At 35.8% G+C, this 117695-nt stretch overlaps 11 protein-coding genes across 20 annotated transcripts; 2 read left to right on the top strand and 9 right to left on the bottom strand.

Moving 5' to 3' along the window:
* Positions 1-6387: 6387 nt before the first annotated feature.
* On the top strand, positions 6388-14247 carry LOC122302416. Of its 3 annotated transcripts, XM_043113666.1 has the most exons (11): positions 6388-6874; positions 7430-7699; positions 8302-8674; positions 9726-9809; positions 10174-10626; positions 10985-11120; positions 11249-11411; positions 11606-11734; positions 12459-12653; positions 13096-13218; positions 13704-14247. In XM_043113666.1, the coding sequence occupies exons 3-11, from the start codon at positions 8404-8406 to the stop codon at positions 13806-13808; spliced, it is 1659 nt and encodes a 552-aa protein (XP_042969600.1). In that variant the 5' UTR covers positions 6388-6874; positions 7430-7699; positions 8302-8403; the 3' UTR covers positions 13809-14247. The 3 variants fall into 3 exon arrangements, with proteins under 3 accessions (XP_042969600.1, XP_042969599.1, XP_042969601.1); XM_043113665.1 differs by lacking the exon at positions 7430-7699; XM_043113667.1 differs by lacking the exon at positions 7430-7699 and having other exon boundaries at positions 6388-6898.
* Positions 14248-15368: 1121 nt separating this feature from the next.
* On the bottom strand, positions 15369-22085 carry LOC122302415 (protein IMPAIRED IN BABA-INDUCED STERILITY 1-like). Its single transcript, XM_043113664.1, has 9 exons — positions 21069-22085; positions 19031-19315; positions 18611-18928; positions 17849-18076; positions 17471-17568; positions 16885-16993; positions 16301-16798; positions 15946-16078; positions 15369-15694 (listed from the first exon to the last, which is right to left on the bottom strand). The coding sequence occupies exons 1-9, from the start codon at positions 21492-21494 to the stop codon at positions 15690-15692; spliced, it is 2100 nt and encodes a 699-aa protein (XP_042969598.1). The 5' UTR covers positions 21495-22085; the 3' UTR covers positions 15369-15689.
* Positions 22086-23270: 1185 nt separating this feature from the next.
* Positions 23271-27718, bottom strand: LOC122302417 (probable WRKY transcription factor 3). Its single transcript, XM_043113668.1, has 4 exons — positions 26988-27718; positions 25261-25976; positions 25000-25158; positions 23271-23956 (listed from the first exon to the last, which is right to left on the bottom strand). Exons 1-4 carry the CDS (start codon positions 27399-27401, stop codon positions 23686-23688), a joined length of 1560 nt encoding a protein of 519 aa, XP_042969602.1. The 5' UTR covers positions 27402-27718; the 3' UTR covers positions 23271-23685.
* Positions 27719-32784: 5066 nt separating this feature from the next.
* On the bottom strand, positions 32785-36369 carry LOC122302412. The gene is made up of 7 exons (XM_043113660.1): positions 35936-36369; positions 35679-35773; positions 34963-35077; positions 34725-34843; positions 33913-34099; positions 33574-33723; positions 32785-33184 (listed from the first exon to the last, which is right to left on the bottom strand). Exons 1-7 carry the CDS (start codon positions 36206-36208, stop codon positions 32894-32896), a joined length of 1230 nt encoding a protein of 409 aa, XP_042969594.1. The 5' UTR covers positions 36209-36369; the 3' UTR covers positions 32785-32893.
* A 742-nt stretch (positions 36370-37111) lies between these two features.
* Positions 37112-39503, bottom strand: LOC122302414 (lamin-like protein). The gene is made up of 2 exons (XM_043113663.1): positions 39098-39503; positions 37112-37714 (listed from the first exon to the last, which is right to left on the bottom strand). The coding sequence occupies exons 1-2, from the start codon at positions 39291-39293 to the stop codon at positions 37374-37376; spliced, it is 537 nt and encodes a 178-aa protein (XP_042969597.1). The 5' UTR covers positions 39294-39503; the 3' UTR covers positions 37112-37373.
* Positions 39504-40580: 1077 nt separating this feature from the next.
* Positions 40581-44816, bottom strand: LOC122302413 (chorismate mutase 1, chloroplastic-like). The gene is made up of 6 exons (XM_043113661.1): positions 44438-44816; positions 43206-43431; positions 43033-43119; positions 42402-42545; positions 41406-41498; positions 40581-41281 (listed from the first exon to the last, which is right to left on the bottom strand). Exons 1-6 carry the CDS (start codon positions 44617-44619, stop codon positions 41039-41041), a joined length of 975 nt encoding a protein of 324 aa, XP_042969595.1. The 5' UTR covers positions 44620-44816; the 3' UTR covers positions 40581-41038.
* A 2068-nt stretch (positions 44817-46884) lies between these two features.
* On the bottom strand, positions 46885-51990 carry LOC122302411 (pentatricopeptide repeat-containing protein At3g29230). 3 transcript variants are annotated; one of them, XR_006240458.1, is made up of 6 exons: positions 51788-51990; positions 48443-48646; positions 47563-47905; positions 47391-47475; positions 47191-47283; positions 46885-47068 (listed from the first exon to the last, which is right to left on the bottom strand). XR_006240458.1 is itself a non-coding variant. In XM_043113658.1 (4 exons), exon 1 carries the CDS (start codon positions 51600-51602, stop codon positions 49800-49802), a length of 1803 nt encoding a protein of 600 aa, XP_042969592.1. In that variant the 5' UTR covers positions 51603-51781; the 3' UTR covers positions 47391-47475; positions 47563-47905; positions 48443-48646; positions 48958-49799. The 3 variants fall into 3 exon arrangements, 2 of the variants coding, with proteins under 2 accessions (XP_042969592.1, XP_042969593.1); XM_043113658.1 differs by lacking the exons at positions 46885-47068; positions 47191-47283; positions 51788-51990 and adding an exon at positions 48958-51781; XM_043113659.1 differs by lacking the exons at positions 46885-47068; positions 47191-47283; positions 51788-51990 and adding an exon at positions 49684-51781.
* A 1126-nt stretch (positions 51991-53116) lies between these two features.
* On the bottom strand, positions 53117-83238 carry LOC122302410 (structural maintenance of chromosomes protein 6B-like). Of its 2 annotated transcripts, XM_043113656.1 has the most exons (28): positions 82937-83238; positions 82633-82738; positions 81861-81994; positions 81675-81730; positions 75617-75703; positions 75225-75545; positions 74720-74839; positions 73630-73764; positions 72421-72497; positions 72241-72316; positions 69774-69848; positions 69480-69584; positions 68594-68763; positions 68385-68487; positions 64443-64555; positions 63522-63726; positions 62889-63020; positions 62682-62796; positions 62509-62594; positions 62306-62401; positions 61712-61848; positions 61521-61623; positions 61224-61303; positions 61055-61133; positions 60872-60929; positions 54775-54872; positions 54290-54384; positions 53117-53379 (listed from the first exon to the last, which is right to left on the bottom strand). In XM_043113656.1, the coding sequence occupies exons 1-28, from the start codon at positions 83094-83096 to the stop codon at positions 53322-53324; spliced, it is 3180 nt and encodes a 1059-aa protein (XP_042969590.1). In that variant the 5' UTR covers positions 83097-83238; the 3' UTR covers positions 53117-53321. The 2 variants fall into 2 exon arrangements, with proteins under 2 accessions (XP_042969590.1, XP_042969591.1); XM_043113657.1 differs by lacking the exons at positions 82633-82738; positions 82937-83238 and having other exon boundaries at positions 75617-75708; positions 81861-81938.
* Positions 83239-85987: 2749 nt separating this feature from the next.
* LOC122305608 (zinc finger protein ZAT4-like) lies at positions 85988-87285 on the top strand. The gene has a single exon (XM_043118198.1). The coding sequence runs from the start codon at positions 86188-86190 to the stop codon at positions 87103-87105; it is 918 nt and encodes a 305-aa protein (XP_042974132.1). The 5' UTR covers positions 85988-86187; the 3' UTR covers positions 87106-87285.
* An 8420-nt stretch (positions 87286-95705) lies between these two features.
* On the bottom strand, positions 95706-100248 carry LOC122302408 (leucine-rich repeat receptor-like protein kinase TDR). The gene is made up of 2 exons (XM_043113654.1): positions 97206-100248; positions 95706-96352 (listed from the first exon to the last, which is right to left on the bottom strand). The coding sequence occupies exons 1-2, from the start codon at positions 99895-99897 to the stop codon at positions 95919-95921; spliced, it is 3126 nt and encodes a 1041-aa protein (XP_042969588.1). The 5' UTR covers positions 99898-100248; the 3' UTR covers positions 95706-95918.
* Positions 100249-108524: 8276 nt separating this feature from the next.
* On the bottom strand, positions 108525-116104 carry LOC122302406 (protein RFT1 homolog). Of its 5 annotated transcripts, XM_043113650.1 has the most exons (14): positions 115910-116097; positions 115372-115451; positions 114367-114461; positions 113251-113411; positions 112915-113066; positions 112395-112513; positions 112015-112178; positions 111731-111805; positions 111495-111566; positions 110383-110520; positions 109877-110032; positions 109614-109666; positions 109360-109538; positions 108525-109177 (listed from the first exon to the last, which is right to left on the bottom strand). In XM_043113650.1, the coding sequence occupies exons 1-14, from the start codon at positions 115995-115997 to the stop codon at positions 109117-109119; spliced, it is 1593 nt and encodes a 530-aa protein (XP_042969584.1). In that variant the 5' UTR covers positions 115998-116097; the 3' UTR covers positions 108525-109116. The 5 variants fall into 5 exon arrangements, with proteins under 5 accessions (XP_042969584.1, XP_042969583.1, XP_042969585.1 ...); XM_043113649.1 differs by lacking the exon at positions 109614-109666 and having other exon boundaries at positions 109821-110032; positions 115910-116100; XM_043113651.1 differs by lacking the exons at positions 109614-109666; positions 113251-113411 and having other exon boundaries at positions 109821-110032; positions 114348-114461; positions 115372-115443; positions 115910-116104.
* Positions 116105-117695: the final 1591 nt, after the last annotated feature.

Raw genomic sequence — 117695 nt, 5'->3', positions numbered from 1 at the left:
TCATTTTAACATCTAAATACATCTAAATCCATCTTAAGTGGACTCGACATAACTCAATTCACTACCTCAACTCATCACTATTTATAAAAAATTCAATTCATCTCAACATTCAAACAGAGTTTAATCTACTTAAACCATAATAGCATTTATGATGGAAAAAAAAAAGGTAAACAAATAAAAATGTCATTTATGATGAAAAAATGTCAACCTTTTTTTTTTTTCTTTTTAATGGATCATCGCTAGGGTTAGTTATAAAAATAAAGGACCCTATGGATAATTTGGTCTTTTTAATTATAGGGGTTGGATTCGTTGGAATATTATGAACTCCACACATGATATTTAAATTTGAAAATTATTTATCACAACTCGCAAATTGGACACACGAATACAATATAAAAATAGTAATTTATTATCGAGAAATTTGATACGTTTAATTAAAATGATAGGATTAATATTTTATCATATGAAATTTAAATCCTATTTCACATAACAAGGCATCCTTATCTCAATACGATGTAGATGGACCCGGCCGGCGAGGACCTTGGCTATTTTCACTGACCATACGAAGTCGATTGATATTGACATAAAAAGGGACATGTGAAAGTGAAACAACAATAAAAATTAAGCATTTATAAATATCTATATCCTCATGTTCACGCGTGACTCTTCGTACGTGTTAAATAATGCAATCACATTATCATGTTGTCGTTGAAGCCTTTTCTACACGTACAGTGACTTTTTTAATGTCTAGACCTTCCTTTTGTCCCTAATCGTATGTACAACAGTACAAGTTTGTGTTCAATTTTTCAGGGATTTAAAAATAAAAATAAAAATAATGGAGAAACAAACGCAGCTGTAATCAGCTGTACTCTGCTATTTAGACACATTGTCTCCGTTATTGGGCCATCTCACGACAACATGATAAGTAATGTGGCTCATCTTCTCTCTCAAGGGTTGACGCATTTGAAATTTCAATTGGCGTATTTGTTTGTGGTCAACTCACAATTAGGGCTGTGATCGAGTCGAAGTAAGTCGAGTTTTGACTTGTCGAGTTTAATTTAACTCAAAATACTCAGGCTCGAGCCCGAGTTTGACATTTTTTTTTAATTTTTTGTTTGAACTCGATTCGATAAGCTAAAATCTCAACTCGAGTTCGAGTCGAGCCGAATTCGAGTTCGAGCTAGAATTGTTTTTTTTAATAAAATTTAATAATAAATAAATAAATAAATAAGAACTAATGTTAAATTTATACAATTAACAAATAGAATCTCTATTAAATTATTAAATTTTAAAAAATTTATAAATAATTAATATCTAACTAGTTGATATTTATCCAAAATAATAATATATTATATGCCTATATATATTATTAATACATACACTTAATATAATAGAATATATCTATTTCATATATGGTTCCCACATACTAGTATATGAAATTATTAAATTTTATCAACTAATTATTATACAAATTATAAAATATACCTATGAAATATATTTACTATATAGACATAAGTAATTAGAATACATATTATATATTTAATTATAAAAGTATTATGCTTATATTATTAGCTAATACATATATATATATATATGCATAGGTGTATGTATATATTTATCAATATATGAATGAGTTTTAATCGAGTCGAGCTAACGAGTCAACTCAAGTATAAACGAGCGAGCCTAAACGAGCCTTAGTCGAGTCGAGTCAAGTTTTGTCGAGTATGTGTCATTTATAAATCGAGCGAGTATCTGCTTTAACGAACGAGTTTTTTTTTTCATAAGTCGAATTCGATTCGAGTTTATCTGAGCGAGTACTGAGTGAGCTATCGAACAGACTGATTCATTTACAGCCCTACTCACAATACTCTGTAAAAAAATAAAAAATAAATAAAAACAGAAAATCGTTTGATATTAGATCTATTTGGAATTTACAGTATATAACGAGAAAGGATAAATAATTCCTCACGATATTAACGCCCCAATAATCACACAGGCCACTTTTGGAATTTTCTGTTTCACTATATAATATTATATAGAGTAATGCTGTATATAGTTATGAAGTATATAAGTGTCATATAATCATTTTAAAAAATAATAGAGTCTACTATTAAAAAATTAATTTTTTTCTTATATATCCCGTACTTATTCACTTTTTTTAAAATAATTGTGCAGCACTCACACACTCACAATTATAAATATTATCTTTCATATGTGTGTGTGTGTGTTTGTATATTGGATTGTGGACATACCATCCATCCTTTTTTGTGTCCTAATCTCACCTAAGTACATTACTTTCTCGCCTATTAATTGAGGTGGAAGGAAACTTTAGTACTGGAGTGCATGGGGGAAATGATAGATAATGGATTTGGAATTCCTAAAGTTTTGTCCGACCTAGGATTAAAAAGAACACATAAAAAAATTTCATGGTATTTATTAATTATTTAAAACAATTCGAAAAATTTATAATTTTTTTTTATAAGGAACATACAATTATTCATATAAAATGAAATAGGAATACATAATTCAGTTATACTACTGCATCTAATAAAACTTGATACATAAGGAAATCAGGATATTGATGCCACTATTATATTGTATCTTCCACTAGCTTAGTGTGACGAGTCAACAAGTGAGCAGCTTCATTACCCTATCTTCTAACATAAAGCATCCCCGTATGCCTTAAATCTTTATAACAAACATTAAATTTCCATAACCAAGGGTTGTAGAATAGTGAGATTTTGTTCTCTTGAAATCACAACTTCAATAATGGATAAAGAGTCACCTTCCATAATGAAATAATGTATATCAAGATTAAGAACTATCTGTAACCCTCTAAGTGCAACAAGAGCTTCAATATCATCCACTTCAAACTCACCCACTTCCCTCCCATTGAATGCCATCAACACTTCACTCTTGTCAATTCACAAGATAACCCCAATGCTAGCAATTGCAAAATTTTTAAAAATAGATCCATTGAAATTCAATTTAACCTTATTTAACAGTAGAGGCTTCCAACAAAGTACTCGCTCCTTATGCATCACTAACTAATTAGCATTGACGGTAATAAAGCTTTCAACATACCCAATACAATTAATCCTGAGGGATAGTTTAGTTGGTCAGGTATTGGGTCTGTTCTCCAATGGTTATCAATTCGAGTCCCTTCAAGTTAGAGGTTTACCTCGTCATTAACTTTAAAGTCCAGTGGAATTAGTCAAGGTATACGCAAGTTGATCTGGATGTGATGACCCGCTTTTAAGTGTATTTTCGCTGAAATAATTGTTTTTATTTTAATTAATATATCAGTTATTTTATTTTAATTTGTTTGCATTTTTAAAATTGGTTTTTAATTTGATTTAATTTATTTGATGTTGTGTTTTATTTCTTTAAGTTGTTTTGTAGTTTTAATCTTTTTCAGCGGTTTGTTCGTTTTCCCGGAGTGAGGATTGGACCTCATCTCTTTTCACATCTTTTTCATTTTTTCCTCTTTTTCCTTTTTTCTTTTTCCTTTCTTTTTTTCTTTTCTTCTTTTTCTTTTTTCTTTTTTTTTTTCTTTCTTTCTTTCCTTCTTCTCCCGCTTGACCGAACCCCCCCCCGTGCTCTCTCTCTCTCCTCCCTCTCCCTCACGCCGGCGTCACCTTCCCCAGCCCCTACCGCCGCCGTCCGGCCACCGTTCGGCCTCCCACCGGTCCCATTCTCTTCCTCTCCCTCCGGTGCACCACCCCTCCAAAACCCACCCCCAACCGGCCGGCCGTTTGGCCGGAAAAGCTCCAAGAAGGGCGCACGGATTTTGCTCCGATCCGCCGCCGTCGCTCCACCTCCGGCCACCATTTCTTCACCACTTCATCACCGACTCCTTGCCGTCCTAACCCACCCATTTCCGGCCTCCAACGACCACCGGAACAGCTCCTACGAGCTTAGTTTCCGTTTTGGATAATCCGGCCATTTCCGGCCATTCCGCCGCCACCCACGGCCGTTCGTCACTTCCAATAGCTTCACAACCATCCCTAGACCATTCCCTATCAATCTCGTGTCCTAGTTTGTTCCCGTTCAAAAGTGGGTTTTTTGAACCCACGGCCACAGTGAATTTTCACTGTGACGTTGCTGTTTTTCCGCCGTTTGCAACGCCGCTTGTTTTCTAAAATTGCCATATAGCGCTGTAAGTAATTTCCAAACCCTATTTTCAGATTTTAATATATATTGCTCATTCAATTATTTACTGTTGTTGGTTGTTGATTCCGGACTGAGTCCGAGGAGTTTCGGGGGTCGGATGGATGGAGGACGGAGTTGTCTGTTTTATTGTTTTATGTTGTTTGATTATTTTATTATGCATTGTTATGGCATTACATGGTGCATGCACGTGTGTTTGTGGAATTGTGTGAAAAGCCTGTGTATTGGCGTGAGTGGTATTGCGGGTGCGTGTGTATCACAAGCCCAAGCCGGGATGGGTTATTATCTCGGTGGAGCTCCTCTGGTCACTCGGGAGCGGAATAAACTGAGTGATGTCCCCTGAGTTGTCGAGAGAGATGACGGGAGCGGGGCTAGGGGATGCTTGGCTACGAACGCGCCGGGCGCGGAACCGGGTATCGCCCTACTCACTGACTCCGTGGCCCTTCGCTGGCGAGGGCTAGAGGATGCTTGGCTACGCACGCGCGGGGCGCGGAACTGGGCATCGCTCGTTAGGTGTCACATGCGTGGTGGTACTCTACGGTGTGACACTGGAGCCAGGGTGTGCGGATGACCCCTAGGGGAGGTCATGGTGCATACGGTTAAAATTGGATAGTGGTTTAAGAGGCCAAATGGGACTTTTGGCGTGGGCCAGATGGACTTCTGGCGAGATATTGGGCCGGATGGACTTCTGGCGAGATATTGGGCCAAATGGACTTTTGGCGGCCAAATGTGACTTTTGGCGTGTTTTTCGGAAATGATATGTTTTGGGCCAAACGGGTTTTTGGCGTGTGTGGAAAACTGGCGTTTTTGGGCTTTGGGCATTGGGCATGGTTCATGCATCTTGTTTGAGTTTTATGTGTTTTTATCTAGTAGTGTTTGGGTTTTACTTACCTGCGGTACCATTCGTGGTTCCGTAGCTTTTGGTGCAGAGTTAGAAGACGAAGAGGAGGAGGCTGAGCCCGAGGATGCGGCTCCGCCGGGTTGCTGATGCTATCTTTTTATTTGTTCAAAACTGTATTGGTGTTTTGTAATATTTTATCTATGTACGTTTTAAACAGCTTGTATTACGTTAAGAAAAATTCTGATACTTAGTTTGACTTTCGTTATCCGCTGCGTGTTTCTCTGTACACATCTGTTGCCTTGCACACACTCGGCACCCGTCGATGGGTTGGTGACCCGGGTTGTCACCATCCGGACGTCTCAATTTCCCCGTATTCGGGCGTGGAGATTTTGGGAGCGTCACACTGGACACCCCCAAATATATATATATATATAATACTCAATAAAATTATCAACAATCTTTTGAATAGTACAATCAGAATTTTCAAATAACAAGAGATTTTTATTCTTTCAAATTCCCCATAAAAGTTGAGGAAATGCTGAACTATAAAATTAGTTTCCTACATTAGTATCCTTAACAAAGCCTGAGACGCTAAATTTTCCTGCAAGAACTGAAAAATGGAAGGGCATTGAAATTTCCATACTTGCCACGAATGTAAGCATCCCCAAATAACATGATTACAATTTTCATCTTGCATTTTACATCTTAGATCGATCACAAGTCGCCACAGGTAGAATACCTCTTTGCAACAAATTCAGTTTGGAGGGTAAACTATTAGTACATGCTCTCCATGCAAAATTCTTCACTTTATTTGATAACTTTAAGTTCCATAGCCTTCGCTTAAAATCATAATGGACTTGTGCATAGGAACATTAAGCTCTATTCTTTGTAGACATCAAATTAGAAACGAAGTGGTACCCTGACTTCACCATGTACACCACCTTTATTCCCATTCCATAACAATTGATCATCATTTCTCAAATTTATAGGAATCTTCAAAATCTGGGCAGCAACGTATGGAGGAAAAACATTATGGATTAGGACCTCATTCCATGTAGAAGAATCCTTCTTAAACAATGCACTAACAATGGAACTTTCTTGTAAGGTTGAATTAGCATCTAGAAAATAAGAAGAAGACTTTGTTGTGAGCCATTTGTCAAGCTAAATATTAATAGAATCACCTGGTCCTATTTTTCAAATATAGAATGGACGGTTGCAAATTTGCCTTTAGAAAAGTAGAGTGAGAAAAATACGCTGTCTTAAAAATTCAAAAAATAATGTTTGAGAATCAACATTCTTCTGTTTCCGAAGGTTTTTTTTTTTTTTTTTTTGAAAAAAAAAAAAATACAATTTCTGAAGATTTGTATGCAAAAGCAGATCTGGACAAAACGTGGATCCAACGACCGGGAAAATACGTTGCAGGGATACTTGTGAAACGAAAGCGTTCAACCAAAGATCAACGACATCAACGACAACCACACACGCACACTCTCCTGTCTCTCCCTCCCTCTGTTTTCGGCAGCGAAATCTCAGACGGAAAGCTGAAGTCAAGGAGAAAAAGACGACGAAGAAGAAGCGCATTGAAGTTCGTTTATTAGATTTCGTATTGGAAGCCATTCCCTTTCTCATCCGCGTCATCTTCTTCTTCTCCTTTCCCGATTCTCGTAAAGAGGACAAAGTAAAGGAGGAGAAGGCTTGTATTTAATTTCTCATTGCCCTTGGACCAGACATTCTCGGACCCACTCATCTTATCTCTCCGTCCATCTGTGTCGTCTTTTTGGGCTGGCGGGGTTGGTGTCCATTGCAGAGAAACGGAGAAAAGAAGAGGATCGCCTTCTTCTAGATTTGTCCTACGTACATTTGGTATGACTTTTCTTAATTATTCAGGTCGTCCCTCGTTCACTTTTCTGAGTTTTGCTCCAGCATTTCTAATTTCTAAGTTTCATATGTAATGCCGTCAATACTTTTATTCTGTGTGAATTTCTTTATTTTCTTTTTTAGTTTTTGTGATGTTCGTGGTCCAATTCTTTATTGTGATCCTAACAGTTTTGTCTTTGAGTTTTCAAATATATCTTTTTTAATCATAGCCTGTAGACGTATCTGTCAATGATCGTTATTTTGTTTTTTTGTTTTCCGTTTTTTCCCTAACTTGTTGCATTCCCAGAACACCCTGTTTCTTATTGCATTGCAACTTGTAAAAATTTAATGTTTTGCTGCCTGTCTGTTTTCTTTCGAGTTTAAATATACTTTTCCTTCTTCTAATTGTTGTCTATGATTTCTTTCAACCTCGTCCGCGTTCTAAAAAAGCCTTTCATTTTTCACTATTTTCGTTCTCATGCTGTCAATTTTCTATTTTTTGTTTTCTTGCATGCTCTTGATGTGGACAAACTTCCGGTCTTTCTCTATTTGTGTATATAGATTTGCCATCGTTTTTATTATACCACAATGGATGTGGCCCCTTCGCCGCATTTTCTCCGTTTCTTGATTTTTAAATAAGAAAGTAGAACCAGCAGTTTCTTCATTTAAACTGAATATGAGGGGACCTCTCAAGAATGAAGTATGAACTGAAAAAAGAAGAAGAAGAAGAAGAAGACGATTAAAGGACAGCTCGAACAACTCTCTCTCTCTCTCTCTCTAAAACAAACACAGAGTGGAATATTTGAAGGAAAAGTGGTGAATGCTTTCTGGGTAACATATCATTCATTTCGTTTTTTTCCCTCAACGTTTGGTTCTCTTTCTCAACTTTTTTCCCCTTTTCGTTTCTGGGCTGTTTTTCGTTTTTGAACTTTAGTAATGTTATTTTTTAGTTTCAGATCTGCAATCATTTTATAAATGCCCCCTGTAATCGCCTTCATTTGTCTGAATTCTTCTCTGAATCGCCAATATTTTTCACATCATCATCTCTATCTATCACAAGACCCTGATGGATTTTTACTGAAGCTTGTTGGTTGATCCGACTTGGGAAGATTTTTCTCTTCCGACTAAGTGTTCACAAGGTCGTGAATTTTAGTGTACAGTGTACTAACTGTGTTTTCTAGGAATACACTTTCAGGTGGTTCCCTTGCATTCATTTGTTACTTAGAGCGATTTATATTCTAAAACTCCTCAAAAGAAGTTATGTCCTAAGCTATAATGTTCAATATATGGTACTAGTTAACTGCTGAAATATTGTCTTTACTGGATTACGAGTAGATGGTTTTAACTATGCATTTTGTCAATGCAAACTGTCTTTTTAACATTTTGGTTAATTCTTTCTGATATACCGAGTTTTCGATCATTTATTTTTGTAGGAACATCGGGCTTCTTGCAAGTTTTTCCGGGAAATATTTGACACTTATTCTGAGTAGGGAACACGAGGCTTCTTCCAGGAATACTATCATTATAATATTATAATGGGTGCTTGTGTATCAACATCCTCTAGAAGCATACCATCACAGAAAAAACACCAAAAATGCCATGGAAAGATTTCTAATTCAATCCCTAAATTCTCCAAGAAAAGGAATAGTTATGCAGGAAATCGGGTAAGAGATTATGCTGTTAGTAAGTTTGTTCACATGGACTTTGAGAATGGTGCGACAACTACTTGCAGAAGATCTGAGGTTTCCAATTCTACATTCCATCTCACCCAGCTGCAATGGCACCACAGTCAGTATGATGCAAATGGTGTGTCCTTTTATTCTATTGCCTCCATATTGGATGTCATTAAACCTCTTCAAAACCCTTTATCTTTTGGTGGCTACACATAATTGTTTTCCTGTTCCTCGTTTGAGATTTCTTGTTCTATTTCCATATTGGATGCTCATTAAACCTCTTCCAAACCCTTTGTCTTTTCATGGCTACACAGAATTGTTTCCTGCTCCTAGTTTGAGGATATTCCTCCTCTTTCTTACTTCTTTTTAGATGTTTCTCCTCTATACTTCCTGTGTACTCGGCTACTACTCTTTTTAACTTTTAATAAAACTTCCACTTATGAGGAAAAAGAATATTTTAAAAAAAGGTCATGGAATATAGAGAGAGATGATGTATTATTTAAAGAAAGGAGTCCATACCTCAATTTTATCATCATGCATTTCACACTTCAATCTTATTGATTTTTTTTTTCTTTCTTTTTTATTGCTGAGTTTTAGATTATGTATTTAGGATGTCTCAAAATTCAAATGTGATTGCTTATAGTAGGTTGTTGCCTATACAACATGCTTACTTCAATCACGGCACAGACAATAGCATGAAACCGTTTTTCTAATTGTCATATATTTTTTTTCCATTTTGGATTATGAGTATGTGGCATTATGTTTTGCACGGGTTATTGATTGAGTGTCTCATGCTATTCTTAAGAAGGTCATATTTTTGGTACTTTTCAGCAAGAATTCATTTTTAAATTTTCATGCCTTGTACCTTCCATGAACCTAAAAAAATTATACTTTGTTTCTATTCTTTTATAGTATTACAATTTTTATGTGCTGTAGCCCTATGATGTAAGGAAAAGGTCCAATGACTTATGCTTGTCACGGTTTATATGTGTATGCATCCTGTTATTTAATCTTCCCAGTAATTGTTTTGCTTTCCCACTGATGTCAATGTTTTAATGCCATTTATTTCAGTTTCTGCTGCTGTTTTATACCAATATATAAAAACAATGTGCTTGGTTTATAAGTAATATGACTTTATAAGTAATGTGATTTTAACATGACTTTATAAGTAATGTTGTTTGCAGTAATCTGCCAAGAGGATGCTTGGTTTGACTCGGTTAGTATTCTGGAGTCTGATTCAGATGATGACTTCAGTAGCGTAAATGGAGGTAAGGAACATAACCAGTGTGCTACTGAGTTTTTGGACAGCATGATATGGGACAACTTTTGTTATGTTTAGTATATGTTCAACAGACATATTGCTAGGACAGTGTTGTGTTCTCTTGCCCCATGTGTTCTGCATCAATGGGATTGTCAGAACCTTGGGGCCAACAAATCAACTGCTTTTGATCTCCTAGATTTTCATTTTTGTGCAATTCTTGGTGGTTTAGTAAATTTTTTACTTGGCTATCTTGACAATGGTACAGAACTGACAATTTTGCTCCCCAGCTATATAATTTCTATTTCTTATGAAGTATATGGAGTGCACAATTGTCTGTGATTTGGCTAATTTATCATTTTTTATCTTTTTAGAAGCCACAGATGGATTTCCCTCTGTAAGCAATGCAATTGGGAACATATCTAGCGGCCAAGTGCTTCAGTTTGAAAGATCAGCATGCTTTACGGATAGTAGGTGTAAGTACGAAGAGTACCACGAAAGCTATCTCAAAATCAATGGAGGCAAATCAGAGAAATTCCGTAGCCAGGGTTATGAGCTTTCTTGCTCAGGGAAGGCTGATGAAGTTTGCAGCAAGAGGAAGAAAATGTTGGATAATTCTTATGGAAGCTTCAAAGGTCTTCAAGAGGATAGACGTGATTCTGAAGAGAAAATTCAAGGGTTGCCTCAGTTGGTTTCTTCTATGAGTTTCAATGACAAGATTCTAAACCCACCAAGTACAGGTCGACTGTCTCAGCGGAAGCACTCAGCCGTTTTCAGGCTTTCTTTCAAGAGAAGATCCTGTGATGGAGGAGAAACCATAGAACATTGTATGTGTCAAAATAGTTCAATTAAGCATTAATGAAGCAATATGCAATCTACTATTTCTAAGGCACGGCCTCACTTTATGCCTTTCAATTTGAGTAACGGTCCTTTGGCATATTTTATGATAGGTTACAATTCTGCTTGAAGGTTTAGTTTGGTTGAGATATATAAGATTATATTTCGTAGTTAGCATTTTTTTTTCCTTCTAATTACAAACTGAATTATAAAATTCCATCTTACAATTTCATCCACATTATGAATGGGAATCTTGCTGTTGTTCTCTGACTCATGCTTCATGCTAAAGTAATGCATAACATAAGAATTTTGTAGCGTTATATGCAAAATTTTCTTATATATATGCAGGTCAATCAAAAAGATACATGTATCGTCCCAGAGCGGGACATACAATTCCATGTTGTGCAGGGGAGAAGCCAACCCCAGGATGCTGGTCTGAGATTCCCCCCTCAACCTTCAAACTCCGTGGTGAAAGCTATTTTAAGTATGCTCTTGGGTTTATCTAACCAATGTTAACTGCATTTGTAACATTTGGGACAAGTAGTTATATTTGTATGTCTTTGTGTTTCCTCAATGGGTATATAATTTTTTTTATTATCATCATCTGTGCAGAGATAAGCGGAAGTCACCCTCTCCAAATTACAGTCCATATACTCCAATAGGTGTTGATTTATTTGTCTGCCCGAAAAAGATACACCACATTGCCCAATACCTTGAGCTTCCTAATGTGAAAACAGATGGCGAAGTGCCTCCACTTCTTATTGTAAATATCCAGGTACCTTTTTTTCCTTTCTAACTCGGTGAATTCGATTTTCTTTCGTCAATTTGTATTGATGGTGGGTTGTGAACTTGTGAGGCTGTTGATTCCAACAGTGTATGCAGAGAGAAAAGAACAGTTGGACAGTATATGGTGGGACTGAACAATTTCTCATGCTGTATTTAATTATCTCACCGTGCACCTTGTGACAGATGCCTACATATCCTGCTGCAATGTTCCTTGGTGATAGCGATGGGGAAGGGATGAGTCTTGTGCTATACTTCAAAGTATCTGAGAGTTTTAATAAAGACATCTCTTCTCAATTTCAGGATAGCATCAAGGTATTCATTTTGAATTCTAATTTGCTGCATGGACCGGCACTTTGTTTTGTTTTATTGTTTTAATGGGCTCATACTGCTTCTAAGCAAGAGACTGAAGACGTGAATTCTTTAGTCTGTATCTTTTCAGCTCATCTTATTTATGGCTATGATTTTAAATTATTTTTTTAGTTTGTTGTCTCCATTTCTTCTGAATCGGTAGGTTCCACTACCTTCCCTCTTTGCGCTTTGCCTCTGAACCTGTGCACTCAAGTAGCCTTCATTAGGTTGGCAATTTTTCTTCCATGCATACACTCCTGGTAACAAATGGGGCATCTTACCTGAATATCTTCCTATGTGTTATCTGTAAATGCCTTTGCTTCTGAATCATTCCTGCTCTTCTATCTGTTTATGGATACCATATTCTAAGTGGGAGTTGCCTGCCCTCTCTGTCCTGGCCGGCAAAGTATGCCTTCCTTTCTTGGTTTTATAATATAATAAGCTGATGCTAGAGATTTCACACTCACTGACTGGGTTATATAAATTAAACTAGACAGCTGCTCTTAATAGATGTTATCTCTAATTTTGCATTCGTTTGAGTTCTTGGTGTTTCTCTACATATTGAGATCATCAGAATGCTCGCATGTTGCTATTCTATCAAGGTTTTTGTAACAGAACATAGTCTTTCAACCTTTGCGGTTTTGTTTGTACAACAAATCAGTTTGAGCTTTTCTGTTTATGTTAACAGAAAATGGTGCAAGATGAGATGGAGAAGATTAAAGGTTTTACAAAAGACTCCACTGTTCCTTTCAGAGAAAGGCTGAAGATCATGGCTGGTGTAGTTAATCCTGAGGATCTTCACCTGAGTTCGGCTGAAAGGAAGCTTATACATGCGTATAATGAAAAACCAGTCCTTTCCCGCCCTCAGCACAATTTTTTCAGGGTAATGAACGAACTTTATTCACTCCAACATTCCCATTGCAGCACTTGATTTATATTAAAATGGTCATGCTATGTAAAATTTCATTTAGGATAAATCTTATTACATGCTAAGGTCAGTACTGCAAATTGAAGTAGAGGAGGCCTAATACGATATATAGTTTTGTTGAACTGCGGACTCTCCATTGGGGATAAATTACTGCCGCGTGAAATCATGGACTTCTGTCAGCTAATGCTAGGCATTTTTGTTAGTAGTTCTTTCAAACTATGAATTTCACTAGATCTTTGACTCCACCTTAATTCTGCGTTAAACTTTAATGTTAACCATATTCAAGCATTGCTGGGCTCCAATAAAATTTGATGCTAGAAGTCTTGTTACTCAACATTACTTATTGCCTGTAGAATAAATTTTGGTCCTAACACTGCCTATTTTGGCTCGGCTACAGGGTTCTAACTACTTTGAAATTGATCTGGATATTCATCGCTTCAGCTACATATCAAGGAAGGGACTTGAAGCATTCCGAGAGCGCTTGAAAAATGGAACACTTGATTTAGGTTTAACAATCCAGGTAATTCAATAATCTCATTACATAGCCCAATGTTGGGAATACTAGGTTAATTTTGTTTGGTGTCATTTCACAAGGAAAAGAACCGTATTCATGATCTGATGACAACGAATTTTTTGTTGAAACTCAACATTTGATGTCGTTGCTTAATCTCAATTTTACTTTTAACGTGTGGTGGAATACCATGTACAGTCATGTGGAGCTAATCTGTGTTACTATTCTCTGATACCTTGCATGCTTTACGACCCTGTTTTAAGTTGTAATGCAGCTCAACATGATCATGCATGAAGTATCCCCCTGCAGATATTTTTCAAGTTTTGCCTCTATGGTTCTACATTTTGATGGATTTTCCTGATCTTCTAGTTATTTTGAATTAGTGAAATTTGACATTAGAAATGAGTTAAACCAGCATTTTACTTACTCTAGTTATTTACTCAAGCTTTGAACTCATTCTAAACTTGCTAAGCTCTTGACATCACTTTTAACAGGCACAAAAACCGGAAGAACTGCCAGAGCAAGTGCTGTGCTGTTTGAGACTAAACAAGATAGATTTCATTGATCAGGGTCAAATACCTACACTAGTGACCCAATGACTTGTATGAATGCTGAAATGGAGGGTTCGGCGTATTAATTTGATGGACAGGACACATATGTAGTTGGGGATCATCGGGATATCCATTTTGTGCGCACCCCCCTGCATATGCCAACCTTCTATGAAAGGAAACGAAAATCCAAAATGACAAAGTGTCTGTGTTTAGAATCAATAATCATGCTAATATCAGCATGTTTGTGCAACCGTGTATATGTTATATATCGTGTTGCCATGACTCTGAGCCTTGGCTTGTCTCGGAAACAAAACCCATTTAGGACAGGGATTTGACATTGGATCACATATACTTGTACACTTTGTCTCATAAAAATGTAGCATTTTTACATTTTTAAACCTTGTCTGTCAAAAATTATTATGGACCCCTAAATACTGTCACTAATATTGGAAATGGTGGCTAAAGATTATTTTCACCAAATTCTATACATTCCCATGATGAATCTTGATCAAAATACATATAAAATGTGCTGCAATAATGACTCAGCTCAATACATTTAAATTTCTATATATTCAGATGTTTAGAAATAACTATTATTGCTAAGCTTTTTTTCTTTCTCGGTTTGGTAAAATAAATGGGAAATAACAGCAGCTTTCTTAAATAGATAAGTCTTGTCTAGGTTTTTTGCAAAAAAGTTAATCCTATTTAAAAAGATTTTTTTTTTTTTTAAAGTTAATCCTATTAAAAAAGAATAATTTTTTTTTTTTACACTTTTCTTAATGGAGTCTTTTTTCATATATAAAAAGATTGGGTGGAGCTTATTTATTTGAACCTTGTATAAATTTTTACTGTTTAAAAAAATATATATATTTCCAATTCGGACAAAAAACATAAAAGGGTACTTTGATCGCAACTTTGAAAGACCGCTCTATCTTTTTGCGGAACAAATCAAATTGCTTATTTTACTATTATTTATGTCCCATTTAATTTATGAGTTTTGCTATATACAATTACAGTCACGTACTAATCTGTATATCAATACTGATTCATTCATATTTAAAATTTAAATTAATATTATTTTTAATAAAATCTACTTTTTAACCAATAACATCATATTAATGTATAAATTAATAAATAATTATACTTACAACTATATTTTTTCTTAATTTATTAGGCAATGCTAAAAATTATGTTATTATCCAATAAATCTTGATCAAAGTGTCATGAGACACCGTCGTATTAATTAGTGTTGGGACCGACTGTCACCAATGTGGATCGGTCGTCAGAGTCTGAAATTGGCCGAAACCGACAGAAAACCGATTAGTCGGTAGTATAAATTTAATAAAACCAACGCCGATGGGCTCGTTTCGGATTTAAACCAAACCTAAATTACTCAACCGGTAGATAATATTATATATATATATTATGTAACATGACGTCGTTTTTAATCTACCGTTTACAAAATAAAATTAAAGTGAAACGACAGTGTTTGGTTTAATACACCCAACCACGTCGTTTAATTCCCTCAAATAGTTGCTATTTGTTTCGGCATTTTCAGTTGTTAGGATTGGCGCAGATGCCATTGTTTGTTAAAAACAAAACGAAAACTGAGGGTTCAAATTGGGCGTTTGAACATTGAAGCATAAGCAAAACATGCATTCCTACATCGTCAAGGCACGTGTTGTTCCTGTTTTTCTTTTGGCATAGAATGGAAACACTGTTTATTGATACAAGGGTTATGAGCACATCATTTGGGTTTGAAACTGAAGCAAGGTAGCACCGTGTCAGCAAGATTTAGCCATTTGAGCTTGTAAGAGGTGTGTGTTGGAAGCACTGATGGAGGGCTCACCCATGGAGATGACTCCAGCATTCGCTTGGATGTCCACAACACAAGCATTGTCATCTCTGAACCCTAGAAACCTTCCATCATCAATCTGTAAAAGCAAGTTAAAATCAAGTATTTATTGATGCAATTGGGAAAAAAAAAAAAAAAAAAGCACAATTATATACACATCTCGTAGCGACTCTCGGTGTTGCTACCTTAGAACATGCTTGATGTGCACAAATTTAGGTATCTCTAGCAAAGTCTCTACTCGATATGGTAGAGTCTAACAGAAGACAAAGACTAAGGCTATCTTGATTAACTGATGTTAAACGGTAAAAGTGGAAGTTAATTTGCCATTACCTCTTTCGAACCTTGATCTGCGATCTGCTTGCCGTATATGACTTTCATTCTTTTGCAGAAGTTCGTCAAATTTACTTGGTTGGGATAACAATGGTCCTGAGAATTCAATATGCTTGCCTCTGCTTTTATAACCCTATTACATCGTTAGAAGAGTAACTAGTTTCAGCCCAACACTGGTAGAAAATTAAAATAGGATGAACGAGTTCTACACAAATTTGAAACGTATCTTGCCCTTTTTTTTTTTTTTTTTTTTAAGCAATAGCAAATTAAAGATCGGTTTCCAACTTTAAAACCAACCCAAAGAACTGGTGTTAGTTAAGTTCACAGATTTTGCTTTATGGAATTGGAGCCTTACCACATTGTTTGTCAAAGCACCTGTTTCTTCCTTTCCTCTAAATGTCATCAATACATCAGGAGAATGTAATGCATCAGATGCTTCAGAAAAATCTGGTCTATCAAGTTGGTGTTGCTGCTTCTTCATTTCATGCTTGGCAGTCTCGATCGAATTGATAAGAACCCTGCTCAAGAGATCATTCTCTCTTTTGGTTATGTAAGATGATTTTGCAAAGGATGGATCTAACGCACTAATTTTGCTTTTTGATCCATCTGATATTGTGGATGCGGCATCCTCCTTTTTCCTTTTTGCCCATGCAAAGCCGCTTGATGCTGAGACTTCTGTTGGGCCTGAAAATGTACTGTCTCCTTGAGATGCATCCATCACTTGGGATGTCTCTGACTGTGTATCAAATGATGGCTTTAGTCGTGCTCGACGCACAAAACCGTCTTTTCCTTTAGGAGTATGTGCATAAATGTCATTATTTCTATCCGCAAGTTGAGTAGAATCTTGCATTTTCTGTATCAAGGACAAACAACATGTTAGAAGTACTTTTATTCAGTTAACCACCACTCACCACACACACATAACACACATAAAGAGACCTCTTTTGGAGCTAATTTACTGATACGGCTTGTTTCTTGCAAAGTTTTACGGGGTCTTCTAGGCTTTCTTGATGCTGCAGGCTCTCGCACTTTAGCACCAGACTTTTTCCTGTAAGTACAATGGCTACTCAGAAACTTATGCTGTAAACATCAAACATTTACTTGGAAGGTAGCCACATCGCACGTATCCAACTATCCAGATTGACATAATAGCATGGCTCATAGACTCAAACCCTGATTTCATCTAGCAACTTAGGCCTCTTTGATTTTGCAAGTACTCAATCATGATAAGTTCACTAGATTATAAAGACGGGATTTCCATTTTTGTTCCATAATCAAGGACCAAGTCTTTTTTTAGAAAAAAAAATTAATTAATTAGTTGTAGCATTACGATTGCATTGCATATATAAATAAGGACTAAATACTGAACAGGACCCCATAAACTAGTTCTAATGACATATAAGATAAGACTTAACTTAGTTTCAAGCAGCTCCAAGAATTTGACTAAAAAAAGCGAAAGCAATTCAAATCAAAGCTGCATGAGCAGTAGACATAATTAAGTTTGTTTTTTTTTTTTAAAAAATACCTTCTTCCATCCTCACGATTTTTAGCATCAATTTCCTTGCTTGGGGGATACTTTGGTAAGCTTGATGGGTCACATGCAAAAGGCTGTGTGTTGAAATACTGAAAAATAGAAGAATGGAATACACATCAAATCAGACAGTCCAAGCTAAAAAAACAGTTGAGGTTTTATTGGCAATAACCACTTTCCACCATATGATATATGAGAATTCTCGGGAACTAGTTAATTTATAGGTGTATTAAGGAAATACTGTGTACAAACAACTACCAAAAGCTAACGCAAGAGACCACATAAATAGCAATGCCCTAAAATGGGTTAAAATTGCAATCATCGAACTTCACTTAGAAGAACCTTACAGAGACTACTTTTGGTAAAAGTCACCTCAGACATAAGGGCAGAGGACGCAGTCCCACGCTTTTGAGGTTCTATGGAAAGTAGAGTTTCAATGAGCTTCACAGCAGTTGTTGGAAAATCTTTACACTTCTCCCCAATTGAACTTTCATAATTATGCAGAGGTTTAAACATAGCTGCATGAGGAAGTTCAGACTTCTTCCAAAAATCATCAGGTGGAGAACCACAAAGCTTGAAAATTTTGTGTAATTGCTCAACCTGCAGATTGGAGAGGAACGCTCGTCAAAGGAACTGCTATATAAAAAAATGTTTTAACATAAGCCAATCAACAAGTTAACTAAATGCAATTCTCAAGTTCTCTTTATTCCTTTGTGATGCTAAAAAGCCAGTCTCAAGGTTTATCTCTAAGTCAAGAAATATATATATAGTTCACTGCAAGATCAATGAAAATAGATCAGAAAATATTACCATGTGTATACAAGCAATGAGGCATCTCAAAATTTTGAATACCATAGTGATAATGGGGTATAGAATGGAAAAGTTTCACGTGTTACAGGGAGTTTTTTGTTTACTTCAAAACTCTTCTATATATGTGTACAAGGAATTTTAAATTAGTCATTACAAATATTCAAGAGGACCAAGTCTGATACAAAGTGAAAATGGAGAAGACACCACACATCTAATACTCTTCATCAAACTCCCATTAGACTCTTGCCATGAGCTATTAGATTATTGAAAACAGCTATGAATTGTGTGGATATGGAAACAAATTCATTTCACTAGTGTTATTACCTCAGTTCTCCCTTTAAGGATAGGCTTTCCAATAAGAAGTTCTGCAAATACACAGCCCACACTCCATAGATCCACTGATACTCCATAATTCGTCGACCCCATCAAAAGTTCAGGAGGACGATACCATAAAGTAACCACACGACTGGTAAGTGGTTGCCTATTCTTTGGGCTAATGATATTTGCAAGTCCAAAATCCCCCAGTTTCAGAATTCCTTCGTTGTTTACCAAGATATTGGATGCTTTAATGTCTCGATGCATTATACCTCGTAGGTGGCAGTGCTCAATTCCACATAATAGCTGTGTCATATAACACTTGACCTACAGAGAAGTCAACCTAAACTTATTTAAATCCTGGAGGAAAAAAGTGAAGAAGACAGACAAAAACACAACTTTTTATAGCTTTTGCATTGCACAACAAACCTGCGCTTCACTAAATTTGACATCAGGGCTGGATATCAATCCTGACAGATCATGTTCCATGTACTCAAATACGAGGTATATGCTACTTGATAACCGAGAGGTAATAAGCCCCTCCAACTTTACGATATTTGGATGGTCCAGCCTGCGGAGGATCATTATTTCTCGAGCCATAAACCTTATGCTCTCTGGCTGAAAATTGTCAACTCGAACCTTCTTGAGGGCAACCATTCTCCCAGTTTCAACTTCACGTGCTCGAAATACACTGCTGTATGTGCCTTGTCCAATCTATACAAATGGAAGGAAGATGAAAAAAACTTTTATAAAAAATGGAAGCCAGGAATTTAGTAATATATGGCCACGAAAACACCTAGTACAACAACATAAGAAAAATATTAAAGAGTGAAACAATCAAAAGGAAATGCATTGAGCCAGATAGGCAATAAATTTGAAAACAGAATACTCCTGGAAAGATTTTAAGCCTAGATATAGTTGTCGGATATCTGCACCTTGAACCAGATAGGCAGAGGTTCCTTCCATCCAGAAACTAATATCCAGTATTTCAACTCGGCAAACAAGGCTTCTGGCTCAAGGTTCACATTCAGGAAATATTCCAAGTCCATTTAAGGTTCTTATTGTTTAAAAAGGAGGATCCTATTGAGCCAGTTATTTGAGGCTCATCCCAAGGTAATGCTCATGACAAATTCCTTAAGTTCTTTGTTTCTTTTCTAGTTCCTGACTTGTAACTAGGTTTCAGCATATGTATAATAATTCCTGTGTACTTGGACTTTGTCTTTTTACTTGTCTTAGTAAAATTGTGTACTTGGACTTTGCCTTTTTACTTGTCTTAATAAAATTTTCTTATTCATAAAAACAAAAAATCTTTAAATTCTTTCTACATAAGAGTCGAAGGATGTGCCATGAAACTTTTCCTAAGCTAAGTGATCGAATATCAATTAGACCCTTTCATTGCACCTTACAGAAATTTGGTCTTCTATAAAGCTCACCTTACTGCAGTCCAACCATAGAGTCTATACTGCCTCAAAAATCGCCATGGGGTGATCCTTTCTTGGCATCCATCCAAGAAGTATGCCATATGGGACCAACTCGACGAACTATTTCTTAAATTATCTACTTTCAAGTTTCAACTTTTTGCTCTGTATTAGCTGCATCAAAACGTTTGTAGGGGACGGGTCCCCTGCCGTTTGCAACTGTTATTCATTTTTATATAATATTTTCTTTGGAGATGGGTTTCTCTCTCCTTTCAGTCCACTATGTTAGAAATTAGGACAGCGCGCGGTACGTGTAGTTGACATTAATAATGAATATTTTATTTTATTATCTTTAGAACTATCTCGATATTCTATTTTACGTATCCAAATGGATCGCATGATCAATCAATCAATTCAAATGTGCTTTGGTTCAAGCATGAGGTATCATCTCTCCAAATGATCCATCCCCAAACGGCCTTCCTATCCGTTTCCCATAACCTTCAGCTTGTACCAGTCCACCGTCCACATCTTCTCAAAGTGAGAAGGCCCTGTCAGGAATCTGTGTCTCTTGGTTTCGCTAAAAATGCTTGTTGAAATGGAATGCAAGATATACGACAGAAATTTCTAGCGTACAGCTGTTTCTTCTATGTGATCTGATAGTATTCATATACGCATTACCATCTTTCTCCCTTTCTCTTCAAACACATACCAACCCGCACACTTGCCCCAGGAGAACCACTCTTGAAAACCTTATTTTTGTTATTGGCAACTCTTGAAAACCTTATGTTATCATGGTACGCGGCATTGTATTTCTTTCTCGTCATATAACAATATAAGGCAGCAAATGGATAAAATGAACACGTGAGGTGCCTAACAGGCTACCCGTTCTTCCCCGTATGTTCAGTAGATACTACTTTCAACTCTCAGATCAAGGTCTGACACGAACAAACAAGAAGTATGAATTGGACACCAGCGTATAAAAAAAATTAACCTAGAAAGAGGATGTTGAAGTTTGTAAACGAATGAAGAAACAAAATGACTATGCTTACCTTCTCCAATTTCTCAAAAGAATCTGCTCTGAGAGGGACCCAACCATTGATGGCATCGCCAGCGACAGAGCTGAGCCAGGTGGGCCACCCGGCGGCGGTTTGTTCTGCCTGAACGTACCTTTGGGAGAACCCGATCTTGAAGCTGAACGAGCCTTTGGATTTAGAATGCAAATGGGAATGGGAGAGAGAATGGGAATGAGAGCTCTCCTTCCTGGACTTCTTGAGGTCACGGCCACGATCCGGGGACCTCTCCTCCTTCGTACTTTTACCATCGTGAATACTATCCAAATCGAACTTTCCGGATCTGTTCTTCTTCAACAAGTGTGGCTCCAGAATAATAGCGGAGCCATTGTTGTTGTCAGCCGGGTGGACGAAAACAGAGGACGAAGCAGCCCGCGCCGCATGCTTGGAGCTAAAGCAACCCATTCAGCATGGATCGAGCGGGAGAATTCCAGATGTCACTCACATACATTTATGAATGAGACTGCATCGTCTCTGTGTGTATGTCTCTATCTGTATTCTTCCCTCCCCTCCTGGCTGTCAGAGAGAAATGGGGCTGCTCGCTTAAACCCCCGAAAGACAGCCCAATCCTAAACTTCGCTTTGCTGTTGGTGTTTTAGGCTGATCTTATCGTTTCTTTTCTGGGTCTCCGCGAGATCTGCGGGAGGATTGGAGGATTGGGTGGTCTTCCTGGGACAAACGGTCCGAAAGCCAAGGAAGAGAGAGAGAGAGTCGTAGGTCCGAATTGGCACATATTTTCCTTGGGGAGTATGGATGGGATGTATGTATGGGTGTGTGTTTCTTTCGTGGCTTTGCAAAAGAAGGAAAAAGGTGAAATGTAACCGTTTGGAAGCTCTGTCATTGTTTTCCGTTGGTTGCTTGCTTTTGTTTGCACAGAGAAAGAGAGAGAGGCCTACACTACAGGGTGAGTGTGGCAGTCACAACCCTAACTGCCCTACAGCTCCACTGCAACCTCTTGTGTTGTGGATCAGGCTTTCGTACAACCATGTTTATTTATATTTTTTTATGGTTTCTATACTAAAATAATTTGAACAAATTTAGTTATATGTTTTAATTTTAAATCGTAAACAGACGAGATAAAATAAAAAATAAAAAATAAATAAAATAAATTATAATTATAATATTATTTTTATTTTTAAATTCAAAAAAATTAAATTATTTATTATATTTTATGTAAAAATTTATAATAATTAAATAAAATGGTACGTAAAAACAAACGAATCCTTAATATTTTACTTCTCGTGATTTCAACCTGTTATTTTGCACGTACTGATAATTTCTGACTCAAAATATTTTGTGAACATATTATTACTCTTTTGATAACCTTCCAATAATTTTATTAAATATGTTAACGTGGACTGTTGCATGAAAGAAAAAGAATTTCATAAACTTTCAAGTAGGATAAAAATTAAAGAGAAATACTTTTTACAGTCGGAAAATGCAGTTGGCGTGCAGTCGTGAAGAAAAAAGTGAATTAATACGGGACCTACATAAAAAAAAAAAAATATTTTTATAACTTTTTTTTATTCATATAGGTCCCCTGAATATAAAATAATTTTTTTATAATTTTTTTTATTCATTCCGTACAGCCGACTGCACACCGACTACATTTGCCGACTATATGTAACAAAACCCTTATATATTAAAAATATGAAAACTAAAAATATTATATAAATATAGACGAGAAATGAAAATATTGACTTGCATTTTTAATATATATAACATGTTTTCTGGATCATGACAATTTATTTGAATGTGCTGGGACGGTTTGGAATGGAATCCAAAACCAGCTACGTTCCCCTCCCCTCCCCTCCCTACTGTTTGTTCAACTGAAAAGTAAGGCTACGACCACGCATCAACTAATGAAAATTTCATCTTTTGTAAGAACAAAAATAACAAAGCAAAAGCAAAAGCAAAAGTGAAAATCTCTGAAGGAATCCATAAACAGTGAAAATTCATGTTCATTGACTCTGTTCAAAGATCCATAAGTAACCATTGGGTCCTCCCCAACATAACATATATTCAACATCTACCTTTTTTTTTTTTTTTGCCAATCGATGATTTCAATAATAATTAATTAAAAAAACAATCTCAAGTGTGTAGCACAACAGAACTTCATGTGGGGTTTTATCGGTGCCTAAACTCATCCCTGAACTTATTACACACAGTGAACAACAGAACTTCACGCGTGCAGATGCAACAAATGGTACCATATGCACTAAAAAATGTGACATTAAATCTACAATACCAAATTACATAACAGATCAGAGTTGCGAAACTGCTAGGAAGATTGGCTGCCTTACATAAATAAATCACTATGGTTCTTTGCTTGGACCTCAAATTACCTGTGAGAAGAATTAAACAAGACCAATAACAGCCAGGGAACTTAAAGCTACAACCATATGTAACTTCAAGTTATCTCCTATTTTAGGTGTCAACAAAATCACATGGGAGATCAAATCTGAATTTCAATTACAAAAGCAAGCGGAGTATAAACAGGACGTGTAGTCAGCCAATTACACAGGAAGTAACATTGTTAGTCCACTGGAATCAACCGCTGACCTGATGGTTGCAATAGAGATTTTGGCAGAGCACTTTACACAGTGATTTGCTCTTCTTTTAGCCGTAGAGGCACTGGTCTTTGGTCATTATTTCCAAAACCTATATCTTTGAGCAGTGAATGTTTCTCAGACACCACCTTCTGCTGTGCAATTCTATTGGCTGTGTTGTGGCTGTTGTTTCTAGCTGCCGGGATATCGTGATTGTGCTTCCCCTCATATGTAGTTACAACAGCTTTGGGATCGGTTGAAGCTCTCTCAACATGTTTACGGACGTTGCATCCAGAATTAGTGCATTTGTAATAGCTCCTGTTACAGATTGCGGGGCATCAAAATGATTCTCACAAAAGATAAACATCAATACCAAGATCAAAATTATTAGCACCAAAGCTGTCAGAACCAAGAATTTATTTTTATTAAAGATAGAACTTTTTGTCTATATTTTTTAATAATTTTTTTTTCTTATAAATTTTTTTTTTATTAAAATATAGAGACAAAAAAAGTTCATTGAAGTCACCACTAATAATGTAATCACCATAGATAGGGTGGTAAAACAATATCTCAAAATGAGAAATTAACATTGGCTTATCATAATCGTCTCAGCAAGAAAATGGGGTTAAACCAATAATGTGACATACAAAACCAGACAGAAATTGACGTGTATCTCAGACATGATAGCATTTAAAAAATTGAGCCACAAATTAATGCAACAATGAAAAAGCATCTAGATTCTATATTGACTCATATAGCGATTTATGGTGTACGTTTTATCAAGTATTTAAGACACAAATCATAATGATTAAGAGAATTTTTCTACAAATAAATTGAAGGTTATATCTCATACCCCACGTAAATGCTCATCTCATGACCAAACACCTACATGTGGGGGGATGAAATTTCGTATTGGGTAACTAAGAGATAATAAACAGTGAGCCAGATTTGTGTCACCATAGTTAGGATATCGAGTGGATACAGCACAGAAAATGTGTAAAAAGGCAAAAGCACATAAAGAAACAATATTCAAAGGTGCAAATTCTTTGATAAGTACAAATACCTTTTTTTATTTGTCCTGGATTTCCAACTTTCTAGGAAAAATCTAAGTTCACAAGTGAAGTATTAGAGTAACACTTGTGTCAAAGTCATATAGGTTGGCCTAAACCAATAATTTTTTGTAGCCAAAGTTTTAGCATAGCAATGTTGGCCAAAGTCGATGCAACTATGTTGCTTGATTAATGCAGTTTTCACAATGTCAACTCAGAATGATAATTAGCGCAATATTCTAAGAATCCACTTGCACCATGCAGTCATCGGAACAAAACACAAATGAATAGAAATGTAGACGATGTTATCACCTTGGATGAGGATTGCCTTTTACCACCTTCTGGCCATACTTGCGCCACCTGTAGCCATCATCTAAAAGATCAACTTCACTTCTTGTTTGCACAATGATTTTAGATTCTGTGACAGTCTTGTGTGGGAAAGGTATCTCAGATGTGCCAGCATCTGTGACCCTGCATGCCAAGGCAATGATTATTCAACATTAAAGAAAAAAAGACAGAAACCAAAACATAGTTAACAGGATGATAAGGTACAGTACTAGATTGGGAACATGCCTTCTCTTTGGATTTGGCTCGGTAAGATCCCCCTCTTCTCTTGTTTCTGCATCACCTTCCTCCTCACTGTCACTTGATGCAGGTAACTGAAGGGGTCCTGCTTGAGTAGATTCCCAATCACTCTGAGGAACTGAATGAGCTGGTACCACTTCACTTGCTGGGTTCCAATTTCCAGCTTGACCTTGAAAATCCAGATTTGGTTTAGCCTGAGAATTCATATTTCCATTTACATCACCACCTTCTCTTGCACGCCTATTGGGTAGAGGCAGCTCATGATTATGCTGGCCTTTGTAGATAATTTCAGTTATTTGGCCATTAGGAGAACGCTCAACAATTTTTTTGACAGGGCAATTCAGATGTGTACATTTGTAATAGCTTCGTGGATATTCACTGCCCTTGACCTGCTTCTGCCCATATTTACGCCAGTTGTAGCCATCATCAGCAGGCTTATCAATGGCACTGGAAGGGGGTTGGTATTTCCTATCAGAATGAGAGGCCTCTGACGATTCCATCATTGAACTTCTGGGGTCCACTGTGGATGGTGCCATGTGTTGTTGTGAAGCTTCATTTAGAGTAAAGGATGGATTGTGTGTCAGTGACTCTGTAGGAGCTGCCACTGAAGAAGGTTGATATTCAGCTAGTGTTTGGGATTGGGCAAATGCGGCTTGAGCTGTAACCTGTGCCAAGGCCTGCTGATGGGACATTCCAAAGGGGCTCTGCATGGTTTTGAGGAACAATAATATGATAATTGGTACAAAAAGGCCACTGCCTTCAAGAAAATTAATAAGTATTGTTACACTAAACAATAAGGTGGCAAGCAGATGCAGAACACATGCTGCGATGGTGGGCATATTGCCAATATTTTATCCACTGGGATGGTTCAGGCAATTATTTCGTTCTCAACTGCAAGATTTCCTAGATGCAACTAAATCCATCCACAGAGGTCTCACTTCTCAACAAAAAAATCCAACTTGTCTAGAAGAAAATAGGGGCCAAAGGAAACTTCCGTTTTTCAACAATCCAACAACGCATAGGTAGCCATTAAACTACTTCATTTACATTAGTAATAGTTCCTTAAGTTTAATTTGACATTTCAGATGGCCATGACATGAAAATTTGTTCTCAATGGATGACTGTAAGCACCACAAGCTGAACCAAACCTTGATTAAAGAAACTGAGGAAATCAAGTCCAAGATTCTGGAAACCTATATGCTTGTTTGGTTCCAGGCCTGATATCTTGGATTTTTTTTATTTTTTTTTCTTGATAAGTAATAAGAGAATTTTATTCATACGAATGAAGTAGGCAGATATCTTGGATTTTACATGTAGGAATAAATGAGATAATCTAAGGGCCTTTTGTTTGCCACACAGAACTTGAATTTATCGATGTTCTAACATCGTCAGTAAGCAAGATTTATCCAAACCCCATCCCATCCCTTCACCACCAGCGTGTCAAACTTAAATTCCCTCTAGGAGTACATATATCAATAAACTGCATTACATATAATACAGTTCTTGAACTGACAAACTCAAATAAGAGACAACATCCACAGCCACCCGCATCTTATCCTTAGCTCTCAGCCTCGACACAATACTCTAAACAAAACAAGCATCATGCAGCTCCTTAAAACTCACTTTCCTAGTTTCAGAAACCATCAAATTAATACCAAATTAAAGAATATACGGGACAAACCCAAGAATTATTCAGAAGAATAGGTTCTAAGTACCAGTGGCGAAAAGAACCCTGGCGAGTTAAGCAAGCCAGAGGGGCTCAACCCAGGTGGAATTGTGAACATTGGCGACCGCGCAACCACCAAATTCATTGGCCTACTCTGCTTAAACCCAGAAGGCGTATCGGTACCAGGTTCCTTGGCCGAATTACCAGCGGAATTGTCGGTATAGAAGCTGGGCCTGGCGAGCGGAGAGGCCATGGCTCCGGCGAGGAGCTGAGAGAAGGAACGGCACTCAGCGTCCGGATAGTTATCGGAGAAGAAGTTGGAGACCAGAGTCATGGGACCGGGGCTGGCTCCTGGACCACCGGTGAAGAAGGTCTCAAAGGATGGACGTTGTGGGAGCGTTATTGTAGGACGTAGTGGTGCTAGCGCTGAAGAGACAGTTGCAGAAACTTCCTGCTTCGCCATATTCCCTCCACCCTCCCTCTCTATGTTGTGCGCGTATCAAATTCTACTCCTAACTCTCCGTTTCTATCTCTCTCTCTCTCTCTCTGCAAATCTCAAACCGACTCTAACTCGCTCTGTGCAATAATCTCTCAGCGTTAAATTCTCTCTAAGCAATCTCTTTCTCTCTCTCTCGATACATGACAACTACTTTGGTTTTTCTTTGTTGCGAGCTGATGAGAAATGGGCTAATCACTTTCCCAAATGATAGAAAGAAGAGAAAATGGGGGTAATGATGCTCGTTTTTGTTATCTTCAAATTTCGTTTTCATTCCCTTCATAAGTCTCGAGACTAGAAGCCGACATCGACCATTTTCTTTCTTTCTTTATTTCTTTTTCAGTTGCCCATTAAAAAACAAATAAAGAACAAATTTTAGTCAGTTTTAACGTTGTCTTTGAAGCTATACTTTTATTTTTACTATTATTATTATTTTCGCTTTTTATTATTTTCTTTTATATTTTAGCTTTAATATATGTATAAATTACCTCTAAATTGCGTCCGGATGACATGTGAGCATACGTGGACTATCTTTATTTTGACTTTGTTGCCCATCGTGACCGTCACTTTGACGAAATGGACAAACGTTTCCCATCTCAAACACGTGCTTCCCTCCTTGTCTCGAGTCTCAAAAGTTTATATTCTCTCCTTTTTTATTATTTCAATTTTGCAAATCGTTAATTTCAACCAATTTGAAACGTCTGAGGGATCTATGGTTATTCTTTTTTCTCCTCTTTTGTATGTCAACAAAAGTATATTAGTTGAATCGTGAATGTGATCATCTCGATTTTTAGTCTTTGTTTAGATAGTAAGATAAGATGATATGATCTATAAATAATAATAAAATAATTTAAATTAATATATTTTATCAAATTTTGAAAAATAAATAAAAATTGAATAAAAATATAATAAAGTTAAAATATTGTTATAATATTATTTTTATTTTAAAATTTTGAAAAAGTTCAATTTTTTTTATATTTTATTTAGAAGTTTGAAAAAATTATAGTAATTAAAAAATAATTAGATGAAAAAATTAAAAAATTTAAAATTAAAAGTGCTTGTCATGTTTGTGGTATTTGAATATTGAGATGGGATCGGATGAAAGGCTTTTGCTACCTAAACCAGATCTTAGTGTAAGTTTTGAATACCTATACTCTACATGAAAAATTCTATATTCTTAAGCTAATATGTAAAACATACTTAATAAGTGCTTGTAGTCCACATTATTTATTTATATTTTAAAATTTGAATCTTATAAAATAAATATTATCATTTAAATTGTGTAAATTGTATGTACACTAACTTGATAAGAAAATAACTCTACTCTTCATATTTTATAGGCATGTCGATATCTTTTTTAATTTTATTGAGTTAAGAGATAGATCAATATATATATATATATATAATTGGATAGTTTCTTATAGTACATGTTGTTCAAAGTCTTAAACAATCACCCATAAAATATTTAACACCTTTACTATTTTACCATGCTTTTCAAGTGGTTTTGTAATGGGACTTGGTTCCTTTTCTTGTGAAGGATTTTAATGGGTCATGTTCTTTCTCGTGATTGCTCTCTTACTTTGTGAGTGCTGGTGCTTCAAATCATCATCATCTTAATACTTAATAGTAGTAAATGAACAAATAAACTCCAACTGTTTGCAAAAGTATTAATCACATATTTTTATTTAGAAGCAATATTTTTATTTTGCAAGCATGATAGTGTATTCACAATATTGACATGTTACAATAAAAATATATATATATATATATATATAAGATTTTGATATTAAAAATTTAATATCATTATATTAACGACGTACACACTAACCTGTAAATATAAAGTATTAAAAGATTATTTATTAAACTGTTAGAATGCGTTCCTAATCTTTTACAATAAGATTATTTTCTTTTAAATCTAAATATTCCTAAAAGGTGTTTTTATATTATACTTTTCAAATCCAAATTTTATAAATTAAATTTAGGATGATTATATTTGAAAAAAATTAAAGAAGAAAAAAATGAAATATTAAAGCCACAAGGATTGGAAATAATAAGAAGTTGTTTGGATATTGAAATAAGATGAGATGAAATGAAATGAGATTGTTTGTAAATAGTAGTAAGATTGTTAAATTAAGATGAGATAAGATGATATGATTTTTGAAAGTTTTGTGTATTTAAAGTGAGAAGTCAGATGAGATAGTTTTAACTTTATAGAGATTTGATAAATGTGAATTTTATTTATAAATAAGTAATAGTAATTTATAAATCACCTACCTAAATTTAATTTTTTATAATATACTTGATAATAATATTATAACATAATAATATTTTTATTAAATTAAAATATTTTTATAAATAAAATATTAAATAAAAATATTTTTTCTTAAGAAAAATATTAAATAATTAAGAGGATATTTATAAAATATTTGTTATAAAAATATTGTGTTTAAAAAATATATATATATTTTTATATTTGACTGACAAAACCGTGGGCGGAGTCAGGGGCTTGGGATAAACGTACCGTGGGAGGCCAACCAAAAAGCTTTCTATTAAATTAAAAAAAAAAAAAAAAAGGCATTGAATGTTTGTCGTTACGTAAAAATAATTTCAAAACAATTTTCAAATCTAATATTAATCGTTTGGTTGGATGTAGATAATTTTTCCGTACAGAAGGAGGTTTCTGTATCCAAAGGACGTCTAATATTGTGAGCTAAGTGCAAGCTGGAAGATAGAGACAAGGTGGCAAGTTGAGAAGAGCGGGGGTAATGTACGTGGATGCACTGAACGGAGACTGGATAACAACAAGTACACGTGCGTGGACAAACTACAAACCACAACTTTAACAAATCCACTTGCACCAATAGCGAAAGGACACGATTGCATTACGCGCTGGTGCCGTGTACGTCGCTCCCCCCTTGCATCACCTTACATAAATTACATAAATAAATTGTACTGGGTCCGGTCATCCATCTTAGGCCTACAGGCTACATCAATGTTTCTAATCGTACCCACATATTTATTGACCCCGAGCGAAATTTAGGTTTAGGAAACGTATCTTCTCATCTTACTTTAGTTTATTTTATTTTATTTTATTATTATAATTTTTTTATAAAATATAATAAATAATTTAATTTTTAAAATTTTTAAAATAATAATATTATTAAAAAATAATAATTTAATAATATTTTATTCAACTTTTATCTAAAATCATATTATATTTATCTCTTAATTCAAATCAACCCTAATAATTTATGAATATATATTGCTCACCCTCAACAAAAATATATATAGAAAAAATGAATAAATTTAAAATTTACGTAAAGAAGTAATTTTTTGAATAATAAATCTCTCTTTTTTTTTTTTAAATAAGTACAAACTTATACATTTTAAAAATGTGTGTAAAATTTCTAAAAATTAAATAATAACAATAATAATAGTAGTAGTAGTGTAAAAACTAAAATTTGGATCCACGTCACAAATGATAGGTGCTTGACTTGAAAAGATATTTAGAGAGAAGAGTGGGTCCATCTCCATCTGTTGGATAAGGATTTACGAATAATAAATAAATAAAAAACTCATTTCGGATCTTATTCTTTTGATCTATTTATATGAATCCCTTATTCTTTTTTAAATAATGTCCTATCATTATTTTAATTAGTAATTAGTTTTTTTTTTTTTTCAAAAAGTGATTGTTTGTGTGAACGCTTCTTTGTTTTTTTCTTTGCAGCGATTTTAAAAGGACATATTTGTTAAATTTGTACTAAATAATTAAATATTGCAACATTTCTCTATTTTTTTATTAACTACTGTTCTTTAAAAAATACAAAAAGAAAGAACAAGTGCCTATTAAAGAAGATATTAAGGTTGCGTTTAAATACTGAGGTGATATTATATATTTTATAAATAAAAAAAATAATAATGATAAAATATTAAATAATAATAAATAGTAATATAGAATATTAAAAAATTGATAAAAAAATAATAATAAATAGTAGTAGAATAGTTGAGAATAGTCGCTACCCAAAAAGCAAACTCAGAAATTGTTGGTGGTTAAGTTTGCGGTTTTCAAATCTCCACTTGTTGGTTGGTTGTCGAGGACTTGTCTACACCAACAACTTATTCGATGTTTTATGGATAAACCATGAACCCATTGCTACTTGCAGAAGCAGACGCGATTCCGAGTTAGTCACCATTAGTGCTGTGTTACTATCAACATGGAGGGTGCAGACGGGTCCTAGCAAGTTGATGAATATGTATATGTTTAATTGTTTATGTTCGCACATCCTTATTTTAAGTTGATGTATTAGTATATACACATATGAGGTGTGCTATACACCGCACCCATGTCTCATTTTTAGCCACATCATGGGCATCACATGTACATGCCACCAGGCAAGAGCGTCATCTGGTAGCCCTCCATTATATGTAACCAAGTTATTTGACTAGATGATGTCCAGTGTACATTTGTGGTAATTTCATCCCCAGAAGATGTTGAAGTAGTATCCTGATTTTTTTTCACGTGAGAGAGAGGGGGAACAAATAAAAAAGGGACATGTCATCCATTTCAATTGATGCAGCTATACTGGCTTCAGCAATTGTTGCTCCATACACATCACTGCGTTTTGTGATGGAGCGACCTTCAAGTTACCAAGGTATGGTACAATCCTGTTTATGTTTCCTTGCATCTAATAAAAGACATCTTATGTGACAATAATCATCACAATGGATATTCTCATTGCAGTGCCAATAGAAAAAAGAAAAGAAAGAGAGAGAATAAAAGAAAAACAATAATAGAAATCTCAATCGTGGGTCAATGAGAACTGCATAAAAGTTCCTCACCATATGCTGATTAATACGAATTGCATATTAAACTCACCGTGGTAGTGTCAAGTGAAGGTGGAAAACTCAATGCATCACTTATTTATTTAAGACGATGAACATTTCTATGATGCTCTTTGGGTTCATAATATAAAATGCTCTAGCTTATATATCTTTCTCCACTAAATACAGGCATCTCTCAAACAATAGAAGGACGACGTGGGGAAAGCTTAAGATTCCTACATGGAAACGAGTTGATAAATATGTATACGTGTACTTGGCTATGTTCGCACATGCTTATTTTAAGTTGATGTATACACATATAAGAGTTGTTCTATAAACTGGATAAATGGATTGAATAGTACCATATCAATACACCAGGATAAATGGAATGAGGATGTAGTACATAACATTTCCCTTAAAAACAATGGACCGATTACAATTACAGAAATGCGCAGCACTACAATAGAACATAAGAAGTGGTAGATAGATCCAAAATAGAACCTCACTATCAGAATAAAAGAAGCAAGCATAAATTAACACCGCAATTTGGGTATTTTTCTTAATCATATGTAACCTAAGATGGGTAAAGAATCAACTGTGTTCGAATTAAAAGTACACGTAGAATAAAATTGAGGTATTCATAATTTAATCTCAAAAATATAAGTTGAGGAAACAGCCAAGCCTTCTACATCGAAGGTACGAACCAATCTCTGTCTCTTGGTAGGCGATTCAAGCCAACAGAACTCCAAATGGAATGACTTGGAATCTGCAACACTTTTAGCCACATCACATGGGCATCCCATGTACATGCCACCAGGCAAGAGTATCATCTGGTACCCTCCATTAAACGTAACCAAGTTGTTTGTCTGGGTGCCTGTCCAGTGTACGTTTGTGGTAATTTCACTCACAGAAGATGTTGACGTAATATCCTGATTTTTTTTCATATGAGATAGTGAGACAAGGATGAATAAAAAGGAATTCACGAGTTTCATAAATTCTACTTTTTTCGTGTTATAACAGTCATTATCTAGTCATATCAAGTATCATAACATATCACTGCAATATCACTAGGTAATCGTATTCTCCCTTACAAAACTTGACTTGTAGTCAATGTGTTTTATCCGCCCAAAACGGTAAGTAATGAGCAAGTTGGTCATATTAAGATTGATTGACCTATCCCTGGATTGTTCAACTTATCATTGGGTATAACCTTATTATTTAAGACTTCTCCAAATATTTTAAGTTTCAATTCGTCCAACAACTCATATCTAATGTTTTATAACAGAGAGGGGAAGTAACTTGTTTAATTGTAGGATACCTGAACAAGGTGACCCTTGTCATCCATTTCAAGTGATGTAACTGTATTGGCTTCAGCAATTGTTGCTCCATACACACCACTACGTTTTGTGATGGAGCGACCTTTCCAGTTACCAAGGTATGGTACAATCCTGTTTGTGTCTCCTTGCATCTGATAAAAGATATCTTATGTGACTATAATCACAATGAATATTCTCATTGCAATGCCAACAAAAAAGGGAAAAGAGAGAGTCCAAAGAAAATTAAAAAAAATTATAGAAACTTCAATCAAGGGTCAATGAGAACTGCACAAAAGTTTCTCACCATCTGCTGATCAATAAGGATTGCATATCAAACTCACCATTGTGGTGTCAAGTGAAGGTGGAAAACTCAATGCGTCACCTCTTTGCTCAAGGAAGATGACGAGCATTTCTATGATTCCCTTTGGGTTTATAATATGGAATGCTCTTGCTCTTATATCTTTCTCCAGTGAATAAAGGCAGCTCTCACAGACAATAGAGGGAAGACGTGAGGGAAGCTTAAGATCCCTACATGGTGAGAATAATTGGAAGAAACAGGTGAGCATATGGAATGAGAAAAAAATCTAGTTAGAAAATAGATAGGAGTTCAACATAGAGATATAAAGGTGATCCACAATAACGCAAATTAAGTTCCAGAACTCCAAATAGGATATTAATTGAATTGATTATTATAATGTTTTAAACAATGAGTAAGGTCTTTCTATTAGGATCTCCTTTTAATGGATAAACTGCTAAACTAATTTATGTTTTAGGACATGAATTGCCAGCTAGGCCATTGTTGCTATAGTTCATCATTCCAAAAGTCTATAGACATTTGAATAGGTTGATGACATACATGTAAGGGTACACTGTCGAGACAATAATACACCAAAAGCCTTTGTAGCATCTACCCTCTCGTCTTCAAAGCTAAATTTATTTCATACTTCTAAGCTAAATTTAAAAGGATCCAGCACTACAGAAAACTTTGAAAATGAACTTTCTGAAATAATTACATATCCATGGAACGTATGGTCAAAGTCACTCTATTATTTATATATGCACAAATCTTTACAACACATGATTAGTATTACTGCATAGTCCCCTATTAATTATCAGCAATGCATGAAGAAGGCCCTAAGAAGAAATAACTTACTTTGGTGACTCTTCACCAATGTCATCTTCCCCTAAAACCCCCTGTCTTAAAACAGTTTCTAACATTCCAGCTGTCTGGTATCTCAGAGCAAATGCCCTTTCCTTTGGGAAATAACCAATCTGCAGACTAGTTGCAATGGATATTCAGCAGAACAAAAATGAGATCATAAAAACCTATATTTTCCACAGACAAAAGAAGATAAATAAACTCAAAATGTTGTAAGGGTTATAATACTCACCTGTTGATATTTGTCTACAGTGAACATGTTGGTCTCTTTAATTTTGTACTCTGCCCAGTCCGGCCCATCATCGTATCCTGATATTGAAGTGCTTGGGGGTTGCTTTATGTACAGCCTATATTATAAAAGAGAATTAAGCCAATAGGATCATAAGGTGATTAAATGAGTAAGATCAACAACTAAGTTTATTTGCAATGATATTAAAGAAATTGGTCTTCGGACCACATGGCATGCATGCTAGAAGACATGACCCACATAGTTTCCAAAACAAATCAAACTCAATTTTAATTTCCACCCAAACTGTCAACCAAAACTTGGCCATCTAATCCAATTTCACAATAATACTCTGCAAAATCCTATTACCCACAGCCATCATTACAAATTGCAGCAATAAAAATGCAACATTGTGACTTCAGGAAAAATATAATCTTATTCAATTACCTAAGGTATTAGATTTATTTTTTGAAGCCCCAATTTGGATGAAATATTTTCACTTTAGTTTCCAACTCTCTATGTTCACCAGCTCCATTTTCATTTGCAAACACGTTAACCATCATCATCATATCGATCTCAAAATTGTGGGTTTCAGTATTATTCATGTAAGACTTTTGCAACAAACCAAACAATATGAATAATATTTTTAATATGGTGAATTGCCCATAACAAATAACAAATCATCAAAATAAAATTTTTTCTCAGCAATAACTGAACCTTACGTCTGAATGAGACTCATGAGTTCATCTTCCCCATAGGAACTCACTGCAAGCTTTGTGCTCACTTTATGCAGCAGATTTCCAAAACCATCGAATTGCTGGAAGATTAATTTATTTATTAAAAAATTAATCTCTATCAATCAATATCCCGAGAACTAAAAAAATACATTTTTGTAATGAAAATAAAGATACTTAAACTAAACATAATTCGACATAATACTTCTCATTTAGAATCAATATGATAAATTCTTAATACTTACAAAGAAAGAACCGTTCCAGTTGCCCAAGTTGAGGTCGAAGAACCCGCGAAGATTTTCGATGCTCATGGGTTCTTCGTGTGGTTTCTGAGCTCCTGTTTCGACAGTGTTGAACGAGGGTGAGTTCGTGGCTTTGGTTCTTGAGCTCCGGAATGTGGGAACGGCAATCCGACATGGGTTGAAGTTGGAGAGGTATACGGGGAAAGGTCGAGTTCCCTTGGAGTTTTGTAATTTGGGGATGGGAGGGAGTGTAAGTGAGTAGCAAATGGAAGCCATTGAAGCAGGATTATGTGCTGAGGGTGCAGCTACGGATGAGAGGTTCTATGTGTGATATCTATCGTTATCTGGGAGAGGGGGGGCAGAGCACAAAGCCCACACTTTCCAATGGCATTTCTAAGTGAATCGATTTGTAATAGACCCGTTTTAGACGTAAGAAGCCCATATCAATCATGGGAAGCCCGTTTTAATATACCTTGAAAAAGCACTCTTTTGATATCATTTTGACATTTGAATTTATCTTATTATTTAAATAATATGAATTAGTTTGAAAATAAAATAACTCTTTTTTAATTTTATGAGTTACAAAAACATTTATTAAATATAATTTCAACTTCGAAAAGCTCACTTTCAGAACTACCATTGTTGCAATAATCATTACTGCCCAAAGCCTTTATAAATTAGTTTCAAATTGTACAACGTCCGAAAATAATACTCATAGAAAGACCGTCGATGCTAATTCCTTCACTTTCACAAATCTCGCGGATTTTTCTCAGATAATAAATTTAAAAACATATATTAAAATGCTAATATTTTGTCTTTTGTTATTCTGCATTAAAAGGCTAACACTTCTAGAAGAGAAGTTGTATAAGAAGTATGCCACTACCACTGCTCTTGATAGGTAATTGTTTGTCACGCGTTCTATTTCAACGAGCCATTCTCAAGCTCTTTTTGTGATTAACCCAACCCACAATTAAGGTTCATAACCGAGTCCCCCAACCAAACCAAAGAAAGTGAAAGAACTGAGAGAGAAATGGATGAATATGCATACAGATGAATGAGATATATCTACTACATTTACAGCAGTACGGTAAACAACCACATGGTTTAAGGCCCCACATGCATTTGCCTCGTAAAGTCACAAGCAGATCCACAAATTATGCGAAAAAGAAAATCCACAAATTTCACAGTTGAATCCTCCAATAAATTCAAAATAAATAAAACCGTTTCGTAACGTTACAGTCATCATGTTGGACATATTAGCAACACAAACACCATTCACTCACCACCTAATCAGGACACCACCCAATTGCAGCAGGTCAACTACCATGAAGAAAGCACCGCAAAAGAAAATAACTCAATTCCTTTTACCAACTGATTAAAGAATGTCTAAAGTAATCTTGACACCCTTGCAAAAAACACTGAATCTTGAATATCAATATTGCTACCAGAACCGGAGGAATGTATCCCATACTGCACCAATGGCAAAAACCATCGGCAAAACAATCTTACCTCTGGAAATCGAACTAGGAGAGCTGTTGGTATTGTTCAAAGGGGAAGATGTGGGTGGAGGTGGGGGGTTTTCCACAAGTATAGCTAGTTTCATACCACCATAGCAGAACCCCTTGCCACTAATAATGTAATAATGCCGAGTCACATTTAGGGGAATCACATCCCTTCCAGCTCCGGTAGTCCAATTGTGAAGAGGATGATCTGAATTGCACGTCTCGTAGTCCGTTTTGTTCACCTCTAGCACGTTCATCTGGTTCCTATCATACACAAAAACTGGAGAAAACAACAAAGAGTCACCTGGCAGCTTTAAATGGCCATGTAGCCAAATCTTGGTATAGAGTAATGGAATTCAAATTTAAAAGAGTCCTGGATTTAATGAGAAACAACATTGTATGTGGATCCCTAGCTTGCCAGGAACCACAAGCCATATGTTGACCTTCAAAATAACAGCAGGATTACATGGTTGTGCTACAAATCGAGGTGAGCTGACCAAAAGATTCTAGCAGAACAGGAAAAAGAGCAAACAACATATTTAAGAGACACAAAATATGAGATAAAATATCCTCTAACCCTAAAGTTAGCTAGGGGTACATCATCAGCAGATGGCAAGAAGTGTTTCTTGTGTAGGTTAGTGAAGAACTTGGCATTACCCTATCAAAGGCATGAGTGAGTGAACCCAACAAAAGATAATTTCTTTTTTTTTTTTTTTTTTTTTAAATTATAGGTAATCAAGAAGTTTTATTCATACAAAAAGAAGGCTTAGCCCAAGTACCTAGGATGTATACATGAGAAGTACCTAAAAACCCAACAAAAGATATAATTCCAATGGCAAGGGAATGCTATAGTAAAATTTGTGAGATAGAATTCAGGTTTTGTTTAATTTATTTTTCAATTGTTTCGGGGACCAAAACATTTCATTGTCTGTCTTGGCTTAAACCTTAAAGGTTAAGAGAGCTGGCAGCACGGTCGACTTTTTCTCCCACTTGCCTATCATGCCCACCAAGCAATCAATAACCGAATCTTATAACTAATAAAATCAATAGTGAAAGCAATATCTAGATCCAAAAATAAAGATTTACAATCAATGATCAATCAAGTACCTAAAAAGAACTCATAAAAGTAAAGTTGAGCCCTTTATACTTTTACAGCAAGCAGAAACCAAGAGAAGGTTCGAGAAAGTAAAGAAAATAACGAGCTGCACCTCACAGTAATCCTCAACCAAGAATCCGAATCCGTAGATCTGAGGAAGCACAGCTAAATAGTAAAGCAATGAAGAAATCAAAATCCAGACAACTTCAATGAAGCGTTCCTTTTTTCCTATTTTATCAGCAGGGATACTGAGCCTTGAACGCAAGTTTCATAGCTTAAGAGACAAAAAATTAAGCAGAAACTGGCTGTTAAAGAGCCAAAAAAAAATAAATAAATAAAAATTAGCAGCGCAAGAAAAAAAAAAAAAAAAAGCAAAAGTTCCCGTAACCCAATTAGATCTACCTCATTCACCAACATCATCAAGCCAAACCGCACTAAAATGTGAAGGACGTAATATGAACTAGGAACTACTGGAAGTGGAAGCAGAGGAAGCTGTACTTGGGACAGAGTAAATCGAAACACGTGCATGCGCGAAGAGAGAGAGTGAGAAAGAGGGGGAGGGCTTACAGAGCCAGTCGCCATTGTAGAAGTGTTTGTCCATAGCCCAAGTAGTGTAGTTGAAATTGGTGGTCCAACCCATGTTGCCTCCCACGGTCCACCGCGTAGCTGAGACTCCCGGCACCATTACCACCGCGGCGCACATCAGCACCCCCACCACCATGGTAAGCGACAGATACCCAGTGCCTCTTTTCACTCCCTCCATTGGTCTCTCTCTCTCTCTTTCTGGAACTCGTCTATTAGAAGGTGAAAGTCTCTGCTTTTGGGTTATATTGGGTTAGGCTTAATTTGCTCGAAGGGTGTGTCGTCTGTAGATCCGCTTTGGATTAGATTTGTTAAGCTGTTCATTAGCAAGACCCCGCGTGTCGTGCGGAATTCCCGAATCGACAAACTTCAACATTTCCTGCTACCAGCCATGTGCGCATCACTGCCCAATGGGCTAATTTTTCTTTTAAATATACATTATCCCTTTAAATTACCATACAAAATCTTATATTTTAATTCAGAAAATAATTAAGTTTTCATATTGGATCCCGCGTCAAGTTAGTGTTGTAAAACAATTTTAACAGTGAAATATTAACAAAGGGTATAAAGTTTCATAGTTTAAATGATAAAATGCAAAAATTCTAATAATTTATAAATATAAGTGTATCTATCTATTTTTTTAAATCCTCGTGAAGATCATAAGATAAGATGCTTCTTAAACATTGTATGTTTACCTTTTGAGTTTTAACAAATATGGAAAATGATACGAAATATATTTAAATATGATGCACTAAGCATGAGTTGAGTTCCGATATCGTCTATCTTTGCAGCAGATCCCAAAAGAATGGCCTCTTCCGCCAAGGAATGTGGTAGGTTTGACCAAATTCACACGGTACCAATATAAATTAGAGATTGGTGAGAAAGGGCAGCAATGAAGAAACATCTTTTCATTGTGTAGTTAATGGCATCTTTTCAATGTTTCAAGCAGTATCTTCATGATAACGGTCGCTATCGCTGAACAAAATAATTTACGGAGTTAACAAAGCAAGCAAAAACGCTATTAACTATCTGATTTGCTTTTACCGTGATCTTTAATTTATTATTAAGTTTGTCTCTTAATTTGATACAAACTTGTGCCCAAAGTACCTAAGCCACAGTAGTTGTTATCATTGTGCTGGGCAAGCCCAGAGAAGCTCATTGTGGTTGTCTCCAAACGACAAAAGATGGCCGGAAGAATCACAATAGGAGTGAATACAGAACAGCATGAAACACACATCTACTTTCTCACTAGAAAAAATGAGTTTAATGTTCAAAAAACCAACATGAGGAGAAATCAAATTCGGTTCAATTTGGGCGCACGTATGATCAATAAAAACTCGATGATTTACTTGATCCGTGTGATAAAAATGTGATATACAAATATGCAATTTAATCGGACAAAAGATGTATTGCATTTGTACTATCTTCTAGGTTCATCGTCACAAAAAATATGGAAAGAAAAAGAATATTTGAATGCAATTTTGTTCAGTTTGTAAAATTATAGAATGAGTTACACTTGAATAGTTCCCTTTGACTCCAATCCTTGCTATTCTAAAGGTATGTCTCCCAACACAACATCTGAAGATGACCTTGAACCAGAACACTTAAGAGCTTCTCATGTCTTAAAAGAGACGAGGGAAGATTTACAGTAATAATAAAAGAGCAAATAAGGGGTGACAATCAGGAACACCCATTTCAAATAATTTATACCATAGTTCATTAAAAAAAGGCGCCTCAAGAGGCAAGAACCTGTTACCTACAATACTTACAAAGATATTCATCCAAAGCCTCTATCCACTCAAGTGTTTTTATTCTCTGTCATCCAGGCAGTGGCAGACCGTAGAGCTATATATATTCATTTAGCCAAGGTGGGACTGACTGTAAACTCTATATATTCTTTCTTGTTGGAACGACTGTAAAGTCTATTCAGTCCAACCTTCTAAGCAAATACTCAACTTGAACTTCCTTTGTCAACGGCATGATCCAATCACCATATAGATCAGCAACCAAACTTGGTACTATTTTGTATACCGGTTCAGCTTCATCCATATCTTCCTCTACGTTTGCTGTCACCTCTCGACCATAAGCTTTGGCTTTCATTTCTACTCTCCTTTTAATGGAGTCTTCCACTTTTGGATATGTCAGCATATCCATCAGTCTTTGCCCATCCTGCAAAATCCAACACGGCACCACAGAGGGAAAAAATGAGCGCAAGGTTGAGAAAAAATTTGTGATATCCAATAATAGCATCACATAGGAGAAGTAAAGCAAAGCATCTAAGAAAAATATGTACCTGTGCTCTGATGGCGAGTTCATAGGTATCCGGAGAGGCTCTAAATTTGGCCTCTGCTACAAATTTACCATAATGGATTCGTTTTGAAAGAGCCTGCAATCACAATAAGCATACATCAATGCACTCACACACACACACACACACACACAGAGTATTGATCATAGTGATGCAATGATGATTCATTAATGTCCATTGATTTAGACTCCTAACCACAATAATATGCTATGAACATAGAATTTGCATAAAACATCGTGCAGAAAATAAATACATGTGTGAAGATTAAACATTCTACATAATTAGGCAGCACAAGCAAACAATGTCTCTAATGGGATGAAGAATAACTTCCTTGGGCCCAACCACCATCATTTTAAATTTTCCATAAAGAATGTTTCTAGAGGACAGGACTATATCAAAATTGCACAATGTATTTCAAAACTTTACATATGATATACATCTCTGTACATGAGGCATGTAGGTAGATAATATGTCAATATATCGATCTTCAAAAATATAATGAATGAAAACAAGGAGCATGTGTTGTGAAGAAAGGTTTCACCAGAAGGTGCACAAGCAAAGGGACCCATCCTGATGGTTCCATGGTCCGAACTAAAAATGGCCCGAACTCAGGGAAAGGTATATGCAACTGCATTAACTTGCAGTTTGACTTGCAATGCTTGATTTACCAGTGTAATGAAGCGGTCACAATTTCTTACATGAATGAAACTAATACCAAATGAAGTATACAAGTGTACACAAGGAAGGAGTGGGAAAGAGAGAGAAAAGGGGGGGGGGGGGGGGGGGGAGAGAGAGAGAGTTAATATACAGGGGGCAAATATTGCAAGAGACCCAAGATGGATAAGATCATTACTTCAAAGAACAATAAAGGCAGAACAAGCCATACCTGATTTATTCTTACCACAGAATTCATAACAACTAGTCATCCAGATTAATTTTGAAATTTGTTAAAACTTGAGCGATTTTAATCAAAATGCATACCTGCAAGCACATTGTGTCACAAACAGCAGCTGATCCACAGTTGCCATCATCTCCTTCCTCAACCAATCTTGGGATAAGATCTCTAAAATACATGTCCCACACTTTGTTATTTATATTAATTGAGTCAGCAAAAGGATGTAGCACCTGTTTGAAAGTCAGAAAAAGGTTCAAAATGGAGGAGGATAGGGAGAAAAGACAAAAAATACTGTCCATTCTATTGACAAAATCTAACTGCCGAGAGAGAGAGAAAGGAAAAGTATGTTAGCAGGGTGAAATCTCAGGAAAACTTTCATCAATTATCCCCAATAGAATAGAATAATTTACTTATCTTACATCTATGCTACTAGCTAAACAGAAGAAGGTTGGTTAACTCTTCATGCATCAATCAAATCTGCGTGTTTAACCATCTATTGTTTTCCCTTCTTCCTAAGTAATACATTTTATTGGCTCCTTCATACTAAGATGATATAAAATATATTAAGAATAACTGATTGACCCCCCCCCCCCCCCCCCCCCCTCCCCCCAAAAAAACAAAAAACAAAAAAAAAAACTCCCCCAAAACAACAGGCTCATAAAAAAGCATAAGAAAATAAAAGGGGAGGGAGGGTGGGTAATAAACGGCTTCTATTACCTGTGGGTATTGCAAAGGTGGCAACATTGGGTCTGGCAGCTCATCCGGGAAAAAGGGATGTTCATCAGGACTCTTGTATCTGCCCACCTAATATGCAATGAGAAATTAACCAGAATGCCTTCACTGATCATTCCTTTGTCACAGCCATTCTTTTTTCCAGGGGTTTAACATACCTGAGCGTGAAGCTTTTCAGTTTCTCTGACCATGTATTCTACTAAGGAGCCTTGAAAACCATCCATGGAGAAAGCGCTAGGGTCATACGTCTCGACATTAAAACAATACTGAGCTCTCTCCAAGAGGCTAAAGATAATACTATCCTCTTGTCGAATCAAGGAACTCCTTATACCCTCTAGTGTCAATTTCTCGCTCTCATCCACCCTTTTCTTTATTGCTGGTGACCTACATTAAAAGACGGCCTAATTTAGAATTTGAACCACGAAAACGGAAAGGCAAAGTGCTCCAAATCCTCTCCCTGGACAGCACTAATGTCTTCTACAATATGTTAGATAGACTTGACTTCCATAAAAAATTTGGCATGTACGATTGCAGGAAGATGAGTAAATAATATCAACAAAGTGAAGCATCAGAAATAATGTGAAGCAAGAAAAAATGCTATCTGGTTATCAAGAAGTCCCGCAAACAAATCAGTGACCCATTAATAAAACTCAAGCAAGTAATTCAAGAAGAGTTCAAACAATCAAGGCCAAATGACGAGGCCGCGTTTTTTCATGCATTTTGAGTGATGTTTTTCTTACTGATAAATTATAAGTGAGCTGGTATTCTACTTGATAAGATCCAATCTTGTACTCTCTTTTTTCGCGAACCAATTAATTCGTTATGAAAACCTAAGTACATGAAGTAACCTGAAAATAGTGAGCACCTGCTGCCTACAAGAGACTGAATTGCATCCATATCTACTTACTAAGAAAAAATAGTTAGAAACAACCAAATAGACAAATTAAATCAACCATAAAGCACGCCTAAAGTATCTAATGTAAGTTCGAACTCAAAGTCTTATTGAATGGGTACTTTCTCAGCCATTCAGAATTTCCTTTTTCTTGTTTAGATTAATGCAACTAATTCGGATGCAGATCTGATCATTCACCATAACGGTTGGTTGCCACTTATGCATGATAGCAGAAAGCTTATATTGTAAAGGTGCTAGAGCAAAACATGCAAGTCGGATTATAAGGCAAATATACAACTATTGTCATGAACCGTACTACAATAAAGCCTCGATAACCAACGCAGAAAACAGAATGAAATAATATATGCCTTGTGTAAATAAAGGTAACAAGCCCGGAATTAGGAGCAAAAACCGAAAGATACAAAATGAATTCGAAAGACCCACAAGATGGATTTTAATAATTAGCAGATTTAAACAAACAAGGTTGCTTTTTGGTACCCAAAGGAAGTAGCAGTAGCTTGTACTGATTGAATGCCTCTCTTCGTCAAGCTTGAACCTCTGGACCTGAAAGAAAAATCCTGCCTAGTATGGAGGACCAAAGGGGAAATGGGTCTTGAAAGTCTGCAAGCATGAGGAGATGTAATGGCATGCGAGGCAGCTCCTAACAGCTTCGCCTCCATTGAAAGGAAAGAGAGCTTGGAGGACAAGGAACAACAAAAAAAAAAGAGAACCCAAGAAGGAAACAAGCAAACGCAACTGAGAGATTGGGCGCTTTGGCACTTTGAGTTGGTAATGGGCGGAGGGTGGGTGGGAATATATCATGTATGCGTTGAAAGTGGGTAGGTCGAGAGTTTGGATCCAAACACCATACGCTACGTGAGTCGTGTGACCTTGACGCACTTGTGTTGTACGTCACTCCCTGATGAGGTTAAAACCTGTGGACCGTTCTGTGCGGTTTGTTTATTGAGAAAGGAGAAGGTTGCCCCAACCAACCTCATGACCGCTTTTTTCAACCACTCGGAAGCCTTTCGTGACCAGTTCTGAAGTAATGTCATTTACAATATTTTTATATCTTTTTATCATTTAATTATATAATATTAAATGCTTAAAAATTAATTTTTATATTTTACTTATCTATCAATATTAAGAGAAATATGGTTGAAAAATAATAAACAACAATTTTCAAATGGGTTACAATTATATAAATTTCATTTGTGTTCATTCCTATTTATTAATTTAATAGATAAAATTGTAGACTCGTTTATTATATGAACTTAGGTAACGGATAAAAAGCTCATAAACAAACTAAATCTCTACTTGTTTAAAGTTTAATTACGTGGATGATGTGTTTATGCGGATAAGATTCATATGCTATACATTATATTAAGTTGTTAGGTATTATTTATGTATGTGTTCTGTTAGTACTTAGGTTTCTATACTACATACAATGTAACCAAGAACCTAAGATTCCTAGCCGGCAAAGACTTCGACTTTTAAGCATTTAGCATTGCTGGCCGGCATAGACTTTTGACTTTTCAGTTGCATTCACGTTGTTTTGTGTGACTACTTCTATAGCTGACATGCAGAATATTAAAGTTCTATTTTATTCAGGAGTCCGTACTGCTAATGTTATGACATCGTTGAGGATAACACGGGCCAAAAATTTATAAATCATAGTATTTTTTACGTAAATGTAAAAATTCAAATGAAGACAGACAGCTAATCTTAATTTCTAAGGAGAGATGTGGACTGGATGGATGATGCTATTCAGAGAGAATATGCGGCACTGGATTCTCCAGCCAAGCCATTGCCAACTGCCAAGAAGCGTTACTTAAAGTGGAATCAAAAACCCACAAATAAAAAATAAAAATGAATCGTCCACCGCCAATTATGCCGATGATGACATATCTGAAACCCAACCACCAAGAAGTGCGACAACTGATCGTATGAAACAAGGCCAGGCCAGAGTAACGAGACAAGGCTAGGCCAGGCCATAGCGTGACTCGCTCCGGTTCCACGCCGAAGCAATTGAATGATAGAAAGAAAGATGGGCTTTGCGCATGCTCTGATAGCAATGTCCTACCGGTTGATAGGAAACTGACAACAACTTTAGGAGGGGTGAAATTGGCTTGTATTCCAATAGAATAGATCGAGCACCAGCAGGCTTTGATCGAGAGGTTTATAGGGGTTTCAATTCGGCCCTTATGGCTGCTGGCCCATCGGTCATCCATGGCCCAACATCGAGATATAGGTCAATCAACCATTCTTTAACTGAGTTTTTTTCTTGGTAAATATCACTTTTATATGCTAAAACTCCCAAACTTATCCTCTATTTTTTTGTTTGTATAAAATAAATATCAATTGAAACAATCAAGCTCATTAACAAAATGCCCTATTACTTGACGAGTAATCATACATATACAACCATATTTTAAATAAGGTTCTTTATGTAAAGTGATGTTACTTTTATAAGTTACTTCATAAAAATAATCCTCATTTAAAACATTGTTGTACAAAAAGTTGTAAAAAGTGTTGTATATCTATCATTTTCCTTAACATAACGGAAAGTATTTTAACTCACAAATATATAAAAGAGTTGAATATGTTCAATCATGTTACATTGTAGATATGAATATATATATATATATATATATATATATATATATTCAATCATCTTCTTGTCTCTATCTATTTTGAGGTAGGAGAAAAATAGGTGAACATATAAATGTGACAGCATCCGCATCATTTATTCAGTTATTATATTTGTCATCCATATTTGTTTTCCACAAGGGAAATGCTTAGGCCACTGCTAGGAGCTACCACTGGCTTTTTTTTTTTTTCTTTTTTTGTCTTTTGCTTAATGATTAAGTAAGTGTTTTTTAATAATATTGTGATTTTTTAAAAAAAATTATTTAAAAGTTTTAAAAAAATACATGTAAAAAAAAAAAAAAGGCCAAAAATAAAAACACACACTACAAGTCTACATGAACTAGCGGTAGCCGTAGTGCTGCCCTTTCCGCGAAGTGTAAAACCCATAAACAGACTGCATCTTCTAACGGTACATTTATTTAAAACCCATAAACATTTCTCCCTCTAGCTTCTTGGAATTTATAGAGCACACAACTGTAGCTGCAATGGGTAATAAACTTCAACGAATAAGAAATCAGAATAGAATTTATGGGGTAGGGACGGTGCTCAGAGCATCATTGAAATAATTCACTACAACATCTTGAAAAGGGCATCAAACCTACCAGCCGGTCCTTCTCAAGCTTCCGGAAATGTGCCTCTGCCTCTTTGATAAGAGAGGACCTTGTTATTCATTAAGCCTTCATAGTGCACCTTTTCTGAAATAGAAGTTCATTTTTAAATATTAAAAAAGGTACAGAAAAACATTGTACAACTGCAGTTTTAAGCTTTGAAAAGAAAAGGTTCATGGAAAATGAGATGGGACCTATTCTTCATCAAGAAGCGCTTGTTCAAGCGTTATAAGATCATTCTCTGATTTGTCAAATGCATCATGTCCCCTTTTGCTGACTCTACAATTTATAAGGAGATACAAATGTATAATTGCAATAGTTTACAATAAAAACCATATATGAAACATAAAAGCCTTGTTACTATACCACACAGATTCTCAAATGATACTTTAACATCATTGGCCTTCATTTCAGCTTCATTCATTCTGGTTCGGAGCTTTTCCAGCAAGATTTCCTTCTCTTGTATCTCCTCACAGACTTTCTAGAAATTACTACCAACAGGACCATATGTAAGAAAACATAAATACATAGATGTGTGTCAATAAATGCAAACACGATAATCAGTGAACAAAATGAGATTTCTTGATGAAGCTCGTCAACTTTTGATGCAGCTGATGAACTAGCTAGCTTCAGCAGCAAATGAATTCTTTACATCTTGCAGTGTGAGTTTCTTCGCCCCCATATCATGCTCTGCATCCTGACATCTCCTCTACACAAACAGCAGGAGCAAATGATGATGAAATTCCAGTAAAAATGGAATATGTAGCCGTACTCTGATCATAGTTTTATATGTTTACTCTGTTACATGGATATCTCAAATAGACAATTAACAGAATTGAACATGCAACGTGATGCGGTTTGCCAAGCCAACTCAATTAAACTCCTATACAAAACTTTAAACAGTTTTTAAAATGAAAATTTATTAAAAATTTTAAGAGTGCTAAGTACAAGGGAACACTTTTCAATGGACAATGCTAATAAATAAATGAAAATATGCCAACAAGGTACTTTTCAGTTACAGGACAACCATCATCATTCACAATAGGTCGAACTAGGAGATCATGGATCAACAAAGTGAAGAGACAAAGATATGGTATAAAAAAAATTGTCCATAGAAAAGTTAATGTGAAGTTGAAGTATAACAATGTGAAACTGAATTAAAAAAAAAAAATACCGTGGGTTCCCAAATTTGAAGAAATCCCTACTCACAAATAGTAACTGTTATTAAATGTGTAACTATTAGCACCTTTACACTTCGCAGATGACCCTGAAGACCCTGCAAACTCTCCTCTGCATCCCTTTTTCTCCTCTTACGCTGCTGAGCTTCTTCATTTCTATTTGATTAATATCTTTGAAGGTCCATAATTTGATCATCAAAGAACCATAAAGACGGCCACTTCTCTGCTTCTTGTTTGGGGGAAGAGTGGTCTGGACTGAACCACGAGAAAACCTAGACAGAAATCATAGGTCAAATATTGTGCCATAATTCATATTTACATTGTACTAGTTAGTGAAGGATTAAATTCTGGAGCATCAGGAATATGAAGGACCAAGAGCTATGAATTGAAAAGCCACAGAACCAGATGAACTTTTTTTTATAAGTAAACAATATGGTGACCTGCTCTCAAAATGTTGTCACTAATATTATTTCAGAAAAAGGAAAAACGCTGTAAACATGGATCAACAACTGCATATGCCTACATGGGAAAGGCTCTATCATTTTCAAATGCATCTAAGATAGCACAATGAGAGTGTATGCACCTTGTTGGTATGATGTTGATGAAGCTTACAGATGGAATGAACAATGGGAACAAAATTGTTGTTGCAGTTGCTTTCCGACTGGAGTACCAACTTGTGAAGTCACGGTATTCGACGTAATGGGAAGAAATTTCTTGATGTTACACATAGCAGTATACCAGTGGACAGTATAGACTTCCGATTAAAGCCAATAAAAAATTTAAAAAAATATAAAAATTAAAAAAATGAAAAGAAAAGGGCCGAGTTTGGAGTTTTGAAAAAAGGCAAATCAGAAGGAGGCGACAAGTGTTAAGGCCAATGGAAGAGATATGAAACGAATAGAACATCAGTGCAAGATTGGATACAATTTTGTAAAAGAGACTCGCTTTAGGAAGATATGTCGATGGAATCATTTTTAAATGCAATAACATTGGCCATATCCTATCTCATGATAAATAATTTAAACACCCCTATAATTACAACAATCTCGAAGTAGAGCTACGTTTTGATGTTATGAATCACAGCCGAATTCAGGCTGCTGACAGAGAAGTTTATGAGTCGGTCCAAAAATGTTGGAAGAGAAACTTTAGTTTTGAACAGCCGAGATAAAATTAAAAATGGATAGTGTCTACAAATCTAATAAGTGTACATATTTGAAAAATAAATCACACCATCCCTATCGTTTCTTAGCAAGGATGGATCTGTGCCAAAATACATACAGTAAATAGAAGTCTTTTTGGGAACTATTACGTGAAATGTTCCCCAAAACCAGGTTTCACAGAAGTGGCACTGCGGCTTAAAGTGAGTACGGTAGCAATAAAAGCACCAGTTCAGCAGTGTATCAAAACCACCATACGCATCCCCTGTTATTGGTATGCCTTTGGGACGTATCCAACCTGCTTAAGGTCCTGAACCAATCTATCAATCATCTGATATATTTTCTCAGATTTAGGGTGCGATCTATCAAATACCGTAAATTCATGGAGCTCATCATCGACCTCTATAGAACTAGCCCCTGATGGTTTTTTGATTCCTGTATTCCTCATTCGCAGCCTTACATTGGAAACACTATCCCAATCTCCAGCTGCAGCATATATGTTCGACAACATAGAAAAATTTCCAGGATCTGATGGTTCTAATTGAATCAGGCGATCCAAAACCTGCCTGGCAAGATCTACATCATCATGCATACGACACGCTCCCAAAAGGGTTCCCCAAATAATGGCATTTGGTTCCATTGGCATGCTACGCACAAGCCTAAAAGCTTCCTTAAGACGCCCCCCACGACCCAAGAGGTCGATCATGCAACCATAATGCTCAACTTCGGGAACTATCTTATACTTACTCTCCATCGTGTAGAAGTATTGAACACCCTCCTCCACAAAGCCTGCATGTGTGCAAGCACATAAAACACCAACGAGGGTTACTTTATCCGGTTCAAACCCTTCGTGTTTCATTCTAGAGAAAAGCTGAAGCGCTTTCTCGCCATGTCCATGCATAGCAAATCCTTGAAGCATGGCATTCCAGGATACCACCTCTCTCTTTGTCATTCCATTAAAGACGATATATGCCTCGTCTAAGCTACCACACTTTGCATACATATCGACCAATGCATTTGATACTGGAGCACTACACTTATACTTAATCCTCTTAATAGAGGCGTGAACTTTCTGACCCAATCCAAGCAAACCAGACTCTGCACAAGCAGCCAAAATGCTAATAAGAGCCCCATCATCAGGCTTCAACCCAGCCTCCTCCATTTTATTGTACAAGCTAATGGCCTCATTTGCGAGCCCCTTTTCAGCATAACCAGATATAATAATTGTCCAAGGAACCAAGGTCTTAACTGGCATCTTATCAAATAACATTCTTGCCATATCCAAATCCCCATCTTTACAGTAACCCGATACCATGGTACACCAAGAAACAACATTCCTCTCAGGCATCTTCTCAAACAATTCAAACGCCCTGTTCATTTCTCCAGCTTTTGCATAGCCGTCTAATATTGTATTCCAACTAACCGTATCCCTCTTCGGCATTTCATTAAACAACCCGCGAGCCTCCCCCAACTCGCCGGCTCTAACTAAACCACCAATCATAGAATTCCAAGACACGATATCTTTCTCCGCCATCACCTTAAACAACTTTCTCGCCGCCTTAACACCAACCGGACCACATTTGGAATAACAATCAATAAGCGAATTGGGCACAAAAATGTCGGAACAAAATCCAAATTTTTCAATATGGGTATGAATCATTTGGATCAAACGCAAATAAGATTGGCCAAAACACGCTTTAAGAAGAAATGGGTACGTGAAATTATCAGGATAAACCCCACTATTCTGCATTTCGAAGAAAGTTGCAAAGGCTTGTGACGACTGAGAGTTCTGAACATGGGCTCTGATCAGCGTATTATACAAATGAACATTGGGTTCTTGGACTTGATTGAATGCATTAATTGCCAGCACCATTTGACGGCACAAAGAGAAAGCCGCTATGAGCTTTGGAGCTACAAAGACGTCCCTATGAAGATCAGCTTTGAGAACCTGGGCATGGACTTGCTTTATGTGGTCGAGATTGGCGCACTTGTGGAGGTCCGAGAGCTTTTCTTCCAAGAGTCTTCGTCCTGAAACCCATGTTGGGGTTCGGGTTGGCATGGAAGTTTGCATTTGGGTTCGACGAGGAAACAAAAAGGGTACCTGGAGTTTCTTAGCAGAGGCAGGTTGAAAATTGAAACGGGAATGAGATTGCAGCAAGCAAAAGGATTATGAAAACGCGAGAGAACGTGGTGGTTCACAGACTAACAAATAGAGGATAAGCTCGGGAGTTTAAAACATATACAAGTGATATTTACCAGGAGTCCGCGGTAGCAGTAAAATTAGAAGAGCATGGACGCCTCTGGATTATACCAAGTCTTCTATTCGTGTTCAACTTCATCGCCAATTAGTTGACTTTGATCAATGGAGATTTGTGAAATTACTTCCAAACAATGTTTTGTTTATTTACGAGTGCCCAAAATCTATCATCTGTTGTCTTAGTATTCTCAAGAATATGAGGTGGGCATGGATAATGGTAGCGTGTGTAAATATTTAGAGCCTAGTGTACAGTTTGGAGCTAAGTCTATAGAAGACCCCCTGATGTCTCTTCCAATCAACGATATAGTTGGTTCGTCATCTGATTAGCTTTTGCAAAAGGTTAACATACAACAATGTGTGGAGATTAAGTGCATAGGATTCGAGGACCAATTCACATCACTACTCACTATAATTGAGATAGATCACTTATTTGAAACAAAATCAAGATCTAAAAAAAGCAAGAAATTAAAGCGTGCTACCTAGACAAACAACTGCAGCGCTAAAGGTGGTAGTCCAAGTTGACGGAGTACTAGAGGAAGGGTAGAACGAGTTATATTATAAAGCCCATAATTTTAACTTAGAATGTCCGGGGAGTAAGATACATTTCATGAAGGATCGTTTGAAGTTTAGAGGTATTGAACAATGTGTTGGAAAACTTACAGCGGCTTACTCTTTTATAAAAGGTAGTAGACGAGTTCGTGTTGGCCGTGTTGGCCTCTGCATATAAAAATCTCCAAGTGGAAAGCGAAACTTAATTTTCTTCAAAACCTCGCAATTTTACCCAGGGATGTTGAGAGAAGTTGCTTCTAGCACTAGGTGAAATAGCCGAAGTGGGAAATTATACTCTCAACATCCTAGATTGATTCGACCTCCCTCCCTTGAACATAGATCTTGAAATACGTTCATATGGACAGTTCAACTGATAAAATTACGTTATTTTTAGGTTTTGAGTATAAATATGTGACAGCATCCGTGTCATTTATTCAGTTATTATATTGTCGTCCATATTTCTTTTCCGTAACGTGTAAACACACTTCTTTCAACCTACGTGTAAATGTTTAAAACCACATATTTCTCATGGGTCAATATCCGATTATGAGATGAGTAGTGCTAATATGTATTTACAATTTTCCTTACAATAACAGACTCATTTTATCAGTTCTCTTTTAAAATTTAAATTTTGAATTATAAATTTTAATTAATAACTGTCGTGCAGAGAAATAAGATTTTTAGAAATTGTTTTAAATAAAGATGGCATTTCTCATAATGCTAACTTTACAAAGTGTGTTCGTGTGTGCGAGAGAGCGAGATACATGATACATGCGTAGTTTCAATGAAAAAGCATAGGAACCCAAAATCTGAGCATTCTAAGATATATCCTACAATTTTTATGCAACAAGGCTAAAAAAAAATTATCCGGAAAAAGGTCGAAGACAGTCGACCATTTAGAACATGCATCTACATAATACATAACTTATCTACAAGCAGCTTTTGACATCTAATTAAGAGCAAAATACAATAAATGGAAGGCAATCAAGAACGTGGAGCCGCCATGTGCTGCTTCTTAATCCGCTCCCCTTGTTTTACCATGCTGTATCAAAAAGTACCAAAAGGTATTACTAGATTTAACATCCGGATTTTTAGTTGGATTTTAGTTTTGTTAGGCTTCTGAACATAAAACCAATTCATGACTTCCATTAGACTGAAACCATACGGAACAAGGCAAATATAATAACCACCAAATATTTTCAATCGAATTTTGACTAAATAGCATCGAAACTATTTCTGCCATGCATGGCATAACTCAAGGTCAGACGTGGTTAAAGACATTACTCAAATATCACGAGTCACCAATACCATCATTAGTAAATTCTATGGCATTGACAGGAGAACTGTGGCACCGGATACCCACCCAGAAGTCCTTTGACCAGCTGAGAAGGGACTCCTAATATTTTCTCTCATTCAATCAGGCTAATGATGTGGAGTTGAAAAATGAAACAAAACCCAAGATATACTTGAGAATTTTCGATGGCAAACATCAAAGAAGCCCCAAGATCAAACCATAAACAAAGACAGCAACAGTTATGTTGTTTGGCAGTGCACCCATGCCCAAAGCAGAGATTTTTTTTTTTTTTTAATTTTTATATATAGGTATAAAATTTTATTAATATAATAGAGAAATTTTATGTATACATACATAGATACATATGATTTTTAATACAACGAACAGATGAATCATATTTGGACGTATGTCATTCAAGCCTATCATTTTCTGTGTAGAAATAGCAGCATATTCTTGAACCTGCTTTACAATGGACAACTGAAATAGACTAACTTGACCACAATAAACAATCCAAGCCCAAAGCAATCAGCTCAGTAACAAGATAGTGATTGGAAGTATGCAGAAACACCAAATGTTAGTATGCAAGTGCAAAGGGACATCAAACGATTCCTATCATTGAGTAATGACATCAAATCAGGTACCCATCAGAAACCAATACCTGACATCATGAGGGGTGATAAATACCCACTGGGATCCTTGTGCCAATGCAAAATCTACAAGGGTGTCCAAGCTGATTTTCCTACTTACGGCATCCTGAAGACCAAATGTGAAGCACTAACATTGTCAGAATTTCCCGATCATTCACATTATTTTTCAGGATAAATAAAAACCTTATTACAAAAGTTGGAAATATAAACTGCGTTGGGTGTTTATTAGAAGTACTCTGAAATCCTAAATTAAAAAAATAGTAAAATCATCACTTCTGAAAAATGTTACGGGTTTCTTAGTTAAATGGGCACTGCCTAAAACAGTCATCCAATCATCCAGTGGTCTCAAAAATTAATACTAGATCTAATGCCAAGGAATCTCACTTTCTGGATACCCAACAAAGCAAAGTGATTGAATTTCTTATGCCCATTGAGAAGAAAAGAAAGTATGCCACAACAATCTTATAAACAAAAAATAAAATAAAATAAACTTTACCATAAACACATCAAACTCGTCCATTGCTCGAAAAGGGGCTTCTGTCATTTCATGGAGAGCTAATGCAAAGCATAGTGTTGAAAACGAGCGTTCACCCCCTAATTAATAATCAATTATCAACGTCAGAAAATTACTTGCTTTCAAAGGATGCTGGGTTAAACATGACTTCAACTAAAAAAAACTATTTATAAAATATCCTAAATATAGCGAAAGGAGTCCTAAATTCCTTTTTTTCACACTCACTTTTTTCTCTCCGTACACTTTCAAGATGGATGATTTTTCTGGTGAGTTACATCGGAATCACGTTAGCATTCTTTGGGTCTGTAATAGTTTTGGTGTAGGATGGGTTTAAGAAAACAATTACTCATTGAAACCAAGGTTTTCGTGTTATCAACGGTGCACGGGACCGGGGTTTACTCTGCAGGGATGGGTCTAAAGTGCCCTGCCTTGCAGAGGTTGCCTAACATAAAGAATAAAAAATAAAATCAAAAATTCCGTGTTATCGATGGAGGGGGGACGCTACATTCGTATTACTGAAAGAAGTAGGAAGGTCATGAAGGAGATGGTCTTCAGCCATGCCAATGCTCATTGGTTGGCAATTACGGTGGAGGAGTGTTATCATTCAGGAGGTAGGGAGGAGTTCTTCAAGACTTTTCATAGTGGGTCTGTGTCACTGGTTGACATTCGACGTTCCAACACTTACGGATGATACTTACAAGTCAGTGGGTATGGTGGCAATGGACATTGAAGCATGCTTTGTTCCCGTAAGGGATGGAAGGTAGAGGGTGGAAAAGTCTTTCTATGGAGATGAAGTGTGCTCTGTATAACTCCTCCAAGGCTCCAATGGTGGGTCAGGTTAATGGAAAGGGAAGGAGTTGGGAATGCATGCTAGGACATACGCTAAGGCTGCGATGGGAGGTAAAGCAAAAAGTATGGTGGCAGTGCATAGTGGTTCAGACAATCCTTTGCGTCACAACATGGAGAAAATGATAAAAAACAAAGCGTGGCAGGGGAGTGTTCCACATAGTAAGGCAAGATTGCAACTCGGTACCTGGAAAAGGCAAAGGTGGTATGCCTGATATTTGCATAGAGGAAAGTGAGGTGCAGAGTGTCCTTTTTGGGCTAAAGGTGGAGCTGGCTGGAGTGAAAGAGCCATAATGTCTTAAAGAAATTTGTTGAAGTGATGATAGGAAGAGTGGATTGGGATTTAATCTTTAGCCAGGGCCTGGGCTTGGGCCAAGGAAATCCTGGGAGGCTGTAACACCCCAATGGAAGGTTCAAACCACATAGCTTATATTCCAAAAAGATTTGTCGATGATACAATTCAAGCCACATTGGAACTTTATAAAGAGCAAGAACTTCTCCTTTCCAAGCAATGTGGGATCCCATACACCATATACCCTTATCCTTATCATATGGGGTATCACAATCTCCTCCACTTAAATTCCCGACATCCTTGTCAGGCTTGTTCTTCGTAGATGGCACGGCTCAAGTTCTACATTTCTGGTTAAGATAGACTTTAATACCATTTATAACACTCCAATGGAAGGCCCAAATCACATAACTTATACTTTAAAAGAACTAGTCAATGATACAATTAGAGCCCCATTAAAACCTTATAAAAAGTAAGAATTTCTCTTTCCCAAGTTATGTGGGATCCCAGATACACCGCCACCCACAATCTCCTCTCCGTGAGTCTAACGCAGTTTTCCCTTTTCTCACAAGCTCTTTGTGTCGTAGCCTTGTGCTTTCTAGAGAAAGCTTCTACTTCTTTTAATCTGAAATGGGCTATTGGGCCTTAAGTCCATTCGGCCAAGAGCCTTATAAATCCTTAAGGGGGCTGATTTACCACATGGGCCTTGTCATATGCTGGGCTCTATTTTATGCTTTTCAAAACGTAGTATATCAATTAAGTGGGCTGGTTCCTTGTGTGGGCAGACACTGTTTTAGTGAGTTTAAATTAGACCAAAGTTTTATTTGAATCTTTATGTAACCCCTGAACTTATTTTCTAGAAAATGTTTAAGAAATTGAAACTTATGTCGCTGGGTATTAAATTATAGTTGGCCTATAGTATTATTAAACCTATTTTATGAAATTATTAATTGCACTGTTATTTTATAGAATAGATAATATATATTCCCTACTAAATTATATTTAACAGACTAGATATGATATTATTGTTTTAATAACTATATGATATTGGTTTTATTGAATTCAATATATCTTTGAGTATTCTATTAGATTAAAGTTCATGATATGTGTTCAAGTGGGAAGAATACTATGACACGTTTTCTAGATAGTTAGTAACGTCTAGTACCTCGTATAGGTAACGAGCAACAAAGCGAGAACCAAGAAGTAGCGCTAAGAGGTAAGTAGCATGATCATAATTATGTGTGCTGTAATTATTCTAACTATGCATGAAAAGCGTGATGTTACCTATGCTATGCTATGAGCCAAGTCAAGATTAGACCCCTTTTCACAAATCTCGATGAATTACGATGATATGTTATGATGCTATGCTGGTGTGGATTGTTAGATGGATGAGATGTTATGAAAATCACATATATGCCATGTAATGTTCATGCAATATTTAGATCATGTATGCCATGTAATGTTCATGTAATATTTAGATCATGTATGCCTTGTGTTCACGTAATGTTTAGACCATGTTATGCCATGCATATGTTATGCTATGCAGTATAAGACTCATTTTAATATGTCATGTATAATGTTATGCCATGCACAAGAGTATGCCATGCTAGGTAAATTCATGAAATCAAACATGTTCTCATGCATTAAAAAAGTTAGTAAGAAAACACATGAAAGATATGATGTTTTGAGGTGACACGAACCCAAGCGTGTTTCACCACAAGTTATGATGTGCAGTGTTGCGGACTTAAGCTTGGTTTACCATATGCTATGTGATAACACGAACACAAGCATGTCTCACTACACATTATGACACGTTAGATAGTGCCATAGACTCAAGTGTGGTTTACCATATGCTAGGTGATAACACGGACTCAAGCGTGTTTCACTACATGTTATGACACGTTAGATGGTGTCACGGACTAAAGCGTAGTTCACCATATGTTAAGTGATATCATGGAGCCAAGTGTGTATCACTACATGATATGATATGTTATACGGAGCCATGGACCCAAGCATGGTTCACCTCATGTCACAATAAGTATATGCGGTCAATGACAATTAGACCAATTCATACATGTATTGATGGCCACTAATAAGTGAAAAACAAGATGAATAAGTCATGTATGATTGTTAGGAAATGCCTGGAGTCAATCACTCATGCATCATGTTACATGAAAGTCCACAATGGTGTTAATTCCACATATGTTATGATACATTAAATGTGTAGTGAAACACATCGTCACCATTGGAGATTTTGGGTTGGCAGCAGGTCTCGACAGTACATCAAGTTCATTCACCTCCAGTGACCCTTTATATGCAACTTCGACTGACCTTACATCTCCTTCAAACCTCAGCGTTACACCATTTTCCTTCGACTCCGACATGGGAGCCATAGTTTCTTTGGGGAGAACGCTTACTAAGGGTGTAACACCGACTATCGGCCTTTCTTGTATCACCTGTGGCGAAGGGCATTCCATTACGGATGTCTCTACGCCGATACCTAACGTAGAACCCATTGCAAATGACCCGATTTTCCTTTTAACCCACCACACTCTTGAATTTGGTTATAGGGATAGGGCCGTATCCAATTTTCCGTTTTCCTTTATCCGATTTTAAAGGATTTGGAACTATCTTCGGCTTGTTTCTTACAACCCCGTTGCCTCCAGCCGAAAGCAAGTCTGTTTTCATAGACAAGAAAGCGATTGATGCCTTCAACTCGACAAGTTGGGTTTCCATCTCCTTCAATGTATTGTGCATCTCTTTTTCAACCATACTACCATATTCCTCTTTTATAGTCGTACTCCTTCTGTTGGTTCAGAGCTTGCGTGATTTGCAGACTTTTACTTCCACAATTCCCCACTCTGAGTCACTGAAGTATAACCCTTCTTCAGAGCTACTGCATATGATCGCCTCGCCATCGTGGTTGTGCTTGGGTCTTTTTGTTTCAACTCCAAGTTGATGTTCTTATAATTGAATGCCCTCTTCTAGCTTTCCTTTCTTGACCCATCAACATGAATGGAAAAAAAAATATCAGAGGCTCTACGTAATTCAACAGCAAACTTCTCCCAACCCAGACCTTTGTACCCTTTAGGAATGACTACAACACTCCGCCAACCTCCACCATATTTGGTGACAATTAGAAACCTACCGTGCACGTTGGAGCATCGTTGAGCCACGAAGGCTCTATTTCCTTCGTGCAAATGTTTTGTGAATTCCAAATTTCTCCCCGCTTGTAACACTGTTTCCACCATAGCCACCAACCACCCTATACCACTACAACCCATAGCTACAGATCTCCAAACCCTTCTACTCTCCACAATTTTTAATGAGGACCTCCATGTTTCTGGTAAAATTTCAAAAACCTTCGATTCCACCCAAAAGCGCATCAGCTTACCCATATTAATTTAAAACCTTCAATTTCAGATGTAGGGGCTTCCCAAGCTTCATTCCTCTCGAATATTTATGCAAAAAATACAAGCATAAGCCTTCGGTGCAAATCTAAGATAGATTCAAAGATTAGTTGGAAACTGAAAGGAACGCGACTGAAGATCTGCGACAAATCTAAAGAACCACGGAGCCCAACTGCAACTTGGTGGCCCAAGAGTGTATGATCGGCGATTTTTGTACGAGATGGCGATATAGCTGGCCTGATTTCTGGTGACACAGAGTAAAACGTCGCCAGAGAAGATCTCAGCACTGGAGTACTCCCAGAAGGAACGCCGGCCACTGACGAATCTGTGTCAACGACATAGCCAACAGAGTTGTCAATGTTAGTGCTATGCCAACTCGCACTAAGCTCACGAGATAGGCTCTCTCTCTCTCTCTCTCTCTCTCTCTCTCTCTCTCTCACACACACACACACACACAAATAGAAAACGAGAAAGAAGAAAATGGAAAGAAAATGTTAGAGAAGGGAAACACTAATTGGTGTTTGAAGAGCTCTAGTAGAAGAGGCTAACTCCCTTCTATAGATTTCTTCACTTTGCATATAAAGTGATATTAATAATGGTGCACAACAATGGAATGTTAGTTTAATTTGGGAGGGGAAGTGGGAGTTCTGGTCGAGTTCCTTAAATTGTTATACAACATTAGTCCTGCTGTTACAGTGGAGGATAAATTGGAGTGGCCGCCCTCCAGGAAAGGCAAATTTTTTGTACGCTCCTTTTATGAGACTCTTACTACCCAAGGTAGGAATCACTTCCCTTTGAAGAACATTTAAGGAAGTAAAGCACCTACAAAGGCTGCTTTTTTTTACTTGGACAGCAGCTTTATGGAAGATATTGACTGTTGATTATTTAAGAAAACGTGGACTTATCATCATCAACTGGTGCTGTATGTACAGAAATAGTGGTGAAATTGTGAATCATCTACTTCTACATTGTGAGTTTGTAAGGGCCATATGGAATTATTTTTTCAACAAAGTGGGATTAACATGGGTTATGCTGGGAAAGGTGGTTGAACTACTAGCTAGCTGGAGAGGGATCATGGGGACACAACAGATTGCAGCTGTGTGGAAGATCGTTCCCATTTTATTTTTTGGTGTATCTGGAGAGAAGAAATAATAGCAATTTCGAGAATCGTGAGTGCTCCTTGGAAGAGTTTAAGAGTTTAGTCTGGAAGACTATTTATGTGGGCCATTGCTTTAGATTTAAATGGTCTCAGGTTCCATGACTTCCTTGTAACCATTTCTAGTTCCTAAATAGGTGTAATCACATGTACACCTCCTGTGTACTTGGACTATGCCTATCTTTATATCAATAAAATATCTTCTTACTTATCAAAAAATAGAATATCCAAGTTATTCTGACATCCACAAGAAAATATTTCCACTTTCCACAAAACTTATAGTAATTTAAGGAACCTGTAGAGTTATGTTCTTGAAACTTTCAAATGAAAAGGAAGTCTGACAGTCTAATTTTGTAATTTTATGCAGGAAAATAAAACCTGAAAGTCCTTTGGTGTCACGAACAGTGCTGCTTGAAGCATCTTGAGGCATTTTAACCTAACAAAGAGAATAGGACAGCGTGATCTAAGAATTTCCCACATATCTAGGTGCAAGGTATGTTAATGTGCCACTGAAAAATTAGTTGTCCAAAGGAGTAATTCAATACAAAGCAAGCTGCTAACCTCAACTGAGAGGGTCTTTTCTTCATAGCTAATTTTAATTTGTCCGCTGATCCCTTTTTTTCTCAAATGGCCATTGAACCTAATTGGGGAGATATTAAAAGGTAACTTCAGAAAAACAGAACAAAAAAAATTTAAAGAATGCAACCACATTTGACTCTGCAATTCGTACTGCCAAGTCAACTGCCGCTTCAAAAGAGTTGCATTCCTCTGAAACTTGCTCCATCGCAAGTTTAATGCTTGCTCACAAGCCTGCAATTCAGTACATTTTTTAACAAACACCCCCCAAAAAAAAGGAAAAGAACACAGTTATGAGAATACGTTATGGCAAGGAGTTCCAGTAAAATAAAGAAGAGACAAGGACAAGGAACAATCATGACGAGTTTAAATTGATGCAATATGCTTCCAATTGCAGAACTTATGTTCAATTTTATATCTTAAATAAAGGGAAGACAGTTTTAGAACTTACGTTCAATTTTTCTCGAAATGCTTGATAAGTTTGCTGCTTTCTTCGAATCTTACGTTCTTTTTTCTCACACAACATCCTAAGGTCATCAATTGATTCAGAATATCTGCAAATGCAAAAAAGAAGGGAAGATATTTCACCACGGATGGCACTTGGCTGTTCTTCAAGCGATACAAAGATGCCAGTTTCCTTACCGCTGGCTCTCATGTCTAAGTCTCTGACTTAGTCTAGTTAACTGGGCACTTAGTTGCTCAGGGGTGCTCCCATTACAACCCCCTAATGCTTCAATTTCAGCCTCAGGACAAATAATGGAAGCCTTTTTACAATTCTCCTGTAGTTTCACCCAGTGTATAATACATCAGCTAAATTGATGCTAATATTTTTATGTTATACAATCTAAATTGTTATTCAAGGATACAGAGTACCACAAATGCAAATAACAACAATGCTACTGGCATTCCACTTTTAGCTTCATGCACTTTAACTCTGAGCAAATATAAATTTGAAAAAACAAAAACTTTCGCCGATCACAAAAAAAAAAAACATGGGAGAGAGAGAGAGAGAGAGAGATCTAAATAGACTGCATCTTCTAACAGTACATTTATTTAAAACCCATAAACATTTCTCCCTTTAGCTTATTGGAATTTACAGAGCACACAACTGTAGCAGCAATGGGTAATAAACTTCAACGAATAAGAAATCAGAAAAGAATTTAGGGGGTAGGGACGGTGCTCAGAGCATCATTAAAATAATTCACTACAACATCTTGAAAAGGGTATCAAATCTACCAGCCGGATGTTTTCAAGCTCCCGGAAATGTGCCTCTGCCTCATTAATAGGAGAAAGGACCTTGTTATTCATTAAGCCTTCATAGTGCACCTTTTTCTGAAAAAGAACTTCATTTTTAAATATTAAAACTGGTACAGAAAAACATTGTACAACTGCAGTTTTAAGCTTTGAAAAGAAAAGGTTCATGGAAAATGAGACAGGACCGATTCTTCATCAAGAAGCGCTTGTTCAAGCGTTATAAGATCATTCTCTGATTTGTCAAATGCATCAATGTCCCCTTTTGCTGACTCTACAATTTATTAGCGGATACAAATGTTTAATTGCAATAGTTTACAATAAAAACCATATATGAAACATAAAAGCCTTGTTACTATACCACAGAGATTCTCAAATGATACTTTGAGCTCATTGGCCTTCATTTCAGCTTCATTCATTCTGGTTCGGAGCTTTTCCAGCAAGATTTTCTTCTCTTGCATCTCCTCACAGACTTTCTAGAAATTACTCCCAACAGGACCATATGTAAGAAAACATAAACACATAGATGTATATCAATAAATGCAAACATGATTATCAGTGAACAAACTGAGATTTCTTGATGAAGCTCGTCAACATTTGATGCAGCTGATGAACTAGCTTCAGCAACATATGAATTCTGTACATCTTGCAGTGTGAGTTTCTTCGCCATCAGATCACGCTCTGCATCCTGACGTCTCCTCTACACAAACAGCAGGAGCAAAAGATGACGAAATTCCAGTAAAGAAGGAATATATAGCCCTAATTTGATCATAGTTTTATATTTTAACTCTGTTACATGGATATCTCCAATAGACAATTAACAGAATTGAACATGCAACGTGATGCAGTTTGCCAAGCCAACTCAATTAAACTCCTATACAAAACTTTAAACAGTTCTTAAAATAAAATTTTGTTAAAATTTTAAGAGTGCTAAGTACAAAGGAACACTCTTCAATGGACAATGCTAATAAATAAATGAAGATATGCCAACAAGCCACGTTTCAGTTACAAGACAACCATCATCATTCACAAAAGGTCGAACTAGGAGATCATGGATCAACAAAGTGAAGAGACAAAGATATGGTATAAAAAAAAAAAATTGAAACTGAATTTAAAAAAAAAAATATCCGTGGATTCCCAATTTTGAAGAAATCCCTACTCGCAAATAGTCACTGTCATTAACATGTGTAACTATTAGCACCTTTACACTTCGTAGATGCCCCTGAAGACCCTGCATACTATCCTCTGCATCCCTTTTTCTCCTCTTACGCTCTTGAGCTTCTTCATTTATATTCGATTCATCTCTTTGAAGGTCCATAATTTGATCATCAAAAGAACTACAAAGACGGCCACTTCTTTGCTTCTTGTTTGGGGGAAGAGTTGTCTGGACTGAACCGCGAGAAAACCTAGACAGAAATCATAGGTCAAATATTGCGCCAATTCATATTTGTATTGTACTAGTTAGGGAAAGATTAAATTCTGGAGCATCTGGAATCTGAAGGACCAAGGCTTATGAATTGAACAGCCACAGAACCAGTTGAAATTTTCTTTTGATAAGTAAAAATTTTGTAAGAGTTTTGAGTGCTACTAGCCAAGACCCAAACCCAGGTAATGACTCCGAGAGTGAAAAACCCAAAAAAAAAAAAATGACTCATGGTTTGGGCGAAGTTAAATAAACCATCATGAGAAGAAAACACATGACACCAGCATAACTCAAATGTCTCTGATCCCTCTTGTGATTGTACCAAAAACATTACACAACAGTTCCATAGGAAGCGGTGCTTAGTAAAAAGGTCCACATTTTGGGACAACAGATAATTGATAGATTTTGGGCACTCATAAATGAACAACATTGTTTGGAAGTAATTTCACAAATCTCCATTAATCAAAGTAAACCAATTGGCAATGAAGCTCAACACAAGTAGAAGACTTGGAATAATCCAGAGACGCCCATGCTCTTTTAATTTTACTGCACCCACAGACTCCTTAGAATGATCTATTCTATTAACTTATGCTGATAAGATGCATTTCCTCACTCTTGCAAGCTCCATGTAATACTGACACCAAGAGCAAATGCAAAAAGTAAACTGAAAATGAATAAATAACCTAATTTTTGGCTTACATTTTATATCCATCTAAAGTGTAAACCTCCTTCAGATTCAAGATCCTTTCCTCAAAAGCCACGGCTTTTCCGGCGTTATAGTCCCTAACAAGCACTTGCCTCTCAGCATCACCCTGGAAATGCATTATGCACGTTATTTAACTTTTTGGAAATTAAGAGTATGCCAAAAAGGGAGGAAATTAAAAACAGAAAACCAAAATATTTTTTTTATTTATAATTAATAAGAGAAATTTATTCCAAGTAAATAGGCATAGCCCAAGTATAAAGGATGTCTACAAATGAGAACACCTACTTACTAGCTAAAACAGAATATAACTAAGATAGAACAATACAATCATTCCCATTCCTTACAAGATTCCCATTATAAATGTTATTTAACTTTTTTGGAAATTAAGAGTATGCCAAAAAGGGAGGAAATTAAAAACAGAAAACCAAATTTTTTTATTTTATTTTATAATTAATAAGAGAAATTTATTCCAAGTAAACAGGCCTAGCCCAAGTATAAAGGATGTATACAAACGAGAACACCTACTTAATAGCTAAAACAGAATATAACTAAGATAGAATGTAACATACGAACCTATAATTTAGGTTAATTCAGTTAGAAATTATTTAGTTATGTTCTGATTATATTTATTCTTTTTATTAATTACTTATTTATTAAATTATCTCTATGGTAAGATTTTAAGTAATTAGATTGCTACGACACATTTTCTAGAAAGATTAGTAACGTCTAGTGCCTCGTATAGGTCACGAGCTACGACGTGAGATTTCGGAAGCACCGCTAAGAGGTAAATAGTATGATCATATAAATGTACGTGTAATGTAAATATTATAATTGGGTATGATAATATGATATGGTTTTGATGGTTATCTACGTTGCGCTAAGAGCCAAGTCAAGGTTAGATCGCTTTCACGAATTTCTATGAATTACGATGATTTACATGAAAGTAAGCCTATATATATGTTATGCTTTTATGGATTGTTGATTAATGGATTGAATGTTACTAAAATCACATGGAAGTCATGATATGATCATATAATAATTTAAGATAGGTATTCTATGAATTAAAATAGCCAGATCATGCATGCTTCATTCATGTAGTACTTAGACCATATATGCCATGTATTGTTCATGCAATAACTTAAGTCAAGCATGCCATGTAATAAATAGCCAGATCATGTATGACATGTTCATTAGTTCTCAGATCATGCATGCCATGAAATGTCATAAAATGATTAAATCATGTTAGGCCATGTCATGCTATACTATACCATGTACAAGAATATATCATGTTATGCCATGCCATGTACAAGAATATGCCATGCTAGAAAAGTCTAAGAAGTCCAAGAAAATTATCATGCATCAAGAAAGATAAACATTTTAAGGTAACACGGACCCAAGCGTGTTTACCACAGTTATGCTAAGACGGTACCACGGACTCAAGCGTGGTTACCACAAGTTAAGTGAAACACGGACTCAAGCGTGTTTCACTCCATGTCATGCAAGTTAAGTGAACATGGACCCAAGCATGTTTCACTCCATGTCAAGCAAGATAAGTGAAACATGGACTCAAGCGTGTTTCACTCCATATCAAGCAGGATAAGTGAAATACGGACTCAACCGTGTTTCACTCCATGTCAAGCAGGATAAGTGAAATACGGACTCAAGCGTATTTCACTTCATGTTATGCAAGTTAAGTGAAATACGGACTCAAGCGTGTTTCACTACATGACAAGTTATGTGGTGCCATGGACTCAAGCATGGTTCACCATGAAATAAGTACAATTCAAGATAAACAAGTTACTCATGCATTCACGCTTCATGTTTGCCATGATTATGAATGTTTCCGCTCATGTTAATCCATGAATGTTATATGAAAGTTATGATAAGGCTTTAAAAATCAAATTTATGCTAAGCTAGATAGTATTTTACGGTATGATGTATTATTTACTGAGTATTCGACTCATTTTTGTTGTTTGTCTTTTTGTTTTCTTCTATGTTGATTGCCACAGATGGTGATTATGATGATGCAGAGCTGGATGGCCAGGAGTAGATTTAGTATAAGGACTTAGAGACAAATAAGTGTCATTTACACAAGAATTAAGTTTCTTTTATGTCATTTCAATAACTAGTCTTGTTTAAGATTAGCTCATGTTTTGCGTTAATCAGTTTCAAGTTTCAAGACTATTTATATCCTTTCAGTTAAGTTTCTTTCAATAAATGAGGTATTTCAGAGTAATGAGTCTCTTTACCGGGCCTTTTATCATGTTTGTTAGTAACGTCTCTATCCTACAGGAACAGGGTGTTACATAGAACAATAAAATCATTCCCATTCCTTACGTGATTCTTCACCCAAAAGCTTAGAGTACTAAGAAAAAACTCCGAGTTCCCCTATCAAACGTGCACAATTATCAAAGCATCTCTCATTCCTCTCTAGCCATAAACACCAAAGCAAGCACAGGGAATCATCTTCAGCACTGCAGTGCTGTTACTTCTCCCCTCGATACCTAGCCAGCAAGCAAAGAAATCCGCCACATGCCTAGGCATCCCCCATAAAATGCCAATCCTTGCAAAAATCTCATTCCACAATGATGTCGCCACCTCACAATGAAGAAAAAGATGGTCAATAGATTCACCATCCTTTTTACACATAAAACACCATTCACAATCCTTCCTCAAGTTGTCTGTAGTTAATATTTTCCAGAGGGACACCAGCCAGCAGAAAAAGGCAACCTTACTAGGCACCTTGGCTCTCCAAATACTATTCCAGGGATAGTCTTTGAACCCATGACTGGTTAACACCGTGTAAAAAGAGCTCACTGAAAATCTTAGATTAACTGTATGCACCCACAGCAGACTATCCTCCCTGTTCTGATCAAGCTTCATCTCATATAATCTTCCTAAGAAATCAGAAACTTCACCTACCTCCCAATCCTGCATGTCTCTCATAAATTACGAAGTCCAGCAAATCAAATTGTTAGAAAAGTGATAGGAATCAGCCACTGCAGCCCCTTTGTCTTTAGCAATCCTGAAAACAACCTTAAGAGGAGAATCCACACACCAGATGTCATGCCAAAAATAGATCTTTGCCCCATTCCCCACCTTGAATTTGGAATTCTTGACAAAGTCCCCCCATCCCAGCCGAATAAACTTCCACAAACCCATCCCAAGCGTCCCTCTAACTTCGTTCGTGCAGCAACTCCTCCACATCCTCCCATATTTAACATCCACAATATTTCTCCAAAATGCATTGCTCTCATTATGGTATCTTTTTTTATAAGTAAATAAATTATATTATCAAAAGTAGGCAAAAGCCTGATACAATGTTTAGTAGCCACAGCTAGGTATGATCAATGGATATAAGAAAATCATGTAACCCCAAACCATTGAAATCGACCGCTATGGTCCAAGTACAAAGAGTTCTAAAGAAAAAAGCTTTCAATTCCTCCATCGATCTCTCATTATGGTATCTCCAAAGCCATTTCCCAAGTAGAGCTTTATTGAAGAGTTTTAAATTTCGCACTCCTAGCCCTCCAGAAGAAACCGGAAGACTAACCTTTTTACAACTCATCAAATGAAACTCTCTCATCCCCATTACCATCCCACAGAAAGTTCCTATAAATCCTCTCAATACTTTTAGCAACCCCCACTAGTAAAGGAGAGAGAGAGAGAGAGAGAGAGAGAGAGAGAGAGAGAGAGAGAGAGAGGAAATAAGATAGGGAGATTAGCCAAAGTGCTCTTGATCAAGGTAACTCTTCCACCTTTAGACAAATATAATTTTTTCCAGCCGGCTAACCTCCCCCTAATCTTCTCAATTACCCCATCCCAAATAGAAACAGAAAACCAAAATATGCTGATGAACAAAGAAATTAAGATCACAACAAACAAGAATTCAAAAGGAATCACGCGAAAGAGTGCAAGAAGATGCACAAAATTACCATATCCACCAACACATTAAAGACAATGTGGTTTTCAGTATGTAGAACAGAAAGAGTAGTTGGGTGACTTGTTTGAGGAAGCATGTGAGGTGGTATATTCAACCTACACCACATGGTAAGAAAACAACAAAGAGAATTAATGTAGTCAAACACAAAACATCATCCATATGAAGAGACTGTACATCAAAATAATAAAGTTGTGCATCCACCTTGGTCTTGAAAAGTCATATATGAGAATCTGGAGATGGTTGTAGTTTGCTTCTCTAGCACATCCTCTCAGAACAAGAGCATCTTTATGGTTGGTTACGATGAATGCATTAAACAACCTCCCAATGGCATTTTCAACAGCACGGGCCCATGTATCACCATTAATTAAAGTCTGGAGAATATAGTCGTTATAACAAGAGATTTTAGTCAGCAAAGAATAATTTCATAACTGTTAATGGGAACAAAATTGATGTTCAAACACGACTAAGGTAATGTGTACAAAAATTAACAGGATCACAGTCTTACTCCCCAACCATAAAACCATATTAATAACAAAATAATTTCTAAAACAGGTGCTTCGATATCAACTATTTCAGAAAATAAAACTCTCAAATGAGATGAAAATAACACAGCAGAATGTACCTTGAATTGAGAAACTGTATCAGGGTTATTTGAACAGCTTCTTTCTTATAATACCCAGTGCCTAAGTTTTGTCATTTTGATAAGCATTGAATTCGAAACCAAGGAACCCAACGATCAGACATACAAAAAAGGCATAGTTTCATCTACAAATAATAGCTAACTCCGTTTTTGAAGTGATAGATTACAAATGCCAATTTAAGAGATATCTGGTGAGCAGAATACAGACATTATTTGAGATCTAAATCAGGAATAATATCTTATGTCCATTTTCACAAAAATTAGGTATTAAAAAGAGAGATGCATTATAAACCAGAGCTGTATATCCTTAAAAATATAGAACATTCCTAGTATTAGCACGCATGCACACTCAATCATGTTTGTATACAAGATATTGAAATATTTTCAAGATGCAGACAACATTTTTTTTATCAATCAAAATGCAGACAACAATCATCAGTCACTCACCAAATGGGCTCCAACTGGACCAACAGGCGGCTTTTTGAACCTCTGTTGATGTCTCTCAATTGCACGTAATAGATTAATAACTCTATCTCCACCGAAAGCTGTAATCTGTCAACAAAGAAAAAAAAATCATTATTAAACAATATGGTGCTCTCAAAATGTTGTCACTAATATTGTTTCAGAAAAAAGAAAAAAGAAAAACACCGTAAACATGGATCAACAACTGCATATGCCTACATTGGAAAGGCTATATCATTTTCAAATGCATCTAAGATAGCACAATAAGAGTGTATGCACCTTGTTGGTTTGATGTTGATGAAGCTCACGGATGGAATGAGCAATTTCACGACGCCTTTTTTCAAGTTCTTCAATCTAGAAATACAATAGTATGATAACTTATCAAGGAAGGACAGGATATTAACCCAACTAAACAAAGCTAGAATACTCCTTTACATCCAAGCAAAAATTGCATCTAGCCAAAACCTTTACAAGAGACATGGCACATGCTTAATGGTCAAAGACTCACCAGTTAGACCAATTAACATATTGCCCTGCCAATGTCCAACTACAAAGTTATAGAAAAATGAGATTAAGAATATCACAAAAGCTAAAGTGTTTGGTCTAGCATAAGGCTGGCTTAATCTAACCAATCCATGAAGACAGAACATTTTCATGTAGCTTTAAAAGACTCAAATTAAGCTTTCATAAAGTTGAACTAATCATTACAGGATGGCCTTTACAATTTTTAAAGGACCCCATCGCCCAAAAGGTTTAGGGTAAGAAAAGTTATGTTCTTAGGGTTTAGTATGATGAGGAAAAGGTTTTAGGGCATGATGTTTATGGTTTGATAAGGAGGATATATTGCAAAGAAGGCTAGTGAAATTAACAAACAAGTTGCAGGATTTCCTGACAGCAGTAAATAATCAAACTTTAAGACATGAGAAGTCAAAACCATTTTTTTCAATAAACTTTATATTAAATAAATATTCAATAACCTGCATATTAAAAAATATATATATTCTATAGGGGCATGATAAAAATACCCTCTCCAATTAACTGCCTGAATTGGATGGTCAAATTAGGGGGGAAAGAGAGCATGTGAGGCTCATTCAAGACCACCCAAGAGTCCCAAATCATGTTAAATGTAGTAAAATTCACACACTCTGTTTGTAATAGGATACATCCTCCCCAACAAGACAGTATATGACGAGTTTCTCTTACCATGTTTGTAAAATGAAAAAGGAGCCACTTGTTCCTTTTAACAATAACAAATTTGATACTTCTAAATTATTTGAAAACGAAATTAACTGTTTCAATATAAGGACACTACTTGACCTTGTATGAAATTCTAAGCTCACACAAGATTAAAAAAATATTTCAACCTTCTCTCAACATGTCATCGGTACATATAAAATTCCAAATGGGACAAATGAGCCCAATCAAATGTCAATTTGATTACTAGCCATAGGAGGCGCTAAGAAATTCACTAAGTTAATATGGAAATCCTAAAACAAGGTGTCGCATATATTGTTTTTCTCTATTTCACTCTATGCATAGCTTGCTAATGAACTAAGCTTACAAGATGAGAATTGTTTCCCCTTTTAACCAACACAAGATGCCAAAACAGCTCTCTAAGCGGCATACACACATTCAACCAAAGCCCAAAGCATCATGATCAACATGTAGAATATCTCAATTAAGCAATTACTTGTGTCATTAACAATTCCCCAATTGATAAGATCAGCAAGGGGAAGAACGTTACGGCCCCGTTTGGTTTCACAATGGTCTCAACCCATCTCATCTCAACATCCAAACACCATTCAAAGACAAAACACATTTCAATTTCAAATTTTCAACTTTTCAACTTTTTCATCTAATCATTACCTAATCATTACAACTTCCCCAAACTTCCAAACAAAACATAAAAACAATTGAACTTTTTCAAATCCCAAAACAAAAATTATATTAAAAATTTATATTTTAACAATATTTTAACTTTATAATATTTTTATTCAACTTTTTCTCTCCTTTTCCAAAACCCTATAAAACATCTTAACTCAAACCATTTCACTACTATTCACAAATTATTTCACTACTATTCATAGATTTATCATCTCATCTCAATATCCAAACGAGAGGCCTAAGTAAGAAGAATGGATGACATCAAAAAGGCTTTCATGTGCAAAACCAACAAAGCATTGGAGCTAACAAAAGAAAATATATTAATGAGGCTTCCTTTTGCATGAAAAATCTGATAAAAAAACAGGGCTTTCAAAAAGTGCAAATACTAGAACTTTTTCAAATGATTCTATGTGCAACTTCAACAAAAGGTTTGGGGACACAGGCAAAACATAAAACAACTAGGTAGTCCTAAACACAACCATAAGGCCCCGTTTGGTTACACAGATGAAATGAGATATTTTGAATAATAATGAATAAAATATTGTTATAATATAATTTTTTAATATTAATTTTGTATTGGGATTTGAAAAGGTTAAATTGTTTATTATATTTTTTATGGGAATTTGAAAAAATTGTAACGATGAGTTGAGATGAGATGAGATGAGATTTTTGGTTTTGGTTAACCAAGCGGGTCCAGCCTAATCATGTGTAGGGGCGTCACCACATCTAGCACCGTGTCCATGAAAACTTTTCTAGATTATCAATTGATTGCAAACATGTAAGCAAGATAATCAAGAATTAAAGTTTAATAAAGAAAAAAAAGGAAAGATTTGTCAGGAAAATTAATGCTACATCTCCACACCTCATTACCAATCCTTGCAATCTCACTTGATCCCATGTTTATGCTTTCTAATAAGGCACTTTCTTCTTCCTTCAACCTGAAAGATTGTTGGATTTACAGGCTCAAGTGGACATTAAAAAAAATGATTTGAAAGCAAGGTACAAAAAACAAACCGACAAAATCATTTAAAAAAACCATAACCTTGTAAGAGTTGAATTAGCAGCATCAATTTCATGTTGGAGTTCCTTCACCTTTTCCTCAATTTCAGATTCTTCAGCCTGCAGAGAATGAATGAGAGGCCTAAGCCCTTTTTTTTGTTGTTGTTTTTTTTTTTTTTTTTTTTTTTTGGAGGGGGGGGGGGGGGGGGGACCACGGGGATACGACATTAATTTTTGGCAGACATATATGGAACTGTAATTCTCAAGGCACACTCGTACTTTAAAGACTTGTGTGGTAAAGAACTAGAGCCCATAGATCCTCTTGTTATCTTTAATTGTTCATGCCAAAAAAGAAAGCAAAATGCTCATATTTATATATGGATGGCTTTAAATGGCACAGGTTTGAAGCATGGGACAACCAATTAGACATACAAAAAGCAGCAACATGTTAATATTATCTTTACTGTAGGACCATAATGAAGTTAGCTTAAACTTATATTAAGGTAGTATGACCAGAAGCATCTTTAAAAAACTTCCTCCTGGAATAATATAATAAAGATTGTGAGAAATAAAAGTGCAAGGGAATTTCTGACCAAAAGAGTAATGAGACGGGAGTCCGGTACCAAAATGTTTAAGAGAGATTGTTAGCCTTATAAAAAAATATATGTTTCTACTAATGTATCAATAGATTTCACATTACTTAAGAATGCAAAAGTCATTACATCTCACATGAAAAAATGTCATGCAAATGAGTCTTTAAGAGATTATTATTCACCTGTTCAGGAGTGGCCACGTATCAAACTATATGTTTATGTCAAACAATTATCACATCAATAGCTATGCCTAGTAAAATAAAATCTTAGGAAGAACAATGTAGATGCATGGCAAAAGAGGTATTACTCATTTATAAAATAAATGAGGAGTGGGCATTTTTTTTTTTTTTTTTTTGATAGGTAAATAGTTTATTGATCCACGTAAATAGGCAGAGCCCGAGTACACAGGAAGTATACATAAAAGAGCCTAACTACCAAACTACGTGCTACAGATGGTAGCGTACAAAACATTAAGACTCGTTCCATTCCATACGATAGAAGAAGCCCAAAGCAACAAAGGAGTGGGCTTTAATTTCTTTAAATATTAACATTAATGATAGCTAGGAAAAACTGGAGAAAAAAAAATTCACAAGCAAAGATAAACTGAAGAAAAACTATTCTCTGTTTTTTGGTAAGTATATCCGTGAGAATGGAAAAACCTGTGTAGATTGAACATGCTGCTCATGGATATCCTGAACTTGTTGTTCAAGAAATCTAACCCGCTTCACCATCTTTTGCACATGATTGGTCTTGCGGCCATACTCTTCTTCTAGCTCAAGCTTCTCTTTAGTTGCCTATGAAAAGAACTTTACATCAAGAAGTTATATATTGAGAAAGTCAAACAACTAAAATACAGATTACCATAATCTACTAATGAATATAAAAAAAAGTGGCTATAAAGGCAAAGGAGGGCAAGCATAGTAAGTTCCAGAAACCTTGAATTGGTTTCAAGATTTCTTCCCATTCTCTGTATTTTTTTCTGTTGTAACATATTACAAGTTTAGGACAGAAAATACTGAGCGAAGGACATAAAAAGGTCAAATACACAAATTTAAAGCATGGCAATAATTTAGATAAAATTTCATCAAGCCACCAACCATATTTTTTTATAGTTAATAAGAGTTTTATTACCATAAATAGGCATAGCCCAAGCACACAAGAAGTATACAAGAGGAAATACCTACATACAGCGGCTAAGAAGATAGAAAAAACTAGAATAACTCCAACACTTCATCACTATTCAATACAAACGCCTTTGCCCAAATACAGTGTTTTGAGCAAAAATTCCCTAATTTCTTCCATCGAATGTTCTTTGTCTTCAAAACATCTCCCATTCCTTTCTAGCCATAGACACCACATCAAACACAAATGAATCATTCTCCAAATGGTTGTGATAGGAAGACACCACCCAGCATACTTCCAGCAAGCTAGTAAATTCACCACATGCTTTGGCATCACCCAAGAAATACACATCCTTCCAAAAATAACATTCCACAAACTTTTAGCCACCTCACAATGGAGAAACAAGTGATTAACTGATTTGCCATCTTTCTTACACATAGAACACCAATCAACAATACAAAGACCATGCTTTATTAGATTTTCTGTGGTCAGAATTTTGTCATGAGACACAAGCCAACAGAAGAAAGCTACCTTATTCGGCACTTTAACTTTCCAAATACTTTTCCAGGGGTAATCACCAACCATATGCCATTTACAAAAAGAACAGATAAAAAATTTTCAACTTACCATGGAAAGCATCTGCTGCAATTCATCCTTCATTCTCCTCACTTCTGTTGTCTTTTCCATCATACATGCTATTTGAGCTTTCTTCTTAGATATACGCTCCTTTAGCTCCTCCAGCACACTCTGTAAAAAACAACAGACCAATTATCTCTCCTTCCCCATCACAATAAAATCATTCTTAGTCCTTTTCCGTAGTGTCATAGTAAAATAAATATTCAATTTATTCACTATGTTTATTTGATAATTTACAAAATTCACTATATTTCAACCAAACATGTTTTAGATAGGGACTAGTCATACTTTCAAAAAGTATTCCAACAACATACTTTTATTGATGAATATACTTAAAAGGTGATGTGACAATTCAAATATGAATTCAGCATTCTTATGGAGATAAGAGAAGTAGAAATTTGCTGTTCAACAATCACTAGGTCTTCAACCAATCCTAGCAGGCAATAATTAAACGGAATTAGACAGAATTTTCAACTTTCAGGAGTTCATTACTTACTAGTTGCATATCAATCTTAGCCTGGCAAGCTGGTATGCGATCTTTCAATATCCCAATCTTTGCATTTTGTTCCACCAGTTGCTTATCAACGTCATAAACCCATGACCAAGCAAGCTTCTTCTTCAACTGTTGTACCTGTTGAGAGATTTCCTCCACATGCTCCATGTTTCTAATCTTTCCTTGCAACTCTTCAATTTCCTTTTGAATGGGTTTTATTGATTCCTCCAACTCACAAATGAGTGCAGTTGCAGACTTCAAGTGTTCGTAAATGTTTTTTAAAAGATCATTCACTTGTTGAAGAAGTGTGGCCTTGAAAAAGAACTGAGTGATCAAGTGTCAGTATTGCATCCATAAAGTACTTCTTTATAGATTCAAACAGCTGCAGAAATCACCTTGAATTTGTCTTTGTCGTTCCCAGAATGCAAAAACTCTCTGCTTTTATCTTGACTCATTATTACACATGGATTCTCAACATCAATCTGCACTGCAAAGCAGATCATTAATAAATGTCCATGGAAAGTGTTTAGTTCCATTTCTTTGGATAAATAATGCAATGTACTTGAAAGCAAAGAAGGGCACAACCCAACTAGACAAGAAGAATACCAAAGCATACACCCAACTAGTGAGAAAAATAAAAAGAACAAAAAGCCTTGAAATCTAGAAAACTAGAAAAATGAGAGTTGTTTATTTTCCAAAAGAAAAAAACAGAGAATTTCTAAATGTAGGAAAGGACAGAAGAATTTTACAAATACAACTTCAGTTACACTGCTCTCTCGTTATGACTGCATGAGTTGATATTGGAAACCAGTAGAAGTAACGCTTGGCAGCCTCACGCCAACCTACAATGCCACTTTGCCAGGCCTAGAGGCTTCAAATTCAAAAGTTAGTTTACATTTTTCTAAATTTGGACTTCGGGAATATTATGAATCTTCTTTATTTTCTATAAGTGGAGCTTAGTGGGCTCTATTTTAGGGGTCTATTTCCTTATAAAAGGCAGGCTTAATTTAGTTTTGGCCAAATAAATGGTTCTAGTAAATTTGAATGAATTACATTTCATACATTATAACTTGAAGCTAAAGTTATTTCAAGGTTTAGTGGTCAAGTTGTATATATTCGTGTTATTTCAAGGTCTGTTTCTGCAATCTCACTACATTCTATTATTTAAAACTAGGAGTTAAGAGTTACTTATAAAAAAAAAAAAAAAAAAAAAAACTAGGAGTTAAGAGTTCATTTAAGGTCTAGTGGTCAATTTCTATATATTTGCTGTCGGAGATCCTAAGCAATTTCAGAAAGAGAAACTTTAAAATGGGTATCATCTTCTTGAAATTCTTTTGATTTTAGCTTATCAAGGTTTCTATTGAGGCCCCAAAGCTCATGGTTTTCAAGCCTTAGATACAATCAAAAAATTAATAGAAAATTCAGATCTGCAACTTTAAGCCTTTAATTCAAAAATGTTCAGTTCTCTAGCAATCTATAAGAGTGGAAACCTTAGCTCACTTGCATCAGTAACCAAACCTAAAAACATAGGGAATACAGGAATCATCTATTATGAGCAAACAAAACCATCAAAAGCCCACTATAGTATAAAAAAATGGGCCTTCAATCACTTTCGGCAAATATCAATCTCAATTAACTACAGTAAAAGGATGTTTAAATAAATGCTACTATGAGAAATAAATGCTAGGACCCGTAGACTAGCTGGAAAAGAAGGAAAAAGAACAATAAGAGATGAAAATGTCAGGGTAATAATAAAAAGGCTAGATATCAAAGCACCCAACTCAAAAGAAAAAATTTGGAGTCAAAGACATACATAATTCCAGATCAATAGAATTTCAAACTTAAAAACCACAAATTGAAAATATGTACAACAACATAGGGAAAACCAAAATCACATCTAGATGGCTAGAAAGATCGTTCGAAGAAGAGGAAGTGCTTAAGGTCCTAAAAGGGATGGTAAAAGACAAGGCCCCGGGCCCCGATGGTTTCCCTATGGCTTTCTTTCAAGCTAGCTAGGACATCGTCAAAAAGGATATTATGAAGGTATTTCTCGAATTTCACTCTTTTTTGAAATTTGAGAAAAGTCTCAATGCCACCTTTATTGCTCTTATCCCAAAAAGGGTAAACTCGGTAGAGGTGCAGGATTTTCGTCCCATTAGTTTGGTGGGTGGGGTCTACAAACTCATTTCCAAGGTCTTAGCCCAGAGGATGAGCACAGTCATGGGGGAGATCATATCGAAGTCCCAAAACGCCTTTGTGAAAGGAAGGCAGATTCTTGATTCCGTTCTTATTGCTAACGAATGCCTGGAAAGTCGGGTTAAAGCCGGTACTCCAGGTATCCTATGCAAGTTGGATATGGAGAAAGCTTTTGATCATGTAAACTGGGATTTCTTGTTACACGTACTTGGCAGGTACGGTTTTGGGAACAGGTGGTGCCAATGGATGAAACATTATATCACAACCGTCAGATTTTCTGTTTTGGTGAATGGCACTCCAGAAGGCTTCTTCAATAGCTCCCGGGGTCTACGACAAGGGGACCCTTTATCACCTCTTCTTTTCATCCTAGTAATGGAGGTCTTAAGCAAAATGTTGAATGGAATGGTGGAGGGTGGTTACATCTCGGGTTTCTCAGTGGGCAGCCCCACCCATGGTAACATTTCAATTTCTCATCTTTTTGCTGACGACACTTTGATCTTTTGCGAGCCAATTCCGGATCAGATTCGCTCCCTAAGGGCCATTTTGATTTGTTTCGAAGCCGTCTCGGGACTCAAGGTCAATCTTGCAAAATCGGAAATGGTACAAGTTGGAGAGGTTGATAATCTAAGTGCTTTGGCGGACCTTCTAGGCTGCAAGGTGTCATCCTTGCCCATGAAATACCTTGGTCTCCCTCTGGGGGCCTCTTATAAATCCAAGACTATGTGGGACGGGGTGGTCGAGAAAATTGAACGTAAACTTGCGGGTTGGAAGCGACTCTACCTATCCAAAGGGGGCAGAGTCACTCTTATTAAGAGCACTCTATCTAATCTCCCCACATATTTTCTCTCCCTATTCCCCTTGCCTGCAAGTGTGGCGCACAAATTGGAGAAGATCTTTCGCGACTTCCTATGGGGTAGCTCGGAGGACGTCAAAAAATTCCACTTGATCAAATGGGAAAAAGTATGCACACCCATGACTAATGGAGGTTTGGGGCTCCGCAGTTTGAGAATTCTCGACAAGGCTCTTCTCGGTAAATGGCTGTGGAGATACCACAGGGAACAAAACGCTCTTTGGAGGGAAATTATCGACAGCAAATATGGAAGCCTACGGGGGGGTTGGTGTTCCAACGCAGTAAGAGGGGCCTATGGAATAGGTTTGTGGAAGTTCATACGCAACGGTTGGGAAGCCTTTTTTGTTAACTGCAGAATGGTGGTAGGAAGGGGCAACCAAGTTAGCTTCTGGCATGACACTTGGTGCGGCGAGCTTGCTTTGAAGCTCACTTTTCCATCCCTATACAGGATCGCATTTGATAAAGAGGCCACAGTTGCTGACAATTTGGACAACAACTCAGCCTTCACTCATTGGTCAGTCAAATTCACCCGAGATGCACAAGACTGGGAATTGGGAGACTTTGCTGATTTTTACAGCGCACTACAAGCGTCGAATTTACATGCTGATGGTGAAGATCACATGCTTTGGTCACTCACAGGAAATAAGCGTTTCTCAGTACATTCCTTTAACAAGGCACTCTCGGCACACCCCTACACTGCATTCCCTTGGAAGTGTATTTGGAAGACTAAGGCCCCCTTAAAAGTGGCATTCTTCGTATGGCTAGCATCTCATGAGAGTATTTTGACTATTGATAAACTGAGAAGCCGTGGCCTCTACCTAACGAATTGGTGCTATATGTGCAAACATAACGGTGAGACAGCGGATCATCTACTCCTTCACTGCGAAGTAGTTACAATTTTATGGGATGACATATTCGCAAGACTAGGCTTGGCATGGGTAATGCCTTGAAAGGTGATTGATCTGTTGGCTTGTTGGAGAGGAGTCCGGGGCAAAGGGCAAGTTGCAGATATTTGGAAAATGGTGCCTCTTTGCCTAATGTGGTGCACCTGGAACGAAAGGAATAGTCGCTGTTTCGAAGATAAGGAGCGTTCACTGGAAGGCTTTAGGGATTTCTTTTACCATACTTTAGTTTTATGGGCTTCCTCTATTGTACTAAATGGCACTTCTTTTACTGAACTTTATGCTGCCCTTCGCAGCTCTTAGCCTTTAGCAAGGCTCTTTGTATACCCCCTGTGTACTCGGGCCTTGCCCTTTTCTTGTTCTAATATATCTTCTTTTACTTATCAAAAAAAAAAAAAAAATACATGTTACAATGAGAACTCCTTGGAATTATATTAAACTGCAATAACTCCTCCCTCCTACATAATGTGAAATCTCATTCACTGCCCTCTCTTACTAAATATGAGGTATTATAATCTCTTCGCTTAAATTCATGACATTCTCATTAGTCCATTCCATTGTAGGTGACATGACTCAAAAGTCTACACTTTTGGTTGTGAGCTGGTTCCAATACCATTCGTAACAATCCAAGGAGTTTTTTTTTCAGTAACAACCTAAGGATATTCAAGCCACATCTAGACTAATACTCTAGAAAGACTAGTCAATATACTATAATTGGGAACTCCTAGAATGCCAAAAACCGTGGAGGCGGCTTTGGCTTGTTGGGCAAACCTAAGAGGTCAGCAACCTATTAAAGCTATATGGAAGATGATCCCCCACTGCATTATGTGGGTTTTGTGGCAGGAGCGCAACGAAAGGACTTTTGAAGATCAGGCGAGATCGTTAGAGGAGCTTATAGTCTTATTTTTTAGAACTCTTTGTAGTTGGGCCATTGCCGTTGATTTCAATGGCATGGCTCTTCGAGAGTTCCTTGTCTCTATTGTGCCTACTTAGTTAGGCATCTTGCCTCTTTGTAATACTGGCTTCTGCCATCTGTTTTTGAGTAATAAAACTTGTTTTATTCATCAAAAAAAAATAATTGGGAACTCCTAGAAAATCATAATAAACCCGTAAGTGCTTCTCCTTCTCAGCCAATGTTGGATTTCATCCACCACCCTCTCTTACTAAATAGGGTACCAAATAAATCTTGATTTGAATTGTTGCCTTTCCTTTGACTCTTTCTTTTTAGTCATCCGGGAGATGATCCAAAATAAACAGGTATGGAAGCTATAATTGTAAACCACAATCGAATCTATGGAAGCATTGGTTTATACATTCCTCTTAGGTTGCGTTTAAGTAGTGAGATGACCTCAAATATTCTATGAATAATAATGATAAAGTAATGATAAAATATTGAATAGAAGTAAAAAGTAATAACAAGTATGTGAAAAGTAAAGATAAAATAATAAATAGTAGTGGAGTATTCTCAAAATAATCTATTACCCAAACTAGCCCTTAGTCTCAACTTTAGGAATAATTTTTTCGCTATCTTTTTTAGGGAACCACCTAAAGTTCCAACTAAAAAGATGAAATGATTTTTTATTAAAAGTAGGTGTAGAAGAAGAAGCTGAAGTCAATAAAGAAAGATGAATCAGGCTATCTACGAAGGAGGAGAACAAAGACTTTTCATCACAAGCTTTTTTCACATCTCCAAGAAATCATCCCTTAACATGGAACTATATCACAGCATAAGGACATTAGATATCAATTTCTTCCAGTTTCTGGTGATCCAATATTATCACGTATCAAAATGTCATGAAAACTTAAGTTGGACGTAGCTGCTCCCTAAATCATAAGAACATAAGCACAGAAACAAAAGTTACCAAATCATTACTGTTGGATACTTCAATCAGAATGTATTTTAGGAAATTTGTATTAAATTTGTGAATATCTTAGGAGAGTTCTTTAGGAGATTTATCTTTTCCTTTTAGGAGTTATTTCTTTCCTTATCTATTTCTTTCCTTAATCAATTAGTTATCAATTAGTTATTTCTTTCCTTATCTATTTCAGCATTGTAATCTATAAATAAACCATTGTAAATCTATTTTCTGAATGAATGAGAAAAGTAAACTTCAGTTTTTTCTAGATGATTACAACATAAATAAATAAACTATACGTCAAAAGATTGAAACTGAGAATTCCCAATAGAAGCAGGTTCAAAATGATTATTCATGATTATATGAGTTAGATATTTCTATAAAGGTAGTGTTTTGTATTTTACCTGAAAAGTTTGTGCCAAGTGCACTATGTATTTACCTATAAGAACTTATAAACTCCATGTCTTAACACCTAGATTGCTAGAACACAACATCAATACCAAGCATTAAGTCCTGTAATTATCAAAAGAATTTACTTACAAAAAATTATCAAAGGGATTTATAACATATACCTAGGAGGCCGCCCAATATATGTGAACCAAACCCAAAAAGTGTAAATCTTTGTCCTAGTAATAGGAAAAATGCTTACATTAAAATGTTCTACAAGCTCGCGAAGGTCATCTCTCCGGCTAGCAACCTTCCTTCCTGTCAAATTCCCCAAATGAAGAACAAGATTAAGTGAGTAACACAACCTCATCTACCTTTTTTTATATATAGGTTATTAGAAATATTATTTACATAAATATGTCATCAAGGAGAAGCAAATGATTTAAACCTTGGTGATCCTTTAAATTAGTGGAGCTGGTAGAATCAGAAATTCTGCGTTCTAAAATTATGATATCACCAAATATTTCTGGCTTGAAGGCATCTTCCCCTTCATTTTTTATTTCAACATACACAAAGGCGTAACTGCAAGAAATCAAATTGACAAACTAAGAAACTTGATAAACTAATATAGTCTCAAAAAATATACTAGGGGTGAACACCAAATCAAAATGCATAGTAATTCTAGGAAATATCTTCTTTTTATAAGTAATTCTATGCAATATCTTCAATACATGATATGAGAGAAAATTGTAATGGCTCGTATGGAAATAAACATCATAGAAACATTTTCCATTTTGACTTTAAAGGCTCTTTTGCCTTCTTATTGAGACTTTTAGCATCCTCAAAAGCAAATGCTTACATCTTTACAGCGGCTACAGGCAATTTAATCCCATTTTTCCTTGAAAGCGAAAACAAATTGACCAGTGAATACTATGATCCAAAAGCCCTATATTTGGCCAGCTGGTATACCATATTTCTTTGTAGATAAGATGTTATGATCTCTATCCAAATTTCCTCAAAGTCGCTAGACCTGGATGAAGTTTCAATGAAACAGAAGAAGCAGAATATTGATCACCGTTCTCCATTATCATAACCACGTCCTTTTTCTAGCATTTAGTCTATGGACATAAGCTTCCAGATAGATATGTCAATCGATTGTGCAGATCACCTCACCTATTTAGAAACATCAAAAACGAAAAGAAAAAACCACGCTCACAAACCTGCAACCAGTTTTTATAAAATCTTTCAAGGAAGACGCTCTTTGCGTCCCTTTAGCTCTGCAACCGAATGCAACACATAGTGCAGTCAGAACTGCACTCTTACCACCTGTAAACGCCAGAATCAAGCAACATTACACGTGGATTAATCCAAAAACCGTCTTAACACTTATAAAACACTATTAATCCCAATCCTAAAACCCACACAGAACCCTAGTTCAGAATCAAGTAATAATTTACTGATTTGTTGCATTATGCATTCAGTTCACAATTGAAATAAGCATATGGAGTGGAGGGAGGCGCGTACTTCCATTTTGGCCGCTAATGAAATTGACCCACTCGCCGAGCTCGATCTCAAGATTACTGTGGCACATGAAGTTCTCCAATCGGATCCTCTTAACAATACCAGCGTTTGACCGCCGAGGTAGAGTGAGTATGGGATCGGGGAAAACCCTAGAATCGCCCATGGCTGGATTAGACCTAGGTTTTCCTCTGCGAAGCCTAACACACAACACACGGAGAGAGACACAGAGAGGAGACGGAGTTTGGGTGGCCTGATAAGAGGGGTGAAAATTAGGAGCGTATATATGGCGGGAAGAGAGGTTTGCTGTGTGCGAATGAGGAGTACAACTAATACAGGTTTCCACCAATAGTGGGAGCGTTTCGAATTTTTTATTTTAACCATATGCGGACAAAAATTACGGGTCAAAAATGATCTTGGCAACTTTTTTTTGTTTTTTAAGCAACGTGCGCATGACCTTAACTATTTGTCTTATTTTATTAGTTTTTTTAATTCGAATTTAAAAAAATCATCATCTTAATAATTTACCCATTACTACATATGATTATATAAGTAAATTTATAAATATAAATATCATTTTTCTAAATTGTAAATCATTATAGAAGGCATCTACAGAATGATTTACTAATTACATACAATTATTGAATCCATTAATAAATTTACAAAATATATTATTCAATTCATTACCAAACAATAATGTCGTTAGAGATTCCAATTAATATCCATTGTTTTCAAAATCATAATTTCATTTATATTATATTTTTTATTATAATCATTGTTATAAATATTAAAAAAAAAAAACATAACGAGAAATTAACACGATTGAGCAAAAATAAATGAGTGTTACGATGTATTATTATTTTTTAATATGATCTAACAGTATAATGCGGTACTACCAAAGTTAAGTGATCCCTCAAATTCAGATGTTTGAGTGGTATCTTTTTCTTAAATCTAAGGCAAACAAAACCCAAAAAAAAAAAAAAAAAGAACGATGGCATAGATGTGAGATTGTAATATTTTTTACAAAATAATTAAAGTTATAGCGTAGGTATGGAAATTTTTAAGACCAGCTTCTCGGGTTTAATTATGAGGTAAATAAACCTTGACTTTTTCCATTCCTTGATTAATAATAACTGGAGGTTTTTTTCTTATGCTATCGATAGTATCTGTAGTAATTTCCATATATACCTACGCACCGATTTTAAAATTATACATTAAAAAATTCCACGTACCATTCTTTTATCACTTCTTGCCATTGAACATTAATAATATAAATATAATAATAAAAAATATATTTTTTTATATATTATATTAAAAATATAATAAAATGATAAAAAATATATATAATATATTATAATAATAAAATGAATATGAAGGTGAAAGTTTGTTATGTTGTGAGGGAAAGAGAAGAGGAAATGGTCGTGAGATAGAGAGTTGGATGAGAGATAAATAATTAGTAAAATAAGATTTATAGAGTGAATAGTATATTTTTAAATTTGTACAAATATTGTTTATAACTATGAGAAAATATGGAGATACATAATCTAATATAGTGAAATTTAAGATCATATATAAATATATCTTTATGTATAAACCAATGTCACTGATATAAGAGAAGTAATTAGAATGTTTTATTCATAACTAAATGTTAAAAAAGAAAAGATAAAAAACCAAAATATAATTGCTCGACACGTCAAAACGTTAGATGGAATACATTGGGACGGCATGGATGCCAAGTATCTTGCCCAGAAGCATTTCCGCAAATTTAAAGCCAACGCATTTACGTACTTAGTATGTTACTTAACCGTCAAAGCAGATTATCCCAGGTGATACGTCATACCATGATTGAATAATGAAAAGTAGTCAATAATAATAATAATAATCCACGTAATAAAAGAGCAGTCATTAAGCAATAATGCCACTTAATTTGAAATATTATTTTCTACATTAAGTAAATTATAATAAGCATCTTGCAACAAATTAGATACTTCTCCAGTGAAAGGAGAGGATTACGGCCTTTTTTTTTTTTTTTTAATCAGAACAACAACCCCTATGATTCTTATCAATATACCACCCGAACCATAAGAATAATCATCCAGAAACAAAGAAATAAAAGAAATTAAAAGTACAAGCACTCCAATAAACTAATAAGGCCTGGTTTGAAAAGTAAGTTAAAATGAGATAAAATTTAAAATTTAAAAAAATATATTAAAATATTATTAGAATATTATTTTATTTTAAAATTTTAAAAATTAATATATTTACTGTATTTTATTTTAAAATTTTAAAAAATTGTAATAAGCATATGAGATTAATCAAGATAGTTTCACTATTCTAATGATGCCTTAAGTGGAATTAGGTCACTGTGTTTGTTCAAACTAATTTGGCCATTTTTATAAAGTAAGAAAAAAAAAAAGATTGATGACATGATATGTTAACTTACCTTGTTTATTTTTCATAAACTAAGAAAAAAATTTTCCATTTTAATATAAACTAAATTGTAAATATAATAGTGATCTCGAAATAGTTTTTTTAAGACATAATAAGGGAAATTTTCTATTTTTTATATAAAGATTTTATGTGCAGTTATTTTTATATATTTTTTTATATATTTTATTGATGTGATTGATTATGTATTAAAAAAAATTGATACAGTCAATTATATAAATAGAGTTTTGAAAAATACATAAAAATAATTATATATAACATTGTTTTTATTTTATAATTTAAAGAAAATAAAATTATTTTTAATGAATTTAAAATTTTGCATTGACATTCTTATAAGAGAAATGATAATTGTAAATTTGTAATCGTAAATTTACAAGAGACATATAGTCAATTAAAAAATTAAAGAAATATAAAATTTACACAAAGTGAAATTAACTTTTAATTATAAATCTTATTGTTTTTAAAACTTGCGCGGTGTTTGAAAAATCTAAGACCATCATTACTCTTCAGCATTACTCTTCTTATTACGGTGACTACTGCATAGAGCGGCCGTTTGATCACCGATCAAATAACTAGAAAACCCATCGAACGGTCGCAGACGCAGACTCTAATTTGTATAATTGGCCGAAGTCCTCCGAAGAACACCTTAACTTTTGCCACATTCATTCTGGACCTTCTGTTTTTGCGACCTTTTGCTTAAGGGATGCTTGTCACCTACTCGTCTAGGTTCCCTCACTATCCTTCCTCTCCTTAAGATTTAGAACGAAAGCGAGAGAGCTAGAAACAGAGAGGAAGCGAGTTTTGAAACCATGGACAAGCTCAGAATCTGCGAGATCTGTAATAAGCGCTTAGCCAATGGTAAGGCCATGGGGGGCCACATGAGATCTCATCTCGCCAAGCTTCCAATCCCTTCCAAACCAGTACAACAGCATGACAACTCGGCTGCCGCCGAGTCAACTCAGCCATTTTCATCGCCATCCTCGTCCTCTTCTCTCAACTTCCACTCCAGAAAGAATCCCATGCAGTCCTATCCATCCCTCAAGCGCAGGCTCCCTCTCGTTGCAAACTCCGGCAGCGAAAGTGATGCCGAGTCTCAACCGGCCAAGAAACCAACTCGTAGAAGATCAAAGCGTTGCCGAAAAACAGTCGTACCGCTCGCCGAGTCGCCACTCGAGCCCGAACAGGTGAGTTCAGTCTCTGACACTTTCTCTGAAGAAGAGGGGGCTCTGTGTCTTATAATGCTTTCTAATGATAAATGGTCGACAAAAGGGAAAGAAAAAGTTCAAGAAGTAGTCCAAGGAATCGTAGATGATCATGAAGACGAAGATCACGAGGGTACTGATAATTATCCCTGCCATATTCGCACGTCAAGGCCTCGGGTAAAGTTCAGTTGCGAGACGTGCAGTAAAGTGTTTCGGTCTTATCAGGCTCTTGGCGGTCACAAAGCGAGCCATAAGAAAAATAAGAATCAGTTCCATGAAGAGGGTTTCAAAGAAGGTAATGGACCCAGAATTAGTAGCCATGGCGGTTGTGTGGTGGATCAGAGACAGTTTGAATGCCCATATTGTTCGAAGGTGTTCGAGTCTGGTCAAGCATTGGGCGGGCACAAGAAGGTTCACCTCTCCAACTTAGGTAACGCTAGAAATGCTATTAAACCTCGACACAAGTTGATCGATCTTAATTTACCGGCGCCGATTGACGAAGATGAAGTTAACGCAGCTGGTTGACCTCTCAAGTACCGTGCCAAATGCAGAGTAAGTTCAAAGTTTATGAAAGTAAAATTCCATGCTTTGTTACAGTTTGAACATAGTTCTGTAACTGGGGAAATTTAAACTAATTTGGTACATTAATGGATTTCTTTTGGAAATGGTTGAATTTTGATTGACATTATATAGTTTGTTTCTTCTCGTTTGCAGCTATTTGGTTGTTTATTTCTTGTCTACGACTTCATCATGACATTCGTGAAACTGAATTTAATATATAGGATTTTTGTTTTTAATTATCTTAATATCCCATCAACCCTAAACAAAAGCATGATTCTGTGGTCCATAGGAGTTTCATGGAAAGATGCTTAAGATGCGGCTGCAGTTGTTTTTGCTACTACGCCCAGCCGTTTAGGCTATATATAAGTTATAACTGCTCTCCCTTTCCCTTATTTACTCATAAAAAGAAGAAAACAAAAGGCTATCAATCAGAGAGAAAATCCATGAGAAGTGAAAACCTCTCTGTTTTTTTTGTCTGGACGTGAGTTTTGCTTGGGCTTCATGTCATCACTCCACTTAATAGTTTGGAACAGTTGCAGAAGAAGTCAGGAGGTCGGGCTCCATATGCTGTCCTTATCTTCTTTATGCTTTGAATTTGATCTTATATAGCGAAGCCCGCCCAGGTCAAGCATGCACTATCTACCAATTACAACGTATTGTCGTGTCACAATTGAAGGTTTGAAACCATCTATTTGTAACCCTTTCCAACAATCAAATCCGCTCCCACCCCTTTCACTTTCTGTCCAAAATTAAAGACAAATTTTGAAAACCAATATAAAAAAGAATGAGTTTTGCTATATACAAATACAATTACATATTAATCTGTATATTAATATTTATTTATTCATACTTAAAATTTAAATTAATACTGTTTTTAATAAAATCTACTTTTTGACCAATCACATCATATTGATGCATAGATTAGTGTATAATTGTGCTTGCAACTATATTTTTTCAAAAGTAATTAATCATCCTCTCATAATATCATTTTCTTTTAATTTTAAAGATAAAACTATTAGAATCATTCCTAATTTAAAACATAAGTTATGACTTATTTCTTTCACTGCCTTTCACTGTATGGATGAAAAATATGTTATGTATATAATAGTTTTATATATATATATATATAAATGTTATTCTAAGGTCCCTATAGCTATATCACTCACCATCCACGTGGGATAATTTTAATAATTGAGTTGATCACAATTGCTTGTTTCTACTTCAATATTATTATTGATTGAATATTCTTGCAAAACAATGATCTTAACAATTTTTTTCAAAGATACATTTTTTTTCTTTTTTTAATTCAATCTACTTTTTCAAGTACTATATACATTAATTTATTGCTTTAGACATGACACTTTTTCTATGAGTACAAATTAATTATTTTGCCTCGTCATGGAATAAGAGAAAATTACTCTGCATATAATTACTGGCTTTATGCATCCTTGGACTATCTAATTAATGTAATACTGGGGAAGATATATACTTTAATCTACAATGGTAGATTTCAGTCTGGGACTTTGATCTTAATTATATTAGAGTTTTGCTCACTATAAGAAAAATGAACATTTTTAACAAGTTATTTGTGACGAGAATGACTAATATTTGTAATGAGAATAAACTTATTTTGACAAAAAATAATCATTTTCTAATGAAATAATTGACCATAAATAAGAAAACTGACTTTACCACTAGTACAAATGTTCAAATTAATTAGATAGGAGTACTATCCAATGAATAACTACTTAACTAGCAAATCATATGTAGAGAAACCAAGTATTATGATCTCATTGCCCTATGTGTATGTGTATGTGTCTATATATATAGTGTACATGTGATGTGAATAAGGCTGCGTGAATACTAATATTTATTATTATTTAATATTTTATCATTACTTTTTCATTACTTTTCACGTATCATCTTACCAGATCACCTTAGTACCAAAAGTACCCTAAAAGTATGACATAATTTGTAAGGATGAAATCTTCTAAGCGCATCCTTCTCGTGAGATTAAAGTATTGACCATGCATGATGCATTGTATGGGCTTTGAGATAAGAAATAAACAACACATTAAGATATGCTTGGGGAGTGAGATGAGATAAAAATTTTGTGAATAATAGTAAAATAGTTTGTGAATAGTAATGAAATAGTTTGAGTTGAGTATTTTTTGGATTTTGAGAAATGAGAGATAAAATGTTGGATAAAAAATATTATAAAATTAAAATATTGTTATAATATAGTTTTATAATATTATTTTTGTTTTAGAATTTGAAATAATTGAATTATTTTTTATTTTTTGTTTGAAAGTTTGAAAAAATTGTAATAATTAATTTGAAAATATTTGTATTTGAATTATATTTAAAAAGAGAAATTATATTTACAGTTCCCAAATGAGAACTACATGTAAAGACCCTTTATTAAATGAGGAAAATAAACATTTTAGAAGGGATATTTTTGTAATTTTAAAAAAATTTAAAGATAAAATTGCCTAGGCCTATATTGTAGTCTCCAAATGGGAACTGTACGTAACATTGCTCATTTAAAAATAGAATGAGATAAGATAAAATAAGAATTTTGAAATGAGATTTTTTTACAAACAAACCCTAATACAAAAACAATCAAGAGTACTCTGACTCTTATTCCTCTCGCGAAAAGGTCCGTCCTTATTTTTGAAAACACAAATTTGTTAAAGATTAAATGGCATTATCCTAAACCCACTGCATGCAAGTGTACGTTAATTAAGGTGTATACTCTCTATATCATGTATTAATTGTGAAGCTCATGCATTATAAATCATCATATGATAGATACACAATCATTTACATAAGTATGTTTTAAAATTAAGGTATTTTTATAAAATAATGATATTTATAAGTTATTTTAAATAAAAGTATGTCGAATTTGCATGCAAAGGTCGTGACTAAGTACCGGCCTTTTAGGTCTTATATATAAATATATATTTTTTACCCAAATCACTTCTCATGTATATAAAGGCTTTGGGGTCTCTATATGTAATTTAATTTATACCTTTTAAGACAATTTTAAAAGATGGGTTGTCAGGGTGACGCCAGAGTTACCTGGACGGACCTTGAGCTGTGAAACAAGGCTGGGCAGATCACTTTGAGATCATTTATTGATTTTTTTATTACATTTTTGTAATGTAGATAGAATAAAAGTAGCAGTGATTTGGGTAGAAAATTGTATTGATGGGCAATGTATTGGTTTTGAGTCTTGATAGTTGACTTTGAATTAAGTTGTCTGGATAAAAATTTTCGTTGGAGAATTTTTTTTTTCCTTTTCCTTTTCGTATTTTGTTTAAGTTTTTTTTAGTTATTGTATTTTCTTTTTAAAAAAAAAAAAACTCTAAACAGATGATTATCAAATGATTTTTTTTTTTAAGATTAAATTTTGTTGAGATGTAAAACCATGTGAATAAGAAATAAATATTCTACTCAACCTCCGGTCTGCAGGTTGCACACCATACTCCTCACGTAGGGAACCTGGTTTATTGGCTACGTCACGGTTCTTCTCCCTTCGATCTCACCGAGCTTCCCTCGTACTGACGCCTCTTACTCCCCCAAGCTCCCTCAGATTGACGTCTCTCAACCCCCTTCAGTCCCAATCTCTCTCACGGATTCCTCCCTTCAACGACCTCTTTCTCTGCCTCTCTCACCGAGTCCTCTCTTGTAAGGATTGCTAACCTCAGCCATCTCTCTCGCTCTCAAACTCCATACAGTGGGTTGAGGTTCTCCAAACTCCAGACATTGCAGAGAGACCCAGATCTATTCATATTAGACATTTGTACAAAGTTGAAAGCTTGAGACGCATTCCCAGATTTCTAATTTTTTTTTTTTTTTTTGTTTACCGTTTTGGCTTTGAGGAATTGTGGGTGGTTTCGTGATTTAAGCTTTGTCGTGATGGGGGTTTTCTCTAATATTGATTGGGTTGGTCTGATGGGTCTGTTTGATTTTCATTTCTCCTTAATTTATCTATCTTGCTGTGAAGTTTCACTGGAAAACTTTTCTGACTGTGTGTATTATTGAAATGCCAATTTATGTCTGAAACTATGTCATGTGATTTATTAGTTCTTAGATTTACCTTTGTCGGCAAAGGCAACGAAACCAGACGACCAGTGAAATTAGAAGACAGAGGATGATGGTGTCGACAACAAGAATGTGGGAGGAGGGAAGGGGGGATGTGAGGGAACACGTGGAGGGGAGACGAACGCTGGGGGTAGGAGGGAAATTGAATTTGGGTTTATGGCAGAAGATACAAACGTACACTTTATTTAATAAAAAGTAAATGACACGTAGGATGGAGTGCGGAAGCTAGGGAATAGTAGGAGGCTGGGTAGCAGAACTCAAGAAGAAAAGGGTTGAGTGTTTACAACCGCGAGGAATGCTACACAACCTTCCAACACTCCACATTTCACTTTTTTTTAATTTTTTAATAATTTTTTAATATTTTTTTTGAATTTATTCTTTTTAAATTAATTTAATTCTTTTATTTATTATTTATATATTAAAATAATAAAAATTAAAAAAAATGTGGAGTGTGGAGTGTTGGGAGGTTGTGAAGATTTTTTCTTCCAAACGCACTAGGCTTTGTCATGGCAGGTCCAATTTTAATGTTCAGTCGCAGTGACCAATAGCCCAATTCCATTTCAGAGCACCAAAAATTAAAAACCGTGGACTAGAACCAGCGATATTAATTACTGTTTCATAACTAACGTGGGCCCGTGGGGTGAAAATAAAGCTGGGGAAGGAGTTTCTAAGACTTGGAGCAACACATACCAGACCGTCTCTCAATGAGACTTGTAGATGGTCATGGGCCATGGCTAGAGCTTGTCAAGACCCAGACGTGGCTGAATCGTCGAAGTAGAACATGTCCTAAGCCCACGAATGGTGAGGATCCTGGACAGAATTCGGGATGCCCATCAACTAATATATCACGCGTATATAAAATCGTTATTATATAAAGAAAGTATTTTTTAATTCATCCCTAGAAAAAAATAACATTTTCGTAGAAAAATGATTTCTACAGTGAGATTTCAATTTATTTTGTAGGAGAAGTGTTACATGCTGCGAAAAGATGATACAAGAAGGTAAAGTAAAATAAGAAATCAATCACACTGTTAATGACGTGTTTCGTACGTCTTTGGACTGGACTTTTCGAGTCTTTGTGTACCTGCACGCACAACACCATTTCTAACTCCAACTACCCGGTGGCTCGCCAGAAGGAACCTCCGATACTTAAGTTAGTATTGTTTAGTAGAAAAACTCAAAAAAAGGACAATCTTGTTTAGCTTACCTTCCCATGGTGATTGAGAGGGGATATTTATACCTGTCCCTAATGAATCTCCATACCCTGCCTCCTCGAGTAGCCTTTGTCAAATTTTCAAAAATGTGACTTGGCTTGAGGAGGGGTCAGATCGTCCTGTCCCATTGAGGTGACGTGCTATTTCTTTCTTAGCTATAAGGGTGTTGAATGCCTATTTGGTCCTAGCCCATCCAGCCTATTGGCTTGATCCGTGTCCTCCTGAGCTAGTATAGTTATGCGGCTTGGAGTTGGATAGACTTAGGTTTGGCATTGGGCCGGATGGCATCCGTACATAGGTTGGGCCGAACTCTTAGGGGAAATTTTTTTCTAACACACAATACAAAAATTTATGTCGTTTGGCAAGGTATATATATCTATAGAGATGCAGGAGATTTTATTATCTTAAGGAATGACAAAATACACTATTCCTAACCAGCCATACTATTCATAATAAATATAGATATAGGATTGTACCATGTAAACCCTAATTTCATAATTATTAAAATATTCGTTTGAGCTTGAGTGTTAAGCAAACTCTTTGACTGAGCTTTGCTCAAGTGATTTGTCACACAAAGATTTGAGTGATTTTTGAGTCGCAAATAGGATTAAAATATTTTATTGACCAAAGTCTGCCCTCAATGGCCTAAGTCTCATTGAAAATCTACAAAAAAAAAAAAAAAAAAAAAAAAAAAACCGTGATGAGTCCTTTGAGCAAGGTTTTAAAAACCTTTCCGTTCCGGCCGGAATGGCCGGAATTTTTCGTGCTGGAACAGTGACCGGAATGGGATAGGTATCTATTCCGTTCCGGGTCAAATTCCGGCCGTTCCGGTCAATTCCGGTCTGAAAAAAATAAAATTAAAAAAAAAAAAAACTCTCTTGTAAATAAGTTGAAAAATAATGAATAAAATTGTACTTTTAGAATTCAAATACCCCTTTCTGTACACTAGAAGTATTGTTACTTTTAATAATCTGTCTATTCTTTAATTTTTTTCCTTTATTTTTGTGTCTTAACTCAAGTTTGTGATTTTTTTCAATATATATTCATTTTATAAATCTTTAATTCTTCTATATATATACCAGCTCTGCTAGGGACAAGCGGGGTCTGCAAGCGGGGAGTAATCGGCCGTACTGAAAGTGCTTACGTGGAAAAAAAATAAAAATAAAACAAAAATCAGAACTCACTCTCTCTTTCTCTCCTTCCGATTTTGCTTTCTTGCCATTTCTAGTTGCAGGCTACAGTACAGACTACAAAGAGAGAGAGAAGATGCAGGTTATATAGAACAAAAGAGTGGCAAAAGCCCATAGAAGCTTCACTTTTCTTCGTCTTCATAATCATCAACCCCATAACCTTTTTCTTCTCTCTCTCTTTGTAGTCTGTATTGTAGCCTCCATCTCTTTCCAATTCCATCTCTTTCCGATTTTGCTTTAGAAATTGTGAGAAACGTAAAAAATGCAACTATCGGAGTTTAGATTTTCTCTTGGTTCTGCAAAAAGCTTCTTCTCTTTTTTATTTGAGATCCTTTGCAACCCAAACAATTTTTATTTCTCAAAAATACAACAAGAGGCGAATGAAAGGGGGGAACAAAGCAGAACCAAGAGAATTTTTTTTTTCAATTCCAGCAAGTCCTTTCTTGCTATTCGTGGGAGTCGATGCGTTCTGCGATGACAAACTTTGTGGGTTTGAGTTTTGGTGACTATCAGTTTTTTTTTTCTCGGTGGTTTCCAGAGTTACGAAAATCTATTCTCGTTCTCGGTGGTTTTTTTTTTCTGTGTGGTGGCTGAGCTCATCTGAGTTTGTCGGCAATTTCTGGTGATGACTGAGTGGTGGTCGACCACTTCTACGGTGCTGGGCAGTGGCTCTCTCGGTGCTTTCAGTTGCCGTGGGTCATCTTCTATTGCAGGTCATTGGTTTGCCGTTGTCGGCATTCTCTAAGGGTGGTGGTATGCGAAAGTCTAAGGAGAAAATGGGTTTAAGGACCAAGAACCCAGAAACGACGCCGTTTCCATAAAGGGCTGCCACATCATCAAGCCGTTTGTGCGCCGTTTGCTCCTTGCGACTGCATCCAGCATTTTTCATATATATACACATATACATATCACACACTTACATATATATATATATATATGTATTTATTTTATTAATTGTTAGTTTATATATACATATAAATATTTATATATAATATATAATTAATCCTGAAACGTACCGGTACCGAAATATTCCGTTCCAGTGCCTCAACCGGAATGGTCTCCGGAACGGATTTCAAAACTTTGCCTTTGAGTCATCAAATTGGAGAGCAACAAAAATAAACATAATTCCGCAAACTGAACATTATAATTACAAAGAGATCCCATAAAAGTAAACATATAAACTGATATAGTTTTATATGATACTTTATATGATACGTTAGATTTATTTTTACAATAAAAATAGTCTTATAATATAACATACCTTATAAAATTATGTTAGTTTGTGATTTACTTTATAGATTTTAATAAGCTCTAAAATGATACATAGACTAGAATTTGAAAAGTTGTATTTATTTTTTTATTTATTTTTATTTTAAATCGAAACAAAAAAGCTAAAAGATCATAGCAGTTGATATATGGGTAGTATAAGAACGTTGCTACCATGCCACCCAACTTTGATTACTGTGTTTTTTATTTTTCATATTTTTTAAACATCTTAAAATATTTAAAAAAAACAAAAAAAAAACACATAAATACACTAATAGTTACTTTTTTAATGATTAGGAAAATAAATTAAAAATAAATAAATAGGTCAAAATGATGAGACAACACTATCATATTCGAGTAATATAATAAGAATATTTAACGATTGCTGCTGTTATATATGTAGACGAATGCCAATATTTCTTCCCCTCGGGTCTCATTATATGATCTCAATCAAAGGAGTTCTTCGTTGGCTTCAACACGTTTTGAATTAGATAAGTTTTGTAGATATATATCAACCCTTCATCCTCTTCTTCTTATTCGACAGATATGATATCGATTAATCCTATGTGATCGGCCAGTATTTAATTGCAGCGATGCATTAATCTACCGAACGTACGTCGATGCATCCAAAATGCTCATTATCCTGCAAGTAAAAATTAATCACGCATGCATGGATATATGGTGTTAATATATACGATCTCCATCCATGCAAGTGACGATTGATCACTTGCCGCTTTCACTACAAAAAATGGAGTTTTTTCACGCTTTTTACACTACCAGTCCAAGGTTACCATCATTTACACCCTTGAATTTATAAGCAAGCATCAACTCACACCCAAACACATAATTATAACCACGTAGAAAGTAGACCGAGAAGACATGAAAATTCAATTGAAAACCCAAAAGAAAAATCACTTCTCTCCTATACCAATCCCCCCACAATTTGAAAAGTTCAAAAAAAAAAAAAAAAACCAAGTAAATTAAATATCATATATTAACATTAATCCACTGCTGGCTTTTGTGCCAAAGGAATTTCACCACCACCTCCGCCACAACTTATAACCACACTATCACAACCACCACCGTCCGCCAAGTTCTCGAGTAATTTCCTCTTGGGCTTTGCTTCTTGCAGCATCAACACAACATCTCTCATGGAGGGCCGGTCTGCCGGATTACGACTGGTGCAAAGCAATGCAATTCTAAGCATTTGCATCATCTCCTCCCTGACAGGTGCACACGAAGCCCCGGCGTTCTTGTCCAAGACGTCATTGATACCATCCTTGGTCTTTAACTTAGACCTCACCCAATCAACAACGCTGTTCCCATCTCCAAATTCAGCATCCACGGATCTTTTACCGCTTAAAATCTCCATCAACACTACCCCAAAACTATATATATCACTCTTTTCATCAACTTGCAGGGTATAAGCATATTCTGCAAGAAAGTAACAAACTTCAGTGCATCTCACAGACTCACAACACTTTGATATTATTATTAGAACAAAAATTAAAAACTTTGACTTGAGAGAACTTGCACCCTCCGATCAGGGTTCATATCCAGGACAACAATTTTACGTGGGGTCCAGTTAATGATGGGTAAATCTCCAAAAAACGACTTGTGGAAAAAGAAAAGTGAAAATAAAGAAAAAGGGGCAGTCACGCGCAATAGTGTGCAATGAGCAAGGGGTTGAGAAAAATTCCCCCCACCCGCGGCACCTAAAGGGGAAAAGTCCACCGGCCCGATCGACCTGTTGCGCACCACGTCGATTCCGCAGGCGCTGGCTTAAATGCCATGCTACTTGACTTTACCCAATTCTCCAAAGTACTGTACCTAGAAATTGACCAGGCTTTGAAAATCCAAATTTTCTTTTTCTCTATGCTTAGTTATTGTTTTTGGCCATACTTATCTAGTACGATTGGACTACTTGAAAACGACCGTTCTTTTGTCTGTTTCTAATTAGCTTATTACTCGATCTCTATTTTTTTACAAGAAATTAATCCTTGTCAATTTAAACATCAACTTGGCTTTAATATCGAATCCAGGGACTTTTACAAGTTGAAGAAGCAAAGGCGCAACATAACTTGGCTAGATCTCGTCACCCCAACAAAAAGAACTAATCCACCAACATTCTAAAACACTTTCCAACATATCTCACACCAACACTTATCAAGCCCAGTAATATATTTTTTTTTCTAAATAGGTAATATATTGCATGCTTTGGTCACCCAACAAAAGGAACCCCAAAAAAAAACCAGTAAAACCGACCAAAGAAAAAAAGAAAACGCACCTGGCGCAATGTAACCATAGGACCCGGCAATCACCGACATGGACTCGTCGCTTTGGATGAGCTTTGCGACACCAAAATCCGCCACCCTGGCTTCCATATCAGCGTCCAGCAAAATATTACTGGGCTTCAGATCCCGGTGCACGATCACTGGGTCACAGTCGTGGTGAAGATAGCAAATCCCCTGAGCCACCCCGAGAGCAATCTTGTACCTGGTAACCCAATCAGCCACCAAATTTTCGCCCTTGTTATTGGAGTGCAAAAGATCGTCCAAATTGCCGTTGGGCATGTACTCGTAGAGCAGCATGGTGCACTCCCTGTTGCTACAGCACCCTAACAATCTCACTATGTTCCTGTGCCTCACGTTTCCTAACACGTCCACCTCCGCCAACACTCCTCTGCTCCTCCTCACGTTGTCCTTGTGCTTTCCCCACAACTTCTTAACCGCTATGATCTCGCCACCTGGCATCTCCGCCTTGTAAACTGTCCCCGTGGACCCCATCCCCAATATCTTATCCGTCGTGGACAAACACTCCAGCACGTCATCCGCCGTGAAGTTCAACCTCTGGAACGCGGTCAATCGCCACGGCCCGATCTCCCGCTCGTTGTTGAATCGACGGCTGTAATTCGTATGGAAGCACCGGGTTCCGGCGGCGAGTACGAACAGGCCGATTCCAAAGGCCAGCGCAATTATCCACACTACGGCCCCGGCCGTTCTCTTGGGCTGTTGCTTCTTAGCCTCCTCGACGGGAGCTGCCCACGTGTCGGCCGCACAGGGCTTCTCCAATATTCCTCCGCAGAGACCCTCGTTTCCCGAGAACGACGACGGATGGAGGCTTGGGAATATCGTGCCAAAGGATGGAATCGGTCCGGTTAGCAGATTGTAGGAAACGTTGAAGCTTTCCAATGTGGTGCAGTTACCAAAATTGGAGGGGATCGTCCCCGTGAGGAAATTACATGCAAGGTCGACCTCAGTGATCGAGGGGAGGGTGGAGATCTCCCAGGGGATTATTCCTGTGAGTGAATTATGGCTTAGATTGAAATACAGAAGCCTCTCGCAATGGCCGATGTCCCAAGGAATGGAACCGTTGAGGGAGTTTCCTTGCAGCTCGATCTTGTACAGGCTTTTGCACCCTATGAAGTCCGGGATTTTCCCGATGAGGTTGGCGGATCTGGCAGAGAAGATCATCAAGTTCGTGGCGTTCCATATATTGTCTGGCAAAAAGGAGTCAAACTGGTTTTGTGAGATGTTCAACTGCTCCAATTTCACGGCATTGCCTATGTCGTGTGGGATTGGCCCAGTGAAATTGTTCGCGCTCAGGTCCACGAAGGAAAGGTTTGGCAAGGACCCGAAACCGTAAGGGATGGAGCCGTTGAGCTGGTTGTTTTGAACCCGAAACCGATACAAAGTAGTGCAGCTTGTTAACGTTGTCGGCAGCTGATCGACGAGCCTGTTGGAGAAGAGAATAAGGTTAGTCAACTTGTTTCCAAGGCAAAGGTTCGGTGGGATTGGGCCGGTGAGCGTGTTCGATGACAGGTCGAGCTTCTGTAACTTGGCGTTGGACCCCAGCATTTGTGGAATAGTACCGTTTAACGAATTGTTCCATAAGAGTAACGTTTCGAGGTTCGGCAACTCACCGATACTTTCCGGTATTTCGCCGCTTAAATTGTTCTTCAATAGGCTCATCAAGGTGAGTCCCTCCAAGGCAGCCAGTTCTTTAGGGATCGTTCCCGAAAACCGGTTATCGGACAAGTCCAGAGCCTTGATTGCTTTCAAATTACCCAAACTAGCCGGGATTACGCCGGAAATCCGGTTCTTGAAGAGCAGCAAAGCCTCTAGCATCGAAAGGTTTCCGAACTCGGGTGCAAGAGTACCAGAGAGATTGGCGTTGGAAATGTCCAAGTACTTAAGATTTGACAACCGAGAGTATTCCACGGGTAAACCGCCTTCGAACTCGTTGTAACCGATCTCCATGTGCTCGAGCTGCGTCAAGAAACCTAACTGTGACGGTAGCGGACCGCTTAACAAGTTCCCATGCAGGTAGAGAAACTTGAGCCTCGGGAAATTACCATAGCTTGATGGGATACTACGTTCGAAGTAGCTTCCGCCGAGGTTAAGCTCCTTCAGGTACCGAAGGTGGACGAGGTCTTGTGGAAGTGGGCCGGTAAAGCTGTTGCTGTAAGCGTTGAAGAGGCGCAAGAACTTTAGCCTGGAAATCCCAGGTGGGAATGTTGAGTTGAAGTTGTTGTGGTTGATATCTAGGGTCTTCAATTCCGATAACTCGAAAATGGATTGTGGAAGAGGTCCTTCGAAGTCATTTCGGCTCAGGTTCAAGTGGATTAAGCGTGACAAGTACCGGATTTCGGGCGGGATGGAGCCGGAGAGATTGCGACAAGAGAGGTCGAGGGTGGTGACTTGTGCGGTTTTGGGGTGGCATTTGACGCCTGACCAGGAACACCAAACTGGGTCGGCTTGGGAATTAGTGTGAATGGAGAAGGCCGGGGTCGGGTCCCAGTCAAGGAAGGTGGCGAGCGGGTCTCTGAGAGAGGATTTGAGCCTAAGAAGAGAGAAGAGCTGGAGAGGCATAGCCGTGGGAACTGCAGAGAATGCTGGGGAGGTTCGGAACGACAAGATCGAGAATGTGATCAGAGATAGAAGAAGAAAAGGAGGAGGAAAAGGAAGTTTCATGGCCATGGTGGCGTCGCAGGGGTTGGGGTTGAGAGCTGGAGGGTGGTGCTGTTAAGGGAGGGGAGAGGTTTAGGTTTTGAAGAGGGAGAACTAGAGGGCCTTCTTTTTTGGAGTGCTGGGTGCAGAGTGCAGAGGGTCTTTCATGATGACGATGACTTTGGGTGGGTTTTGTTGGTGGGCATGAAATTACAAAAGAAGAGAAGGGAGAGAAACTACAGAAACCTCTACTGCTATCTGTTAAATCCTCCTACGAACGTATCTATTCTCTCCTCTCTACCTCTGATCTCTACTGCTGCTTCTCTTTATTTTACAATTACAACTCTCTTTATTTCTCTCACACACACACCCAGATCTCTTGGCTCTCTTTATTTTTATGTCTCGCCAGTATTCTACCTTTGCCTGATCTCCCTATACTTTTGGTTTCCTTGGAATTCTATTTACTTTTCTTTTTGCATCCACTTTTCATCATTCCTTGTTTCCCTTTAACTCTCTGGCTGCCAATTTGATAAATTTGTTTAACAGTGTCCATGTCTCTCACAGGATCCAAGAAAAGTCAATTCAATTTCCCACCATAGTGAGAGTCATTCCATCCATGTCACAAACCAGCAATATTTGTAAATTGATTAATAATCTGTTCCTCCTTTATTTATTATTTATCTACTTTTATTTATTTAATTTTTATCCATTCTTCAAGAGTTGTTCATTATTCAGGTGAAATTCGAGTCGAGATACTTTAAGAGTGAGAGGATGGGGGGAGGCAGGTGCTTGGACCACGCCCTAAATTTTGGCATTACCAATACTTATGGATGACTCGAATCAGGCATATATGTCTCTGACAGGAATTTAATGAGACAATTCTTTCTCTCTCTGTTCTTCTTTTCAGAATCCAGCTTTAAAAAATGTAAGATGAAGAGAACCGAGAAGAAACTAATTAAAAAAATAAAAATGACAGTGTCTTAGGAGTGCGACTTGTCAAAAATAGAGTCAAGCTGCAGGGACTGTCACTCTATGATTGTGCTTCTTGGAGTAAGCAGTATTCCATCATAATGTTGGCGCGGATGTTCGAAATTCAATTAAACTCCGAAATTCCACTTGATAGGGAAAAAAAAAAAGACTTTATGGGGGGCAATGAGAATTTAATATTAAATCATAAGAGTTAGATGTAGTCATTTATATATGTGACATTAATAATATATATATATATATAATATATACGCCGAATATACGAAATGGAAGTTGCTTTTCTCCGCAGTTTGACTTGAGTAAAGCCTTTGCCATAATGGGTAGCTACTTTGTATCATTAGTGTTGATAAAGTAGTTGTTAAGATAAGAATAAAGCTTCACACACAATCATCCCCACTCGTTTTTAATTATTCCTTTAAAATCTCGGTTTTAACACACTAGCCTCCATCCGACATCTTTTCCCTACATTATTCAATATCCCCATGAATCACCCATCTGTATACTACTACTATTGTCAATGTCATGATCAGTATCATATATATTTATATAATATATATATCATCGGCTATGAATCGATTATGAATTCAGCCAGTAACTCTGTGTTCTTAATTATATGCACGACGAGTTCTGGTTGAAGTGAGTGTAACACAACAGTGTCAAATTTTATGATATGTTGCCTAAGGTTAGCAATGAGAATTAATTACATTTCTTTCACAAACACAGTTGCATTTCTCAACAAATGCATTTTAGTGTGACTAATTAATCAATTAATTTAAACTCATTAATATTTTAATTAATAGAACCCAATTGCAACACAAATCTTAGTTACCATTTCCGTTTTCAGATGGAATTGTGGTCAATCCAACAAGAAAACAAATAGACATAGGAGTCAATGAAATTTAAGACGTTACTATTTGCACTTGGAAAGTTTGACAAAAATAAATCTGGAGAAGCATCAGAATCGGAGGGTTATAATTGAGAAGCACGTACAGACCAGACAGTATGAAGAGCAGCAATTAGATATTATATGGATTTCCTTTTGAATGCAGCCAAATAAATTCGCACATGTTCTTACAGTGAGAGTGACTGTTTCGAAGTTAGAGAACTGTAAGCAAAGGACGTTTCTTGATCACCACTATCCTCGTGTTCTTATATATATATATAATATATAAATAAATATATATAGTTATTTTTAAATATTTTTTTATGCATAATTAATCAAATTAATTATTTCATATGAAAAAAATAACGAAATCAAACATATTAATAAAATAAATAAAAAAATACATAAAAATAAAATAATATATATATAAAGCGTTAAAAGGACGAAAACGGTTTAAAAATAGTAAAAGAAAAAGATAAACAGAATTTAAAGTACAACTGTTGTTCAGACTGATAGGATTAGATTTAGAAGTTAGATAGGATAATTTTAAATGAGTTAAATAAAATATTATTATTATTATTTTAAATTTTAAAAAAATAAAATTAAAAGTAAAAAAATTAAATTATTTATTATATTTTTATAAAAATTTAAAAAATATGTAATAATGATATAAGATGGGATGGATTGAGGTTTAAAACAAACAAGTAACAGGAAGCCTAGTCGCTCCCTGCACAGCTTCAGACATACATGGATTGTACATTTTGCAGGAGTTGCTTAATTCTCAACTATTCTATATGGCTCGTACACTATTTTACAACTAGCTAAGATGGTACTTAATAGTAAATTTTTAAAACATTTAAAAAATGTATTGGCGGTCAAACCAAATGGCAAATTATCATTTTCCAACGTAATAATGCCACTTTATAAAATATAGATAAATTTTAAATTAAATACCCATAAATAGAGCAAAATTAATTTTCGGAATATTCTTCATTAATGTATATAATTGTAACGATTAAATGTATGTTTGTTAACACAATTATTCTCATATATTCTCAAACAATTTTATTATTATTTATAAATTATTTATTATTATTTTATTAATATTCATAAACTATTTTATTAATATTTACGAATTTTTTTAATATCAAACTGAGCTATAAATGTCAAGACTTTGGGACCTAAGCAAATTAGTATATGTATTGAGGTAGAATACTCATATTTTAAAATTTGTACTCCATACATTGTTTACACAACATGATTTAATTTGAAAGATAGATTTAAAAATTTAAATATTACATATCAAATATTGTTGATAGCTAGATGGCGACTCAATAATAAAATAATTCATATTAATATAAGATTGGTTTGCGTTGATACACTTTTATATACTTATTTTATGACGTTAAAGTATAATATTAGTGAAAAGTAGTCCAATATAGTGGGTATTTTTTGTCGAATTATCATGATGATCGCGTGCCCATTTAGATCAGACTAAAGGAAGAAAACAAAAACGTGAACAAGACAGCCGCAACAATTGGAGAGAGTTGTTGTAATGGGTCTTCAATTAGAGATAAAATAAAAAACTTTGATTAAATCATGCACATTGCACAGAGGTACGTACGTGTTCATTGTACTTTGATTTCAATGATGTTTACATGTAAGTTATTGTTACGATCGTCGTTCGGTCCAGGAAGTCATTTGCAAGTTTTTTATTATCGTCGCAATAAAGATTCAGCTTTGCTCATTTTCCCTCTCTCAAATTTTAAAAAATAGTGAGTGTTTTTCTATAAAATTATTTTTGATTTTTGGTTTTATTATTTTATTTATTTTTATGTAATCAATAACAGCGGGATTAAATAAAATGCCTAATATGATGATAGGTGCGTGACTAATAATGAGTAAAGAAGACAATTGGATAAAAATGAAAAATGAAAAACATATGGGGAGAGGAAAGGGGGTGGGGGGAGGCCTGGTAGATGGGGCCCAGTAGTGATGGCAGCCCTTGGCGTGGGAGTGTTCAATGGTGGCCCACAATAACTTTGTCTCCCCCATTCCCATCACCTGTGTTCCGTAACAGTTAGTCAGTCACCTCCCAATTAAAATAATAATAATACCTAGTAGTAGTAGTCGTCCGGTACTAGTAGAAGTCTGTTTGATATTGGTTAGGATCAGGGGCACGTGACTGATCACGCACTCCTTCTAAGGCGTGACGGGTCCTGACCCTACCACCCTCGCATTTTTCATCATGCTCCCGCCCCCTGGTCGCCAACGTCTTCACGGCTCCTCTCCACCTTTTTTCATTACCGTTTTCTCCTTTCCTTTTGCGTAAGAAGACAACTATACCCCCATCCTTCTTTTATAATTAACAAATATATATGTTTTTTTAAGTATAATTAACAAATATTTAAAGATGATAGAAATGGATATTAGGTTAAATATTGGTAAAAGATAAGTGCTATAATTATAAGAAAAATTCTATTCATAAGCCTCATACACCACACACCACTATTTTTATTATTTTTTTAATTTTGTTCTCTTATTAAATGTGTAGTATATGAATAATTAATAGAAGAATTCTATTATTTTAAAAAGAATAAAACTAAATAAAATTTAAAAAATAAATTTAAAAAATAAAAAAATAAAAAATTATGTAGTGTGCGGTGTATGAGCTTATGAATAGCAAAGTTCTAATTATAAATAGATTTTATAAAATTACATCCACCATGGCATTGCCTGTGTGCTCTTATCCTCCTCCTCTTCCTCCTTAACTCCTTCCTCTTATTCTCAAACTCTCCCTCTTGCAGCCGTCATGGGACTTTGGGTTTGTGAGATTTTTTTTACTAGTTTTTTTTTTTTTTGTTAGTTCTGTTGTGTATTGTGTTTTGGATTAATATTTTTGGTATGAATTTTCTATTTTTATTGAAATTTCTGTTTTCAATTGTTACTGTCGTGGGTGGGCACATTAGGAGTCCTCCCCCACACCCTTGTAGATAGACAATGGGCCAATCCTTGGGATGTAGTAGTGTATTTTGGAAGGCAAAAACCCCTTTTGCTCATGCGAGGGCAGAGTGTGAGAAGTGGACAATCGTATCTGAAGATCAGATATGATATATTTCTATTTACTCTCCAAAAGTAGGACCCATCTTTATGAGATTACAAGTCATTAAAAAAAAATTGTTCCAATCGATTGATTCTTATAACAAGGAGAACAAAAAGAACATAAATAAAAAAAAAAAATTGAAATGGAAATACTGTTGAGAGGTGAGGTGTCGAAATATGTGGATAATAAAGGAGGGATACGTACATAAAAGAATGTTGTGAGGTGCAAGGCAACCAAAGGGAGGAGGCCCAAAGTGGTAAAAAAGGAATAAGCAGAGAGATCCAACATTCCGTAATAGAAAGTGAAAGGGTGGGGACTGTTTTGGGTCCGTATTCCGTAAGAGAATGATGAAAAAGATAGGTTTACAATAAAAAGGTTGGAGTGGGATTGGAAAGCAGGCCCATTAAAGGGACCCACCCACGCTTCATTCTTTTCTACTGCAAACTCACTCCTGCTCTTTGACTTGACACTCACCGAGTCACCTCACCACTCTCTCTCAACTCTCAACTCTCAACTCTCACTCACTCACTCATTCTCACTCCCTCTCTCATTTTATTTCTAAATGCATGCCCTCATCTTCTTTGGACAGATCCATGCACATGAGACATGCATGGTCATCCACAAGTGGAGAACAAAATAATTAGTGTTTGAAGGGAGAGTGAAATGAGCATGTGGCACCATCTCTTAAGTCAAAGATTTAGACTACTATAATAATATGTCTATTAGCAAGATGTGTACCGTCTCCATGCTCCCTCTTTTTAAGAGAGTGGAGATTACGGTCCACTCATATCATCTGCCATTTGACTCTCCCATCTCAATTGGATATTCCTACAAATAATAAAAATAAAAAAAGGGAAGACTATCATTTGGTTGATACATGTGTTGCTATGTAATTGGTTTGTGGTTCTTCATACTCTTGGGATAACAGTATTTTTGTTGATAATACACATACGAGCCAAAAAAATAAATAAATTTTGAGATAGTTTCAAGTATCTATTTGTAAGCATAATCGTGTATTAATATGTACACCAATCTAATATGATTGGTCAAAAAATAAATTTTATTAAAAATAATACTAATTTAAATTTTAAATATGAAAGAATCAATATTGGTACGCAAATTAATACGTAACTTTACTTGTATGTAACAAAACTCTTTCTTTTAAGACCCAATATATAGCTCATTAGTACCAAATTTAACTCCATGAAAGGTTCTCGAAATTCATTTAGATATATATGACAATGAGAAATATTTTAACCATAAAAAAATTCTATCAAGATAAACGTATAAATTGACATGGATTGATATGACACATTATGTTATAAAATTATTTTTTTATAAAGTAAATTTAATATATTATATGAAACCACATCAATTTATAAATTTGTTTTTATAGATTTTTTTTTTTGTTATTGTAGCACTTCTCCCTATGACAATTGTGACCACCTAATCACTTTGTGGTTTTAATTAGTTGTGCTATTTTAAGTATCAACTTCCTAAATATTATACGAGCAAGAGGGTAATAGACCAAATTGTTGTGGTTTAACATGAAAATCTAAAGGTAAATGAGGCATTTCATGTCCCGTGATTTAGATAGCTCCAAAGGATAATTAAGAGGAGTCCATGTGATCAATGAACTATTACAATAATCACACATTTGAAAACTTTATGTGTTGGTGAATATGGGTGGCCTGAGTTAATTGGAGAGGATAACGAAAGGATTGAAAAAAGGGTCCCATATCATCATTGCATGTCATGTTCCATCATTTGATATTTTGTTTAAAAAAAACAAAAGCTTTAACAGGAAGATATCATGTAGATCGAGGGTGATGCATGCAACTTGTTTTGAGAGTATGATTAGAATAAATAAGAACGGACAAGCAAATGATTTGGATCTTCTAAAGAAAAAGGGGGATAAAAAGATTAGTGAAAACCATATGTGGAGAGGGATTTTGGAAATTGATTCTTCACTACTGCATTGATGTTAAAGAAAAGGGAAAACCCACCCCCCATGAACTTACCTATAGTTCATGGAGATTTATCAGGCAAATTATCTTTTCTATCTGACTGGTTGCAAAGGATTCGATCTTGACGAATGGAAGAGAAACAACTTGCTTTGGACATACATGTTTTTCAATTTACCTTCTTTTATTCGGTTTGTTTTTTCCCCTTTCAGGTAGAATCAATCTCAATCAAATCGTTCGTTAATATCTCTGACGATATCATGTTCCACCATTTTATTCTCCAATAAAAGAGAAAATACTTGCTTGATAAATATAATCATGACTTGTGTAAGAGACTCATTTTAAAAAAGAGTGAGTTCTACCATTTAAAAAATAAATTTTTTTCAAGTAGATATCATATTTATTTATTTTTGTTTTCAAAATGAGTGCACAACGTTTGTACATTCTATGACTGCAAATGCCATTTTTCATAAAGAAAATATGTGGTGAAAGAACGAGCAGGGCAAGATGAAATTTCAGAAGCACCTTTGAAGTCAGATCGGTTTGGGACTACGAAATATACATGGCATTTGCATTGCACAATATATATATATATGTTAATAATTAAAGTGTGACAGTCATGCATGAACTCGGTTTTTCCTCATGTTTTCTCTTCTCTCATCCATTAAAGCGTGATTGAATTGTGGTTGCAACTTGCATTCACTCGTGGACTCGGTCGTTTCCGCGTCTTTGAAGCAGAAGACTAATTGGAAGTGTGAAATCTATTAAGGAATCCAACCTAGTGAGCAAAACTCAAAAAGAGATAATCATTTTGTTTCAGAATATGGAAGTTCACTTTATATCCATGTTTTTTTGTTGGATACTAACATCCTAGTCTACATCTTAATCATATGTTCTTTATATATATAAATATATATTTTTTCTACTTTTCTTTCTGAAGCTTTGAAACAACCATGCATATAATTACACCATTGCTGTTCATTTCTATGGACGTTGGAAGACAGCCCATACACCCGTGGATGTCCTGTTAATCATCACCTTTGTTCTTTGTCACCCCTCTCTCATCACCCTTTGTCTTGGTAGGTCGGTTTTGTAAGTTCACTTCACCCTTCTTTCTCGCCTATCCTTCCTCTCTCTGCAACCCTTTTTCCCAAACATATTATTGTTTCTGAAAATATTTGTGTATGTCAATTGTCTCGTGACTCACTCTTCTATTTCTAAACTTTTTGAAATGGAGGATTAAGATTTACTCCCTTCGATATGACAAATGAAAAAGGGCGCAAAATACTTAATTTCAAAGAATATGTAGTCAACTCTCGTCGACAACGGGTTAAAATTTCATACATATGTTCTGATGGTTCTGAGGTATAATTCCTTCAGTTAAGGACATCCAATGTTACCAAGACAAGACAAAATGTAACAAAAATATTCCTGGATTTCAGATAAAAGCTCATGATTGATCATGCATCCTAGTCAAAAATCCACCGTCCCATGAAGAAACTGTTGGGTAATTTTTTAAGTAGATATTTGGTAGTGCAGAATAGCATATGCAATGCGCACTAGTTGTTTTTCTTGCTAAAACGGAACTCTTTATACGACTTTTCAACTTGGTTTAAGGTTTAATTATAGACTCCCCTGTGGTCATATACTTAATAAATAAATAGAAATACTTTTGCCACAAAACATTCTATAAAAGTAAACTTACAAATACTATATAAAATCATGTCAATTTATCAATTTACTTTTGTGATATCTCATTTATTGTGCATGTTTTTAAAAACAAATACATCATAAAAACAGATATTAAGTAAACGTAGTTGCGATGATATCAGAAACCAATGATACAGACAGATAAATGAGTTTCTTCTCTCTCTCTCTTTTTTTTTTTTGAGCTCGCCATCAAAATACAGAATGTTGGTCGCATCATGATCGCCCACCCGATCAAAAGTAACCCATATCGACCCGACTTCCACTTCATAGGATATATATATATATATAGACACATCTATATAACGTCAATTTCTCAGTGGCTTTGTTGGGCATCATGCCTCCAAAACTTGCCCTCCCCACAAAAAGAAAAAAAAGCTGCCCTATTGCTGGTATCTGTTATGCGTAGTTTGCTTCTCGTTGCAAACTCAACGGGAAGTGTTCATTACCAAACATGGATGGTTCTGCAAATTGAATTTAACTCCTTCATCCTCTTGTGTAAAATCACTGCATCAAAAAGCATGTCCAATTTGTTGCGCCTGTATGAACCTATGAGATTGTAAGCAGAAACACACCTCCATGTTTGTTGGGCAAATGGCAATTCTTCAGTCCAAGTGATCACGAAAACGGATAATTTTGTTGATGAATGGCTTCTCACGGCGATAGCTGTTAATGTATATATTTTAGATAAGCAAATGAAACAGGTCAAAGGAACAAAAGCAAAAACATGGAGACAGCGTTTATGGCAACTACAATTAAAAAAAATGGAGAAAGAAGACAGTTTGCTGCAGTTAATGACAGCTTTCAAATTGAGTTTTTTTTGGGGGAGGGGGGAAGAAGATACTTACATGACAAAAGATGACATACAGAAGCAAGCAAACCCAATGAAAAAGTGAACCGAAAATGTTGTCCAGAAATTTTCACGATCCAGAAAAATCTTCTCAGAAATGAGTGTAACTACCCCTGAAAACAACAGAACTGTCCATCCTGAAGGCAAGCAGCTGGAAAATGAAAATGAAGAAGAATCCTGTGGAGAGGAAGCAAGTATTTCAAGATCAAAATCAACACCAGAACAAGAAACACCAACGCATGAAAGCCATACCTGGAAATACTGCTTTATGAATACTGTAGAGTATATAATCCTCAAAATCATATCTTTACAATGGTCAAGAACCACAACTCAATTATTTTAATCTCTATTTGAGAAGTAAAATCCGAATTATTGATATATATACACATAGACACACACACACACATCAATTATTATTCACATAAGAGATCAAATTATAGAAAGAACACGGAACATTACCCAGAATACAAAACAAATGGGCACAAAGAAGAATTCCCGTAGTCTGAAAAGGATACTTAGAGAATTTGCCAAGATTAAGCCAACTGCACCAGCCGAGCGTATCAGCAGAACATTCAGTACTATATAAATCAATGAGAATACAAGCAGCGAATCATTTGAACGCTTGAGTTCATTTTCGGTTGCAACTGCATGTAGAAATGCTTCAGAAGTTCCTGACACAATGAAAATAATGAACTATAAATTTCTGGCACTGTTGTCTACCATGAAATCAGATATGTTGGATAAAATGTAGAATAGGATAAATTGTATCCATAGGAATTTTGGAACGGCTCTGTCCAATTCCAGCACAGAGAAACTGTTCACATTTTTATAAGACGGTTAATTTGGTGTAATCTTGTGTAAAGTTGATTATGGATTTTCACTACAGCTGCCCACATCATCTTTTTTTCCTTTTCACCAAGTCCAGCTGTCCACATCATACTTGGAGATCCCGTAGGAAATATAAACAAATGCCCAAGAAAAAGGCTGAAGTGAGGAAGCATGAAACAAAAAAATTACTAACCATTCATAGCCAAGACAATGATATAAAGGCAATAATACCGGAGGGCTGTTGATGCTTCTCCATCACTCCACTTCCGACCGTACAACAATCTGATGAGAGAATAAGAGAAACTTGGGCCAAATGCCATAAATACAAGCCCTACAAAATATACAGTGGCAAATTCAGACAAGAGGGGAACAACATTAATAAAATAAAAAGAAAAAAAAGTGATAACATCCCAAGAGCTATCAAGAAAAAATGACATTGATCATTAATGGTCATCGACTTTTAGTCTCGTGTTTTCTTTATGTCAATGGTTTTCAGCTGTAGTGCTTAATGGAGATTCTGTTCATGATTTCCTATTCGTTTTCTTCTTTATAGAATGTAATTAGGTGTTTTCTTTGGCATACTTCCTATATGCATGGGCTTTGCCTATTTCATTCGATGAATAAAATTCTTCTTACTTATCATAAAAACTTGTAGTCTTGTACCATCTCAGTATATATGCTGAAGCCAGAACTTTTGCATAGAAACCCTTTTTATAAGTAACTTTGAATGCTTGGGGATTCGCTAGAACTTTTCAAAAAGAACTTTTGCATAGAACCATGCTCACAGGTGATATAGAATGGTTAAAACTATACTGATGGGACATCCATACTCATGTAGATTTCCACACTATGGAAGAAGCTTTGGAAATCTTATCTGGAGGTAATCTATGAAACCTTTTTTGCCACATATCAAAGGGGGGAAAAAAAACTCAAACTTGTAAAACCACTATGGAAGTGAATGTGGGAACTAAAATAACAGCTTCTACCAGAATCTCAGCATACTTGGCACAAGAGTTTCCCAGTAACATGTCACGATTAATGGGGGTAAAGCAAGCATTTTTTGCTCTTCTGCTAAACCAATTTCTATCCTACCATACTCACAGGTGAACTCTACGGCCCTATCAGTACATATTTTGGGTGAATGCAAAATAAAACAACAATGCAATTGATATAAGAGTAATAAAAAAAAAACAATTCCAATAAAACTAAAAGTTAATATCCCAGAAAGTTCATTTTATAGAACAAGGACCAATAAGGAAAGCTTTAGAAAGGTAACTGGATGATGAAGTGAGTATAAAAACAAACCAATTAATATAACTAACTTCAGGGCGTCTGAGAGGCCATTTCCCAATTTCCTGCTTCTATCTGGATATTTTCCTGTTAATACATAAACATGACAAAATATAAACAGCTTTGGACTATTAAAAGTGCAAAATTCGGAGAAAGAAATCTAACAAGAAAAAATAACCCACGATCAAGATTAGTTATATGCTGGATTTCAGCACCCAAAAAAAAAAAAAAATCAAAGGCGAGATGTAAACCTGATGCAGACTTTGCAAAGGTAGCATATGAGCTTTCTTCAAAAGGAAGAAAGACCATCCTTACTACTAAGCTTCCTGGAATGTGAAAAAAATAACAGTCTAAGCATGTTCAGAAATCCCAACAGTAAAATGTAAAAATTGATCACATTTTTCCAGTAAAAATATCCATCTATGTTGAGTAAACAATCATAGTTTAATCATAAGGTAATTTAACTGCACTACACAAGATAATTTTTTTTTTTTATAGGTATGCACTACACAAGATAAATGAACCATATACTTACCTAGTTTGTCTACAACTCCATATACAGCTTGGTTATATGGTGTATCCAACCACACAAGGACCATCTTTTCTCCTTCTTGAAGGATCAACTTCCGAAAGGATTGAAGGGTAAACAAAAAACACATGTTTGACAGCTGCCTGTCATAATCCTTCAAATTTCCAGATCTGTGAAAGTATATGTTATTTACTAGAGATGGGTAGCTAATAGCTAATAATGATTGGCCTAGAGGTTGGGCAGCCCAATCCACCCAAAGGAGAATTTAGACAACATCAGAACAATAGTTTCGGGAATTTAGCTCCTTTCTCTTCTTTCTCTGGTTCAACAATCATCCCGTATTCATTTTGAAGAGAAAATGATGCACAAGAGAAAAGAACCTATACCTAAAAGGGAAAAGAGCAGAACTACTGAATGCATGGAAAAGAAGAAAATAGCCCCAATAGCCCAGGAGCAAGCAAGCTCCATATGCGGCTTGTGACAATGCAAATACAATCTCTTTCTCCTGCAAGCAACCGATCAATTACTGATGATTAGAAGCTTTATCACATCCCTATTCCTCTAAACTGTGAACAATTGCAGAACTTTATAGGATGGGCTTAGCAACAAATGCAGAAATTGAAAACAAAAAAACCATACTACGAATTAAAACATCAGCATGAATGGCAGCCAAGATTCAATTGAGGAGAATTTAGATACTGTTGTTCATTAATCAATTAAAAACAGCTTTGGAAGGCTGAAATGTGCCTTTGACAACAACATATGGCTTCTGTCAACATTAATTGGGTTCCAAGGTTGAAGATATTTAAGCTACCAACTCTAAAAGGTTCAACAGGTGAGAGTGACTTGGCAAATTCACAACCTATAAATTTCAAGATTGACAGCATATTCCAGTTTCAATCTTACCATGCCAGTTTGATAGACAATGAGGATATACATTGTTAAGCAACGCGAAAGTGTAGCTGCAGTTTCAACCATCAACCGCAACTTAAGCAGAAGCAAGTTCTGAGAAAGGATATACAATGGCTCTGCTAATAGCTCTAATATACAAGCACAACCTGCCATAAGATATGAAATGGTCTCATCGATTAAACGAACAAAAATATGATGAGAAAATAAAGTATTCATTAAGATTTGACACTCAAGTACTACTAGTCTGTGCAAACAAAAGTTTTTCACTTATTCAGATAATAGTGGACACTCCATATCTAAGGTTAATTGGAAGTAGATATAGAAATTTACCATTAATCAAAATAGCCTGTGCATATGGATTAGAATAACTTATTTCTTGCCACCAAAAGACCAAAAAGCATGCTACTACTGTTATAACTACTCCAAGGGGGAGAGTAGCCCAAGAAACTTTCATCAGCTTCGTCGTGTTTTCTTCCACTGAAGAGTCATCACTGCAGCATAAGATAATACTTTTAGGAGATAGATTTAAGGTCGGGTTGATTTTCTAACTTCATTATTTGAAAGGTCATAATTGGGTTAATCTGGCTACTTTAGTTGACCTATAATCACAATTATTATCCCTATTGCATTGAGTTGCATAGTTACACATGCTCCTTAAAATCCACTTTCATGAATCTTTTTCCTATTATATAATCGCTTTTAAAACTATATTCTAAATAAAAGTACCCAAGTTTATGCTTGTAACTTAAAGGCATGTAAGTGAGCATTGGTCACAATTCCAAGCAAAATATCGTTATTGAATTAATAAAAGATCATAGAAGACTAGTAGGTAACTATTTCAACCCCGAACTCAGCCTATTTATTAACTTCCGTTTAGGCTGATGACTTGATACATACATTAGGGTACCCATTTCCCTATTTATCATTTATTACCTCCCATAACAATTTGCATTTCTCCATCATTGAATTGCATCTTTCGAGAACATTTACGATTATTGTCTCTCCCTTCAGCTCATATAAAATCTAAAGGAAGATTTTACATACTACACTCTCATCCCACTCTTATCCCACTGTGATGAGGTGGCATTGTCCATCAATTTTTTAGTATTTCTTAAAAATATAAGAGATGATCCAAGGGTGATGAAAAGTGTCACATTTATGAAATGGTATGAAAGTGGGATAGGAGTGTGGCATGAAGTATTACTCAAAATCTACCAGACTAACGCATTCACCCACCAAAAACAGCATGTCAGTTAAAGTACCAATGTCAACCTTAGAATATAGGCCTTATGAACCCAACAATTGCCTAGCCCTCAAGCACAAAAATACTGAACTTCTGAAGCAAGTTTAAGCAAACAATACATCAACACATAAATAAGTTATACATGCATTGGAAGAATAAAAGGAAATGAAAAAAAATTCATTACAAATACTATTTGGGAGCACCATTTCATGTCTACTCGCATGCATGCTCGCCGGAATCCCTCCCGACTGAGAAACAAGATACACATGGTGAATAGATGGAATTGTACTGCATAAAGCTGCAACAGAGAAATGAACTTCATTAAAAAAAACTCTTGATAACAAGAATTTAGAAAGCAGTACAAAAATCCAAAAAAAAAAAAAAAAAAAAGACAGAGAGAAAAGGGTGGGGTAGTCATCAGCATTCCATTGAAGGAAACTTCAAAAGTGAAGGTTATTAGTATCCAATCAACCCTAAAATTACTTTCAACTTCCCAAAACAAAGGTAGTGTAGGGCGAATAACTCAGAGACCCCACGAAATCCAATGGCACATTTACAGAGAAACTAAATGCTTCTTATTTTCTTTGAATTTTCAATTTTATTGCCCAAGTAAAACAACTGAATGAAAACTCAGTGTCTGCATGCAAATTGCAAGCTGAGAGAGAGAGAGAGAGAGAGAGAGAGAGAGAGAGAGAGAGAGAGAGAGAGAGAGAGAGAGAGAGCATACAGCTTGATCAATCAAACCAATAAATCAAGAGTGATATTTAAAAAGTCTCTTTTCCTTTGTTTGAAATGTTCAAATGTGAACCTGAATAATACTAGGAAAAAATCAGTGTTTATTAGTCCCAATAATGCTGCATAAAATGAATGAATTCTCTGCTGCTTTCCAAGTTCCCTGACAAAATAATACTTTACGGCACACTTTGTTTCAGATTCTCTCACACACTCTCTCTGAAAAGAAAAAAAAAAAAAAAAAAAAAAAAAAATTCTGGACAAATTTCTTGTCGCACGTGATGTTAGGCCCAAGCATATCCCGGTTTGCTCCAAAACAAAATGATGTTGGCATCTACGTTACAGCCTAAAGCTTTCGCCGTTTCTCATGTCACTAGAAGCCTATGATGGGTTTCAAGATATGCAAAAGTAATTGCAAGCTTAAAACAAGAAAAAATGTAATTCAGCAAAAAAATGAAAGAGGAGGATATTTTTACCGCGTAGTGCTCTTCTGTAAGATGCCTCACGATCCATGAATTGAATACAAATGGAATTCCCCTTGACAAGAACTGTGTAGCTAATCCGAAAATGTAGAATGAAATTTAAAAAAAGAAGAAATAAATAATACGTACAAAAGCCAATTGCTTACGGGAAAATGCAAGTAAAATAAATTCATTGTAAAAATTCCAACCAAATTAATGACCAAGTTTATCTAATGAAAGGGATAGTAGCCCGATTTTATTCTTGTTTTCTACTTGCATCTTGTTTCTTAATTTTTGCCCCTCAAACAGGACAAGTTCAGTTTCAGTAGGCGAGAAAAAGAAAACAAGAAATCCTCAACTCAAATAGTTGACAAATAGAGCTGAATTTTCTGATGAAAACAAAAAGAGAAAAATACTAGTAAAAAAGATGTTCTGTTCTTTTTCGTCCGCTTTCTGAGCAACCAAACGGATGGTAAAGAAAACTGAGCTAATTAGAAATATTGGAAATGTACAATTTAAGACTTTCTCCGCATGAGATCCGAGGAAAACTAACCAAGCAAGTACTTGAAAGTGCGAGAAAAATCCGCAGTGTCTGTCCCTCCCATCATTTGGGACTGAACCATGGAGGAGGCCTTCGACATCTCAAGAAGCAACCTGCGAACCGAATCGGATCGGGTCAGATATAAATGAAGAATTCTCTTCTTCGGCCATCATTTTTAACACACTGACCACACCTACACGCTGGCAGCAGAGCAAATGACCAGAAAGACCAAAAACTCAAATACACGTTTTAGCCTTCTGGCGTTGTACAGTGACGCGGTTTTAATTAAAAGCAATGTTACGTTCAGCCGTAGAATTACAAACGTCGTGTAGTCATTTTAAAAAAAAATGAGATTTACAATTAAAAAGTTAATTTTTTTCATGTGAGTTCTATATTAATTGATTTTTTTCAAAGCAACTGCACGCCGCTTGCACAACCACGACTATAAATATCATTTCTTTTTAATTAAATAAAAGTAAAAATTTCTATTCATCATTTTTACGTTACATATTATATATAATTTTTTATTTTTTTTATTTTATCAAATAAGCAATGAGTTGAATAATTTAATTAATTTAAAGAAATAAAATAAATTAAAAAACTAAAAAAATATGATGTGTAACATGTAAAACGATAAGTATCAAAACTAAATAAAAGTATCACTTTGTTCAACTCGACGAATAAGGCTGAAGAAAGAAGAAATTTTCATAGCAAAGCTTAATAAGGGGTTGTTTGGATCATTTTATTTAATCATTATAATTTTTTAAAATTTTTATATAAAATAAAATATAATAAATAATTTAAATTTTTTAAATATTAAAATAAAAATATTATTAACAAATATTATTTTATTTAATTTTTAATTTTTATCTCATTTCTACTCACTATTCAAATATCTCTAAAAGTTTTTTCACAATCCAAAATCCTATATAACCGTGGTGTCTCATGCACTCGTACATAATGTACAATCGGTAGAATCTGTCGCTAGTCAATATGTTTATATATATATATATATATATATATTAGGAAAATGCTATAATGCCCATTTCCCGTGCCCCTCAAAGTGACCACTGGTCACAAATTTTTTTTTTATAATTTTTTTTTACTTAGTGATTAAAAAAGTGATTTTAAGTATATTGATATTTTTTTTATATTTTTTAAAAATGTTTAAATATATTAAAAAAATCTAAAAAAAAAAAAACAAAAAATTTGACCATGCGGTCAAATGGAGCGGTGCACTCTGGGCGGAGAGTAGCACCTTCCTATATATTAATGTGCAATTGGTTAGTAATAATGTATAGGACGACGGACGTTCAATTTTGTTGTCTACTTCCATTCGTTAGTATTGATTTTGGGACGCAGGAGAATGAGACGATAAGATGATTTATAAATAATAGTGGAATAATTTAAATGAAATATTTTTAAAATTTTAAAAAATAAGATGTAAAAAGTTAAATAAAAATATTATAAAATTAAAATATTATTATAACATAATATTTTAATATTACTTTTATTTTGGCATTTGAAAAAATTAAATTCTTTTTTATTTTAAAGTTTAGAAAAGTTTTAATAATTAGTTTGAAAGTATTTATATTTGAAAGATATTTAGAAATGAGATGAGATGATATGAGAATTACTACCAAACATCCCAGATTTTGGAAAGGTGAAAGAAACTTATTTTGTTGATGAATAATACTATATATAGTTATAAAATGCGCAAGTATCGCACAATCTTTTTACAAAAGAGGGAGATGAACTATTAAAAAATTAATTTTTTTTACGTGAGTTATATATTTTG

The sequence above is a fragment of the Carya illinoinensis genome, chromosome 3 (genome assembly GCF_018687715.1).
Source record: "Carya illinoinensis cultivar Pawnee chromosome 3, C.illinoinensisPawnee_v1, whole genome shotgun sequence".
Classification (NCBI taxonomy): domain Eukaryota; kingdom Viridiplantae; phylum Streptophyta; class Magnoliopsida; order Fagales; family Juglandaceae; genus Carya; species Carya illinoinensis.
Note: the sequence above shows the minus strand (reverse complement) of the source record. Positions and strands in the feature narration are given on the sequence as shown.

What these genes read in the sequence shown, in the direction of transcription:
- LOC122302415 (XM_043113664.1), bottom strand. Translation starts at nt 21,494, where the DNA reads ATGGGTTGCTTTAGCTCCAAGCATGCGGCGCGGGCTGCTTCGTCCTCT. An exon ending in CCTCTGCCCTTATGTCTGAG is followed by an intron (nt 17,569 to 17,848) that starts GTGACTTTTACC and finishes TCTATTTTTCAG; the next exon opens with TATTTCAACACACAGCCTTT. An exon ending in AATCGTGAGGATGGAAGAAG is followed by an intron (nt 16,994 to 17,470) that starts GTATTTTTTAAA and finishes TTGTACTTACAG; the next exon opens with GAAAAAGTCTGGTGCTAAAG.
- LOC122302413 (XM_043113661.1), bottom strand. Translation starts at nt 44,619, where the DNA reads ATGGAGGCGAAGCTGTTAGGAGCTGCCTCGCATGCCATTACATCTCCT. An exon ending in CTGAAAAGCTTCACGCTCAG is followed by an intron (nt 43,120 to 43,205) that starts GTATGTTAAACC and finishes ATTGCATATTAG; the next exon opens with GTGGGCAGATACAAGAGTCC. An exon ending in AACTCGCCATCAGAGCACAG is followed by an intron (nt 41,282 to 41,405) that starts GTACATATTTTT and finishes TGGATTTTGCAG; the next exon opens with GATGGGCAAAGACTGATGGA.
- LOC122302408 (XM_043113654.1), bottom strand. Translation starts at nt 99,897, where the DNA reads ATGGCCATGAAACTTCCTTTTCCTCCTCCTTTTCTTCTTCTATCTCTG. An exon ending in CTATGGTTACATTGCGCCAG is followed by an intron (nt 96,353 to 97,205) that starts GTGCGTTTTCTT and finishes ACTTTCTTGCAG; the next exon opens with AATATGCTTATACCCTGCAA.
- LOC122305608 (XM_043118198.1), top strand. Translation starts at nt 86,188, where the DNA reads ATGGACAAGCTCAGAATCTGCGAGATCTGTAATAAGCGCTTAGCCAAT.
- LOC122302406 (XM_043113649.1), bottom strand. Translation starts at nt 115,997, where the DNA reads ATGTCGAAGGCCTCCTCCATGGTTCAGTCCCAAATGATGGGAGGGACA. An exon ending in TCTGCTCTTTTCCCTTTTAG is followed by an intron (nt 112,179 to 112,394) that starts GTATAGGTTCTT and finishes ATACTTTCACAG; the next exon opens with ATCTGGAAATTTGAAGGATT. An exon ending in CTTTGCAAAGTCTGCATCAG is followed by an intron (nt 111,567 to 111,730) that starts GTTTACATCTCG and finishes ATGTATTAACAG; the next exon opens with GAAAATATCCAGATAGAAGC.
- LOC122302417 (XM_043113668.1), bottom strand. Translation starts at nt 27,401, where the DNA reads ATGGCGAAGCAGGAAGTTTCTGCAACTGTCTCTTCAGCGCTAGCACCA. An exon ending in CAGGGTTCTTTTCGCCACTG is followed by an intron (nt 25,977 to 26,987) that starts GTACTTAGAACC and finishes AAAACCATGCAG; the next exon opens with AGCCCCTTTGGAATGTCCCA. An exon ending in GAGCCAAATCCAAAGAGAAG is followed by an intron (nt 25,159 to 25,260) that starts GCATGTTCCCAA and finishes CTTGGCATGCAG; the next exon opens with GGTCACAGATGCTGGCACAT.
- LOC122302410 (XM_043113656.1), bottom strand. Translation starts at nt 83,096, where the DNA reads ATGGGCGATTCTAGGGTTTTCCCCGATCCCATACTCACTCTACCTCGG. An exon ending in TTGCAAGGATTGGTAATGAG is followed by an intron (nt 69,849 to 72,240) that starts GTGTGGAGATGT and finishes TTGTATTTCTAG; the next exon opens with ATTGAAGAACTTGAAAAAAG. An exon ending in CATTTCGAGAAAAATTGAAC is followed by an intron (nt 61,304 to 61,520) that starts GTAAGTTCTAAA and finishes ACTGAATTGCAG; the next exon opens with GCTTGTGAGCAAGCATTAAA.
- LOC122302416 (XM_043113665.1), top strand. Translation starts at nt 8,404, where the DNA reads ATGGGTGCTTGTGTATCAACATCCTCTAGAAGCATACCATCACAGAAA. An exon ending in CTTCAGTAGCGTAAATGGAG is followed by an intron (nt 9,810 to 10,173) that starts GTAAGGAACATA and finishes TTATCTTTTTAG; the next exon opens with AAGCCACAGATGGATTTCCC. An exon ending in ATTTAGGTTTAACAATCCAG is followed by an intron (nt 13,219 to 13,703) that starts GTAATTCAATAA and finishes CACTTTTAACAG; the next exon opens with GCACAAAAACCGGAAGAACT.
- LOC122302411 (XM_043113658.1), bottom strand. Translation starts at nt 51,602, where the DNA reads ATGCAAACTTCCATGCCAACCCGAACCCCAACATGGGTTTCAGGACGA.
- LOC122302414 (XM_043113663.1), bottom strand. Translation starts at nt 39,293, where the DNA reads ATGGAGGGAGTGAAAAGAGGCACTGGGTATCTGTCGCTTACCATGGTG. An exon ending in CTACAATGGCGACTGGCTCT is followed by an intron (nt 37,715 to 39,097) that starts GTAAGCCCTCCC and finishes TGTTTTCTCCAG; the next exon opens with TTTTTGTGTATGATAGGAAC.
- LOC122302412 (XM_043113660.1), bottom strand. Translation starts at nt 36,208, where the DNA reads ATGGCTTCCATTTGCTACTCACTTACACTCCCTCCCATCCCCAAATTA. An exon ending in ATTGGTGAAGAGTCACCAAA is followed by an intron (nt 34,100 to 34,724) that starts GTAAGTTATTTC and finishes CTCACCATGTAG; the next exon opens with GGATCTTAAGCTTCCCTCAC. An exon ending in CTTCACTTGACACCACAATG is followed by an intron (nt 33,724 to 33,912) that starts GTGAGTTTGATA and finishes ATCTTTTATCAG; the next exon opens with ATGCAAGGAGACACAAACAG.